Here is a 138048-nt window from a genome sequence, read left to right on the forward strand (position 1 = left end):
CCGACTCCTGACATTAAGGAACATGTTCAAAACAAGCATTCTCACTTTTAAATGTATCCATTGGGTTCATTCCCCTCTATATACATAAATAACATCAATCAATCAATCAAAGGTTTTGAAAGGCAGTCCACTGGTCTAGCATTACACTTTATAACACTGATTGTGGACAGTTTTAGTGGAGGCAATGTATCAGATTATATACTCACCTTCCTCTGGAGCCACAAAAGTCTTTCTACTACTTTTTCTAATATATAGTAGTACTCCTCAAAACCTGTAAACACACTTAAATGTGTAAAATTGTTGGAGTTACCCTTTAAGACATTCTAATTAATATTACAAATCAATTTTCATGTATCATTAGTGGTTAAGATAAGTTGATCAAAGCTACCCAGCGGTATAAAATAACCGCTACCACAACATTAAAGTATCTAATAATTATAGTCCAATAGAGATTATTCTACATGAGGACAGAGTATTTCAACATAGTAGTAATTCTGCTTTTAAATGATCAACTAACAACTGCGAATGTGTATTGCAAGTATTCTTTTTCTGTATGTTGGCGCCCTCTATTGATCCAAACATTTATTACAGCATTGTTGTCGCCTACCTTTACTACTGCACACACACTGTATAAGCACGGTGATATCGTGGAATATAAGTAGTACTACTATTAGTATTTATTTTTGTGTGTTTTACAAAATGATCTACTGTATGGATTCTTTTTAAATTTCCAATTGGAGACCTTGTAGTCTAAAACAGTTGATCTGGAGAGCCAGACAGGGTTGTAAGATATATCTTTTAAGGCTTCCCACTACTCTGCTTCATTTTTCTAGATCAATTTACTTGAGAAAAATGTTAAAATAACAAAAAGTGCTGAGCTAGACTTGTTACAAGAAGATATTTAAAGGTAAAATCCCCCCCAAAAAATGTTTTGTCTACATGTGGCATACTAGGAAACAGGTTTCCACTTGAACTTTCACCCAAGAAAAATCAATTTGTGACAGATACAAAACATACATTGTGTCCTTCATGGTGAAATCTTTATTTCATTTCTCTCCACAACCCAGCACAGGTTATCACGTCAGGTCCGAGTTCATCTCTCACAAGTATTTCACACTCAGGAAGATAAGCAGAGCATGTATAGTCATGTATTTCTCATAAGTCATCTAGAAGGGGTTATTAGATTTCAGCCTGAGGTGGCATGCTGCTGTTGTAATTTTGGTGCTCTGTGATCATTTGAGAGGGTCTTTAGTTTATACTGAATGCTCTCAGCAGCACACACTACTGCGACTACACTTCACTGCGGTGCGTGTGGCGTGGGCATGTGTGTGTGTGTGTGTGTGCGAAACTGCTTGTGTGTGTGTTCATGTGTTATCCTGCGTACACAGCAAGTAGTAGAATCATGCAGCTACTTTTAAATTTAAGACTCTTCAGAAAAAGAGTAGCTGCATTAGCATGAGCATTTTTACAAACTAAAGCAGTTTCTTTAAGCCTCTTGAAGGCTGTAATCTGCACTAAAACAATGCAAAAGTGACACTGCCCCCTTTGCTGCTTCCATGGAAGACTGTGGATTTGAGAATAATATAATTAATGGTATTTATAAGCCCTCCGGTCAGTTTTCGAACACTGCCACAATGTCACAGAGCACTTGTTACTCCAACAGAGAACAACGGTTACAGGCTTCACCAGTTTTTCAGATGTCATTTGCAACTGGACTTCTTGCACAAAATGTAATTGAACAGTGAAGCATGCATCGTCTGTTTTTAAGGTTGCCAGATTCGAGGTGTGACCGCTGCATCGTAAATTACTGGAGATATTCTTCAAAAGGTAGAAAAATCCCCCCCTTCTGTCTTGCAACTTGGCTTGAGAAGCATTTGATAATTACTTGGTGAAACAACGGTTGCCAGATCCTTTAATCCTTCCTGAAACAAATCATGCTTGTGGGGGTCTGTTTATTTGTAAAGGGAGTGGAAGGAGGGAGGTGAGGTCACTAAAAGAAGTATAAGAGTACAGCCGGACGAAGAGAGGGCTTCATTGAATAGATTTATCATAGAGGGGGGGAGTAAGGTAGTGTCTTTCAGAAAGGACAACATAGAAAAGAACAGACTGAACTAGTCAGCTAACATGCTCTCAGTCACTTCTGTTTTCACTGATGAATGCTATCCTGTCTGCCTTTCAGTATATCATCCCCCTCCGATTTTTAAATGCAATAGTCTCATGCTATTTGTCTCTCACGCACACTGTCACACACTCTCATGTTTATCATTTGCTCTGTCTAAACCCGCGTCTTTCCTTAGAGGCTGGAGCTAGAAGGCAACTGGTGGGAGGGCCTGTCTTTTAAAGCAGGAGGTGGCCTTGGACAATGATTTTCAGGTCAATCCAGCGACGCGCCGGCTCATAAAAACCTGACTAATCTTCAACCAAGTACAAAGCCTGCACCGGAGGACCTCATACACCGTCTATTTCAAAGACTGGGTAAACTGTCTCTTCGTGTCCTCGGGCTTCCCCTCCTGGTTTCTCTCTTCCCTCCTGCTCCTCTCCGTCTCCTCCTCCACCCTCTCGTCGCTCTTCCCGTTCTGAGGCACGCAGGTAGTCTTGGGGCAGGGACTGCGAGTGTCCCAGGGACTCCACTGACAGGCTTCGGCTAGACAGGATGCTACTTAGGCTGGAATGGCGGGCGCCTCTGGGATGGGTCTCAATTTCCACACGGACTTCAATATTGGTTCCTTCCCTGTGGTGACGGTAGAAACACAAGATCAATACAAAGCTGCCAGGCAATCGAAGTCTGTCTGACTTAAGGATTATATGCTTAAACAAAGGTATTACACTGGAGAAAAGTTTCCAAAAAATAATTAAAGAACAAGACTAAGAGTCTACAGCCATGCTAGCAGCTCTGTAAGGCTGTACTCGTCTATGCCTCGTTTCCACATAGCTCTGTGTGCTTTCTTCTTTATTTGTGTTTCGGTTCGGAAAATGCCCCGAGTACGTTGAAAGTTTTTAGATTTTGTGTTGGATTTCGAACAGACCAGACAGAGGAAGTTGAAAACAAATTGACTAACTCCTTGATGAATGTAATACAGTTCTATTTAGACATTTCTTTCATGCATGGTGGTTCACAAGTCTTTTAACAAAATATTAAAATAAAAAACTGGCCTCACTTATTTGTCAGCGTGCATTACTGGTTCTGTTTTTGTCTTATTAATGCACCGTACGCATATAAAGACAGAAAAAAATAGCTTATGTTCTTATCTTTTTCTGTGTGTGGTGGCATTTCTATCCACCCTTGAAGAAATGTATTTCCTTGCTTTGAACACTAGGGGGCGTAAGTCCGTAATTGCAAACACAAAAATAAACTGTGAGGAAACGAGGCATCAGTTTAGAGCAAGAGCTTGGTAGGAGGATTATTAGTTTTGTTAATGTGTCAGGTTTTTGGTCATAAGCCAAATCATTTTAGAAGCTCTCAGATCAACAAAGTTATTCAAAAACAAAGGAATCCGTGCAAAACCTCATGGCAATCCATCCAATAGCAGTCAAGAAATTTCAGCCTGGACCAAAGTGGTGGACCAACAGACTAAAGTGACTTTACATCCCAAGACCCAACCTGGAATCAACCTGGCTAAAAATCCTGCCTAAACCATAAAAAAGAAGGGTAGAAACATTTAGCAACATTTACCTCAAAGAAAGCGCCTGTGTGTCATCGAGATTGCTGTCAGGCACAATAACCACCTCGCAGTCTGATTGGCTGTCCTGCTTGGTGTATCCGTGGTGTTTAGTGGCTTCATCCAATTCCTCATAGCTATCTAGTTCTGGGGGCGTGGTGCTCGTACTTGGGAGGACGCCCACTTCCTGTACACTGACTCTGACTTCCTGGACGCTGGTGTCACTGAGCGTTTGGTTGTTCTGACCCGTCCAGTGGTCGCTGACTACATGAGAGAATAGAAGATCTATAAGAGAAGTTGAAACTTCATCAGATCAGGCCGCAGAGCAAAAATTACATTGCACTAAGTACTTATGTCAAGAGTTGTTTACTACACAATAAAAGAATAGCTCAATAATCTGGGATATACGTTTGTTGCAGTTACTTTCTTGCGTCTTGTTGTCACTAACGTAAATTGCTATAGAAGTTTGCCTGGAGCTGGATTTTTGAGCTTTGAACGAGGCCAGGCTAGCTGGTTCCCTCTGCTTCCAGTCTTTATGCTAAGCTAAGCTAACTGCCTCTTGACTCCAGCTCCATTGTCAGCCTAAATTTTCCCATCTGACACTTGGCAAGAAAGCGAACAAGCATATTTCCCAAAATGTCAAACTATTCCTTTAAATGCTGTACTCACAGCTGGCTAAGTCCTCCAGTTGGATTTTGTGTGTTTCAGGGGGCTCACTCTGCGGTCGACACCAACCGTTCCTACAGAGCGACATGGGGACGACCCCATAGACGTAAGTCAGCATTAGTGGCACACCCACACCTGCAGGGAAACAGAGAAGTGTGAATAAACCAATTCAGATATATTTCTTAATTATTATAGCCATGATATTAAAAAATGAAATATGGATATTGTCTTAATAATACACTTATGATGATATCGGCTATCATGAATTTGTTTTGCCATGATACTCCTGATAATCAAGATATTGTGACAGCCCTAATTGTTTTTCTAGAGATTGTGCCACAATATATTTTAATAATAAAGTGTGGGGGCTGGCAATACAAGATATATTCCAAAATACCATGTCTTAGTCCCTGGTTAGGGTCCAAAGACACTGCAACAAAAGGTTTTGAGGCATATTAAATAGATGTATTACCATATTATTACTACAATACTCAATATAAACACAAGGGGGAGCCCCCCATGCATCACTGTGGACCTCACACAGAATATAGTTGGTGAAACACACTGATCCATATTTCTATTCTTGACAATTGTGTTATTCTAAATAATGCTGGGAACCACTGTTTATGCTCCAGTAATACCCTCTTTCAGGGACCCTATTTCCTTACAAGCTTTAAATCTATTCTCTCTTAATTGGAGGCAAGCTTATCTAGCTTTATTAATCAATGTTATGTTTTATCTGTTTTTCTATTACTTGTTTTGGTATATTTATGGCTGTTATTTCGTCCCTACGATCCCTATGCTTTGTAAATCCTGATTAATCTCATATCAATTTCAAATTAATTGAGTGATTCACTGAATATTTTCAAACCTCTATGTTTTACTGTATATTCTATGTGATGATGTTATGTTATCCAGGACCGTAAAATACATTATATATATATATATATATATATACATATATATAAATGCACGCATTTGCATTAATTATAATAGGAGTTGGAAAGACATCCCTGCAATTGACACCTAAAAAATGAGAGGCAGAAGCAAAACAGTGACCTGTTTGACTGTTTTAAGTCAAAAAAGGAACAGAGCAGAGGTCACTACTGTAGCAAAGCCAATTTTATTTCAGAAGTTCGATTTCTCCCCACTCTCCTCCATAACCTTCCCATAAAGTACTGTCAACAAGCACCCAAACTCGACGTGAGGCTGCCTCCCTGTGCTGTGTGATTACGCAACCTGCGATTGAAATAGGAATTTGGGAAAACAAAGCAGAGTGCCGACCAAACAAAGGGACATCATTAACACAGCGGGAACACTGGGACTCTATTGACTCAGCAGCAGGGTGAAACCAGGGCAAGAGGATGAGCCTGCCAGCCAAACAGTTGACAGAGAGAGGAGTGAACCCGGGAGGCTGTTTGAGTCAGCGAGAGAGAAAAATGACAAGACGGGGAGCTGTGAGTGAAATATGAGAAACTAAATGACAATTGTGGTGCGATGAGAGCGCAGAACGGAGGGGATTTGATAAAACATATGGCAGAGAGAAGCTGAAGTGAAAAGAGAGTGAAACATGGAGACAGGGATATGCAGGGACAGGAGGTCAGGGTGAAGAGTGCACTGCGGCTAAATGGGTTTGAGTGTGTGTGTGTGTGTGTGTGTGTGTGTAAAGGGAGGGCCCATCAGTGTGCGGTACAGTGGCGGTTGCAACACTGCAGAGGGAAGCCACAAGGCTGCTAAAGCCTTAAGGATTTCTGTAAGGAATTAAGCGAATGTTACCTTCAGCAGGAAGTGGCATGAGTCATCAAAATGCTACTTAGCACTGTGTGTGTGTGTGTGTGTGTGTGTGTGTGTTAATGTTTCCAGCTAATTTCTTTCTAACCAAGAAGATTATCACCACTTTGATGTCTGTATGGTAAATAAAACCTTTAAAAGCCAGCCGCTGTTCAGGTAAGCTTAGCTTAGCTTGGAACAAATCCAACAACTAGCGCCACTACAGCTCACTGATAAGCATTTTTTACTGTAAAACAATGTGTAAAAATTTCCCATTGGCATGTTTTTACACTTCAGTTTTTGTACAGATTAAACAGACGCGATATAAAGTCACCTGTCACTACCCAATCTGAGCAGCTGCCTGATTTGAGTGTGTCCATCATGGATAGCTAGGTACGGCAACACCACTTGGAAAAATCACATGCAGAACTACAGTAAAACGAGAAATTTGTTAAGTCGGTTTATGATCACGATTACACTTGCAAGTTATTACTCCGAGTGGCGGTGAAGCAAACGCGACCCGCAATCATAAACTAACGTCACAAATTTTGTCCAGGTGTGGTGTTGCCGTACATAACCAAGATGGCAGACACGCTCACGCATGGGCTGCTCAGATCGGACAGTTACTCTAGTGACACAGCTCTTTTGCTCTTCGTGTGCTAGCATCATATGAGAGCGGTATCATCAATTTTCCCATCTAACTCTCTGCAAGAAAGCAAATATGCATATTTCCCAAAATACCAAGCTGTTTTTTTAATTTTGGGTCTTTAATTGGATGTGTAGCGTGTGAAAAGATGTGGGGTTTCGCTCTCCCATTGATCTTCGAGTCCTAACTCATTACGGAGGGGATTATCTGGGACTCCACTGCTAGCAGCCAGAGTGCTGGTCAAAGCAGCGTGGATTATCTTTATCTTTAATGACTTTCTGATTCACATAAATATTGCATTTCAGATAAAAATAAAAAAGATTAAATTAGCATATTCAGCATATGAGGTCTGACGCAAACTGCTGTGATTCAGGATATTATGGCGATTTTATCTTTATCTACTTTCTTCTCCTTCAAAAAAAAAGAGAGTATTTATATACCTAATTCACAGCATTTTACACTTTAATTACCCTCCTCGGCGGACAGAAGAACAGAAGGTGGCCATGCCATTGTTTGTTCCTTACCCACAGTGACAGCTGCTATGACCGGCGACACAAACACTGACATCATCACCCCACTTGCCACAGTCAAGTAGTGCTTACTTCCTGAGATATTGTTTTTCTTACAGCGACCATGGACCTGGAAGGTAATAAATAAAACATAAATTAGATAATGGAAATTCAATTTCTTCCTTGTTGTTCTCATTCTCCCAAACCACTTATACCTGCCACTTATTCATGTCCACTAATACATGCATCCCAGCATGCATGAGGGGAAAGGATAACAGCCTGTGAGACCCTGTGAGTCATATAGGGGCTGTATGCTGTCTTTACTGACGCGTGCACAAACTAAGTATATCAATTCACACGAGTTACTTGAAATGACACAGGATTCACTGTACCTTTCGGCCCATGTAGATGGGTATGCCCACAATAATGACTGGGATGGCGATGCCCGCTATAAGGGAGATGACCACTGGTGCTCCGAGCAACATGCCCACCTGCCACAGAACCTTACGGGTTTGAGACCATGGCTTCTTCCCCCAGAATGTACATCCTGAGGGACTGAAACACAAGAGACACAACAGGGGAGGTCAGATAGGAGTCTGGAAAATAAATCATATTAAAACATGCAGCATTTTTAGTCACGTGGGTCTCATAGCTCTATGGATAGGGCATGTCCTTCAGTCTGTCTGGATGGATTAACATGAAGTTTTCCAGAGATATTCATAAGCCCACGAGGATGAATCCTACTGACTATGTTGAACTCCAGACTTTTGCTGGCCACCACAAGGCTTACATTTTTTGTTTTTAGTGAAATATCTCTACAGCTATTGGCTCTGCCATGACTTTGTTTTATGACCAAGTAACCTTCCCATGACCGGGACTGAGAACCCGAAGACATGCCATGGTAGCAATTTGCCAATCACAAGGTAGCCATTTATTTTACATTTAGCTTTATTGTCTATTTTATTCTAAATGAGACCATTATTTATGGAATTAACATCATGCTGTATTGAAGAAGACCTTAATCTAGCATTCAAGCCGAAAAAATCATTGAGAAAATGTTTGCTGAGGTAATAAATCAAGTGCGAAGTAGAGTCATTTTCTCATAAGCTTACATACAATCGGACTTCTTTTTGAAACCAGTGGAATTGCCCCCGGCTGGCAGGTTTAAGGCACTGAATTGTAGCATATTTTTAGTGCTAAATAAGAAATGTTAGCCTCCAGCAGGCTAAACTAAACTAACTAACTTTCCTGCTAAAAGGGGCACTATGTAGTTGTGGAGAAGAAATTTAAACTCAGAACTGCAATATTTATAAACAATAATGTGGTAATAATACAAACTCAGAAATATTAATTTTTTCCATAACAGAATAAACAAGCTGTTCTCAGAGGAAAATAAAGTCCCCAGAACACTATTTGAAGCTAGAAAGGTGGCAGGGTCTGCCAAATTTAAGAGTTTGTTTATTTAGCTTAGCCAAAAAAAAAAAATCAGTCAATGAAGATCTTTATCTTCTGATTAAAATTGCTACAAAGTGCTCCTTTAATGTAGCATTTAGTACAAAGCTCAGTCTCACAGAACCACGAGCACGACTGTGGACTTTTTATGACCTCAGTAGTTTTTGGGTTTTATCCAAACTTCAATCCTAATATATAAACAAACAGTAGCTGTACGCTCATGTAGACACACAGACACTCATCCCCTCCACTGCTATGATCACACAAGCATCCTCATTGTACTCGAACAGAAACATAAAACAATTTGAGTGATTATTTTTTGGGCTGCGAGTGACATCAGTAAGCACTGACGTGAGAAGATGACAACATTAACTGTCTGTCTCATTGCTATCATGACATCATCACTCAAACTGAACGACCTCATCTGCATTTGTCATGTTTACTTCGCCCTCTATTACAGTCATTTGCAGCAACCATTCGCGTACTCATTTATCTCACTGCTGTGAGATAAATGGAAAAGTCGGGTTATTTAAGTCTGTTTGCGAGGAGTCAATTCTCCTTCCCTTGATATGACATTAGGTAAAACAAGCACTGCCTTAAATTGCCTCTTTAATGTAGCACGAGTCTTTGGTGTTGTGGTGTAATTCTAACTGCCAGGGAGAGCAGCACAACACTGACTAATGCTGTTTGCTCATAATGAAGCGGCAATTAACTTGTAGGAGCGGCGGCGACAACATAAGCAATACAAATAGCACCTCGGGGTGATGCCGTTTCTCGACGTTTGTATCGCGGCAGCAAATGTCACTTTGAGCTCCCAAAAGCCTGAGTGGAGGGGGGAATTACGGTGAGATATTAAGACTGTGCTCTGTTGCTCTGAACGGGCAGATTTGCAGTGGGATGCTAAAAGCGTTGCCCTTCTGTAGGACGCTCGCTGTAATTCGCAGTGTGACAGACAGACAGGGGGGATTAAGGGAGAGGGAGGTGTGAAAAGACAATGCGGCACATGCAGATAGACTGAAACCCTCTTTCTCAGGCAACAGAACAGAAGACATGTACACCTTTCGCACTGTAGTTATAACCAGTCCTTTGCCGCCGGAAAGATAAAACTGTCACTCCAGATCCAGCTAGTCCTGTAGCTTGAGTTACATATTCTGCCGCATGGAAATATGGAGGCAGATAGAGCTGATTAATTGATGACAAGTCAGCAGTGACTCTCTTCCAGGACTGGAAAAATCAATGGAAGCCAGTTTAAAGAAGTGCAGCCTCTCGACAATGGCATGCCGTCCGTGTCTTGCTGACTGGCTCGGTTTTAACTCCAACTGGGTGTTCCTTTAAAACATACCGATGGGATAGAGGTGTGAAGGCAGGTATACTCATTGTAGTGAAGGTAGTTATTACGTTCTTTCCCTTTGGGAGAAACTGAAACTGTTCAGTATCTTTCATTTGAGAAGTTGGACCTGTGCCAGCGAGCATTTTCTCACCTCATGCTGCTGTGAGACTGAGATCAAATTCTGCTGCTCTGTCTCTTGTGTTTTTGTGCCGTACTTTTACTGGATATCTCCCAGATATCCACACCGAGATTGCTCACTGTAGGATTATTTTTATTACCAATTATTCTGTTGGTTATTTTAAAACTGCTGAAAGTGTTATTGTCTTACTTAAATAGGTGTTAAATGGCTCTGTACTCCAACAGTAATCACTACTGTAGAGTGTTGGGTCAGTAACCCATGTCTCTTCTCCTCCTGCTCATGTAGTAAAAGAGAAAATACATTTTCTGGTATCCCTGCCCACTTTCATTCAATCAGGACAGAGACCTCCATAAAGAGGCGGACCTGTCTGCTCGGTGTGAACGCACAGATACTCAGGTACCTACAAGCAATGAACAGCATTTGAGAAAAAGAAAGAAGCAAAGAGAGCAGCCTCGAAAAAGAAGTTTGGCGACGTGGAGAGGAGGGAGGGGATTGCTTTTAGTTTGGTCTGGAAAATGTTGAAAATAGTAAAAAATGCTCATCACAATTTCCTTGAGCCTAAGTGACATCTTCAAACATCTTGTTTTGACCCGCCAACAGCCCAACACCAAAGTCATTTAAAATAAAACGTGCTGTTCAGTTAGATGTGGGTGTTTGGTGGGTTAATGTGTTCATGAGTACCTGAGGTAGTGCACGTCGGTGATCTCCTGCATACACAGCCAGCAGAACTGACAGGCACACACAGTGCAGTTCATACGGTTACAGCTGCCGTCATTGGTCTTCATGATGTAGGCACCACAGCGAGGGCACGCTTTGATCTCCTCTGCATCTTCAGCAACAGAGTCAATGTGTTAGGGGTGACCACACCTTCTACGATATTTATTCAGCACAGAGGAATAAAATAACCTGAAAAAATTATTTGAAGCACGGAGAATAAGACAAAAGAAGGTGTCACCTCCTCCGGGTTCTTCATTGAAGACGTACAGCGTGGAGGCATCGGTGCCGCCTGACGTGTGGCGGGCTCGCTGCCGCCGGGCCTGGTCACACGTCTGGTTGGGGTGCCACAGCTGCCGACAGTGGTAGCAGAACTCCGTGTCACATCCCTCCCGGCCACAGCTCAGCTTGGGACACTCCGCACAGCCGTAAGCTATCACCGCGTAGCTGAGGAGAGAGAGAAACTGCAGATAAGTAATGACAGAATAGATCACTGGTGCCGCATGTTAAATGATCCCTAGAGAGGACTCTTTGTTGTTAGGACACCTCAGGTGCTCTCTCTACTTAATATTTCACCGTAAAATGTTCAGCTGAGAGTCACAGTTTCGTTGAATATCTATGAAAAGCTGCAGAAAGTCTCTCATCAGTTGCTTGTTTTGTTCATCTGCTCAGCCTGGTGAAGCGCACTGAATCGTTCATTCTTGTCTTTGCTCGCAAACAGCACATTTGTAGACTGCGTGCCTAAGTGAATCACTATTCAAAGAGAGATACAACTATCTGTGGGACTGGTTTCCAGAGTTCGACACCTGAACCAGAAATAACTCCACCCTCAGATCTCGAGCAGTCATTATGTCGATAACAAGGAGCTTGACGCCCGTGGACCTAATCTCACTCCTCAGAGGGCACATTAACATAAATTTTAATATTCAAAAGATCATGTGATTAAGGATCAAACATGAAAGTAACCGCGAGTGATTCACGGAGGCCTCTAGGATCCAGGCAGTGATGCTCTGCTGTGAAGTATTTGAAAAGCTCCTTCAATCTTTTTTCCTTTGGTACCTCCAGCCTTACGTGGCTTTCAGCTTTGTCAGACAGGCTGAAGGCCACACACACACACACACAAGAGGATAATTAGACTGCTGCCTGGGTTTGGTGTCAGACTAGATTTAAACTGATTCTGACGTCAGACACTTTTGGCTCAAGGACAGAAACATTCACAGGTATCAGAGTATATTTTTATGAAAGAAACCAGCAGTAACTTGATTATTTACATCTCACACATCCTCCCCCGTCATGCAAAGATGTTTAAAGAGGATCTGACAGAACATGAAGCAACAGCGGCGATGCCATAGGCTGCTGATATCACTCAAACCAGCTGAATTTTACTTGACAGGCGGCGCTGCACTTTTATTTCTCGCTCCTGTAACAGATCATAGATGCTGTGGATCAAAGTTGTAGTGAAGTCGTTTGGAAAACACATCCTTTAATAATTCTTAACGATCCCTCCCAGATGTGCTTTCAAACATCTAAAAATGCTCTGTTTTGAATAGCAATTCATGTCTGATAGGGTTTTCCCACAACAAAAAGATCAATTAAGCACAATCCGCTCGTCCTCCCTCATTGAAAAAAAGACAAATATATGAATATGCAATTATTTCTCATTTTCAAAAGTTTAACTGCAGGACACAAGATGTGTCCTCTGTCGCTGAAAAGTTCATTCCCAGTGTGTGTGCACCGGAGGTTTCATGTTTTCACATCACATTTGTATAAGTTATACATAGGATCATGACCTTACAGACTAGCTCTGACGTCAGAATCCTGCTTGTACATACACATCTTAAACTCTGATTTAAAGTGAGCACAGACAAACGTTCCCCCTTCAACAGATGAATGTGGAAACAGCCTGCTAACGTCGAACTCTGCACATACATCAGTGAAGCGCAAACATCCACATGAGGTATTATAAGCAAAACACACTTTTGACTTAGTGGAGCTTTCCACAATTAGTAGAGCTTTGGAGGAACGTTTTCATGGACGGGTCTCGTTTCTGTTTGAACAACCTTAGTAAGACAATGTTCTTGCTTTAGATCTGGTAGCCACAAAACACGTTTAAGTATGTTTACAGGTCTTGACGAAAAAAAGAAGTACAAACACTTTTGTGGCTCCAGAGGAAGCTGCATTTAATCTGATAAATTGCCTCCAATGATGTCATTCAGTGGCTTGGTTGCATTGTGGGTAATGTAGGCAGCAGGTTTTGTAAAAGAAGAAGAATGTGTGGAATAAAGAGGGCGATATCTCTGCTTCTAATATCCATTTTACTATTTTACTATCTTTTAATGCTGTCTATAATGAGTTCAATAGTTTAATAAGCGTTAAATAACAGACCAGTGGACTGCTTTTCAAAACCAGACGCCTACGGTGAATTAACTATCAACTACTCATCAGTTGGACATAAAAAGAGATGTTATATGAGTGTGTGTTTTGAGGTCTGTGTGACAAGTTTAATTATCTATAAATGAGCCATTTGTTAATGATGCTTATTTTAAAGTGTTACGAGGCTTACAATGACATAAAAGGTAAGTCAGGTAAACTCAATAAATGTGTTTTTAATGCTATTATAAACAATTATAAGAAACTCATAATGCTTTTATTGAGGTTCTGTGTTAAGTGTCTAAAAACTGCCAACAAGTTGTACAAGTGCTTAGAAATTTCTTATAATCTAATAATAAAGGTGTTTATGGTGCTATTAAAGCACTTATATAGTCTTATTAACACATAATAATGCTAATAAACATCTTATAGGGACTAATAAGTTCCCTATTACCTATTAATTAACGCTTATTACAAGGATTTTAATATAACGCATTACTGAAACAACCTAGAGTAGAATTACATTTGCAGCTAAAACATGACCGAATGCGCACACATACGTAGATACATGTGTGGACAGAGCACACTGTCTCATAGCCGACATAATCTCCAGCTAAGCTTCTGTCACTAAGACCTCTAAGAATGTGTGTATGTTGGGAACATGAGAATATACAAACCATAACTGTGAATGACCGCTTTACATAACGGGTCGACGCTTCAAAGCCTCTCTTATGAGGAAGCTGTCAGTCATTTAAAACTTACAACACCACTGACCTCCACTTGTAAACTTGAAATCTGAATTTCTGCAGATGTCGCAGATGAATTCAGTCTCTCGTTTCTCTGCGTTATACTTAATCCACCACAGCGTCGGCCAGATTGGCAGAAATGATTTTTGCTCCGCTCATTCATCACGAGCAGACTGTGAGAACTGACAGTCAGGGAGACAGATGGTCTACCACCGACTCCTGAACCCTGGATCATACGTGCTTCTGACCACAAGTATTCACCAAACAGCCACACACACATTATGATTTCCCATCATCAGCACGATCGTGTTACCCATCCATGAACGTGGAGGCGATACAGCAAAGGATCGGTGTCATGTTGTGGGGAAAAGATGAGGGTTCACTCAGAACATGTCTTGTGGTTGCATTGCATTGTGGTCCATTGTTTGTCCCAGAAATACCAACCAGGCACATCGCCGGTAACTTTTTGAATTATTCCTTTAACTCCAAATACAACATGTATTTGGTGTTACTTTATGTAGTCCCACATTTACATAGATTCATATTAGATTCTCAAAGAGCTGCAGTTACCAAAGCGAAGAGGCTTGCTTCATCACTCACACACAGTCTGTTCTGTTTCAGGATCTGCACAATATTTTGGTTGCATCAAATTTTTAACAGCCTCAGGACGCATGAAAAGCTCAAACTGACTCTTTCACATGCTGTCAGTTCATCTTTTCAATGCCCAGTCAATCATTCTGACACTGAAAATACTCCTCCAGTCGTGTGTCTTACAACATGAAGATAGTGGAGGGATGACAGGGGGTTTGACAGGAGCTGCCATGTTGAAAATGTTGAATTAGGGCCCTTGTGTGTTTTTCTAAGGTAATTACAGTGCATTTGCCACCGTAGGACTCAAGATGACAGTAAGAAACGACATTTTTCTTAAAGTGTATGCAATTTAGAGGGCCTTTATTTTCATTACGTGTGCCTTTTCCTCTCCCTTGTTCAATAATCTTCTCTCAATGTTAGAAGTTAACCACAGAGGTAGAAGAAGTATTTAGATCTTTTACTTGAGTAGAAGCAGCAACACAAAGATTTATTTCATTTAAAAAGGAACGATAGATGGCAATTAAGAACTGAGATTATTTAATTTGCCTTCTTTCTCTCCAGATCAACTTTAATGGGACTGAGCATTTCTTCATACATGTGTCAGATATGTAAAAGTACTCATTGTGCAGAATGGTGCACAAAAATGTTTAACATATTATCTGATTGTAATTACTGATACATTCATTTGTTCATCACTTTAATGTTGCAGCTGGTAAAGACGGGGCCAACACTGATTCCAAGAATCACACAAATGCTGAATATTAGATCAAATAATCTACCAAGTTGATAACTGGTATAAAAAAAAGCATTTTTAAGTGTAAACATGCATTAAAAAAAACTTATACGATTTGTGTTTGTGTCTGATTCTCACCTGCAGTCAGGCGCAGGGCACCAGCGTGTATCTGGATCAGAGGCCAGGAAACGTCTCAACTGGTACTCCTCGAACCTCTCCAGCAGCGCCCGGTCATCCAGGATGGCACGGACGTCCAGCGGCGCCAGTGTCTCGGGGCACTGAGGGCATGCGATGCACACCCGGCTCTCTGATATCTCAATGCGCAGGTACTGGCGGAGGCAGTCGGAGCACGTCCGGTGGGAACAGGAGGTGAGTCGTGGGAAGTGGCAACGGGGCTGACTGAGCAGGCACAATGGGCACTCCTCCAGGTGTTCATCCAATAGCTGCTCCTGGCTGGAGGAAGAGAGGGACAGGACGCCGGTGGAGCCGCTGCTTGCCCCGCCCACGCACTCGGCTGTGGCGGCACCTTCCTCACCTGCCTCAGCCGCTGCTGGAGGGCCTCCTCCTTCTCCTCTTTCTCCTCCAGAAACTCTTGATTCTCCCGCCTCTTCTGCTGTGAGGTCCTGTGACCAATTACAGAGCTGCTGATCCACCACATCCAATCACATATAATCAAAATGTTCTCATAAACAGAGTGAAAAAGAGAGACTGGTGAGGAGTTTTCTTTGATTCTGAGAAGTAAATGAAAGCAAATGGAACATCCTTACTATTCCAGTGAACATCAGTTTACGTGGGTGTGCATGCAGGTGGATTTCTATTGTATTTGGTGTACTTGGTTTCTTGGCAACATCATCTCTTGAAATTGCCAATTAATTAAATAAACACTCTAATGGATTTGGGCTATAACAGAATGGGAGAGGGAGGAAGCAGGCAGAAGCTAATACATCCAAAGTTAATGATCTACAGCCTCTCTTCAGCTTCTCTCTTACACAACAGTTTGTGAGACGTGTTAATTTTGGCAACAAAACTAGACGTGCAAAATGTTTCAATCTCACCTCAAAGATGAATGAAAATTTTATATAAGCACAGAAATATTTCTTGTTTCACTTTCTGACTTTATATATGGAAGAATAATAGATCTTTTAAATAGGAGGAGTAATTGTTTATTATAAAAGCTCTTAAAATCATTAGTATACTATCATTTGAACTGTGTTTTAACAAAATTGACGATGTCTAAACAGGTTTCGGGTTTCCAGCAACATTTCTTTTTTTTGAAACCCATAAAAAGAACCTGACACAACAGTAAATTTTCAATCTCAAGGTCAAACTGGAACGTATAAAAACAACGATCAAACATTAAAGCACTTACCTTTGTCCACCTGGAGCTGAAACAAAACTAGCAGACATCATCAACGGCACTCAACACCTCATTCTCACCTGCTCTGGATGCTCGCTCGGGGTCAGCGTGATGGCCACCTCCTCTTTGGGCCAGGCTTCCACGGGCCTCTCGGGTCTCGGCTCCGATTTGGGCTTCCTGCTGAAGAAGTTGAGGAAGCTGAGCGGCCCCGTCTGCTGCTTGGGCCTCTTCATGGTTTGTGAGTAGAGCGGGAGCAGCAGCTGAGGAGGGCAGGCCAACGACCATGAGCAGGATGCAATGCGTGTGTGTGTGTGCGTTTGTGAATGTGAGAGAGTGTGTGCGCGTGTGTGTAAGAGTTCGTGTGTGTGTGGGTGGATGAGCACAGCGAGCTCTCACGGCTTGGAGTCTTGGAGCTGGGCGGCTGATCTGCTGACTGTGGGAGGAAGAGCTGGAGAGATGGAGAGGTAGACGGCGGGGAGGAGGTAATCCCTGCCCGAGGGGAGCATCACTAATTTGGAGCCTTTCCGAGGACTGGTCATGTGATTCGCTTTGTCTCTCCTCTGTCTTCTTTCTCTCCTCCTCTTCCTCCTCCACCTCCACTGCAGTTCCCTCAGTCTGAGCTAGTCCTGCACTGGCCGACTGTCCATCATCGTTTTTTTAGACCTCCTCTTCACCGCTAGCAGCCTGTTAGCCTGAAAACAAACATCACAATCATGACTAAATGACAGTGAATCAGAAATGATGGCATGTGCACTCTGCCACTTTTGTCAGAAAATGTTCTGATGCAAAAAAAAAAGTCCTGAAATGAAAAATGGAGCCACTTAACGCATCAGAGGCCGATAATTCAGTATAACTATTCATTAACTTTCAGTGGGATGGCATCATCATGATTTGATTACAATGTGTTGTAGCTGCACACATTGCTTTTGTCCAAATTATGAAGGAAAAAAGTGAAAGTGAAATATAAAAGTTAGTTATTACATTTTTTGTTTTACACATGTCAAAAGTTTATTTAATATAATAAAATGTATTGCGTTCAGGATCAATTGGTATGAAATTAAACACGTATTTTCCATATCACAATATAATGTATATCAATATCCATATGTTTTATTTAAATATTATATATTGATCTAAACCAGTGGTACACAATCTGGCGATCGGGACACCAAAAAGGTTACATCACTGTTATTAAGAGATGCAGGTCTGTGTGTCTGTTTGACTGAGGGCGGGGTGAGCAACACAAACACAGAGCAGAGAGAGAGTTTTCTCACAAAATCCAGAGGGTTGTGCAGAGGTGTGAATGTGTATTTGGGCTTTAGAAAGTAACCGTTGTGAAACGACTTTTCATTTCTCTCATTCACTGCTTTGCTCTCGCTAACTCGGCTCCCTCTCTTCATTTACTCCCTAGCTCACTCAACCACTGCTGCTCTTTCTCGCTCTGTCGCTCGTTGAGCCGAAGAGGAGGGGCCAACTTTGAATGGCGTGTTTACCAACAGCAACCAAGCAATCCTACAAATTACACCTTTAAGGGGTCAAAAAAAGGTAGTGAACTGATGACGACAACAGCTTTTCATAAAATATTTAAAATGATTGGTTTGTACCATGTAAGCTAATCAGCTTGCGTCACTTTATAACTTGCAGTCTTGTTCCCTTTTGAACTTTCATTCTCTTTTGAACATTATTGATGTAGAGGAACCTCTCCACGAACTCTGTGGACATGAATATAAATGCTTTCTATGAACGTTTTCCCTCTGGTTGCTAATTCAAAGTCCTGATGTACAGAGCAACAACAGCAAAAAGAACATTTACACGAAGAACCAGATGGTTCAGTCTGAGTTGTGACTAATGAGGTTTCATTTGTTTTATCGTCATCGTCAATAGCAACCTTTCAATACTTAATGCTAAACTACTACACATAAAAACAAGCTGTATTATGTCTCATGTGTGCCTAGTCAAAACCTGAACAGATACAATATCAGGAACTGATTTAAAATTTGACCTTTCAATAATGTCACAAAAATAGCAATTTAAAAACAAGCTGTGCGATTCCAATCCTGATTATATGTTAAAAAATGTAAACATAAAAGTTATTTCTATATGAAATAAAATCCAAACTTGAAACAAACCAAGGGGTTTGGACCTCTGTGACCCGGCCTGCCCGTCACACAGCCTCCGACATGAGCAATAAGGTCACAGCCATGACACACAAAGAGCAGATGGATGAGGGAGTTGTGACTGGTTTGACAGAAAGGACCGGGGGAGAATGGAGGGTGAGGCGGAGGAGAGGCAGTGATAGACGGCACAGACAACTCATTCTGTCTCCATTAGGCAGCAGCGAGCTTTCATAATCAGGCCCAGAGTGCAAAGAGAGCAAGAGGTGATTCATGCAACCCCAGACCAATTAAAAGATGTCTCCATACTGGCACGACGTCAAATCAGACCATAGAATACGGCATGAAATATGATACGATTATAGATTATCATCTATTTAAAGAACCGTTTCACGTTCTGAAAGATGAAAAAAGTTGAATATATGATCTTCACTTTTATATCAAACCAGCCCTGATGGCCAGAGGCAGGGTAAGGCTACGGGAGCTATATGCTTCATCATTCTTTTAACAGGGATGCACAAAGAGTCTGGATTTATGTAACACTGCAGTGCCCGGCCCGCCTCCCTGCATACAGAGAGTTAGAGTTGTATTTATATGCTATTCTTGCGGAAATGTTAAAATCGTCATGAATAGCAGGCTCGTCTTGCAGCAGCACATCATTATATATGATAATTTTAGAGTAAAGAAAAGGCTTTCTTGCCCTTTGGCACTATAAACTGATGATTAGTGTTGATATTTTAGATGCAATGCATTTTTTTTTTCAACTGTAGCTCTGCTGAAGCGCTGTATCTCTGTGTTCAGCTGTGATACATTTCGGCCAATACACCATAACGCAACAAAATTATAGAAATGCAGAGCATTCTGCAAATGGCTGTTTTTGTTGAGAATTTTTGTATTTCATGCTGGAATTACCTGTTAAAACAGCCTTTGTGCACGCTTAGAAAGATTTAAAGATCCTCTTAGAAGGCATCTTCTGGCAAATCTCTTTAGAAATGTACAAAACAAATATTTAATAAGTTAACAGACAAAACATCTAAATAATAAACAAGGCAAAAGAGCAGATTCAATAAGTTGTTGCCAAGGAAAAAACATGCCAGGAAGACGATCGAGTCTTAAAGGGCAAGATAAAATATCAACATCTTTAGAAGTGAAAAAAAAATTCCAACATATAAGGTATGTCCGTTGCCATGATAACTACTTTAGTTGGACGATATATTGTCCCAGAAAAAAAACAAATTAATGATATGTTTGTCGTTTTAGTGCCATTCTATGTTACTGACATAATAATAACAATAACACTGATACAAGTACTGTGGGGAGTTTGCATGTTCTCCCCGTGCCTGCGTGGGTTCTCTCCAGGTACTCTGGCTTCCTCCCACAATCTAAAGACGTGCAGATGGTAGCTTAATCGGATACTCTAAATTGTCTGTAAGTGACTTATCCAGGGTGTACCCCGCCGTCGCCCAATGTCAGCTGGGATCGGCTCCCAGGTGATCAGCTTTACAGGTGCACACCTGTAACGTTTCTGCTGCTTCTGTGGTAGTTCCTGCTACAAAAGGTGTTTTCAGGACCACATTTTGCCCTGATGACACACACACACAGACTCACATGGTGAAAAGATTATCAGCCTAGCAACCAAGATAATAAACAAAATAGACTCTTGTTAACAAAGATTTAACTTATTACTATATATATAACATTTGGCACGGGGGTATAGAGAGCCATTCATTCCTGTACAGGCAATAAACTGCCATTTCAGTCTTAGATAGAAGATATGCAGGATAAGTCAGTAACATAATTTTCAATGCCGACAATGCCTAACAAAAGACGTTGTGATAAAATTGGCCGTCGTCTTCTTCCAGAAAACTAGAGGAATATGACCTGGCTAAATGGGAGATGTTTGTGGCGCTTTCTGTATCTCAGACAACACAGAGGATACGATGACAGAGTCACAGCTACAGTATTCATACAACTCTTACAAACTGTTTCCTGCCCTGAGAAATTCACCTCAAGACTGGACAGTGATGGTGAAAGTGGTAGCAGCAGCAAACCGAGCTGTTCTTCCAATAGTCTTTTCTAATCTCTTAACAAAATCTCTTAATTTCCTTCATTCCTCTTTAACCTGACCATCAAACACATGGCCCACTGGTAACTCTTTGCTTTCCCCAGCATTTAGTGAATGAAAACTGTCTCCAGTAGTGACTCTAATTTCAAGCTCAAATCTCTCATGGAAACATTTGTTTGCAGACTTAAAAATAAAGAAGCAAAGCAGCCTTATGTGTTGAGTAAACACATGACAATTTGAAAGGGCTCAGTCCTCCCTCTGCACAGTTTTTGTTTAATTTCCAACAAACATAGCTTTTCTGGATCCAAATCGCTCGAATTTCCTTCCTCTCCATATTCCACGGGCCGACTTTCTCAACCAAAGCGCCAACCTCTGCGATGAACACACACGCTGCGCTGCTGTTTATATATAGAACTAATTCCCACATATGAAGACATCAAACGAGCACACATAACACATTCAGGAGAGCTTGCAGTGAACATATCGCCTTTACACAGCCACATGTACACGCTCAAACACACACAGGCGCACTGATTCATGTAAGAGTGTTTTTTAAAATTATAGCTCAGTGGGCTCCAGTCTGGGTTTATCGCTCCACACTGACAAGACGCACGGCAAAGTTATTAAACAGCACAATTAGCTGCCTAATAGCTTAGATATGTTGTTGCTGTGAGGGGAGGTTTTCCATCAGCGTGATCAGAATTGTAACTTGTTCCTCTGCAACGATACAGATATAAAGAGGGAGGCTGGTCATTTGAAATCAGATTATATAAAACATTACATCAACAGGAAATAACATATGCAAACAAAATGGAATCTATACACACACAAATATAAACAATGAAAGGCTTTTGCAAAGTTTAAGGTTTTCCGAGAACCACAATTCATTTTCAGCGAAGCCAATTTTAAACATATGTACAATTAATCCGTTTTAAGACTAAACCGATTTTACATTACATTATACAAACATTGTTTTATCTGCCGAGCATTTCCTGCGTTTTGGCACCAGAGGACCAAATGTGAGCTAGTTCTGGTCCATACATGGCTGCCAGATTTGACTGAGATTTAAAAGGCTCAGACTTGGGTCGATTTGGACCCAATTAGAAATACCACTCAGACTAGTTTTGGACCAGTTATGGCCCTCATCGGCCCAAGTATTCTGGCAAGATAACCCGAGATTACGTTTGAGATAAGTGCGCCCAAGTAAAGCCATCTACGGGCCGAGCATGTTTGGCTCCCTTTCTTTCTTTTCTTTTCCTCTTCAGCATCTGACTAAATCTTCACATTTATCACAGATAATGTTCTCTCACTCCATCATCCTGTTCACAATCTGTGCAGAGCATCCTTGCATTGTTACAGAGCCTCATCATCATCATCCTGAATCAGATCAGCTATCCATCAAAAACTGCAGAAATGAGGACCACTGACATTTGAATTAGGTTGAATTATGTGGATGCAGAGATGGAAACGGCAGATGAAGGTTCTCAGCGATGACATGCTGTTTGTCTTCTATGATACAAAGTCAGAGTCAGCCTAAACACAATAAACGCTCCTGTTTAGGCTGACTCAAGGTCAGTGAAAGCTACCGAACAAAGTCACGAGCCAAACTTGCAACAACAAAACTTGTGGGACATCATTTCAACCTCACTGACCCGCAGAAAGGCCAGTCATCACGAACTTGTTTATGGACAAAGAGTTTCCTGTTTACTCTATCATTGTGGCTCCCACACTTAGGGATCATGTGAGGTAATTAGAGATTAGCTATATATCCACTGGAAGTCACAATGTAGTAGCCATAAGGCTCTATGCTATACAGATTTAGAATAATTTAGTTTCAAAGTGTCTAAAAGTCTTGACCCAGGTCTTTCCTTGATTTAAATTTTGCCTCTCGGGGTTTCTCAATCAAAACAATGAAAACAAAAGAGTACTTGGGTAGTAGTGTGGGATCATGGGAGGTTTTTTCTTCCTCGTTAAACAGCCACCATTGCTGATGAAAATCTATCTGACGTGACTCAAGCAGAAATCCGGTTATGGAACACATACCTTGAATACAATTACAGATTTCTCAGGGTTTAAATATCATTGGAAACATTTGGGATTATATAAGTATATAACTTCACAAAATACAATACAAAGGTCTAGTTTTTAGACATTTTAACGCCGAAATGTTCCATATTATAATTGTACGAGTAAACCTTAATTAAAGCAACACATTGCAACTTTTAAGGGTGCAATATGTAAGTTAATACGTTATTCACTCTTCTCAAAACAGATCGGTGAAAGCATATCACCAAAGCAACTGCTAACGGCTGCTAACTGTAGCTCTCGTTAGCCAGTTAGCTCAGTTAGTGTTGGTGTTTACATCTCTAGCACAGGAGCTTTGGACCAGGACGGGCCGGTGTTTGCTGGTCAGTATTCTGACTTCAGTAGGTATTTCTGTACACAACACATACTGGAGACGTCATAACATCAAAAACTGTCATTTCTTCACATTCTGTGTATGAGTTTTTGAATGTTACCCACAAAAAATCATACATATTGCGCGTCCAAAGCATTTGTAGAGAAAGACAAGAAAAAATGTCAGTTTACACGCTGAACAAAGTGCGACTACTTTGAGATACAATGTTCAAAAATGTCCTAAAATGTGTGTCCCTCTGTGGTTTCTGATTTCAAACTCAAGAATGTTCTGCTAAAAAAAGCATTCAGGTCAGAATCTAAACTAAATAATGAAACATACTCTTTCATTCATGTATTCATTCATTCAGTCCCTCATTCATTCATAGTTGGTTTATTTTGCTCATTTCAGCGTATGGTTTCCAAAACAATCACACATGACACATAATACACTTTTACCCGCTATACTTACACAATCCTTGAACAAAGCAGGAGCCATAAGAGAAAAAAACTAATATTACCTGCCCCTGACTACATCTTATGTAGTGGTGACTGATAAATCGTATTTTCAATACCACTGCGATATGAATATGCACGATGAACACATCTCGAAAAGACTGCTGAAATGTAACAAATGAGAAAAATAATTTTATTTACATGCACCAAGCACTCAGCATGCAAATGTTTGAGCCTCAGCTAGCCCTCAGCTAACCCTCAAACTAATTGGTGTCAATTTGATGACAAGAGCTCATACAGGCGCTTCAACATTTGTTTATTTATCACAAGTTTCATCTTCAATGGACGATGTTATCACACATCCCAGATTTTCCTGTTATTTCTTCGGAAGCATTATGTTAAACAAACTTTATGACCTCTCTTTAAATACATTTAACGATGAGACCGTCTGCCAAAGGATAAAGACGAGTCCTGCTTTCTTTAATGTGATCCTTCAGAAGACAACATGGACACAGATGCTGCTCGGAGAGAGAGAGAGTACATGTTCAGTTTACAGCTTCATGGTTTTCTTCCCTCGTGAATGAGTGTGTGTGTGTGTGCGTGTGTGTGTGTGTAGAGTATACACTGTAAAATGCTCCTGAGGCCAAAGACGCACTTATAGATTTGACCTCCCCTCTTTACTCTATAGGACGCTGGCGCTCCTTTGATGTTTCACTCACGCAGCAGAGAACTGCCGGCCTCAGAGAACGAACAATCCGGCGACACAGACTGTACAAGAATTCAAATTCTTAAGGCGTCTCGGGGGGATTACAGAGAATTAAAGGACAAACATGAAATCTGTCCTAGAAGTTTATTTTTCTGTGCCAAAGCACAAAGAGCTTAATCACTAATTCTAACTAATTCACTTTTTTTTATTTAAATAACCATGATAAAACTGTAAGTATTCATCAAGTGATGTGTCATACTTGTAAAATCATAACCTGCCGCTGCATGGTGGTACTTTTAAAAGTTAAAAAGCCACACCACTGACAGAAATCCTCCCTATGTCTGCAGTCAGGGGGGTATCATAATAACCGTGTATGTCTCAGCAGCGTGAGGGCTGTGAGGAAAAGTGTTAACTGTCTAGCTCAAGAGGACTTCAACAAGATGGCTGTTTGACCTTGTGACCCGCTCGAGCATCTCAGGACTGAATGACACCTCATTCATGTAGCTACACCGGCAGCGCACGAAAGAAAAGAGCTTCAAGCACACGTCTCAGCCTTAATTCACCGCAGCAAACCCCTCATTTTTAATTTATCTCCAACAGGCAAAAGAAAACCGATCCCTTGGCAAACGACGACGGCGGACACCATTACATAATGGACAAAGGTTTTGGCTGCACTCTTGTTTTCTTACCTACTGACATGATTCAGCAGGCTGACTCACTTCAAGGTCCATCTGACAACAAAAGCAGCACGCACTCCGTTTCTACAGGACATATACACGTTAGAAGTATGCATAAAAGTTTTAAAAGGGCATTCCCCCAATTTTACACATAAATAACCCCAATGATGTCACCATTTTTAGTTTTTGACACAGCAAACCGAGATCAGCGATGAAGGCAGACTGTTGTGTCGCTTCCCGTCGCCTGTGTGGGGAAATACCACTCCATGCCACCAGGTGGCAGTAGTCTGAATTGGTCATTCAAAAAGGAAAGTCAGAAGACTCATATACAAACTGTTGTTAGGATAAAACAGTGTTTGGTTATCATTTTCACACCACTCCCGCTGATATAACTACCTCTAAAAAAAAGTTGTGAATGGCAACGGCAAAGAGGTGGAGGCTAGAAACAAGAAGAAATTGCCCTACATGGGTGAAATCATAGATAATAAAATGACAGCATGGCTCACAATTCACTTTTTACATTGTCGGCACTGGTGCGCTTAACTTTTCCAGTTAGGTGCACCAGCACATAATTGTACAAAGGTTAATCTTATTTCTTAACACATTTTGTAAATTATTGCAACCAGGAATAAAGTTGCACGCAACAAGAAATCACGCGCGCACGAGTGCGACCAATGAATATGTTTAGTCGCACTTGACCGACTTAGTAGTTGCACCCCGGAGCCCTGGACAGGCTCAAGAGGCTTTCCCTGTCTTTTTCCGTTTTCTCTTCTCATGTACTGATTTGCTTAGCTGAACAGCAACTCAGTAATCTCACGCTCAAGGGCCGCCTAGTGCCAACAGTGAGGGACACACCTTAAAAACTAAGGCCCCAGCGGCTCAATGACAGCCCAGACATTGGTCGACAAAGTGGTTAGATCAGCCTCAGTGTGTGTTTCAAAGTACAGAGGCAGGGAGATCCAGAGAGCGGGCAGGAAAGGTCAAATGAAACTACCGCAGCTCAAACAAATTTAGAATATCTCGTGCTCTGTTGCTCCCATTCTGACCACTCTTTTTTAGTTAACCTGTCTCTTCTCGGTCCCCAAAATTTATGGAAGTGCAGCACTAAATTACTTTAGGATACGTACCGAGGAAACTGGTTGATAATGAAGCAGCTTGTGCTGATTAATCATTCATTTATCTACAGGTGAATTAAGTGAGATGAATGTAAACAACTACTGCAGTAAAACACTTTAAAGGGGTGATGACCTATTACTGTGTCAGTAAACCTGGATAGATGATGACTATTTTGACAAGAATTTATCATATTAAATCATAATTTGGTTTTTTTTACACTAAAACAAATGGGAGCTCGTGACTTAAATGTCCTCTAATCAAGTCTTTACTGCACTCCTCCAATCTGGACAAAATGTACGACAAGGGATCCGACACTTGTGCAAGTTTTTATTGATTTTTGCAAAAGACTACCTATAGGTTAGTGCCTATAGTGAGGCTTTCTGCCTGTAGATTACAGCTAAAAAATGACAATGACAGATGGGATTATTACACAACCGGCATCTGCCCCGAGGCATTCCCATCTCCTTTGAAATGCCAAACAGGGAAGAAACCACCTAGTTTCTTTTCTTGTTTTTTTTTCTTCTGTCCTCTGAGTGAACCATGTTATCACAACCCTATGATCTCCTCAGTTTTGCGGCGTTTGTCGTGGACACTTGTTAACAAGCTGTTGCTCTGCAATCGCCGAACAGAGGTCAGTTTTCCAGTCTGATGTGGAGCTCTGCCTTTGCCGAGGGAAACCTGATGATACACCCTATTAAATATCTCTTCACTGGACACAAGCCCACATCAGCAATGCGGGTTTCAGAGGCATGAGAGTGACCTCAGCCTGCCCACACACACACACACACACACACACACACACACACTGAAGCCTACTCCAAGGCATCCCTGACCAGAATCCTCTGTTTCTGCACCATGTGGTGCTCAACACTGAGTCTTAGTGACCTCTGGCAGCCTGTAGCCTGCTTTATAATATTGAATAACCACAATACAGCCTAAAGGATTGGGGTTTTACAAGATATTATATGATAGTTGCCTGTATTAGTGTGGAATGTCATAACACTGCTGCACGTCCTCTTGCTGTATTTTAACTCTCTACAGATCAGACTAAATATGGGAAGTGCTATTAAACAAAATATCCAAATAAAGCATTAAAGCCGGCCTATGTGCTGAGAAAAATAGGGGTGCATTTGTATATTAAAGGTGTTATAAAAGCGTATTAATCAAAGCAGCCATGCATGATCTCCATATTTATTCCCACAAAAAAAAAAAAATCATACTTCCATTTTAATCATTCAGCAGAGGTCTGCTCAGGGCATCAGTATGCTCTTGCAGGGAGTGGCATGTTTAACAGGCTACGTGTTCGCATTCACCTCCACCTCCACGGATCCCTCGCAGACACGCGAGTGATGGCGACAATAACGCCGCGTGACAAGCGCGCGTTCGGAAAGTCCGCAGATAAAACACACAATAATATCTATTACGTAAACGGCCTCTTACCTCTCTGCACGGCGCCTTCTCTTTGCAGCGTAGGATCAACAACTGGCTCCTCCCCTCGAGGACCAAACAGTAGCACAGAGATCACCCCCACCCACCCCGCACCACCACCGCCGACACCACCGCCCCCACCCCCAGTCTCCTCCTCCTCCTCCTCTTCCTCTTCCTCACTGCCGCACAGACAACATATCTGACCGTCAAAGCGCGCAGACAGGGCGGGTAGTGATGGCCGGTGCAGGAGAGGAGAGGAAGGGAGGAGAGCAGAGTAGAGGAGATCCACGGTGAGGTGAGGTGAGGAGGAGATGCCTTCCCCCGGTGGTGCAGCGGCAGCAGCGGCAGCAGCAGCAGCAGGACTGATGATGGCTGTGTTGTGCTGTGCGGCGGCCTGAGGGGAGGCACACTGCAGTGACATGAACCAATGGGATGATGACGCACAGTCCCAGGATCTCCTATTCATAAATGCCCAGAAAAAACACAGAGGTTCTCACATGTTTTCAGTGCCAGGTGTACACACACACACACACACACACACACACACACACACACATATGCCATCTCCTTATGTTATCTCCAAGGCAACTAAATGTGGCAGGAGTTTTTGCTGATCATTTGATATTAAAGGTGCAATATGTAAGTTGAAAACATTTAAAGGTGCCATCATTTGTAAGAAAAGTTTATTCTTGAGTCTCATTCCCAACTCGTCAAATACTGACGCATTCGGATTGTAGGTTGCTAGATCCCAATGCGTCAGTATTTGACGAGTTGGGAATGAGACTCAAAAATAAACTTTTCTTACAAATTGGTCCTTTAAAAAGATTTACTGAAATTATCAACATAATGTGGAAAAAAATTGCAATTTTGATGCTGTTGCTATAGTTAGCATGCTAGCCAGTGAGTCCCGGTCCGTCCAGTCCAGAGTTCCTATGCTCCCCTGGCGCTCCCAGTGCGGACCGCTAGATGCACAGCTAATCAAGCTAACAGTGGCTGCAGTTAGCAGCAATACACTGTTACCCTGATGACGTGCTGTCCCCTTTTTTGTTTCAAATATGAGTTTGACAGCTGACTAACTGTCACACATTTCGCCTTTAAAAGGTGCATCTGACAGGTCAATGCTAGCAAGAATGAAAGATGAGTTTGTTTGTTTTAAATCCAGTAAAACACACACACACACACACACACACACAACACATCGGCCTATAAAATGTGTGAGATCTTTATAAATACCTTGAGGAACTTTTTAGGAAGACAACCTATATATCTTTAAGCATAAAAAAGTAGTGTGTGAAAAAGTAGCATAAAGCCTTTCGTGGTGCGTGTAATCTGATGAATTGTCTCCATTGATGTCAGTTACTGACTAAATTGCATTGTGGGTAATAAATACCTCAACATCTCCATTTCTGCTGTATTGATTTTGATAATTTGCTTTTAAACTCTCCATGATGAGTCCAACAGTGTTATAGTAATATAACTACTGTATATATATAGTAATACAGTGCAACTTAGCTACTGAGTCCACACTGGAGGCAATTTATCACATTACATTCAGCCACAAAAGGCTTTATACTACTTTTTCCACATATGCAGTAGTATTTCCCAAGACCTGTAAACACACTTCAATGTGTAAAATTGGTGGAGTTACCCTTTAAGTTAAGCCTGTTGATGCAGCCTCCCAGAGTGGGACTGCGTTACTGACCCAGTAAGATTACAGGAAGCATAATGCTTTCTGTTGTCCCTACCGAATGCAAGTCTCAAGGAGCTTTTTCCACATGTTCTGTACAACTGTATAGTATTTTGTTATTTTGTGGGACTGCCACATGCCATCGATTTTTACAATTGAGAGAATACAATTTATTTTTAATTCATTTTATTTAATCACCTAAAACATCAATAGACAAAGATAAAATTATTTACAATGTAGTATTTTTCATGTAGATTGACAATTTGTCACGCATTTGAGACATCTGTGCACTTCCTACAATGCTAAATTGCATTACATCTTCAGAATATGTTGTATATTTGTATTCCTGACACGTTTATTAAGGTATTTCAGCTCCTACATACGTAAGAACTACAACTACAATGATCCAGTGAGGTACCGAAACCGGAAATTATTTTCGGAAACGGAAACACCTCACTAAACGGAAGCATGATGTATACAATAGAATCAAGATGTAGCCCGCCAGCAAGAATAACACATCCGGTATGCGCCACAGGCCTTCAGAATAAAAGTCAAGAATTGTAATTAACGTAAAAAAAAAAATCTTATTCCTTGTCTACCATAATGTATATTCACAAAAAGCACAAAGTGGCATTAAAGAGCAACTAAAGAGCAGAAATTGCAGCAACTGCTCAACTTTGCGGCTGCTTTGCACATATACCTTGTATATTTATAGTCAATCATGCACATATTTGAAAAGTATACTATACATATAATTCTTTTAACCATTTGAAACACGAAATAATCACTAATGGCAATACAAGTACTACAATTGTGCAAGCACAGTCCCAGTATTTTGTACAAATCCTAAAATCACATCATAATACAGTACAGAGTAAGCCTGAATGTACATGTTTTTTGCTACACATTAACAAGTGAAATAACGCTGTGAGAATAAAGTAAAGTACAGTTAGTATTTCTTGTATAATGTGCGCAGTTTGCGCTAAATTAAAGTTTTGGTTTACCATCAGTGGAGCTGTCGCTTTTATTCTGAATGACTCCGGCCGGAAGTCGTATTGTTGTTGCTGCTGCTGGATCACAGGCGAATCCGAAAATCAATTAAGTTATGAAAAATACCATTAATTGCCTTTCTTTGTCACCGCAGCTCATGAAGAAATGGCGGATCTCCAGACGTCTTACATCTGAGGAAGAGCACTTGACGTCTAATGGGGTGTACACCGACGATAAAACCCACCTCAATCGACAGGAGTATTTACGTTTTCTAGGTATGTTAGCTTGTTAGCTACCCAGCTAATTTAGCTGTGGGTTAACATGTTTAGCCGCGGCTAATGGAGATGACACTTGTCAATCAGTACTACGTGCTGATGTAGACGCATTTTGTTTAGCCGGTCAGTAAGCTGCGTACCGTCAGTTTTCACAAATATTGCTGACATTTCTTCTCGTACAGTGACAACAACATTAGCTAGCTGTATGCTATTTGAGGGCATGTTTTAGTTTAAGCTGCTAGCTGACTCGCTTGACTGCTCCCTGTCGGATGGCAGTAACAGAGCTAATGTGTTAGCCATTTTGCTAAAGTAGCTTATTGGCTAGCTACTTGATGGTGCGTATTGCGACTGTTTACAGTGTAAATAACGTTAGTTCACGTCCAGATGAAACACTCAAATGGCACCCGTGTCTCCCTGTTGTGTGTGTTAGCGTTACGTTAAGAGAAAGAGAAAGACTTAGTGCCAGTAACTACGAATTTACTGCTAGTTTATTCACAACATTGTGTAGTATCCTCCACCTGCCATCATTAGGACATAGTAGATTTGCTGACGGATTTGTTTTGATGACTACAAACGTGTCTTTGTCTCCTGTTACAAGAAAGCTATTGTTAATGGTAGCTCTAATATGTGATATCCCGTTTGTAGGTAGATTTTGGAGCCTAGTTGATCAATAAACAAGTAATATTTCTTATAAGCAATTCATCATGCAAGTCTTTTTTTTAAGCAAACATGCCTCAATTTCACTGGCCAAGCTTCTCAAATGTGAAAATGTTCTGGTTTTCTTACACGTCTATGACAGCAAAATGTATTTGCATTGGTTTTAGACTGTCGGTAAGACGTAATACATAATTTGAAGTTGCAACCTTGGGCTTTAAGAAATCGATGACTTGTGAAGTACAATTGTATGCTAATGGTTTCTGCTTTGCATCTGTAGGAATATTGACGAATATCTTCCAAACGGACGAGAATGAGCTGATGGTTGTGGAAGTCTGCAAGAAGACGCTGCAAAACAGAGAGAGGCTGACTGGAAGATGCCAAGAAAAAAACAGCAGAATCCACAGCCAGTCAAGTGTAGGTATTCAGAGATCTTTATAATGTTCAAAACATGATACACAGATGAGCTTCATGCCTGAAATGATTTATCATGTCTTTTTTTTTTAACAACATACACTAACTGCGGATTGACAGTGGGGGTTTAAATCAAATCCCTGTGAGTCTTTGGCCTGATTGTGCACAACATGTGTCCTCACATCTGGACAGCAGGCGTTGCTGTTTGAGTGCTTGAAATGTTTTATCATCAATCATACAAACTCACAGTGCTGTAATTATTATGCAGTTAAATCTAATATCACACTCTACATTCATTTGAATGAATTTGTAATGCACTAGCAAATTCTACTTTTCTTCAAAGTCTTGTGTTCTGTGTAGTGCCTGATTAAGAATGAGATGACTGATATCGTGCCAGCAATTAGCTCCCACATACAGAGTTTAAGCGTTTACATGCACAGTACTTATTCTGCTGATACCATGCATGCTAACAAAACGTAGCCTTGATTAATTTCCCCCATCATGCACCTCTCAGTGTGGTTAAATGCCATCTGTTACCGATAGAAAAGGAGAGGAATTTGTGATTTTGTAGTGTGATTTACTAAAAGTATTTCACTGATGATCAATAGGAAATGTCAACACTGTAAACCCACAACCTGAAACTGTTCAGTTAGTTACTCATTACTCTGAATCAGAACACCAAAATAATGTTATGATCATGCAGTAATAAGCATCCAAGGGTGTGCCTCGCTGTTTTTTTAATGCAACATTATTCTCGCCACTTGAGCAGCATATCACAGCGAGATTGTTTGTGTTTGTACTATTTAATAACCATCTATGAATCTAGTTTGAGATGGGGCTCTGTGGAAAAGAGAAATTCTTTGTCAAACCCTAAAACAACCAGTAGATGGTAGCATGCTGCTGTTTCTGAAGGATTTGCCAAAAAGAGCTGCTGAGCATGATGCCCTTGAAGTGGCCTGGAAGTTGTTTTCCGAATAGTGACAGCTGTGTGATAGTTGTTTGGACGCCATTAAGCTTGAGAGAATTTCAGGCATCATTAGCTGTAACCGCAGTAAAAGAGCTCCATCTGTCAACTGTTAGCTGCTAATTTTTTGTTCATAAAATGCTCTTTGTCCACTGTAGGGTAGTAAATTCAATTTCCTTTTTTTTTTTCTCTAGATTATGCCCATCTTTTAACTTTCATTGCCACAGTTAAACAAATGGCATTGTAGTGGAACCAAAAGGATTTTCGCCAGCAGAGAAACTGTCCAATGACTGATGATCTGGCTAATTACATATTTGAATGCTTGACTAACGTAAATTAATTCATATATAATTATGCCCAGTTTTTCATTAGTGGGGTGGACCAAACAATTTTCACACAATGTAGGATGCCATAAGTCTTTGTTGCAGAATTTGAAGAACTAATAGCATTTTGTCTTTGACATATCTGGAAAATTATGATGTGATTAGTTTTTTCTGCATAATTTATCATTGCTTTCTTAAATCCTCAAAACCAACATGTACACTGGAAAAGTTATATTCAATTGAAGGTGACCGTAAGGGAGCATTTTTCAATACAGTCAGTCATGTTCAGCCAAGCTTAATGGTCATAAGGAGTCCTTCGTCTGTAATAATTTATCTGACTTTAAACTAAGACATCAAGATTTTATTTTTAAGTGGAACATAAAAATGAAGGCATGTCAATAAAAGTATGCTGCTAACTTGACCATTATAGTAACTGTTAATATTATAGTCAATAAAACAATTTATGTGCAGACATGATTTCTCAGTCAGGCTGCTGCTGATTCAAGTTGATGCTGTGAAACTTGAGCAGCTTCAGGAGTTTCTCTTAAATCCTGCTTTCTGCTTTATGTGCAACTGCCTTGAGCATTTGCCATTAAACAGTGAAACATCCATGCTAATTGATTAAAATCAAACCCTTCAGTGAAATGAAATTAGTCATCCAATGTGGTTGATTTTCTCCTTTCTGTGACTGCAGTGGATTCTGAAGATGGTGTAGCCATTGAAGCTCCAGGAAACCTCACCTTAGACACAGACTTCTTTCTAGGACAAGACCTCGAGTTTGGTGATCCTGATCATGACGGCAAGATTCTAGGCCTGGAAAAGTTCTCAGGTTTGTAACTCAAGTTTTTGCAACCCTTTTTAAATTATGTGTTCAAAGTTTAAACCCCTTAAGATATCAGTCCTGGTTGATTTGGCAGCAAGTGGTTGAGCAGCTACTTTCATTAGAAATACAACAGAAGAGCAACTGGTGTAACTGTTTACAGCACAGCCAAACAAACTCATGTTGTTTTAACAAAGAAGTCAGTCAAAAATGTTGTGCAACTGTTGTCTGTTTTTCACAGTACACATGTGTAGCCAGTCTCTAGCAGGTCCTCATCTAACAGCTGACTTTGGCTCCTTCTTCTTCGCTTCTTGCTGGGTGTGTACTCGGGTCGCAGCAGTATGCCAATTTTAAACTATACCGTGGTACAAAAACAGATGGCTGTCATTCCATCTACATTTGCTTATCCAAGGTATTGGATTATGCTGTATTAGTATAATTAGAATATATAGTACAAGTTTATATCAACTTTCCCGTCTGTCACAAAAAAATTGTGACATTATAATAAGGGGTTCGTTCATCCAAAAAATGTTTGTTCAGACAATTTCCTCCAAAATAATATTTGTTTAACAATGTACACCATGACACCGTTAAACCGTGATATTTTTTTAGATGGTTATCGTACCCTGATATTCTTATACCATTGCAATCCTAGTCTGTACCAAGTAAGCGTGTTCCCTTACACCTGGAATATAGTTTACAGGCCACGGCATCTCTGTCGCGCCACAATTCATTTACCATTAATAACGGTATGTTGTGACACAGTTTACCTTTATCAGTAAATTGCAGCACCTGTGTTTTGTATATTCCACTTGGCCATTTTGCAATTTCAATTAATCGCTAAGCCCTTGTAGCTACCTAATGATACAGCTCTGATACAGCGTTAGGGGAGTGAACAGGAAACAGTGAGGCCACAATCAATTAGATGAAATTAAAAACTGTAATGCTGGATTATATGCTTTTATTGTTTCCTGTGAATGTCATATGTGTAAGCAAATTCAAATCCAGCAAGGGAAGGGTGGACTCCACCAATAACAATGAAAACCTCCATATAGGGAGATAATTACAGATTTTTAATATAGTGAATGAATATTGCAGAAGGATGCTGATCATAAATAGAATCAAAAATGTGATTTCAATTCATCAAAATCTCAATGATTCTAGTTTTAAGGGTGGCATGTGTTGTTGATGTCTGCCTGTCAGCTTCTCTGTCTGTCTGTATACTGTATCTGTCCACTCTCTTCTAAGTGGGGTAAGTCTGTCTATCAACCAAGAGTGTCTTCTTGGGTCTGTTTTTTTTAATGTCGCAGGTTCACTTTTCTGCATGTGTTTGTTCTTCGTGGTAAATCTCATAGACAACTCTACGTGGCAAATGTTTCTATTGATTATACAATAAAGGGAATGGCTGGTCATTTTAGTTCACTTCAATATACTCCACAGTTTGAACTACATTTGCTTGGTGAAAGTGCGGTGGCATCATAATGTTTTGTATAAGCACTCATTTTCACTTCCTGTCATTGCCATGAAAGCATGGCATGAATCTGCAATGTAAATGATTTTAATGGTTTTACCGCTAAAGGAAATGTAGGCGCAGCCGCAATACAAAGGGGACTCGTCGGTTCTTACAGTTTGTTTTTTTGAGCGATGAAGTGTTGCCCCTCTGTGCGACAGTAAGAGAAATGGAAGTACCAGCTCATATTTCCCAGCATGGCTCTTTGTCAGAGGGAGTGATCTGAAAAATGGAAAAGTAGAGAAAGGAGCTGAGACACACCATTATTATATAATGGTCATAAAAATAGGACCATTACCATCAAGGACACCATTATAAGAGGGCATTTATTCATCATCATCATCATCATCATCATCATCATCATCATCAGCCTCTGCTCCCACTACCCCGCTACCATTATCGTTTCCCCCACATCATCATCATCATCATCATCATGTACCCTCATCATCATCATCATCATCTACCCTCATCATCATTATCATCAGCAGCAGCAGCTTCACCATTATAGTCATCATCATTATCATTAGGCTCGGTAATCATCCACGAGGGGGTTCCATGGGGCAGGATAAAAGGGCAGTCTCCACTCTCGCCTTCCTCACATCCTGCCTCGACATCTGCGGAGGAAGGTGGTTTTCTTCTGGCTCTCTGAAGCACAGGCTGAAGTAGAAGAGTGCTTTCGAAGTCTTGAAGATTTTCTTCCTACCTCCTGGGAAACGTGTCTGTCTTTTTTTTTTCTCTCTCTCTTTTTGTTGTCTTTAAACCTCAGATGGAATAACAACAGCTAAAACGCAGTTGACCTTGGTGGTAGCACTGTGAGTATTTCATGTTTCTCTGAAATTCTCACTTTTTTTACTAAGAAGAGAGATTCTCTGTGTACCGAAGTTATCCTGCTCAGTGTGATGGGAAAAAATGTAGGGACATTATCTGTAACAGCTCTGTATCCCTGGCTGCTTTCTTTATGAGTCAGACAGTTCAGTGAGATCACTTTTAAACCATGTGTCATTATGACACAGTCAGAAGTTGGTTTATTAGTAATGATTTCTGAGCATTGGCAAGTTGTGTCACTGTGGAGTTATTATAGCTTTTATTTCAGCTATTATCTTGTCAAGATGTCCTTTCTGTAACCTTAGTGTATATGTCATTGTGGCATGTTGTCACCAGCCCCTGCCCACGTGCCCCTTAGCCAGACACGTCTGTGAGTTTAGTGTTGAATTATTTCACATAGGGCTGGGCGATATGTATGACATATATGGTTATCATGATATGAGAGTGTTGTGTTTTCTTAAAGGCTGAGTCACAGTAAAGTGATGCAATTTTCTGAACTTAACAGACTCTTCACTTGTTCTAATACTTGTCTTTGCCTACTTAGTCATCACATCCACGTTACTTAAAAATCTTGTTGTGTTAATATTTTGTACCAATAGTTACTCATATGTTACTCACTAATATGATATTGTTGCATTTTGTCAAAAATATTGTTATGTTTGATTTTGTTGCCCCGCCCTAGAATTCATGAAGTGCTTTTGAGGAGGTTTCAAAATATCTAGATATATATTGTGTATCGTGATATGGCCTAAAAATATTGTGACCTCCATATGTTTGTTCAACATCTGTTATATTGTGGCTCTTATTCTGTTTGATTTGACTGAATAATACAAATAATAACAGGGTTCAACATTAATATACTTGTTTTCACTTGCAAAGTCAGTTTTGATTTGCCTCTGTACAAATAGTTTAATTTATAAACAGTTATCAAATAACAACAAATACGCCATGTTAATTGTCATGTTTAATCTTTATTTAATTAGCGAAATCAATCACAATGACACAGTGAGTCCTAGAGGCAAAGCGAAAAATATTCTTGCATATTGAAAACAAACATTTCAATTATACTTTTTTTCCAGGATAATTGAAATGTTTGGTATGACGTGATGAAATATGTGTAGTATTAAAAAACTTTTCTTTCTGTTTGTCTTTCCTGTTCAGAAGTAGCTGCTGAGATCGGTTTCTCTGTGTATCCTCTGGGTGATGAGGAGAGCCCTGCCTACAGCCAGCTCAGCATGGAAAGTGAAACAGAAAACTCACACGGCACAGCTGACAACAGTAGGGAAGACGAGGGCAGAGCAGCCCAGTCAGAGCCCAGTTTTCCTCCCTACCTATCCTGCAGGGGCTGCGGACAGCTCCGCGATGAACCTCTGGGACCTGGCATCGACCTAATTGGCCCTTACTGCCTTAGGTGCTGCAAAGCCTCCAGGGAAGCCAAAAGCACGGACTTCTGTTCACCTTTTGGAAGCATCAGCGGGATTCGCTCTGGCTCCCATATGCAGCTTGACGGTGAAGGGATGGGAAATGGGATGGGTGACAAAGCACTGACAGCTGAGGACAAACTGCCCAAACTGCACTCGTGTCACCTCTGCGGCTTCTCCTCGCGTTACGCCAACCACGTGAAGCGCCACATGAAGACGCACAACGGGGAGAAGCCCTATAACTGCCCCTTGTGCACTTACGCCTCAGCTCAGCTGGTGAACCTGCAGAGACACCTGCGCATTCACACTGGGGAAAAACCCTACAAATGTGAAAGCTGCTCTTTTGCCTGCAGTTCTCTTGGCAACCTTAAGAGGCACCAGCGCATGCATGTGCCATCTGCAGGGGCGGGACAGGATATACCGGTGCGACCTGCCATTGGCCAAAACAGCCTGAAGAGGTGTGTGACTGGGCAAAGAGCCAGTGAGGAAGTGTCTGGTGCTTCAGCCAAGGGTATGTATCATTTCCCTTAATAATTATTACATCATTTCGATAAAGGGTAGTTTTTAAAGGACCTGTCTTTTTTCATTATTAGGCATGTCTAGGTGTCATATAAATAGTAGGAATGTATCAAAACGCTCCATAGACGAATGAATGCAAACAGTCCGAATCCAGAAACTGTGCCTTTAAACGAGCCGTCAGGACTTCCATAAGGTCGTGATGTCACGACCAAACAATCATCGCCATATTTACAAAAACACAGGCTGAGCTGATGTGGAAATATGGTTGACCGTGCCTGCTCAGGCCTGTGAGAGCTGGCCAATTAGAACAGACTGGGCTTTTCAGGTAGGGGGCCTTAAAGAGACAGGCGCTAAAACAGAGCTCCAGAAAGAGGGTAAATAGAGGTGCTGCAGCAATTTTGAGCATTAAAGCATGTAAACATTTTCTAGTAGACACCCAAAATCAAAGAATGAACCTTAAAATGAGGATAACATGGGACCTTAAATATTATGACTCATGACACACATATGTTTTATTAGTACTCACTCACTCTCATCTTTTTGTGAAGTTTCAGAAGTTGCACGACCGACTTCAAACCTGAGTTTGGGAGCCCAGAACAGTGACTACCTATCAGCCTTCGATGGCTTAAAGGGCGCGTCACCACCACCCATTCCAGCCTCTAACCCAGCTCCTGGCCACCAGCCTCCACCCCTACTGGAGACCACAGGTGGCGGCGGTGGCAGCAGGGTGAACAGAGGGGGCGTATCAGACGGTCCCGCCCTTCCCCCTTCACTTTTCCCTTTCACTTGCCGATTGTGTGGCATTGTCCTGGAGGACGAGGACGGCTCCTCGGCCCAGATTTGTGCCAAGTGTACCCTGGAGATGCTGACTAAAGACTCCTCATCATCTCCCAACAGCCCTGGCGAGCGCAGTGACAAGGTGTACACCTGTGCCGCCTGCCCTTTCCTCACACACTACCCAAACCACTTGGCACGCCACATGAAAACTCACAGCGGCGAGAAACCGTACAAGTGCCCTCAGTGCGACTACGCTTCAGCACACTTCGACAACCTCAAGCGCCACCACAGAGTGCACACAGGCGAGAAACCTTACAAGTGCCATTTGTGCGATTACGCCTGCGGGAACCTGGCCAACCTGAAGCGCCACCAGCGGGTGCACTCGGGCGCCAAGCCCTTCCAGTGCGCCGTGTGCAGTTACAGCTGCAACCAGAGCATGAACCTGAAGCGGCACATGCTCCGGCACACAGGAGAGAAGCCGTACAAATGTCAGGAGTGCGGCTACACCACCGGCCACTGGGACAATTACAAGAGACATCAGAAGAAACACGGCCTGGCCACAGACGGCTGGGTCAAAGTTCCAATGACTGGAAATGATGCGGAGGAGGAAGTGAGAAAAGGGATTGGAGTCGGCAGTCAGACTCAGAGAAAAGAAACGGGGGTCGATATGCAGTATATGTCCAGGGAGGGAGGTCAGACAATACACCCATGCTACAAACTTGAGATTGTATAAAATATAACTCAGCAAAACTAAGCTACCAGCAGATTTTTGTTTTTGTTTTCACAGAGCCTTTATATTGTTTTAGCGTGTACTTGTCTTTTAGTGTTTTGTCAGATGTCTTCAGAGGCTGCTAATTGTTTCTTTGTAGAATCTCGCACAATTATGAAAAACAGTTGTTTGAAATGTGTTGATCCCTTTTTGGATTAAGTCAAGTGGATGAGTCTGTTCAGTTTGTCTTCTACTCTGTGTTTGTGTCACGACGTTGGACTTTGTCTACTGTTGAAGTCCTTTGACTGTCTCATTCTGTATGTTAAACCACGCTAGATTAATCCTAACATCTCCCTCATATATCACTACACATATCTGGTTCTTCATTGTAGGTCAGAGAACACTACCAAATATTCCTCAATAGGGGTGTCACCATTCAACTCGACTTTTGTTTTTAAGGTCACCATTTTATCCAGTTTTCAATTTAAACATTTTCCTTTTAGCACTGACGGCCGTGCTATTGTTCGACGTATGATGCTTGATTTGTAAAGATCAACAGATCGTTGGTTTTATGCCCTTGACAGTCCTTTACATCTCTGAATTCTCCTTTAAAAAGAGGCAACATGGTATCAAGTATGATGCCTGTAACTGCCTTCTTTTTGTAAAGCTATATGCACAAATTTAAAGAACTGATTTAAAATTTAACTAGAATGTAACTCAGTCGAGCACGTACCTCCTCCACCAAGGCCAAACAGTCTCCTTTAATCCAATCAAGCCTAATCTAATAGCAAATGTAACATGTTGAAATCGGATCAGGGTTTTTATTTGGATCCGCTGCAAGTTATATTTCCTGAGAAATTAAAGATGTCAAAAATGATTTTAAAAACGCCCTAGCAAGAAGGTAAGAAAAAAAATCCTGGATCTGCTGACAAACCAACAAATGGACACTGGCAAACACACAAGTTCCTTGGTGGAGGTAGTTACATCATTTCATCTGTGAATTGGGAACAAACTGTCAAACGCTAAGACCAAAGGAAGAGTCACTAGATGGCAAGAGTCATTTACGACAGCGTGAATTTCGTCACCTGCAAAACCAAGTAGGCGAGGATGGAGAGAAAATAAAATACAGAGAATCGCCAATCCTGCTTTTGACTTGGAGAATTAAGATCAAATGCTCATTGCAAATAAATTTTGATTGAGAATTGAAATGGGGACACCCCTTGACCTCAATATATAGAACTCGTGCACATTTTTGCCTGAACTGTTGAGCTGCACTGTGTAGTTGTCTTTAAATAAGGGATAATTGCTGTATTTATGAAAGTTGTCAAGTTTAAATCAAACCTTTTACTTTTGTACCAAAAGTCTCATGACATAATTTGAATGTTATTTTTTCCTACCCTCCCATCACATTTACCTGACTCGCCTTCATGAGGTTATTTTAACTTTGAGTTTATACTCAGACTACACAGTGCAGCTTTGAGTAACTATGGGTCCTTTTAAGGGCCAATATTGTGCTTCGTTTGCATTTGGGCGCAAGCTCTAATAACGGCATGCCTTCAGATTCATTTACTAATGTATGTACTACTAGCAAAGTGCTATTTAATAGTACTGGAATTGTTTTACCCTTGATAGACCGATTGAGTAGGTTGTGTTAAAACCTAACTGAATTAATCTCCAGTGTCTTGAACTGTGTTGTCATTTTTGCCAAACCCCTCAGGATTATAAACATGTTATTTGGGAGACCTAAATGTTGGCAACAATTTTATTTCTGGTTATTTTGCATGCACAAGCTTTTTGAAAGGCCCTCTGTGGCCTTGACTTAGTCTTATTGTTGAAGAAAAAAGCACAACTCTACACACACAGTTGCATTCGGAAGCTGGAGGGGGGGAAAAAAACCTTGGTTGACATCTCTTATTTGTGATTCAGGAGTAACAGAAGTCGTAAACGAGCATGTTCAAAAGATTTTTCTCCACAAACGTCTACTCGCCACATATCATCAATCTTTAAATTTCTAGAACTTAAATTTTCTCATTTTTTAAGGGACTGTTTGATCACCTTCCTTTTGATTACTGTTTACTATTGACTGTGAAAATAGCCCATTTGTGTTTTTTACTTGAAAAAAAAGACTATTAGAAAGCATGTGTGTAATAGTTGTTTTATTTTTCTAACGTGGCTGTAACACACTGCTAGAAGTGCATACTTTAATATATAGAATTGTTTTCATCATTTTATTCTGAATGTGTGATGTGTCATTTAGCTACCATGGGAAAACTAATAGGGACTGTGATTTAAGTTTACTCTCTTTTTGAATTACTATTATATGCAAGTGAGATATTTTTCAGGTTGCCAACTTGCCATGACACAATGGAGCATTGAACCCATTGATTAGTACTGATATCCCCCCCCCCCCCCCAAGTGTCCATTTTTGTCTTTATGCAGTGTCTCATAAATGCCTTAAGTGAGGATTTTGAAATAAACATGAAATTCATTTCATTGAATGTCAGACAACAGACTGGATCTCTTCTTTTTCCTTACATCGACTACAAGTACAGCACTTGAGACACATTAGCCATAAAGAAAAATCTCTTCCAGCTCAGTTCTTAACCTTCACAAGGTGAGAGTACTCTTCTTCTACAGAAACTTTAAATCAAATTGATGTACTGATTCATATCACTTAGCTCCTCTACAATGAGTAGCACCTTTGTCATATTTCATGTCTAAGAACCAAAGTTCTCTATGATAAAGAAAGCAGAGTAATGATAAAAACATGACAGAAGTTGAGCCATCAAAAGACAACAGAGAACCACAGGATGACCTAATTTCAGAGTTTATTGTAGCATCATGACAGTTGTCTCCGACCTTACGACTGAAATCAAAATGAAACGTAGTGGAATGAATCAAGTCAATACAATCTTCATGAAATCTTGACATTTTCTGGAAAAGTGATGCTGATGATAAATGCACTTGAAAGTGTAATTTGGCACCTACATATTACTAACATCCAGGACCTTGCAGCTTCCATGTAACTTGCTATCTACAGGAATCGAGAAAATGGAAAGGAATGGTGGCGTCCACATCCCCCAACTGTAAATGCAACTGAAGACAGAAAAGAAGCAAAGCAGTGACAGAACGAGACATTTACACTGAGAACATTTCATTTACAGTTCTGGCTACCTGTGAGAGAGTAAAGCTGTTGATAGGTTGGCATTGATTTACATTTAGAGGCTTCGAAACACGCTGGTAAAAGTGGAATGAAATGTCTTATAAAACAGCGGGATATGTTCGTTTTTGTTGCCTGCTCTTCACGAGCTTTGTTCACTCACATCAGCCACTTCACCGAAGCACCTTTTCTACTAAATCCTCTGAGATGATTGGCACAATGTACGTACAAATTACAATGAACTGAAGCCCCGAAGAATGCTCCCCCACAACACCCTCACTCGCAAAAACAAGACAAAGAAAATCAGATGTAAAATTTGTAAACACTTTACATTTTACCTAATAAAGTCCGCTAAACATTATGTAAACAATGATAAATGTTAGTCCATTTAAAATTCTTGTTCTATACAGCGTAGATTACATTTGATCTATTTGATTACAATAAGCTATTGATGATAAAGATATTAGTAAATGTTCAGAATACTTAATTGCATGTACATAATATAAAAAGTGACATTGTCATAATTTTTATGTTTGTTTTGTGCAAAATGCTTTAGTAAACTATAATTTGGCATTTATGAGAAACCTTTAAAAAATTGGTTTAAAAAATAAAAATCATAGATGGATTTACAGAGCCCCTTGGAAGAAAAAAAAAATCTCCACACAATGTTAAAAAGTCATGCTTCCACTCAAACATTCATCTCCACCTGTTAATACTGTGCAAAATGATGGGTTCAGCAAGTGCAAGCAGCTCGGCCAAATCAACCATCTATCAAGCTCTGCAAGATTCTAGGAAACAGCGGCTGACGCTGACGGTTAAGTTTCAACCGATGTCCGGTTAAATGACAGCCTGCGAGGCTGGGAAAGGAAAAGTTAAGGCATCAGACTATTTCTGAAGGCAGTATGAGTAACTGTGCCTCAAACAGAAGCTGGAAACACCACTGGTATCTTTGCTAAGACTTGGCACACGAGTAGCGCGACACACAGAGGACCACTGACAGTATAAAAACATGACGTTTTGGTATATAGCCAAGCCAAATCTTCCATGTGAGTAAGCTCTACAGTTGTGAGATCGATTTCAACACATTCACTGGACTCATTTCGAGAACTATCCACATCCAGTTCTGCTGTATTATCACTAGTGCCAGGTCTAACTAAACATTTGGCTCTCAAGGAACATGCAGCCACCGAGGGAAGAATCCAGGATCTAGCAGGATTTCTTCATGTACTTTACAATATATTAATCTACTTTGTACCTCCAGAATTTAACTGCATTAAAGAACTTCACATATACTGTGGATGAAACAGTAATCCATGTGAATGAAGCTGAAGTAGAAAATCAAAACGGTAACATACAGAAAGCCTCCCTATTTGAGTACCTGTAGCTTCACATGCTATTAACTGTATGTTGCCACAAGTTTAAAAACACGACGGACAAAGTTTCAACTGAATATGATGATTGTAACTAAAATACAAATCAAGATGAGCTGTAAGAGTCTAAAAGAAAGGACACCGTCAAAGATTAAACGAGAGCTTAAGGCAGCGATTTTCTCCAGGAAGAAGCTACAATCTTGCAGAATCCTATGCCGTGTTTGGTCCGCTCGGCTCGGCTCGGCTCAGCTCAGCTCGTAATCTTCGTCGTCCCAGTCGTTGACAGTGGAATGAAGAGGTGGGGGAGGGCGTGTCGGCGGTTACAGGTCGTCGTCCCCGATTCCCTCGAAAGCGTAGTTCCCGTGGAAATCGTTGCCGCTGATGTCGTTTGCCGAGTTGGAGGCGCTGATCCCTCGGAGGGACACGGAGCTCAGCTTGGTCTAAAAAGAATAATCAATAATAAACTTACAGTGGATTGACATGGATTTATGAAAAACATGTTGACTCCATCATTTAGCGGCATATGTTGCATCGCTATTTTTTTTTAATACCTCATAGCAGAATCAGAATGTCTGCAGGTATCAGACACTTAAATATAATGCTTTCTAAGACCTTTTCAGGTATTTAGTCCCATGCAATAACCATCTTTAAGAAGATTTATAGTTAACTAAACTCTAATTGATAGTTATTTTGCTGTTAACCAACAATGAAATGCTTTATAAACCATTTATTAAGCAGTTGTTTATTGTAAAGTTCCAGCTAATATTTCTAATAGCTTGTAAATGGTTAATAAATACTCTGTAGTTCATCTATTAACATTATTTGGATGGCCATTATAAGGTTGCAACTGATGTTTATAAACCTTTACAACTGCTTAATAAACCATTAATTAAGCATTTAATAGTTTATTAACAATAAACAACTATGAACCAGTTTAATTAACTATAAATGTATAACTTATTTATGATGGATATTATAAAGTTAGGTTCAGTGGTAGGTTTAAAGTAAGTCATTTGTAACACCAGACTTTAAGCAGCTGCAGACACAGAGACTTTTAAAAAGTCAAAAATATACTCACTGAGAGTTTGACGATTTGTTCACGGTTCGGATCGGGGGAGTCCTGCAGCCAAAAACAACACGAATGGGTCAGATCACTATTGAAATCTAGAGAAAATCCAAATCAACTTGAGGCACACTGTCCCATTTCTCACCAGTAGAGGGGGAGATTTCACAGCTTGCTGACTGTCTGGCCGGTGGATGGAGCCGTTGTGTCGTTTCCTCAGCATCTAGAAGGAGACAGAAGACACCAGAACAAATGAGGAATTTCATAAATATTATTAAGGAGGAATCCTGTGAATTTTAGGGTATGCTTTGCATTTACACGTGCTGTCCAATAACCTTTTGTGTCCACAATCACCAAAATAAAAACCTGAATAGTGATAGAAGACCTATTAATGCTCAAAAAGATGCTGATGAACATTTTTAATGTGGGAAGGCTGAGTTAACATCCTCAGCGTTAAATTAAAACACATCAAAAGGACTTGGTTATTTTGTTGACTTAACAACTTACACTGAGGAAGATTTTTACTTATCCTGACACAAACCTTTTTTATGCTGCCGCCTGACTTCTTCACCATTAGTTCATCCACCATAGACTGAAGGCAGATACTCATCATGATAGCCTGAAATCACAGACTGACAGTCAATAAATCAAATCTGGAATACTGAACATCTCAGAGTCTTTGAGAAGAATTGTTCCGACAGTAATATTCACAGTGATGTATTCGACCCCACACTGACCCTGTCTTCTTACCTGTTGACTGGTGATTGTGACCCACTGGAGGCGGTCCTTGCTCATCAGATACTCGAAGGCCAGCTCCAGTTTGACCTCGCATTTGGACGAGCTGCAGGGATTGGTGGTGCCGTTGGCTATCGGGACTTGCTGCGGAGTCGGACAGAAAAGTGGAGGGTCATGATTTGGACTGTCGGATTATGATTTAAGTTTATTTACTGAGGACTTTTTCCTCCTTCAGCATTCAAGTTCAATTAGTCTTCTGGTCTTCAAAGAGCACGAAAAAGAAGCAGATTTCCATATTTCTTAACCAACATCCGACTCGTCTCTTAAGTCGAGGATAAGCCTGCAATTCTGCTTCACGACTGGAGGGTCATGTAAGCAGCTAAATCACATTTTCTATTCATTCTTGAGCTGCTGCATCACCGATGACAGGCAGCCGGATCTTAAGAAGACGACACTTGCTAAAAGATTAACATGGGTGCAAAGAAAGGAAGAAATATGTACAGATAGAGAATTTCAAATGCCTTCCAGAATCTGTGAAGCTCAGAGACAGCTCCCTGGAGACGAGCCCTCATTCCTCTTTAATGGAGCCTGTGCTCTTCACTGATACTATTTCCTCTGGGCCAGAAACTAGCTGTACCTCCCATGCTATCGACACAGACACACACAGACACACACACACAGACACAAAGACAACATGAAGACGAAATACAGATAAAAAAAGCTCTGACGCATACACATATGCGTGCTGACTGTTTATACGCTGTCTTCCGGTCGCAATTTGAGATTCGACTACGAGGGGGGCTGCAGCGCTGCACCAAATGAGATGTTTTGAATAGTTTGCTGGAAAGGAAAGGGCTCATTAAAATGACTTTGACCTCTGAGAATTAACCACCCCGCTGGACAGTGTGGGGGCTCACTCTGTAATCAGACAAGCCAACATGCATTTTAATTTTAGATGTGTTGCGGTGTGTACACGTCTCTGTGCATATTAACTTTAGGGAGAATCATAAAAGCTTCTGTGATACACATAATGACTGTGCTGCTCCAACACTAATGCAGTGCAAGAGTGAACTGTTTCCCCCCCCATCTCCATTTAAATGAGATCCTGCGTCTGTAAATGTTCATCTTTCAAAGGCTAGCTGAAAAGAAATATGTGGGTAGAGCTGCATGTCGTGCTTTTCTCAGCTATTCACAGCAGTGAAAATAGATTGTTCAGCTGTCTCTTTTCAAGACGACTGATTGGGTAGAGGCTGAAGAAAATGCAAATTCAAGGCGAATCGACTGTGTGGTGTATGATGGTTTGAATTAGTGCTGATTCTAGGTGACAATCATGGAGATTTTATTATTCTTTACACAAGGAATTGGTTCTGGAGTTGACAGCTATTGGAGTTGAATTACCATTTTAAAAAGAGGGTACTCCAGTGATTAGGTTTTACAACTACTTAATCTTGCCGGGCTTATTACAGACATTACGGAAAGTGGTCAAAATCTGTGCAGCAGGGTACTACAATTCCCATAATGCACCTCAATCTGAACCCACTTGCCTGCTAAATGCACACGTCTTTCATGAGGTCGTAAAGCTGTGAAAAAACTGTTTTAAAAAAACAAAGAAGAAGAAAATGCAAGCCAAAGCTGAGATAATCTTAATGACATCATCGGGGGTTATTTTGTCAAACTTTAGAGAAAGCTCCAGAACCAGAACCAGACATCATGACCCCATTCATACCTGGTATTATAATAGGATCCGTTTTCAGACACGTTATCCAGATAAGGAAAAACACATGTTGATGCAAGGTGTAAATGACTGACATTCCTGACTGGAATGTGATCAGGTCTGCCTGACCACATGTGGAGCTGGTGGAGCTCATATTATGTTAAGATCTTAGAAAGGTGCTGACGTCTGTGCACAACATAACATTGTTTTCAGCTAACATGTAGGCAGTTGTTTAAATTCAGAGAGAAAAATGAAGAGATACACCTCTAATTACTGAGTCTAGACTTACTCTGTGCCACGAAAACGTGTTATTCAACAGAACTGCATGAAAATGAAGTGGGAGAAATAACTGCTCCGAACTCATTAACTACAAAACTATAAAGACAAAAAAAAAACGAGTGCATTTGCTCTTTCTGAGCTGTGTCTCTTGTGTATTTTAAACAAGCTCTTTTTGGACTTGCTCCATTGTATAATTCCTGCAACTTATAATGGTCTGCTATCTTGGCCTGGTCTCCCTCGAAAAAGAGATTTTATTCTCAAGGGAATTCCTGGTTAAATAAAGTTAAATGAACAAAATAGATAAATAAATAATTCTGTGCAGCTGATATGCTGTTAACAGAAGACAGATTTTGTATTGTCACTGAGTAACAAACTGAAACATTTTTTTTTTATACAAAGAAGAAATAACTTCATGAATTACATTTGCTGAATTTAAAAGAGGGCAACACATTTCAAAGGCAACATCAGATCAGTTATTGTCCGGACAACGTATCTGGATACAGGTCTCATATTAATACCAGGTGTAATGGGGTGTATGAAGCAAATTTAACAGGCTGAGGAGTACAATACTCTCTATAATTGGTGGAATGTCCCTTTTATTAGATGTTTTTGTTATTCCACAGTCTATTGTTTTTTTTCCATTCATTTTACATCTCATCAGTTTGGCAGTAGCTGTTTTTACCCTCCTGGGTGTTTTTTTTGGGGGGGTTGCAAAGATCCAGCTGACTGTGACTGATTAAGTCTCATTGCCGCCAACATTTCTTGGAAAATACACAAACAAACATATTTTCTGTTCTCGTTTCCCCCGGTGACAGTACAACGCAGTGCACTGATTAATCAGTGTGAATCGAGCCTTACCTTGGCCCGATCAATCAATCACTGTCGTCTGCTGAGCTGAGTCTGACAGATCCTGACAGCATCTCATGTTTACTGATCAATTTGGTTACTAGGCGACAGTCTGGCCGGTAGCCTCATGCGTTAAACATATGGTCTGTGTGAAACAGCACATTTTCTCGCTCTTCTTTCCCTCAAAGTCTCTGATGTTTTATTTCTTTAAAGTCTATTAATTTCAAATGATATCACTGGAACCGTTAGCTCTGTGTGGTTGCTGGTGCTTCCTCGTACTGCGTGCCATCAGACTCTAAAAGACAATTATCAGTTCACAGACAGAGTGTTGCTCTATGTGTGAGGCCGCTGGATCAATACAGCCCCATCCTTGTGTGGGCTGTGTGTTTGGGTAATTGGACTTATGAAGACGGATGGTGTGGAGGTCAGCACATTTAGCGAGCAGGAAGAGTAAAAAGTATTGCCTGGCAAGACTAAAGATATTTGTTAGTGGTGCAGTGGTGAGAGGACGATTGTAAACAGCCAACTACTTTGGAAGCACGGGAAGCATCTCTGCATCTCTAACTCTGCCAGCTCACAGCCTCCTAATAATATGTAGCTATTTCAATGTGATTATTTCAGAATCTCAGAGATGCCTGAAGGTGAAATCACTCATCCTAACTCTCGCACACACCACTCCACTTACAGAAGACGTGACTCGCCAACACCTCATGCGTGTGACCTTGAAGCTCCCCTCCTTCATCTGCTCGTTGGGCAGCTTGACGTGGAAGTTGAGCTCGTTGTTGCCGGCGCTGACGATGACTTGGCAGCCCTTCTCGGGGAAGTCGGTGATACAAGGGTCGAACTTGATATAGCCGTAATATTTGAGAGTCTGACCTAGATGGATGAACTGGGGGGGGAAAGGAAAACAAAGCATTTTTTTTTTTTTTTAGAAGGCTAACTTTGTCTGATCCCTGGAGAAAATATGTTTGAATTCTCTACTGGATTAGTGTGATTAAAAATTCCTATCATGGGAAAAACTAGGCTAATTGCATCACAGAATGCACCAGAGGCCGTATTCTCTATGGTCTACAGATTTATCCTTCGACGCAGACATTTTTGGAGTTATCAGCTGGTTTCATATGATGCAGAATAATCAAGGAGAGATGCCCTTGCTTACTTCTTTCTTGGAGCCTTTCTCCTGCAGTGATTTGAGCTGCCTGTGCTGGTCTTTGTTGACGAGTATCCAGCCTCGCTCAATGTCAGACACTGTCTGGTGAAGCAAAAACAAGAAGTGAAGTTAATTTCTCTGCACAGACGAACAACACAAAGCAGGTTTTTCCTTTGGTACATGTGGGAGAAATCACACCCTGCGCCTCTCATGTAAACAGTGCAGGTCAGCATTTAATTGCACAGAAACATGCACAAATGCACATGCTTGCAAACACTGTTTATTTGTCTTTGATTTTTTTTTAAAGCCTCGTCTCTGTAGTGCAACCCTCAGCAGTTCCAGGTTTTAATCAAACTCGCGGCCCCAAAAATGCTTCATACAACAGATCACAGTTGTCGCAGCAAAGGGAATCCGCTGCTAATAGGATCACAGAGGAACAAAGAGGTACAGGAGTCAAGGTGTTGCAAAGTCAGAACAAGCTGACACTGCTTTCAGATAATGGAGGGGCCCCGGGGGACGGACAAAAACATATGAAAGCCAAAAGATGACGCAGTGCCTGATTTAGCCCTCTTGATGTGATGCAGGCAGCAGGCGAGCTCAATAAAACACAACAGATGTAAGGTGTAAACAAACAAGATCTCGCATAAGTTGGATTTTCTGCTTGGTTCCACGTCTCCAGAGGAATGTAACTGAAAATAAACAACAGTGTTTGGTTTACCCGAGTAGTGAAACCTCTTACCTGGGCGTATAGCAAATTGAGGCCAACTCTGTTGTCCATGACATCACCATCATACGCCATGTCCCAGTAGCTGCAGAAAGAAAGAGCGCAATCCGTCTTAACAAATCTATATCCAGACATAAATTAATGATAAAGTGGCACAGTTACAATTTTGCAGTTTACAATTTATTGGAATGACTCCATAAAAATACAATCATAACTGGCTATTTGCCACTAAGTATATCATCTCCTCCGACACTGTCTGCATACCAAGCAACACTACATCACTCTCCTGAGACAACAAGGGATCTCAAAAACCATCAAGCAAGTTTAAGAAGTATTAGAACTGTCTGAACTCATAAAAAAAATGCTAATCCTTCAGTTTATAGGCAAAAATCTCAATCGCCACATTAAGACATAACATGGTTTTCATTGGACAGTGATAGGGTCCTAAAGCTTGATAAACTGCCTGACCATGATAGAATCAAATCTGAATATACGCACGAGTTGAGACTTTGTTTAATCTGATATTAGAGTGAGTTACAGACTACATTCCTCAACTCAATGTCGATGAGATAGCAGGTATGTGTATTCATCTACTTCCTGTAGAGGTTGAAGGACAGCTGTGTGAATACGACAGTTCGTTTCTAAGGCAGCACTGAAGTTGTTTATTGAGGTTACTGCTGGTACTTGTGTGCACAGAGATGTGTGGGTGCCGGAGGACAGCCAGAGTAGTGGAGCGTGACGTTAACAAAATGCAGTTCACAGCGAGGGATCAGATTTGGATTTCATATGAAAATGTGATTACAGAAAAAAGGAGAAGAAGCTAGACAAGATCACGGTTTGAAAATTAAAGAGTCTTACTTGGTAACACACTCAGTGTGTGATTCACAATACTTCAGTTCCAAGTGTTTTTATATCTTAGCCCCAGGATTTGAAACGTCTTTATTTAACCGAGACTAGTTTCATGTTTCAGTTTAGGATTTTATTCACTGTCGGAGTAAAAAAAGAAAAAACAACCGCTGAATTCTTCATCCAACTTTGGTCATTGGCTAGAATCTCATTCATGTCATGCAACACCTAACTTCAGGCATGAAATTTATCATGTTGTAATTGCGTGACACAAAGGGTGTTAGAGGATGGAGAGAGTTTGTTCAGGCAGCAACATCAGCAATTCAAAGCAACAAGAGAGAAGAAGATTAAAGGACGGTGGAAAGAGGAGGGAAGAAGTGGGAATGAGAGAAAAGGAGAAGTGGAATCATCAGGATGTGTTGCAAGATGGGTGCTTTTATTGTGCTGCTTCAGTTTAAACTAAGAGTGCGCTGAAAGCCCCAGCTGAGACATGTGGTCTTTGTTTTGAATTCTCTTAATGCACATACATATCGCAAATGGCAACATTATGTGCACTCAATGTTTTTACTGGACAGAGAATGAATTCTTTCCATTTTCAGCATGACCTTTTGGCCAAAAAGAGCTTTTCAGTTCATTTTGACCTGATCCTTCCCCTGGATCTCATACACAGGGGGTCTGTTTTTCCTCCACTTGTTAGTTCTACATTCATTCTTCTTCCCTCGCTGCTCTACACTCCACAGAGAAACTAGGTCAGGAGGACTAAGACTTTCCTTGAGGCAAGAAGAAAGTAAACATCCTGTGTACCTCAGTCAGCGGGAGGCAGGGCGACGAAAGAACAGGCACACGAGGAAGTAGAAAAATGTTATGTTGAAGAGAGGAGCAGTCACTAATTTCAGGCTTGATGGGGAAGTAAACATTAGCATAGAATCTGTTTGGGTGGCCCACCCACAAAGATTTGTTTCATACTTTTTGTGACATGCAGCCCTTGATGATAAATGCTAATTTCCCTGCACAAGCAGCCCTAACCCGAGGCTGACCCCGGGTCAGGGCTGCCTGTCAGTGACCCTGTTCCCTCTCACAACAGGTAACGCTACAGTTGAGATTTTAAAAGTAATTTCAAACTGCTTCCAAAAGAGATAAATTAACCAGATCCAGAGGATTTTCCAATAAAACCAAAGTAAATATTGCTCAGTTGGGCAGTAAGATTAAAGGATATGCTACAGGTCACTTTTGCAAAGAGGTTCAATCAGAGAGTTTTGTGTCATTTACTAGCTGAGGACGTCCTTCCTGTGTGGCAGCAAGGGGACGAACAGCAAGAGAATTGGCTGTTTTGCATTTAAACAACAAAAAAGGATCGCCACTGAAAGCTTTTCTTGAGGGAAAAGATGTTTTCACACCTCTTTCAACTGGTTTGAGCAAGAGTTTGACTGGTAGCACTCTTTTATCTACTGACTGGTTGAAGTTAGCCCGTCATAAGATAGACAGACAGCGATAGCTCGGCCAATCACGTGCTAAATATTTTTTGTGACTCTTTTCTAAACAGTTTCTAGCGGCGCCTTTCCAGATGGTTCTGTGAAACATATAAACTGGCACGCCAGTTTAGTTGTGAGGAATTTCAAGTAGGAACTATTGTCTTTCTAACAAACTACCCACCAACTGTGCAGAAGGAACAATGCATCTACCCGTGACCAAGAGGCTCGTTTTCGTGCCTGCGTGGAATGTAAGCATTAATGGCGTCCTCCTCGGCTGAGCTGTAATGCTAGCTGTTTATTGAGTAGATGCGCGCTCCCTCTGCAAGTTGATACAGTTGGCGTGTGTAGTGTGGATATATGGCACTACAGGTTAGAGGAAAAATATTTATTTTTGATTTGGGGGCAAACATGTCTCTTTAAAGACACTGGGCTGTTAGCTTATGGGTTTGTTTAACTTCTGTTTGTTAAATTTGTCTTTGTCTTGTATAGGCAGTGATGGAAAGTTGCAACATAAAGCCTTGTTTCCATCGAACTGTCCGGTTCAAACAGTTATTTTTGCATTGCAGTCATCTCATCCTCTGTGCTCTCACTTCCTTTTATTTTCAGTAGACTTCTGTCTCGCTGCCTGTAGCCTTTACTCATGTCACGCTAGTTTCCTTGCTGTAATAAACAACCACACGTGTATGCTGTGTGCAGCGATTGTGTGGTTGGGCAAAAGAGAGTGGCAGAGTATAAGGAGCTAATGTGAGCAGAGCAAAGGAATAACAGGTCTTCAGTTTGTGATGTTAACTCCAATTACTGTCCAACTGACAACATATACAGTGTGAAAATTAATAGATGCAGCAGTTTATTAAGAGTTAAGACCAGTCTCTCGGTGTTTTTCAACTGCTGAAAAAATGAAAGTGTTTATCCTGAAGCTGGCCAGTTACAACCTGGCCTACATTTAAGAGTACTGTCCACAGTGGAAACGCACAGCAGATCTGGCATTTAGGTTCAGTTAGCAGAGGTTATGTAGGGTTAAAAGGGTACCGTACCAAAAGTACTTTTGTGCTTAAGTGGTTTCGGGTTGCGAGGAGATTAATTATGGCATTTGATCATTTCTGTTTATTCTCAGGCAGTTTGCTGCACAAACATCAGATTCTTGTCTGTGTCTAATCCCTGACTTTTCTGGCGTGACATTTAAACAAACCATCTGTCTGGTTGTGACTAGAACTATTGTTCTTGGCCAAATCATTGTAAAACAAATGACTCGGGTCTCTTTTCCAAATTAAATGCCACTTTGTAGAAGATGATGAAGTCAGATAAGCAGCCTGTGGTTAGGCTAACCGTTGCTCTGAAACATTAAGAGCAAGTGCTTCACTGTTGATAAGGAATAAAATGAACAACACCCAGAATGAAGAAAAAAGAAAACAGAAGGCTTTACAGCACTACAGCAGAAGGAGTTTATGTATCGCTAACCAAAAACACAAATATCTGACCTGCTTCTTTACAGGATTAGATAAATAACACATGAACACTGTGGCCAGTGAATCACAGCTATAATTACATGCGGAGGAGAGCACTTTGGGAAGGGAGGGATGAAATTTAAAGTCATGATGTGAGCAGGTGGTGGGTACCTTTTCCGTAGGAGTATGTGAAATTCAGAGCTCCGCAAGCTGGTAATGGATACATACGGCAGCTCAAACTCCTGCAGCTTCCGCACAACTGAGAGAGAGAGACAGAGAGAGAGAGAGAGAAACAAGCACAGCTTCAGTTATCTCCCAAGGACATTTGGATAATGATGGTAACACCAAACAACGAGGGATGGGAGAACTCCATCTGGACAAGTCCCAGCAGGGCACAAACTTTGTGTGTGTGTAGAGGGGTATTCAAATGTGAAAAAGATAATGGGCTCTTCGTGTGTGTGTGTGTGTGTGTGTGTGTGTGTGTGTGTGTGTGTGTGTGCGCGTGTGCCTAATCTACAGCTGGTACACTGCAGTCCGTTCCCTAAGGAGAGTGACGGAGATCTCAGGTGCTTACTGAGGCTGCTGCTGAGTTTCCAGGCATCGATAAACGTGCACAACACTACTCAACAGCATATTAGCTTGCCATTAGGTTTGTTGAAGTGTGTTTACTCCTTAATGGATAGAGATGCTGTGTGTACTGCAAAAAGTTCTGTGTTAAATTTTTCTAATTTACTGGTTAAAAATAAAACAAAAACAAATAAAAGGTGTTCAAGTAACACCATAATCATACTCAAGAAATATTATGTAATTTTCTCTTGGCCTTCATTTTCAGTTTTCCTTTTCAGAAGTGGGGAGCAGAAACACATGCTGGTCGCTGTGATGTTGGAAATCTCTGCACTCTGCAGGAATAAAATTAAACGGATACAAAGTGAATGCTTAAAATGTTTTGGAACATTCTTGGGTGAACTAAGTCATCAGGGCAGAACAGCCAAAAAATAAAAAATTAAAGAACATAAAATACGAATAAGAAGACGACCAGCGCTGCTATTTCAAACCACATTCTGGTTATTCTTGATGCGTCTTCATATTTTACAGCACGTATTGATTTACACGCAGACTTCCTGGAAACGTAAAAGGCTGTCAGGGAGCAATTGAATTCTTCTAGCCATCCTGTTATGTCAATACTCCCACCAGTTGTGTTTGATCCGAGGCCTGCTGCGCCAGATTTATTCTAGTAGACGAGCCCGATTTAACACGCGGGGCCTTCTCTTTCATGCCGCTCTGATTTTTCAGATCTCAGCGGTGCCAAGAATATACAGCATGCCGGCAATATTTACTGATTCCTCCGAGTTCACCTGGCACCATTTCCGGCCTGGACTGGATTTGGCGCGAGGAGCGGAGGAGCGTTTGGCAGGTGGAAGACGAGAGAAGAGAACCTTTGGGACTGAGGGGGGGATTTGACCCGACAGGGCTGTGATGAAATGGGGAAAAAAGGGATTGGAAAACTGAAACATCTTGATGTGGAAAGCTTTATCCCTGTGCCACTGTGGTACTTCTTGAGACAACATATGGAGATGCAATATTCTTCTTTGATTTGCATTTATGACACAGAGTGCTGGTGTGCTGCTGCTGCTGCTACACTGACATGAAACAACTAACCGAGCTTGAAAGAAGGCAAAATCAACTGTTAACTAAAATGTTGAGGAACTGGTCAGAAAAACTGTACTCATGTTATAATGTAGTAAGCACAACTGAGAAGTCATGATTCGGAACGTGAACATGTTGACGGTGTCGCGCTGGGTGGGGTTGTATCTTCTTAGGTGTCATTTTGTTTTTTCAGTCCATCTATTTATCAATTTCATGTTGTGTTATTCGTGTTTGTTGACTTTTAAAACACAATGTTGGAAATAAGAGAGTTAACAAAATTAATGTACAAATACAGAAGGGTGGACAGTTTAAAAGGAGAAACCAACGGAAACCTCCTCCCATTCTCCCACAGGTAATTTGTCACCTATCTGACCCATCAACAGAATTATTACAAATGTACTACAGATAGATTTGGTAGCTCAAACAAATTGCCTTATCCCAAGACTATGTATTTTTGTAAACATCTTCCATTTGCATGTTGAACATTCAATTTGATTTGTATGCTGCTTGCAGTCTTTCCGGGAAATGACTTCACTAATCAGAGGCTGGCCTGTGAATACGATTTGGCAGCCTACATAATAGTCAGCGATTTTAGAGCCACAACAAATACACTCTCAACCTGGAAACACCGCACGCAGCCCGGTGTGTGAGTTCACGCCACTCTGAACAGTGCACACCTGCAAGAACCAGCCAACAAACACACAGAGGCCTGGCTTTCACTGAGCTTCTGAGCACCTAATAAATTAATTATGCATTCCAGCCAGAGATGCAGCAGGAAGTCAGATAGAAGATGCAACTCTCATGGGGCGATGCAGTTCTTCTTTTTTAATTAAACTAAAGTATGTCTCCAAACAAGGAGACAGATTAACTGAGTGGCTGAGCTGTTGCCATAGCCGACTCTGTACGCTTCATAGTTGAGAATTTAGAGTAAAAAGAAAACCAATATCAAACTCATAACGCGACGACAGTGCATAATTTTCTCTGGTTACTCAGAACGTTTCTCTTCAGTGCAACATAACAAACATTTACGTTTTTAATTCCAACTCTGGGTTTTATTTGTTTATCAGTTTGTAAGAGTTATTTGTCCTCTAAGTTCTGTGTATCTTCTGAGAAAAGCCTTTGGCTGACCTGATAAAGCAGCTTAAATTTACATTATTTTATCAAAAGTGTGCTGCACATTTAGTTTGCCTCGATAAACAAGAATGGTTGTCTGATGGTCTCCAGCTGCAGTGTTTCAAAGAGGCAGAAGCCCTTAAAGATGTAGAAATTTCTGAAAAAACATTGCAGGGTGCCACTAAATATTCTTCAGTGATGAATTATGGTATTCTTTCCCTCTCCAATTTTTATCAATCAATAATTAATCGTATAAATGAGACATTGACATTGACACTGAATACTTTCTACAAGCAATGACAGATAAATATGAGATGTTTTAATTCTGTGCATTTCTTTCATTCTTAGGAAATTGGTGTTTAGACTTACATGTTAAACCTCCATCGACACCCTCCCGGACGAGAAACAGACTGAAGTATCCAACAAGGTCGTCTGGAAGGTCAAGCTTTGTCGCGACAGCCTGTTTAAAGATGAGAAAGAAACATGTTCACGATCAGATTTTAATTAACTGATCCCTTCATCTGATTGTGTATTTTTCAGTAAATTAAGAGGAATGGAGATAAAACTGTTTGAACATACGATAAAAAAACAGCTCTGAAGACTGAAATATCCAGTGGATCAAAAACTGGGAATGAACCACAATCATACTTTACCATCTCCATCACAGAATTAACTGTACAGTGACAGAATAATGTGTTGTAGTCTTATATTGAATCAATATTAACTCCATTAGGTTTAAGAAGATGAATGTGCTCCATTATGATTCAATTTATCAAGAGTCTTTGGTTTGGCACACATAACAAACTATAACATCTTAAAATAATGAAACATAAAACTGACCAACTTTGTTTATGAGTTTGTAATTCATGCAGCAGCTACTTTGATAAAAAAAAAATACTGATAAGAAAAAAAATAAATATGTCTCACGACAGAACGGTGACTTTCTCTGTGATACAAATCCATGTTTGTGTGTTCAGCACTGACATTTCTTATTTGACCTGCTTTTAACACCTTTAATTAAACTGCAAACACAAATGAGACCAATGCGCGTTCGACTGTTGTCAAGCAACCACCCACCCACCCAAACATGCACATGCGCACAGGCACACACACAGAGAAATTAAACAGAGGTTACTTGGTTAAACCTTCAGTTAAGCGAGCTGTTAGAGCGCTCCAACAACCTTGATTTACAGCCAAGAGCGACAAAGGACATGATGAAACACCGATGTTTACTGGGTTGAGCTGTTTTAGAGTGTGTGTGTTTGTGGTTATGCTCAATTGAGAGCAGAGGTGAAGCAGATGGACTAAAAGGTTTGCTCATCACCTCACATAAAAAAAAGAAAAACATTCAAATTGGTGTTTTCTTTCCTTTTGATAAGTTACATCGAAGTAGCCCTTACTAATAAAGTACTTTGATCTTTGCTTTGGCAAAGAGGATCTATATGTATAAATATGACTTGAAGCAACATCATGTAACTGTTTTACCTTAAAATGACAGCTTCAAATTAATTCTGATGGTACAGTGACTTGTAATAGCAAGAACGGCGCCTCCGTCATTCCCACTTTGCGCGTGAACTTGTGTTTTTTGCACTATGTAACTTGGGATGAGCAGGTACAGTCTCCCATGAGCGTGTGCGTTATGCTTTAAGGCACTATCTCACACTATCTTGATGAAACTGGATCATATTTCAAAAAGAAAATATTTTCTGGTTTTCTCTCTCATGTCCTCTAGCTGCTCTGCCTCAACTCTGAGTTACAGAGTTTCCTGATGGACAGATTAGTTGTTGCTAACTTAAACGCTAACTGCTGCAAACTGTAGATGCCATGAGCTAGTTAGCCAGGAAGAAGACGTTTTCAGGCACAGACGGAGGAAGCCAAGTTGATTATGGGTAATGTAATCATAAAATATGCACCTATACAGCTGTCCAGCCGTGTATAATTGAATTGTAATCAGAAATCGTAGGGGCACCAAATGGCAAGAAATACTCAAACTTTCATAAAGTTGCTCCAATTTAAGAAAGTGTGTTTAGTGTCTTTAAAACATCAGAGCTTACAGAAGAGTCGACATCAATACGATTTGCCTGAAGGAAAACCAAAGTGGCAGCACTGAATGAACAACAGAGATCAAGTGCTTCTAGTTAAACATTCACAAACACTGTGAAGGTTTATAAGGAACCATAAACGACTTATGTGATTGTCTTGTGATATCAGCACTTCCGGCCACTTGCAGAGGTTATAGGCTTTAAATCACACAATTTACTGCTACAAACCCAATTATAATACCTTTATGTACTAATGAGGTTTACTTTATCACTGAATTGACAGATTCAGGCATGCAGCACTATTGGGCAATTGTGTCTGAACACACTTGTCCTCCTTATAAATGTTTAATTTGTAAAAAACATTTTACTAGCAAATTGATTACAAATGTCTAAAAGTTGTATACTAGGTGGAGTGCTGGTTGATTAACGGGGTGTTTATGCAATCCGGCACTTACGTCAAGGACATCCTCCGTCTGATCCGAGGTCAGAATGTTGACTGTGACTTTCTGACCGTTGGAGAGGCAGATGTCTAGAGCGACTTCTTCTGTGGGAATCTGCTGCGTCTCCTGTGGGAAGGACACAAAAAATAACAGGCTTTTCTTCAGCTTCATGGGTTATCTACGTGTTCTCACTCATGTCGGTCAACAACAAAAACACACTTAGTCACATGGGCAGGAAAAAAAACATGGGCTGGTGAGAGAAGAGATAAAAACAAAACATACAAGCTGAAGCCTCCCCCTTCTAAACTTGCTCTCTTCATGAAGCGCTTAATAATTTCATCATCCGATGAGTCTGATCAACTTTTGAGACTAGAAAAGATGTTATGAGTGCAGCTAAGGTTGAGATTTTATTCATTCACCGGGTGTTAAGCAAGAAATGTGGCCTGGAAAGGTCGATTTTATTTCAGCAACACAATAAAAGTCTGTTTAAATTCCAGTCAGGGAGAAACCAAAACAAATAGGCCACTTGATGAGGATTATTTCTTTCTGCCACAAACAAAATGAAGTCTGACTGTTTAAAGGCACAGAAAGATTAGGCATACATTGAGGATTAACTAAGAAATTGAAAAACAAAAGTGCAGTATGGAAAACTCATTATATGAAATGTAAATTAACTATAAATTCCTCAATAAAAGCAGCAGCCATATTAACTTTTAGTCATCTGCAATTGCAACTTGTAGTGTAGTTGCTGGAACTAATGTTTCCATTTTACGATTATTCTCCCCATTCATTTATTAATTCTCTATACAGTGTCAAAAAAGGGTGAAAGTGGTGTCTTGTTTTGTCCAAAAACCCAAAGATACCATTTATAATCACAGAAAGAGACGAAACCAGCAAACACTGTTTGCATGTTTTCTTGAAAAATGAGTCAAAACAATCGATCAATTATCAAAATGATCATGTTGATAGTCACTTCATCTTCTGTCAATCATCTGATTCAATTATTGACCAATTGTCTCAGCTGTAGTGGTCCAATCCATTCATTTCCCTCCTCTCAGCTCGCACAGACATGAAGGAAACAAAAGCATTCATTAACACTGCTGTGTTTGTGCTTCTCTTCAGTCCTTAACTGAACGAGGCAGACGATGGAACGAAAGCCCGCAAAAATCAATGAATAGCAAGTAAGGGAAATAAACTGAACTGCTAAAGCCTATGAATATTTCAAGAGTCTAAATAATAGCTTCTGAGCTGATATTAAGAAGTATGAAATCTTAAAACTGGATAACCGCAGCTTCTTCTGTCCCCCAGGCAGTCTCCACTTGTGCAATATCATCTCTCATCTTCCCTGTTCGCTCAGCGGGGGTCTCCGAGCACATCCCAACCACTAAAGGTGCAGATGAAATGACAATGCAGGGTGGTAGCTCATCTCCTATTCTGCACCTGCTGGTGTCCTCGCAGTACATAAAGGCACTGGGGGGAGGGGGGGGGGAGACACGAGCACAGAGTCTAATGAGAGAGGAAGACTGAGGAGGAGAAGCAGAATGGGTGTGACGTGGCTGCAGACGGATTAATCTGTCCATGAAGGTTATTGGATTTACAGCCCTCCTGGGGGCGCAGGTCACAGCTTGAATGATGACGAATCAAACCTCACTACCTGGTCTGAATAAGTCATCGACATGCCATTCCTTTGAAATAGTCTTTCACTGTCAGGCAGCAGCACGCCACGAGTTTGTGCTTACAGCATCATCTACTTCAGCTCAAATTCTGTTTGGATTTTTAGTCCGCAGAAAGAGCTTTTTGGCAAATCTGGTGGGATGAATCACTCTGCTCACTTTTTTTTTTTTTTTAAATATAATAGTTCAGAAGGATCCAGCTCCCACACACAATGCAACTATGCTGTTATTCAGTTTCATGTCTGATGTAATCACGTCACACATTTCTGTGAGTGAGCCAAACCTACTCTGAACAACTACTTTACAAGTAAGATGACACAACCCACGATAGGCGCACACACTGCCACAAACTGCGACAAAACATAAGAATACAGCTACCTCACGGACCACATTGCCAAAAGTAATTACTAGCTGAGAAATTACTGCATCAGCCTTTTGGTTCGAGGAACACGCCCTTCCTCCTCACAGGCCTGTTGACCACGTTGATGCAACAGAAAACAGCCTAATGTACCTGCAATGATAAAAACAAAACAAAACAAAAAACTAAACACTACCAACCTGCTGTGCTTTCCTTAAGAAACTGTTGAACATCTCGCTGGCTCCAAGTAAAGGATCCTGGCGCACTGTCAAAAAAAAAAAAAAGGAAAACAGGAGAGGACTCAGAAAATACAAGCACAAAATTAGTCACTGATGAATGACATGGAAGGAGCAGCGCAAGCCAAGAAGAGATATGTAAGGGTTTAAATTGATAGCTCAGCAGTCAGTTAAGGGTCTTTTACTAGATGTTATGTAAACACAAAGCTCCTCAGGCACAGCCATTTCCCTATTCTTCATAATTTCCCTCTTATCATACAGTTTAATTTGTTCCTGTGAAATGGGTTTGACCTTTCAAGACATTTTTCAAGGCAATTTCGCCTGATGTGCAAAAAAAAATGCATTTTATGAAGGGAAAGAAAGAAATGTTATCTGGTGCAGGTTAATTTAACTGTCAGTTATTACAAACCAGTTTCATCATGTTGTAGTCCCCTGATTTGGTAAAAAAAAAAAAAAAAAGGGAAAAAAAAGAGACTTTTGCTTCAGCTCATGTCTTTGTTTTCTTTTTTATGGCAGTTTACAGTTGCAGAGCCTTGCAATTAATTATCTGTGTATGACTACAATATGACAAAGTGTGTGTGTGTGTCAGCCTGTGTGCTATTGTCCTTTTACAAATTAGTCTAACCCTTTGACAAAATGTCAAAGTTCTGACCCATCTGCGTCAGAACAGATTGTGTTTGTGGCAACTCATTTTCCATAACTATGTAAAAAGCCATGATGTAACCGAGGGAATCTGTAGCCAAGAACACCCTGTGTGCGTATGCTCCCAGACTATGAGCAAATACACACTCGAACAACGCTTCCTTGTTCTGCTGTAACTGCCAGTGCTTGAGAGGATTAAAACAAACCCTCGGCATTGCTGCCAGCTCCACTTTTTTCGTGTGTGTGTGTGTGTGTGTGCAGAAAGTTCACCCTGAGCCTGTTTACAAAATTTGGGCAATATGCTGAAAACCTCCCAGATTGGGACATGAAATTCCAAGTTGGGTTCTTGAACATGATTGAAGACTTTCAAAACTCTGTGTCTCTTCTGGGGTAAACACTAGAAAAATATGAATTATTCCCAATGGAATTCAGTTTGTGATTCAGAGAAAAGCTAAGTGTGTATCCCAAGAGGTCATACATCATCGCTAGAGGATCCAGACACATAAAACTTGAAAACAAACAAACTAACAGTTTATTTTTTCATCAGGTGTGTCAGCACAACTCTTTGGCTTGGTGTCCCCGCTAACCCTGCACTCAGATCATCAGTTTAGTGAAACATTTTATGTGGCATGAGCAGACCAGTGTATGACTGGACTTCCCGCAGACACCCAGCCAGACTCATTCTTGTGATTGTTGTGGAGAAGCAAACATTGCAAGGAAATCTGTGCTGCAAAATCTCCTCTTTCACAACATAAAAAACAACCCCCATCCTTACTTAAAAGGAGAAAATAAACAGTCAGGGATATGTGTATTGAAATTCAGAGAAGAATTGTATCCAATTCACAATCTGACAAACACACCCACATGGTAGCTGGAGTTTAAATTCAGGCAGAAATGAGGTGAAATGCAACACAAGCCATCTGCACAAAGTCCATTCAGCATGAATAACTTACCAGCCTGCATGTATTTCTCCAGCTGTTCTCGTCTCTGTTCGACCTCAGCAGGAGTCAGTGTGAAGATCTTCTTTGGAGGAAAGGCAGGGACCACGTTGCTGCCATACTCTTTTTTTATCTGTTGGTACAACACAAGAGTTTTAAAGATGAGGCAGCAGGGCAGCCGGCTATACAGACTGTATTACACTTCTTTTAACAATTAAGAGTATTTGAGAAAAGTCAGATGGCTATATCACTTTTTATTCACACTTAGAACATCAGAGAAATCTGATAGATAACTTCTTATGACTAAACCAATTAACCTCAGCACAGAAAAGCCGTCTTTTGAATTAAAGAGCTGTGGATTCATTTTTCTAAGAGGTACATTCATGCTGTTTCAGATGAATCACAGGTTTATTTTAAGCCCTGCTTCAACGGCCAGCTAGTAGAGTTTCCGTGCAAAACACACACACACACACACACACACACGCACAGACACACACGCACACAGAGACACATCTGGAACCCTGAATGTCTAGTCATTCCAAGTTTACTTTGTCTTCCAGCCTCTTACTCATTTCTTCCCATTTTCTATCATCTGAAGGCTGCTAGCTTTGAACCGTGGAAGTCTTAAACTAAGCCCTCACAGATCTACCACCAAATTTGATTTAATTTTAACCTGCATGTTGCTGCAGGCAAAAGCTGGACGTCACACTCATGATTAGGAATTCACTGACACATTTTTTACTCATTATAAAACACTCAGGTCCTGCACATATGGCACGATGAAGGTTGGCCCCAGTGGGTACGAGAGGGAGAAGAGAGGTGATTTTCACCTCAACACACTGCCCTTTGCTATTTTCAGTACACCAGAGCCGGCACTGGTTACAAAAACAAATCAGCTCTTGTAGCCCCACACACTAAGCACAGGTTACAGATGCATCAGAGTCAATCTGAGCTCATACGCCTTCTTCTCCAGCAAAGCTCGCCCTGTTTTCACTGTTTGCTTTAAACAAGCTGTGGACCGAGCACAAGTGTGACCTTGTCACAAGAGAAACAATTAACATTCAAATGTTCTCGGCAATAACTGGGCGGAATGTGTGTGCCCCTGCAATCACCGGAGTGTTTTGGGGTCATGCGTACGCCACAGGAAGCCCGGTGGGGCTGGTTCTTAAAGACTGGAGTGTGTGTCTACCTCACACCCTGTTGCCAAGCAACCGCAACTGTCAGGCTGGATAACACAGACTTGAGGACGGAGATAGCAAAGTTTGGCCCTTGCTTGCTTATTTATTAATGTGTGAAAACAGGAGACTGGGCACTTCTGTAAGGCTGTGTTATATGCAGTTGCGCACTTTTTATAGCACGAAGAGCTCTCAGGTAGAAATCCAGCCAACAACCCATCTTTAAAGATACAATGCATCCACCTCTGAAACAAAATAACGTATGTTAGGTACTTTCACAAGTACGTTCATTTCCAATCACCAGCTCTACAGAAAAACAAGTAGGTGCTAAATACACTAATTGCCTAATAACAGCTCTCACAAATAGCTGCGGCTCTGTGTAAAGCTTCAGAGACCTAAAAATGTCTTAAGACCAGGCAACTCAACCCTTTCCAACAACATTTCTCTTTCAGATTAAGTTCCTTTTCCCAGCAGGTGAAGTGAAAGAAAGGCCAAGAACATTCCTTCCATGTCGCGCACCCCCTCCAAACTCCTCCACAACACTGCCTATTTACATGCAATAGTTTGAACTTTGAGAGGAATAACAGCGCAAGACTTCAAGCCTGAGTCAAAGTGATGGGAGGCTGGCGTATCGACCGTACGACACAAAGACGAGCAAAAGGTCGTACTGGGTGGATGTGGTGGCATTTCAACAGCTTTCAATGCGTCACACATGCAGACCACTCTCTTCTGGTCTGAAGCACAGTGACAGCAATGGCTATATAGTGATGACTAAAGACTTACCTGTTCATGGAGGCCGAGAAGTTGACTGTAGCGTACTCGACAGTGCAGCACGCCATTGACGTGGATGTTGTAGGCCTGTGGGAAAGAGTGGGGACTAATTAGAGAAAGACCGTGTAAATGTTTGACAATGTGCAGAAGCTTGAAAATGTTTCAATAAAAAAAATTAAATTTATGTAGACATACTGAGAAGGAAATATAAAAAATACAAATAACCTTCAAGCAAAGGTTAAACAAATGGAGTACTTCTCAATGCCTCAGTCCAAAGTAGTTGCTGGGTTTTAAGGGAGACATATTTTCATTTTATATAGGCTCTTGTGCAAGGTTGTTCTTGAAAGATGAAAAAGTCAGAGACATTGCTCATGAAACATCATATCACACTATGTCACTGAGTCACACATTTGCATCATAATGTTTAGCGGCTAGTTTGCCACATGAGAGTTGATTTAGTACAGCCGCTCTGTTGTTGTTAGTGGTGCTGGCTCAGGCGTGTGGGAGCTGACCAATTAGAGGAGATTGGGTATTCAGGAGGGGGGCCTTAAAGAGACAGGAGCTAAAACAGAGTGTTTCAGACAGAAGGGGAATACAGTGCTGCCGCACTGGACAGTGTGGGGTGACTGGTGTGTTCTTTGGGCATTAAAGCATGTAAACCTACTATAGTAATAACCAAAAAATAAAAGTATGAACCTCAAAATGAGCAGAATATGTCGCCTTCAAATTTAGTGCAGAAAAAATGGGTAAAAGAAAAAGAAGCAATACAGTTAACATCCAGTACCTAGAACAGATGTTCTACTGATTTTCCACAAAACAATCTAAAAATCTCCAGCTGCAACAATTCATCAATTAGTTGTCAACTATTAAATTACTTGGCAACTGTGATCATAATCAATTTCACAGTCAAGAGTAAAAAGTCAAATTCCAGTTCATTATACGTGAATATTTTCGGGTTTCTTCATTCTTCTGACAGTAAACTGAATATTTTTGGGTTGTGGACAAAACAAGACATTCCAGGATGTTATCTTGGGCTTTTTTCCCCTCACATTCTGTAGAGCAAACAACTAATCGCTTAAAAGAAAAACAATTGTTAGTTGCAGCCTTACTTGAATCTGCATTCATCTCATCTTACGTCACCACTGAGCATTTCATCGCTCATTGTTTTCATTAGGAAGACCAAACAAATGAAGTAGATTCAATCAAACCCCACTGACCAAAAGGGAAACAGAACCTGTTGCACATTTTTCAATCAAACCAGCTTCTCCTTGCATTATGCATAAGCTACCAAATACAGAAAGCAAGGATCACATGTGGAATCTTTCATTACTTTTCTGAGACAAGTCTTTTTTGTTTTGACAGACAGGAAAGGAGACATCACTCCTCCGCAAAACCACCATTTGGAATGAGCAAACCAAAGATCTGCTGGCTGTAAAGTTTAGACATCTCAGTGAGAAAATCTTTCATGTCAGATGTATCATTAAATGTTAGGAGTGATACTAAACCACAAGAATAACAATACCAAGAAGAAATAAAAACTTTTAAGTTTGCCAAAACACAGGCTCACTTACAGAACAGCGACCTTGAACTGTTGAAAGAACTTTTTGTTTTTACCACAAAACTATTAGACCACCAGTCAACCCGACCACCTAGTACTAAAGCTGTCTTCATTCTTTGGAGAAAATGGCTCGAAAACATGAGAGAAAAGTGTTTCCACCACAGAATCCTTTCACAATAATTCATGGTCAAAAAAAAATGCTGAAGGTTTAGCTAATTCTGTGAGTAAAAACAATCGCCGACTGTTGTCACTTGCTTTAATTTGCTGAGAAATATAAGCTCCCACCAGGCTGTGCACAGCTCTGGCTGTGGATGAGAGGAAGTGTGTCCTGTGTGCTTGTTGAAGAGAGCGCCCCTTTGGGTGTCAAAGCACAAACTGTCTTTGCTGCTTTTATCTCCTTCCCCTTCCTTCTCAATGAATATTTATAGTCAACATGGTGGATCATCTGTCAAAATGACAAAACAAAAGTTTTGAGGACTCCTGACCACACTGTTGCATGTAGCTACACATATTGATAGCAAAATAAAGTTTAGTACAAACCAAGCTTCTAAAAGGGAAAGAGGAAGACTAAAGAATTTGGAGGAAGGCCAACAAATGAACTGAAAAATGTGTATGTAGGCAGAAACCAGGCAGGAAGGAAGAATGAGTATGCAGAATGTCTTGGCTCTGTTTGATAACACACAAAAATGACCCTCAATTTTTTGTGAATTGCAGGCAGTTCAACCGAAGGACACTTCAACAGGCCGAATTCCCTTCAATGTAACCACTATGATCTATCGCTCTTGTCAACACCCTAACTCCAAACCAAAAATATATCAAATTACCATACATTTTGATCCAGGTCAGATCTTAGCAAGGTCAAAAAACATTTTGACTCGATGAAGACCTGACAAAGATACAACAAGGAATTAAATTAATTTTTTTTATTTAAATATGCATGAAGTTTGGAGTCAGCGTGCAGGCATTACTCTTTTCTTTATTGCCGAATTTCTAACACCCCTGCTCCTACATGTGTTGTGGGTATTCAACAAGCCCCTACGAAGTGCATCAGCCTTTGACGCCATTTAGACATATGGTGACCAAACTGTGTAACTATAACGTCACATGATGCAATGAGCCCAAAAGGTCTTCAACCCATAGGCTTACATTTTGAAAGGTGGCTGGAAAGAATATTTTTTTGAGCATCACAAACCCTGCAGAAATCACCAATTTCTCTATCAGAATTAGATCAGATCAACCCAAGAACATTTGGGAAGTCTAAAAGAGCCACATGATTAAATTTTTTTTTTTTTTTTAATATGATTTTAAGTTAGCAGAGGGCTAATCTGGGAGTTAGCTGCTCGGCCCACAGACACCATGTGGAAAATCCAGGTAATTTCATACCCAAGAAATCATAGGGATGAACATTAAGTCTATAAAAGTAAAAATAAATTTTAAAAAATGTTCATCGCAATTTTTCCAGTGCCAAAAGGGACGTCTTTAAATTGCTTCTTTTGTCCAACAAGCAGTCCAAAATCATCAAAAACATCCCTGTTGTTTATTCAAATTGCTCACTGTTGGATTCAGGCCGATAAAGGCATGCTGTTTAGTGTGACTTCAATGGTTTGCAGGACTATAAACCAAAACAGATGAACTTGCTGATATCTTAGTCCTAACCTGTTCCTCATCTAAGGATAAATGAGTCACCAACGCTTACAGTAGCACCAATGTCTATCTCTCCTTTACACACCCCAAAACACACTATATTCATTACGTCAATCAGAGAGAGAGAGATACAAGGCTACTAGACTTCCTCTACAAGAGGAAGTGTGAGCTCTAAAAAAATATAAAATGTTTGTCTGTGCTAGCACAGGAACTGTACCACATTTAAAAACAAAAGAAAACTGCAGCCCTTGTTATTCTAAAAAGCCCTGTGCAAACGCTGCAGTTTCTGTAGCCGACTGGTTCCAAGGTACACAGCCCATCTCTCAGTATTACAATCAAGCAAAGTCCCTTCCTGTAGGCTGGTAACAGGAAGGTCACAGTGACAGTCACAGGACTGCCAGCTGAGAGGTGAAAAACCGACACTTTAAAGTTGCCACTGCAGTACAGGCAGAAAATGTGCTCAGCCAGGTGGAAAGAAGCCAGAGATGGCACCTGAAATGCTCAATTTAGAAATGTATTGACTTTCAGAGAGAGAGAGAGTAGGTGTTTGCAGAACAATGTGAAGGGAAATAAACTGTATTATATCAAAAACCCTGCACATATAATACTGGGTTTGTTGCTAACTACATTTAGATCCAAAGCTAAATTCTTGAGGCAGCTGTGACACTGAACACACCGACATGTTCAAATATTAATGAGCCTATTCCAAGATTTTCTTTTCCTTCTTTGGAGCACATGGAGTCAAGATGGAGAATGTGCAGGTGTGTGACATTGAGAACAGCCAGTGTGATGTCACATGGAAATCAGATGTCGCAGATGTTATGTAAAAGTGTCTGGTGAATATTAGAGTAATTGCTTCACCCTTCAATAAAGCATACTTAATCTTATTTTTTAAATTAAAACTATATATACTCAAAGGAGCTGATGTTGTGTTTGTTCACATCATATCCATCACTAAACTGACAGGAAATAGGTTGAACCCAAGCTGTTCCCTAGCAACATAATGACTTGTGTTCATGAATGGGTCTGGTTTACAGGCATGTTAATAAATACACATTCACACCAATGCTGTGGTCTAAATCATCAAGCAACACAAGAAAAGGAGAAAACATCACAAGCCGTCAGTAAATTATTCAAACAACAGTGTCTCTGTCACACATTAGCACAGTGTATCCTGACTGGTTTTCATGATTTATGAGGAAAACTGTGTGAAACATCCGGAAAAGCTTAAAATGGTTTATATCTACCATGCTTCACTACAGCTGTCCTTGACCAACCTCCATGAATGATCCTCTCCAAGCACCACAGAGCTTGTTTGCCAATGTGTCAAGGAAACGCACCTTTCATACACAATGGCAATTTATATACACACAGAAACAGAATATAATCAAAGAAAATAAACACACAGACAGGCTGTAAAAGCCTGCTGCACAACAACCAAGCAAGATGTTAGAGCCACAAATTATTGCTGCTCTTTCAGACTATATTTAACTGTAAGTTGGGAGACTTGACAGTTAAAAGAGATCTAACAATATCATTGTTTCCTTCCTGATACGTGAATACTGATCTGATGCATTGTATTGAATCTGTGCATTGACTTTTGTACTTGTGAATACCAATTCCAGCATTTAAGGCAGTATTGGAGTATTATATATACTGGTTTTGGAACAACCCTATTTAGACTATACTTAACTGTTAGCTGTTGGACTTGACAATATAGTTAAAGGTATAATATGGAAGAATTGTTGGTCACCTGTCAAATTCATACTCAAACCAAATAGGGTACAACATGCCACAGAAGAAACTGCTCACTGCTGCAAACTGTAGCTGCTGTTAGCTAGGTAGCTCAGTTAGCCGTGCAGCTAGCGGTTCGGACTGGGTGCACATGAGCTTTGGAATAGGACAAGCTGGTTAGCATGCCGACTTCAGCAGATACCTTTGCTGCAGAATACAGCAAAATTGTTGCAGGCCAGATTTGGCCCACACCAGGTTCACCTGGCCCAAATCCTGCCAAGTATGATGGCAAGTGCGCGGTCCACTCCTGTCAGCAAGGAGTGAACCAAATAAACCAAAACTGGCCCAAATCTGTGACATCATTACACGCAGTATGTGGGAGGGATGAGGGTGTCTAGTAAATGCTGCTATCTGGCCTAGATATCATTAACGTCAAAAATGCCATAACTTGAAATTCTGTTGATAATTTTATTCAACTTTTGTAGTTGTTTTCCAACTGAAGGTCTTACATATAACCTCCCTTTAAAGCGACGTTGGCTGTATTCATCTTTAAATAACAGGGAGTGTTTTGAATACATGGTGTCAAATCTCAGGAAGAATTTAAGCACAGAGTCAGACGTTTGAAACAAAAGGGACTCTGTTGTGTGATGAATCAGACATCGGTCCACACTCAAGTCACCTCAGGCGGCTTTGACTGTAAATGACAACTGATGCCAACTTCAGACGCACCATGACCATGCAACATTTTGCAACCACATAACACCATCTACTAAATAAAGCCCAAAGCCATAAGACCAGAGACTTCATCCCTGCTTATTCAGGCAGGAAGTACTGTAAGAGAAAAAAAAAAACACTCCTACTCAACTTCCTCACGTTTCAGTTCTCTGAATCAATCTGTGTAACCATCTAGACTGCACCCCAATGAAACACAAGCATTACATGAGAGATCCAAATTAGCATTGTGTGGTGTAACTGAGGCTAATGCTGATTTTCATTATTGCAGCAGGCAGTTGTTTTGGTGACACATCTCTGGCTCGGGCCATCAGATCATGTCTAACAGTAAACACAGGAACTCGTGCTGCATTGACATTAGCCCGACCTGTGGGCAAAAGCAGCGTTAAATCCAAACAGAGTGCAAGCGGGTAAAACAAAAAAACACACATATATCATGCTCACCACATAGGTCGATCCATTCTCTCCCGACCGAACCTCCGTTTCGGGTATGGAAAAATGCATTTTGGCTGGAAACACCGCCCGCTGCCCGACGACAAGTCCTCAAACGCCACCACCACCACCACAGCAGCCTTGCGATGGGGAAGAAGACACTACAGTTTGCCCACAAAGTCCACTGCAGTGACTGTCGGCGGTGACTACAGAGGAGGAGGGGGCTCTAGCACGGTTCATCCACTGGTTTGTAAGTCCGGGTAGAGCAGTGCCAGGCTGGAGGGGACTACTGACGACTTTATGATCGGGCCAGCAACTCACGTACCAACTGGCATCCGCATAAAACTTCTCCCACGTCAGTGTCAAACTTTTCTCCCTGCCGTTCCCGCAGCAGCCATGTTGCAAGTGTTAAGTAATTACACCTTCACTATTGGCGTTAAAATAACCCTTTCAGCCACTTTTTTAGCAATTTGCGGTAACTTAAAACCACCTACTGTGAGACCTGGGCTTCAACGTACACAGGTAACGCTGCTCATTAGCGGTAACCAGATGAAGTTTCCGGATAAAAGGTGCAGTTGGACCCTGCAAACAACACAGCGTCGCAGAACCGTTGGCAAACCTTTCGAAATATGAGGGGAGACAGTTGCACTTGTTGGAGTTTAGCTTGTTTTTTTTCCGTCTCCTGCGTTTGCCGAAGAAAAATCTACACGGCGACGGAGGAAACTCATAGATAAAATGTGATAGAAACGCCAGAGAAAGCAGATGTACCAGGGCCGTCAAGCCATTCTGTGCTCAGTGTATCTAGTGGCCCATCAAGAGGCATTGCAACAATCATTCTGGGCCAAACCATCTTATTTTCAACCGGGGGGTGGGGGCCCACTCATCGCAGGTAAGAAAATAAGAAAACACGAGCATAATTTTCGTCACATGTTTTACAATTAAATGCATAAGGTTGAGATATAATGTTATAAATACGCTGCAAACATGTTTTCATCTATATTTTGAATCTCGTGAAATCGTCTAACTTGAAGTCCCCACCTCGTTTGGCGCAACCCAAAGTGACAGTGAAAGCGCAGTCAGAATTCATTAAAGTCGGAGGGAAAAAAAATGTCTGAGATTCTCAACAATTTGAGAAATTTGATTAAATCGGACGTGTAATGTTGTAATTTACCTTGACCGCTGGGTGTGCCACAAAAAATATTTTTTAAGTTAGAAAAAAAAGGTTTCCATAAATATTTTATCCCTTGCATTAAAACGTTGAATTAAACAAAAGGCTTTTGATTAGCTGCAAAATTATTACTTGAACATATTCTGATTAATTTATTTTTTTTAAATTGTTTTTGCACCAATAAACAAGCTAGATGCTTACTCGATGTATTTACATACAGTTGTACTCTATTCACTACATAAGCAAATCAAACTAGGCTACATTAAATTGAGCTTATGCGTAAACGCAGCGCAGAATGAGGTGTCGCTATGTGAAGTGTTGTTAAGTGTTGGACCTGCTTCCTGTCACATGTCCGCTACAGTAGGATCATATGACTTCAGTCGATGAAAATGAAAGCTGGGTGCAGCCAGCTGAAACCTGTCGTGCTTATTTTGATCTTGAATTTATGTTTTTACGCAAGTTATCAACTGACTGAGCTGCAGGTAAGACTTGGATTTGGCGATATAGCAGCTGTAGTCTTTACCACAGTACGTGAATGCCGCATCGCATCCACCTATCCTTGAGGAGACGCTTGTTTTGGTGGATGTACAGTAGCTGTAGGTGCCAGCGAGGATGAGTGGGAATGTTGTTGTCTATAACCCTCTTTTTAACTCCGTAATGACTTGTGATCGCAGGTATGTGAGCTCTGCAGCGGTACAGTCTTGAATGACACCGAGGTGGGTCAGCTTTGCGCCTCGTCCGCTGGTCGGATAGACGGGCGCTGCTGCATGAAAAATGATAACACAAGCGACCCTGAACGCATCATCGGGTAGGATTTTAATGCTGCCTTCAATGTCTATCGGATATATAGGAATTACATTTTATTTTACAAGTTATACTGTGTAAGCCCCTGGGTAATAAGATGTGGTAAAAGTTAACAAACATTGTGCAGAACACCAGCACAAATAATACATATATAGAATAAATAAATAAATAAAAAGGGTTTGAGACAAAAAGTGTAAAACAAACACAAATCATTTGTTTTTCTTGATTTTTAGTAACTATATTACAGTTTTTATTTCTGAATAAGAATTCTATCTTTATATATCTCTTGATGTACTTGTTTGTATTTGTTTATCATTGTCAATATGATAATTAGGAGACATAGCTTACTTTTTTTTTTGGAAAGTTAATAACCGACACAAAAGTTATTGGAAGGGTCATTAGAACTGTTTCAGTATTCCTATTTTGTGACACTGTTATATTGCTGTTTCCATAACCTCCATTTATCAGGTCATCTTATTGACAACCTTGTCATAAAAGCTTAGGAGGAGCACTGAAAGGACTGCGTATTGTTGGGTTGAACAAACCAGTTTGTCTGCTTTGTTGTCAGCCAGACTTTCTTGCTATGTATTCTGGGATGCCAGTGCTGGTACTGTCCCTGTTTAATATAAGTAACGTTTATGCTTCTGCAACTTTTCAAAGTAAGATCTGCATAACGTTAAGGGTTTTTTCTGTTCATGTTTCAACATGTTTTTTGTTTTTTTTGTTTGTGTCAGGTTGGATCTGTCCAATTGTTCATTAACTCACGTTGGGGATCTTCAGGGAGCATCAACAGCTTTAATGGTGTATGTACAATAAAATACAGTTCTACACCCTACACTATAGTGTACAGGCAAAAAAGCAGAAGTCTCTGTGAACTTCTTTTTCAGGCAAAGCAAAAGACCTGCGCTCGTCACTACTGTACAGTCTGATTCTGCATGATTATATGGGCCTGTTTCACATGATAACTTGTAGATTTCTGCACTGCTGAAACAAGCGTGGGCGATTCCTCAGAATGATCTTCCTGTGATTAAGTCAACACTAACATTCTTAGGCAGCAGGAGTTTAGGAAAGTTTCTATTCCCTGCAGCAAAAAGAAAAAAAAAACCTTTATCTCTCCTGCTGGCAAGAACCGACTCTTCAACTACTCGTAAGAGAAAGAAAGATAGTTTAAGTAAATGAACATTCCAGTATCAGGACTGAACGAACATGTCTGATTCATTTTTGGTTTATCAATATCTATATGGAACTTTGCCCTTTCACAAGTGTTTTACTTTATAAGTATTTGCTTTGCAGAGACCTCTCACTCAATCCCATTGTCAACGTCAGTGACACAGCATTTCAAGGATTTATTGAGTTAAATCACTTGTAAGTACATCGTTCCAAAAACTGCACCGAAGCTATGACAGCTGCTCGTGAATATGAAGTTAGTTTTACATATTTGTAACTCTACTTTTGTGTCTCTATAATAGGATTTTGCCGCAGGACATAGTTTGTCCCGGAGGCAACACTTCTTGGGGAAAGGTGGAGGTCAAACAGGGAAAACGTCTCTGTGAGGGCCAGAAAAGTATGTGCAACCAGACTGGACAGCTGTGTGAGTTCCCATCTGTTAATCTTCCATTGTGACGCATAAAATCTTAAACTGCCTTCTGGTACAACGTGACATCTGTTCATCTCACAATTATCGACAATCCTCAGCCATTAACTGCCCGGAGAACTCCCTCTGTGCTCCCTATGGGCCTGGCTTCTTTGAGTGCAGCTGTGCTGACAACTATCGTGGATACAAGTGTCTGCGGGAGGTCAGTTCTGGAAGGAGCTTTATTTGGATTATTATTTATTTATGTGCTTCATTACTAAGTCTAATACAAGTGCACTTGAATCTTCTTACATTTATTTTTATTGTCAATAGGGGGAGTTTCCAGTCCTCCAGGTGTTTGGGCCTCTTGCGGCGTCCACGGTTGTGATCTCTGTCCTGCTGTGGGTCACACAGAGACGTAAGGCCAAGTCACTCTGAGGCTGAACTGCAGCGGCTTGATTTACTGAGCTGAAACTGACTGTTCTGAAAGGGAAAATGCTGACACGAAGTCTGAGGTGACCCCAGGCTTCTTTTAGACATTACGTTTTATCGTGTTTTACATCCTTGTGGGGCAGCTACGTTTTAACTGGGACTGACTTTTTCAGTGCAATTCTAGAGAGAAAATTTGAACACGTGTTGCTCCAAGTTTGAAATTTCTGACGGTACCACTGTTAACACTTAAATTATCATTTTAAATGTAGTCGACTGACAGGAGACATTAATGAAGAGGTTGTTTTTAAGGACATTTTGAAGATTGTCTTGCTGTTAACTGTGCCAAACATGCACTGAATATGTATCTACATGCGTTTAAGCGTATTTCAGGAAATTTGTAGTTTTTGGCATTTTCTTTAATGCATGTTTAACATGTGCTTTACTCAGAGTAAACCAAGCCAAGCTCACTTTATGAATCATGATGTGGATGATTAAAATTATAAGTTTAACTGAGCTTTCTTTTTCTTTCATCAGAAGTTTATATTGAATGCTACAGTATGTCATTCAGGTGTCAACTGCTGTTACATCTTGCATGTTTCGACTTAGGAAATGTCTCGATGTTGATGTTTGATGTCGTCACAATGAGATTCAGGGTTCTAATAAAAAAATGTAAAACATATTGCTTTGCTTGAGTTACCATGATATTGCAAGAGCATTTGAACATATTTTGTATCTGGAAGCTTCGCCCAACTGACAAAGACAATCAGTGTCACAAGCAGTTTTAATATGTTACACATTAAATCAACTATTGCATTCGCTGAAAAAAATAATTGAGAGGAAAAAGAGAGTGCATCTGTGGACAAAATGTTGCTTCTTCCAAGTTTTGTTTTCCCCTTGGTGTTAAAAACTAAAATATCTGCCAATATTAAATTCAAGGCATGAGTGTGCGTGACTTTGTGGACATAACAATAAATGATCGGAGTACCTTTGCCAAAAAAAAGTTTTATTACCCGGTTAATGTCTTACTCTTCTTTATCCTGTTAAACTGATCAGGTCATTAAAAACTAGTCTGAAGAATTGACGCGAGCCATAAAAAATCCTCTTGAGATACTGCAGCTCTGACTGTAATTAGGGAGCCGATTCTGGCTAGTTTCAAATTGCATGCTGTGGTCGACGATGGGAGCGTGTTGTGAACCACAGAGGAATTGTTCTGCTCTAAATGCTGGCAATTAGATGTTGTGCTGTTAAGAAACAGATCCTAACATGGATTTATTAAAACATGTTGCCTATAACTCAATAATAAAAAACGACAGAACCACCGTCCTCAAATCTCTGTAATTATCCGGCCCTAACATAAAAACACACACATGGACTCAGTTTAAAAAGCGTATGCCATTTCAGATATATATTTATTGCATGCTAAAAGCACGATATTTTGTGTTGTGTGCATGCATTCGAGCACACAAACTCCCCCATCACGACAGAGAAACCGCCTCTGAGCTCAGGCTGATGTGAGCGTGAGGTCATTCACTGGTCCACGTTTTTCACTCGCAGCACCACAGGGACCGACGTGCACGGGATCATTCCCAGATCTGTGATGACTAGGTCCACGAAATCAGGCGGTGTCACGTCGTACACCAGGTTAAGCAGGCCAAGTGAGGGCACCTTCTGCCAGTGCTCTAGCTGTGTCGTCCCTGCGTGGGTCACAATGAGGTCATCGGGATCATCTGGAAAGGACAGATGAAGATGAATTTTAGGAAATTAAAGCAGAGGTAGGATAAAGCAAAAGCAACATTTGTTGTGACAGAATGAAATATCAATTCACTAAAAATAAACAGACACTGACATTTATGTAAAAATTAAACAATTCCAACTAGCGGCCATTTTTTCCGTACCTAGTTCATTGGACACGAAGGAATCCGTCTGCACCCTCTCACAAAACTTGTAGGTCTCACAACACACCAGTACAGGCACGTTAAAGGCTTTGGCCACCAGAGCTATCTGTGACGTCCCCACACGAGACATGACGTACCCGTTGGCCAGCAGAGCGTGAGCACCAAGGAACACCTTCGATACCTACAAGGTCCAGGTTCAAGGCGTTATATGACATATCCACACAAAAAAAGTAAAGACATACTACCGAGGCTTCAATGTGTCAATAATGTGTTGTTACTTCTGGAAGGATGTAGGAGACAGCCGAGATAAGGACGTAGGTGCAGCTGATGCCCCTCTGGACCAGGCGCCTCAGGGCCTCCCGACCCTCCAGCCGAGGCCTGCTGTCCACCACGATCACACGGAACTTCCTGTTTTTCTCGAAGGCCTCGCACAGGATGTGGTTGACCAGCGACGAGCTGACAATTAAAGATAGTGTGGTGGAGGAAAATGTGGAAGGAAGATGGGCGTTTATGGGGCGAGACAAGAAAAAGGGAAGAGAAAGTGTTGAGTGGTTTGAAAATAAGATTTTAGGCCTGGATGCATACTGTAAGTGTCACACTTTAAGCAATAACATTAAGCAATGTTTCTTTTCTAGGAAACTGCTTATTCAACAGATGAATAATTTTTTTTCTTGCATGTCAACCGAAAGTGGCTCACCATCCGTAAACTAGGATGACATCTCCATCGCTGATCTTTTCTATGGAGTACTTGGCAATAGCTTTAGCAGCAAGGACAATCTTCTCATTAATGTAGCACTCGATGCAGTTGAGTAGTTTGCTCTTTGCCTAAACAGAGAGAGCGAGAGACAGTAAATACATGAGGGGAGAAGATATGGAAACTGAAAACCAGCAACTTTCTGTCTATTATATCAATAGAATATGTTGATCTTATATGACCTCTGGGTAATTTATGAGAAAAACAAGTGTGACAATAACCTCTTCTTCTTTGCATTGACTGGGGATATTGGAGATCTCTTTCTTGATGTATTTGATGGCATTACCCATGCTGGCCGACAGAGGGCGACATTGATTCAAAAAACTGCAAGAAGAATCAGACAAAAGGAATCATTTCATGTGTTCAACTGTAAAATTAAGCAGCTAATTTATCAAATGTATAGCATGGCAAAATAGGACCACAGTCCTTTCTAAATTCTAGCACTCAGTAAAGATTAACTAGTAATGACACATGACACTTTTTGTACCTGATGTAAGGTTTCAGCTTGTTGACCAAGTCTCTAGATAGCTCCTCATTTGGAGGTGTAGTATAGTCCCTTATTACCTGAGGAGAAAAATTATAGATTTAAGTTTGTTTCTTTAAGTGCGTCAAAAAAATGTTTTTAAATGCAACGACACATTACAGAACTGACTGCCGGTTACAGAAAAGATGATGCAAAACTGCATTACTCGATGGACAGCCTGGGGCTTGAAAAGCTGAAAGCTGGACTGTATGGCTGGGAGCTGCACAGCAAGGCTGGCATATGAAAAAGCAACTGAAGGAGTATGAAGAGCTGGAATAATAATAAGGAAGGGATAAAGGGGGCAAAATATACTGTAAAGAATGAACGGTTGAAATGAGGATTATAGTGTAGGGTCTTAATTGAGCTTTAGTTTACAGAATACACAAAAACACAAAAGCCAACACATTTTTTTCTAGAAACAGCAACATAACAACCACATTTAAAGCGTTGCAGTGTGTGTGACCAACATCTTTTAACATCTTGCATATTAAATGTGCAAACAGAAACAAAACAAACCTTGCTTTTTTGTTACTGTGTTGGTGTAAAAGACTAAATAGTATCTGTGCTCTGTACCTGTTTGAAGGCATGCAGCAGGGCAACAGAGCGGGCGTTGGATCCTGCCACAATACCCTGTGAATACTGGAGACCCAGTCGAACAATAGCGGGATGAATCACTGTGGAGGGAATGCTGCAACAGACAAAAACAGTCCATAACAATCAGCGAGCTTAAGGGTAATTTACACAAATCAGTCTCTTCTCAGACAGATATGCTATATTGTCAGTTTACCCAAGTTGCTGTGTTAGAGGGGCTTTGCGACTGTACTGGTGGAGATGAGAAAACAGGCTGACTTTGTAGCCGTAATCTGACCGGAGTGGGATCTGAAATAAAGCAGATTAGAATCCACTGCCATCAGTCACCAGTAATTCAAAAGGTTAATATTGAGATCATGAGGTTAACAGTCACAGCACAGCCTCAGCATAACTCAATATACAGCTACGTTTGTAAGTGTAAGTCAATCGAATGAAAGGAAAACTAAAAATCACCACCAAGTCCTATACTACTAATGAATAGCTGCTCTCATATAAAATTCACAACATGTTTAAACGAAAACCTAACTCTGACCATCTATGATTTTGTTGTGAATACTCTCCAAACACAACCACAGCAGTGTGGAGTGCAACCATGGTCCTGCTCAGCAAACAGCTCAGTGTTCAAAACATAAACAACAACAAGAAACAATAAACAAGTGACCAACTTCTCAAACCAACACATCCCACCTCTATCTCAATGGACCAGACAGGTTGCACCCTTAACTTTTCATGTAATGAGTGGCGTTGGAGTACAATAACAATAAAGGTTAGCAAACAGAACAACACTGGACAAATGTCAATGGCACACGTTTACGAAAGCCAGACCTTGACCTTTGTAGCAGCATTGTATTCTGGTGTCTGAAAGAAACGTTAGGTACAATCACATGCGGTTGGGGTCAAAGACAGAACATGATTAACATACACTGTATTTTAAAATTATTCTGAGATCTGTACTTGTTGTAAATAGCCAAACATTAAACATTTAGTAGTGAAAAAGTATGAAATATTGTATTTAAACACATTTTGTAAGATATTTGTAACAAGTGTCTGATCTAAACAAACATGATTTAGGCAATTCCTTATTAATTTTAGATAGTTTTTTAGATTGATAAGAATACAATGAATCCATGGTTATTGTGCACATGATTTTCCCCAAAATCCTGACACATGGCATGCTCACAACATTTCACTGGCAGCTCATTATGTCAAGGCAAGCTGTCCTAAATCAGACAAAGCATGCTATCATGATTGAAGATTGAAGATACACAAAAGTAGCTTTACCTGTTGTCTTTCCAATTTCTTTGCCAGTTTCTTTAAAACCTCCGGGTTGTCCACCTGGACATGTTCTGGAAGCCTCTTCACCACTGAAAATGCATAAATAAAAAGTGTGACTTTCTCTTTATAATGTATGATTTCAGACTGTCATGACCTCCAGGATATTACAGTACCTGGCTGGAGCTCACTAGGCGGTGCTTTAGGTTTGCCCGGAGCAGCTTGAGGCCCCGCATCCCCCTTCTTGCCCGTTTTGGAGGCCCTCTCTGCCTCTTGCCGAGCTCTCCTCTCGGCTTTTAGCTCTGCTTTACTCTTAGCCGGCTTGTCTGCCGTGGCAGGAGTTTCTGAGGCAGGCACAGGAACTGGAGCAGGTACTGCTGAAGGAGCTGAGGGAGACACGACAGACTTAATTAATTACAGTTGTGGATCACGTTTGGACAGAACTTTTCTGTCAGCCTCTAGCTATTGGTCTGACAAGTGAGAAATTAGCATCTATAATCTATATAATATGCACCTTTCTGTGCTGTGGGTTGTGATGGGGGCTGGGGAGCTGGAGAAGCTGCACCGACAGACTTCTTTTCCTTCTCGCTGTCCCGTGAAGCCTTGTCATCTTTTTTGTCTTTGCTCTTCTTCTGCTGTTTCTTCTCTTTTCTCAGCCTTTGCTTCTCCTCTTTGGTCAGCTCTCTACCTTCATGCTATTAAGTGCATATGTCAAGAACTGGGGTCAATGAAAACATCACCATACAAGCCTTGAATCAGACTGTGACAAAATTCAAGAAAATACAAACCTTTGCTCGATCAATGCCATCTTTGCTTTCAGGTCCTTCTGTAAAATAACGAATAGATGATCGTATGATTCCATCAGCTGAACTCATACTTGTGTTTTTTATCTATATATATTTATAATGGGCAGTAATGACAGAACCAGCCACTATTTAACAATCGGTCCTCCAGTTTTGGTGACGCTGTTAGCTGTCAATACAGTATGTCACTGAACTTGATAGGTTTGCATCATGCTAACGACACCAGTCACAGGACTGGTTGGCTACCATCATCTGCACGGCACAGACACTTTAAAGTAGGCACAGTAAGTCGTTTTTGTTTTATAAAAGACTACTTAAAAAAGCTGATGCAATAACATCGCGATGCCTCCCGTTTAACTACTGTCTAGCGCTACGGTGCCGTTAACTCGCCTGAAATGCTAACGTTAGCATCACTAGCATCAGGAATTTAACTTTGCTACGAGCCGAACCCAAACACCACAAAACGGGAATTATAAGCGGAGGATGTTTTGTAGCTACACACGCAGGGGAAGTGATGAAAATAGCAGGAGGCAGTAGTAAAGTCCAGCTGTTACACACTCCCGAACTCACCTGTCTCTCCGGCGTCAGCCATGTTTACGATGCTGCTCCACTTCCTCTGGCTGCTGCACAAACTACCGCCCCGGAAAATGCACGTCGCCCCCTGGTGGAGGAGCGCAGCGCTGCTCCCGCCTCTGTTCCAAGCGGTTGATTTAGGAGAGGGTAGTGAGCCGGCTGTGGCTGTGCTCCAGGCCGCTGTCGACAACAACCATACCTCTTAATTAATTAGCCTTCAATATGTTTCTGATGTGAATGATGTTGTTACACTTATTGGTTATGAAGCTTATGTTGAATATTACACCTCAGCCTGGCTGGACACCATGTGACGCACTTTCAGAACAGCTTTCTGCACACCAAGGTCAGTTTTATTTATATATTTGATATTTACTACTATCTGCAGAGGATTTCTGCTTTATCACATCTAGTTGTGTACAGCTTTCTACACAGTTTTAATTAATTTCACATCACATTATGGGTAGAGGTTACTTTTATTAACCTAAATAATCTACAGTAGGCCTATCATGATCATTTTAGATCATTATAATTCCCCTGATTCCTCCCTTAGTCCTGCATTGGTCAGTTTTTCTGTGTTACTAAGGGTCCATGTTAAGTATGCAGCCATAAATTCACTGTTATAAGGACCATTTTGAGCTTACTCTCCCACATATGGTATAAATAACACAACATGCAGTTTAATAAACACTTTAAAGTCTTTCTTTCTTTTCTTTTTTTTTTGCAAATCGCCACATAACGAGTGAATGAGTGTCGGCAGATGACAGAAATGGATGTGAAATTTGTGCTTCAATAGTAACAGGACAGGTTTCTTTACATGAAAACCTCCAGACTGTCTTGTTTGGGTGCTACATTATAATGAAACATCACTCAGTATAATCATTATTATTGTAGGAAATATCACGGATTTGATCCCTGGCTCTGACTCCTCCTGACCTAGATTCAGGGTACACTGTCAGATTCTGGGCCAGCCAGTACAGTATGTGCAGTCATTTGACCAGGGTTAGGCCAAGAGATCTTGTTACTGTCATGTCAATTAAAGAAACAAACAAACAAATAGGTAGATGATGAATCATCTGTCAGGAGATTCCAGATTGTGTGTGTTGTCTATGCATGTGTGTTGATATTGATAGCCAAAGTAATTAACGTTTTTTTTATCACATTCATGAGGTACAGTATATATCTGAAGAAAGGCTTCACGTACTGCTATAAATGGCTAACCTCTCTGCATTAGTCAGACCTAACATTTATAACTAAATACAGTTAATTTATATCTATTTAAGATTTTATTTTAGTTCATTTTTGACAAAAAAATAGGCAAATGTTCTGCTGCCTTTTTAAATACACTGGCAAAGCCTAAACTGCATCTGTTTAAGGGTGGACAAAAGTCATCACAAGCTAATTATCTTCCATAAATACTACTCGTTATACAGTTATTATAGTAATACTTGGATTCAGGTTAAAAAAAACTTGGGCTTGTTTAGGGAATATTTCTATGAATTTGTCATATTAGAAGAAACTTTAATTCACCACTGCGTGTTGTCATCAATCTTTTATTAACATCCATTGCCATACAGGGAACAACCAACAGCAAGACACTTAAGTATAGAAATGATCTATCATTATAAACAGGCTACCGCCTCTTAAGTATGCAGCGAACGCCACAGCGCCACTGTGTCTTTGATTCCCCGCCGGTGTCTGCTGGCTGACTGAATTCACGACGCAGTAGCTGGTTGAAGGGGACCAAACCTCACAGAAACACCTGACTTGGTTCCGTTTGACCAGCCACAGCAAGGCGTGTTGCTTCAGCTGCAAGAGCCACAGCGAGAGAGAGGGCAGCGGGGTGGGGGTGGGGGGCATACAGCGAGGAGGAGGGGGGAGGGAACGAAGGTTACAGGGTATAGAGGACATAGAAAAAGAAGGAAACGAGAGAGGAACTAGAAGGTGGGCTTCTTTGGGCCGTCATGTCCTCTTCAGTCTTACCTGATGGGACAGAGAGAGAAAACGATCATCACTAACTGACACATCGTGCATAGTTACAACATGTTACCGAGCAGATCATTCCTATTTAGAGGTTTGGGAACCCTGACAGCCGGTGACATCGCCCTATTTCCTTCCAAATCCAGCCTACAGGAGCGAAACCTTCACCCTCGGTGACAGCTCCACATCCCTGCCCTCCCTCCCCTCTTCCCTTTTTGAGAGTCCTGCCGTTGCTATAATGGGTGACAGCTGTGGTCCGTCAATCCTCCTTGACTGTCAGCCGTTGGGGCAGGGCAGGAATTTTTCAAGAAGTCCCTGAGACCCGATCAGCAGATCCCTGGGAGTAATGCTAACTGCACACGTGCCTGAGCTGAAGGAGAGGGAACGGGCCCTTCACCTGTTGTCCTGCCACACACACACACACACACACACACACACACACACAAATACACACATGCTCATGAACCCTGACACCCCCCCCTCCTATCTCATAAAACAAAGACACTCAGACAATTGTTCTGTTGAATGAACAGTAAAATCAGTTACGTTTTCCCAGTGTGGTCGCTGCTCGAGTCCCCTTGAAACCACACACTTCCTTACATTCCATAAGTGGTGTATTAATATGGGGATATAAGGAAGCATGTCCTCACAAGGGGCAACAACTGGATTCAACGCTCCTCTGGCACAAAGCACCCTTTCATAGGCAGAGGAGCAGGAACGACCCGGCTTAACAATGGTTAACTGTGACAGAGCGGGCAATAGGAGGACACGTGACGGCGGCTTCGATCATCTGCGCCACAGAAATTTAAATGTTGGGCTGACGGAGAAGGAAAGCTCATGTTTAATGTTTTGCTATTTATAAGGCTCATTTTCCTACTCTTGTCCTCTAACACAAGCAAAAAAAATGAGGACGTCTCATCACTGAAAGAAAAAGTGTGTGCGCCTCTCACAGTTACCAGAACATTGAGGATTAACGCTGGTAAATAGCAGCCCGTGCAGCTCTTTGATGGGTCATGCCAATGTGGTGATGCTGAACTCAAATAACTGTGGAGGGCGAGGCAAATTCTGACTTCCAGCACACAAAGGTCACAATCTGTGCTCTTTCATAAGCCATGCCAAGTCATTCTAACCCAAGCAGCTGTGTAAAAGTCTCTTTTAAGAACAGAAAATGAATGTTAAATGAAAACAAAATTCATCTTGAATGCCTTTGAGAATGTGTTTTACTCACCTTAAATGAATTCTGCTGCGTCACCGCTGTGGATTTCTTGTGGTGAGCAGCTGGAGTCGAGCTTCAGGCCATGCTGGATTCAGCCGGCGTCTCCTACACTGCCTACTGGTGACCTCCTTGATAGATCTACTCACTGCTGTGTCATCTAGCTCAGAACCAAATGGCCATGAGAAAGCCTTGCGAGGAGAATTTCCTGCTTCTTTCCTGTATCGCACCTCGGCCTCCCACCCTCACCTGACAGAGGTGTCGGGCTCTGTGTCTATCGTAAAACTTACAGAAAACACTTAACAACTGGTGTGACACCTGATTTCACTCACATGGTGCTGCAACATCTAAAACTAGAAGATCTTTGCCTCAAAAGAAGAGCTTGTCACTCTAAAGGCCAAATATGAACCCTTTACATTAACCTACAAAAAAGAAAACCTTGTAGAAATGACAAAACAGCCTTCACACCAACCTTATTCCTTGTCCCTGAAGCTGCCCCCTTTTCCACCCATTAAAAGCCAAAACTCATCTCAAACTCGCCCTGAGCTCCCTGAGAACTTCATCCTCTCTTCGCCTCAGCTATCCTGCGGTCGACCATCCTCCTCCGTATCTGGCCCGGTGGATTGTGCCCACAACAGGCCTTGCAGATCGGCCTTTTCTATCCCGCCAGGAGCGCCCCCCTCCAAAGCGGCCTCCCACCTGTTGGTGTCCTTTAGAAGCCCGGGCCTCTCCTGCGCCTCCTGTCCGGCCCAATCAGGGCCCTGACAGGGGGGAGCCAGCCTGTGAAATCACACCTCTCAGCTGTTCACACTGGGCTCGAGACACCCTACACCCCTGCCGTTCCTCTGTTCAGCCCCCACGCCCCACCCTGCCTCTATTTTACACCGAATGTCAATGGCTCCTTTTTGGAGGAAAAAAAAAAAAAAAAACGGGAGAAAGAGAGGGATACAGAGAAACAAGGAAGCAACTGCACGATGGGCGTGTTTTATTGGGTTTGGGGGTACAGTCAGAACAGCAGTTCCAGCAGGAGTCACAGCTGAAGCCAAGGTTGAGTTTCATCCTGAGCTTCACTTTAGTTTCATTGTATCGTTTACAGCCTAGGAAAAAGTGACGCTCGCTGTTGTCAAAGCGCTCAGCAGCCTCTGACAAAAGCCATTTTTACGTGATGACATGATGAATTGAGATGATCGCCTTTTGTGAGGAAGAAACACGGCCGACCAAATGTGGTGAATCCTTCGATAAACCGCGATGTAACCCCTCTGTTAGTGAAGCACAGTCAATGATATGTGAGGAGTGTGAATAAGTTATATGGGTCTTCTTCTTGTGGCACCGTAAAAACTCAGCAATAAATTCTCCAGAGGCCACAAGGTGACCATCCTGCCGCTGCGACGCAGAAGACAACACTTAATGTAACACAAGATAGATCGGTGGGAACGTTGTTCACAACTATCAGCTGATAATGCGCTGCAAAAAGTTGTGCGCTCGCCAAGATTTAAAGTCTTTTAGAGATTCGGTCAATTTAACTTTAAGTTTAAAAAGTTATTTCAAGGTGTAAGGTATACAGTATACAACATAATGAACTGAGAGTTTGTACCTCCTTCATGCATCACAAACATACATACGATCGGCCTGCAGTTATTTCAGCTATGAACACAAATACACGGACGCGTACACACCCAGGAAATCATTCTCTGGCGCATTTTTTTAATTTTGTGTCATGGTGAATGCAAACAGTTCCTATCTCTATCTTTTAATTCATGGTATATTCTTGAATTGCTCGTGAAAATGTCAGACAAAAACTGAGCAATTTAGCAGTCCAACAAGCTCCACATCCTTTTCTTTCAATTAAAAAGTAGAACTTGTCTCTAATAACGGCACTCAGGGACACTTATATTCAGTATTTTTCCTTTTTTTTCTTGTTCCTTGGTGTAAATTGTAAAAAGTGTGCTTGGATTAAGAATAAAAATAACATTAAATTGTCTGATTAAAAGTCTGATCTTGAGAAATGTGATGTAAAAACCAGCATTTTGAACTCATGTCAAACCTTTGTACACTTAGGAGAGCCTGTGTGTTTCTAGACTGAACCGTCTTATTTCAAGATTTCTTGTCGAGTGAAATCATCTCGATAATTTCACTTGTCGGAAGTTGCTTTCTCCTCAAATGAAGTGTTTGTTTCAGGTGGTTTAGCTTTCCTGCTTTTGCAGTGTGTTGTGTCACTAATACACAAAAATGTCACTTCAAAAATAAATATAAAAACAAAGAAAGTGATGTGTTTCTTGCTTGTAACATGTTAAAAAAATTGCCAATGGACCAAGTGAAAATAGTTAATAGTAGAAACATCCCATTTATCTCACTGAAGCACTACTTTCTAGGTGTCTTATGTTAAGTGTAATGAGATATTTCTGACTATAAATTAGACAAGTATACTCCATAACATGTGCTTATTATACTTAAACATATGTAATGTTTTTAGTTTTTGCATTAAACAATTTCTCATCAGCCAATATGAACCAACCATCATCGTTCTTGCTGTCATTATCCTCTAAGTGATCATATAGAGCCTGCAGACCCTTATATGACAGTTTTCAGGCATCTGTGTGACCACAGAGCGACCAATACTGTAGAGGCTCGAGCTCGGGGGTTCATTTTCCTCTGCTGCAAGCACAAGCCGCTCCACTAAGGTCAACACCTGTGTTCTAAAATCAGCGGCGGGGTTGGGTGTGATAGGAACCCGGGCCTCATTCACAGAAAGCTCGAGCTCAGAGAGGGGGGCTTATATTGAAACCCAATAGTCTCGCTATTTTCGAGGCACTCGCCGTCCACAAATAGCCACCCCACCGCATCTTTGTAGCTCCCGTTTTTTTCTCCGCCACAGGATGTTGTCTAAATTGGACAGTTGTTCGATATTTCCCATGGCCCCGAGCCAGGGTGTATCACAAATGCAACATTTCCACTAATGTCAGCTATGCGCCAAGGCCTTGGCAGATATATCTGGCCGCTCGGAATATCAGATAACTTTTGTTGTTTGAGTGGATTCTTGGCCCCTCGCACCGGACACAATGGTTAAGACACAAATCATAATCCCGGTGTTCCTCTTAGCGGGGCAGCTGACCACCGTCGCATAGTACCGGCTCAACGAACTCAGCGAATCATCAGCTTCTCTTTCATCGCGTGTCATGAATCACGCAAAAGGGCTCATCTTACTCTGTGATTTGCTTTTCATCTGTCAACCCCTCTAATGTTTTATTTATTTCCCTTCTAATCATCGGTCCGGTGATCGTTTATAGATCCAATGAATCCCACGGAAGAGGACAGATTTCACTCCTTCGCAAGTTCATCGAGTCTCTCTTCGAAAAGAACAATTAAGCTAAAGAAAGAAGACAGCGCAGGAGCTCAGCAGTTGTGTTGCATGTTATCTACAAATTGGGTCAGTGAGGTTATTTTTAACCCGTGTTCACATACCGGGGCCCCCGTTTGCTAATCACTTTGTTCCCCTCTGTCATACCCATCCACCCCGTTGCCAATGTCCCACTGCTTCTGGGGAGGTCACAACACACTCTTCTTGGCAGGAGGAAATAATTTCCCTCGGGACAGCAGGTAGGAGTTAGGGAGACTAACCTCAGAGCAGTTTCTTCTCCGGTGGATAGCATGGATTTCTATTGGTATAAATAAACTGGCAGCTGACACCAGACCAGGTCCTGCACATGCACAGGATGGGACAACCTCACAGATTAACCCCCTGTGTTTTGGAGGAAACTCTCTGCAGGAGGTGGCGAGTTACATTACTGTATATCAACTGACTTTTATGAAACACCTCCTGTCTGATTTGATGTTTTTTGTAGATAATTCTGTAATATCAATATGTTTTGAGATGCTACAAGGCGGGTTTATGTTCACAAATATGGTCTGAAAGTGTTTAAACGAGGAATAAAAAAGAAAAAATGTGAAGGAGATACTGTAGATTTGAAGCAAAGAGCAAACATAAGCAGCACGTAAAGCAAAGAAATCAGAAAATATTAAGAAACTGGTGAAGGATAAGAATGCTTCGACGAGAAACCAACATGTCAAAGTGAACTCCTCGATCCGGTGCCATGTTGCTGACTCATGACGTGGTCTGACATTAATGCCACTCAAACTCTGTCCTTCCCTGGGCACACCAGTTGCCAGGCCTGAGGTTGACACAGCTGTTGCAGGGAGCCTGGTCCCGTGTGGTGGAGGCAGTGGAGCAGAAAGGTCAAAGGTCAGTGGCATTTAGGCTAAAAGAGAGAACAGGTGATGGAGAGGTGAAGGCAACTCACTCCTGTGTTTCACAGGAGGGGTCGGGAGGATTTTGACGGATGCTTCAAGGTCAATAGGTCTGAGAAGGAAGCACTGGAAAAACTACTTATTCTAATGATACAGCGAAGGTCTCATAATGAAGAAGTGTTGTTTCACCTTGAAACAATGTAAAAACTTCTCCTTACCCCAAAAAACTCATAAGATAATGTAGAATAAACTTATTGTGACCACTGGTTGGAAGCCATAAGATTTCTTGAAATTTGGCACCCTAATGAGGCTCTGGTCTGTTACTAAAGCCCCAAAAGGTGTCATGAGAGGAAACACATCCCTGACTTTTCTCACCAATCAAACAATTAGGACATAAAAGGGTTGTAGGTGTGACGCCGGGGCGCGTGTCTCCACTTTAAACGGCCCTGTTGTAATGGTCAGATGGCCTCTGGTTGACCTGGTGACAGGTGAGCTGCAGTGTGGGGGATTGGTGCGCACCAGAGCATACAGGTCGAACCAGAGTGTGTTGTTTTCTCACAAATTAGGGAAAACTCAAGTATCATATGAATCCAGTTTATTTGTAAGGCCCTGAACTCTCATCACATGATACACATAGACACAATAATTGACTAGTTTCAGTGAAAACAAATGCAGCAAGGACAGAATCTACCTTACAGTGTACACAAACCCATGTATAAATGTACCTGTCAGTTTAACCGTATTTCAGATAGTCCATATCAGTATGAAGATAATAACTACAAGGACAACAATACAAAGATGTAGTCATTACAAGTCCAGAGTCATTAAAACAGACATCTTTACAAGAATAATACCTTATATTTTTTTTAACCAATTAATCGACATGTACATTTGTACATAAAAACACATTTCTGTATATTAATTATATTAACTGTACACTGATAATGTAGCATAATATGGATGCATCCATATAAAGATGCATACAAGCAATAAAAAAAATCATTTCCAAGGTAATGAAGCGTCCGTCTGGTAAACTGGATAAGATCATATGTGAGAATATATCCGACCATTTACTATTACTGGCCCACTTTTTTAAAAATCTGTTTTTATCTTGTGTATTTTAACCCATGGCAGAGGGAAGTTCTTAAGTATATGTGTGTCTGTGTTTTTACTTTGTCATGTCCTTTTGTTTAGTTATACATTTTTATTACACCATGTGTTTGCTTTTGAAGTCAAAGAGGAATTTCCACAGGAGTCGACAACAAAGATTTCTGTTCTGTTTTTTCAGTGATGCTTGCAATTAATTGGAGTTCATTAATTGGAAGTGACCGTACTTTCAGAAAACCTCACAAGAAAAATGTAAATTGTATGCAGTCTCACTTAGTGCAAGTAAAAATGCCATGTATGATGTAGAAAACCTATCGAACCAGTATGTTATATTAGCCTCTTATAGCACCACTCTCTTCTCTTACATACATCCATCATGAAACTCTTCTCCCTGCTGCTATATGGAGCATATTTTCACCTTTACTGTGGCTCCTGGTGGATGAATGAATGCGGACACCCAAAGTGCCTGTGGGGGTTGTCAGTCAGCTGCCCGACTCGCCACCAAAAGGCAATGACAACTGCAGGAGAGGCAGCAGCAGCAGCAGCAGTGACGCCGAGATGAAACAGAGTTGGGGTTTATGGTGGGCAGGGAGCGGGGGGGGGGGGATCAGCTGAATCAGCCGTCCAGCTGAGGATGTTTAAAGCAGGAGTCAGCGGTGATCAACGCTGGTCTCTGTTCTGCCTGTCGTCCATCCTGAAACCTGTTGTGCCTGTTAAAACAACACATCATCTACAGTCTGTCTGAGCTCCAAAATACACTGAAAATGTTTGCTCCCTTGTTCTTCATCGACAGAGGTACTTGCATCATCAGAAGAGATTGAAGGCGCTAAAGAAGATAATGAATTTTGGGCTCCTAAATATGAAAAAGTTAAGTCCCTGTTGAAATATCGGTGCCTGAATGAAGAGACCTCCATCAGCTCCTCAGGGATGAAGGAGGTAAAGATCGTTTTGCATTCCAAAATTTCCAAAATTTTGCAGAAACCATGTCTCAGATTAATTTGATTTTATCCTGGTGCTTTATTAAATATTAGGAATATTGTTATCTGGGTTGCTGTCTTTCCATAAAATGGTAAAATACAATATTATCATGGCTCTGGGGTGCTTTGTCAGGGTTTTGTTGATATTTTGGGAACATTTAAAGGATTTCCACCTCAGATATCAGTGAAAAATGTCTCAAAATTGGGCAGATGACACCAAAACCTTTTGAACAACATCATCACAAGGGTATGACAAAATATGCTTTTTCTCAATATTGGGAAACAGAATTCAAGCATGTGTGTGTCATGATATTTGAGGCCTACCCTTTAACATTTTTCGAGCTCCCTGTATTCTTGGGGTTAAAGGTGTTAAGGTGACCCAGCTTTTAGGGCTTTAGTTACAGCGGTGTTCTCCTTCTCTCTCTCTCTCTCCGTTTCATCCTCTCTCTTTACTGTTAACTCTGTAATAAGGCCTTGGATAGGTCTGGACAGTCACATCTGTTGGTTCTTTGCTGAGGGAAAAAAAGGCCCAGAACTTTAAAAACATCTCTAAAACAGGTTGTTACTTGTTCTATTTTGCTCTGAAGTCAGAATCCTTTCTACGATGACACGATATAATCTGGGCTCGTTTATATCTTGTGATTCAATGTTCTTGTTATTATCTCCATCCCGCATGTCGTAGTTCAACTCTGCGGGTTCAGAGAAGATTATGGGCTGTCAGCGAGTGACTGTGGTCATGATCAACCATTTGCTGACCTCTGTCACTGGAGTACTGTACATCAAACATCCACAACATTTACTTGTGAGTAGCTTAAAGATTAGATTATAAAATAAAACTCATTGTAGATTAAATCGGTGGTTTCACCTGCATATGAGTTGGGACATTTACCCTCTAAAGTTAACTGTTCAAAATCAATGATTAAAGTAAAAAAAAAAACCTTTAAAAGGAGCTTGACCTTTACGTTGGCAACCATTGGACTAAACTACTTAAATGGATATAAAGTCACAGTAAAATGAAATAAAATAACCCTAAAATTACAACAAATGATGCTAAAAAGATATTTACACATTGATGCATCAGTGTTAATATGTACTGTAAGTCTCAAGGGCCTATTTTCTACAAGACTTATTTAAATATTAAATAGTTTAAGTACATTTAGCTGTTAATACTTGACTGTTTTACTTGAATTTGACTGCAGGACTTTTACCTGTAATGGAGTATTTTTACATTGTGGTATTGATACGTTTACTTAAGTAAATCTGAGTTCTTCCACCATTGATAATAATTGTATGATAGATAATACAAGGTTTGTATGTACTGTAGGTACTTTTATGCTATGTCCTCAGAAATTTGGCTCCATCCAACCCCTCACCCACCCAACACCTCCTCTCGTCCTCTCCATCCCCCTCATGGGTGGTAACAGCTGTGGTGTCACCCCAAGTCACATGACATGGGCAGGTGGGAGAAACCTATGTGGGACATCCATCCCCCCTTTCTTCCCTCCTATTCTCTCTCTTTCTCTCCCCCTCTTTCTGTGAATGTCAAACCTCACACACACACGCACACAACCTCCTCTTTTCAAGGGTGTGGCCATTTTGCATGGCAGGAATGTGCTCCGTGTTTGTAACTCATACTGTACGTCTGATCTCCTACATTGATGAGATTCCACAGACAGAAATCTCGTCTCTGCTTGTAGCTGTCGCGTCAGCTACCGGAGAGCATCTATTCTATAAGGAACCACCATCGTGTAAACCTTACCGCTCTGTGTTTTAAAGATGTGACACCCAGTTTGTTTCATACCGTGCAGCTCCAAAGCTCTGAGGAGTTTAATTTTAAAACCCCGAGTATTTTATTTCTACCTTAAACTCACACTGTTTACCCTTTTTAAGACTAGCTAAGTGATAAATAGATAGATATCTATTTGATTTTTGTCAGTGAGAACAACAAACACATGGGGTATCTTATTTGTGATGAAGGCATGGTAATAGATGGAATAATGCATACTAAGTTATTATTATTTTCATTTATTTAACGTGGATAGTAAATATAAAGAACAATGAAGACTTTTTCTTATTTGAGCTTCTTTTATGTGAACTGTGAGGTGACAAAGATGGGCAGCAGGTAAGTGCAGGGACTGACATCGTCGTTTAACTTGAGGGTTGAAATTCAAGCACTCATATAGAAAGAATCTCCTTCGCTGTAGTGCCATTGTGCAAGGCCCTGAATCCCATTTGACACCAACAGTGCTGCTTTCGAGTTACCTGTTCCCTGTGGAGCAGGGAACCAGAAACACTCATCGTTATTCGATTATAAAGGGAGTATCTTTTAAAGGATTTGAACTCGCTGCACCAAATATCACAATTTTACTGGTACAGTTTATGACACAATATGAGCTTTTGCATCACCTGAACATCTGATTCAACCACAACAAACACAGTTGCCTGCACTACAGAAACAGCTTCTTCCTATCACAGCTGCTCTGTAAGTCACGTGGTCAACTCTTTTAACTATATCTGACGTTAATAGATATTTTTCAGCCTTTATAAACATTAACTGAGCTGTGAAACACAGATAATTGTCTGTTATGACTTTTTATTTGGTGTCGCACTCACAGGTGGGAACACAATGTGCCGTTTCCGTTTCTGGGGACAGTATTTACGAACGGACCGACCGGTGCTTGGAGTCATTTAGCGAATATTCGCACATTAACGTTTAAATTATCGTTAATTTCACAGTATTCAGTTACATAAACCAGAATAAAAATAACTTTTAGTTGTAGACAGTGAAGACTGAACACGAGACAACATGGCGGCGCCCGTTGCTGTTGTGTCCTCTTCAAACTGACCAGTATTTAGGAAACTAATCACAACAGAGGTTTGTGTCGGTAAATAATAATTTTAGAAATATGTACGAGCTTTAGGTAGTTCAGTACCAAAGGGTGGACCTTTTCGGCTTATGTTGTTAACACTAAATGTATATATTTGTTTAGGTTTCATGAGAAGCAATGAGCTAAAGCAGTCTATCAGCAGTTTGTTAGCTTAACTTACATTCCCGCTGCTAACTGTAGGTGCTCCACATGTGATGCACTAGGTACATGATGAGCCTTACATGTGTGTCTTTTCTGCAGAAGATGTTGCTGACAGCTCGCAGGCTGTCCAAAGTGCTGCAGCTCACCCTGGCGGTCATCAAACCAGATGCTGTAGCTCATCCTGTGATGTTGGAGGTGAGTTCAACCACCTCACTGTCTGTTATCCTTTACTTCCTCACTTCTATTAGACTGTCTCCAGGGGTGCTCGGGTACACCACTGCAACAGTTTCAATAGTGCCTTTCACCGTAAAGTGCTATGACTGTCATGCCATTGTAACTGTAGAGAAGTAGTTCAGTATTTTGACCTTTCTGTATGACAGGATTACATTTCCACCCTTCAGACCTCTGTGCATTTTAGGGAGGTGAACACTGACTCCCTCCTTCTCAAAATAAGATGACACATACACACACGGATGATCTTTCAATGTGGATGATTTTACTATGTAATAACCTTTTTATTTCTGCTAAACAGATAAATATACTCAAACACCACCACCAACAGTTCACTAAATAGAAATAATACCCATATTTTTGACTCAATATACTCTTACTTTGACTGGATTTGAACAAAATTGAACAGAGAATTACACAAATTGACTTCACACACTGAAATACAGGGTGAACAATAATAAGTTGAGAGTCTGTGTGCCTTATTTAAGACTCAGAATTAAGTGTTTTCAAGACGTCTTACTTCTATACAATACCTTGAAAAGGAAAAACATTTTTAATACCACAGGGCAACATTGATTCAGCATTTTAGAATTTTATTAAAAGATAAATATAACAAGGCTGTTACATGACAGCAAGGTATGACTTGTGTAGGCTAGAACAGAGAACAGCAGAATGAGTAAACATAAATATCACACTTTAGATTAATTCTTTAAAATATTCTCAACTTGCTGTCTGGGAGAAGAGAGATGACGAAAGTGCAATTGGTACTGGTGTATCATTACTGCCTTTCAAATATTCCCAATTGACATGTATTGTCGTGCAGCAGTTGCAGTACAAAGTAGGACAGAGTGCAAATATGAAATATAAAAATGTGCAGGGAGAAAATATAGATATCCAAAATATACACAATGCCAAAAATATAAACAAGGTTAACTGTCAGGATCATAAATTGCAGGTACAGGCAAGTATACATGGTTAATTTGTTGTCCATGATATTCCGCATTATGCCCCCAATTTAGTCATGCTACAAGATTGATATTGATGAATAAATGAAACATTTGATCACTAAACCACGGTTCTTTATCCTTCTGTTCATTTACTGTCAAATAAAATCATAACGTTGATTGACCTTCTCTCCTCTCACTTTATTAAACAGTAAAAAATCATTTCCATTAACTGTCTCGATAGATTTACAAGCCCCAGGGCCTCAAAGTCACGACAATCATGAAATATTCCATCAATTTAAAGCCACATAAATCAGACCAGTTTATGTCGGCTGCGAGTTTAACAGAGAGCAGGAGAATGACCTTTCATATCAGAATATTGGCTGTGTCATCCTTATAGCAGGTCTAAAACTGGTAGATGATATTGTTTAAAAATATCGAAATGCTCTCCTTTTTCCTTCTAGCAGTTTTGATCCAAACAGTATTTACATCAAGTTTATGGATTATCATCAGCTACTGTATGGCACACGGTAAAAACATTATCTTTCTCTCTCTCAGGCTCTTCACCAGAGAATCCTGGATGACAACTTTATGATCGTCAGATGCAAAGATCTTGCGTGGAGGAGACAGGACTCTGAGAGGTTTTACGCCGAACATTCAGGTGTGAACTCAACTCATCTCTGAACTAATTTATTTCACTGAACGAAGGTCTGCTCTAGAACAAATGAGTAAGCAGCCTATTTCAGCTGTCGTGTGTCAGTTTGAAACAAGTGATTCACTTCTCACCTTCTTGCTAGAGCATCCACGACTTGTTACAATGATAATGAGTCTTCCTGAGTCAGACATTGAAGAACAGTGTTTAAAATATTTTAAGGTTAAAATTGTTTAAAAATATCTGTTTGACTTGCTTCTGTTGATCTTCACAGGGCGATTCTTCTACCAAAGACTTGTTGAATTCATGTCAAGGTAATCCTCCACACAAGTGTATATTCCCCAAACCATGACTGAAGCTGTGATGAATGTGGATCCTTGTGGTTTCCTGTCTGATATAAGTAAAATGCAATAACGGAGAGATTTCCACACCACATAACCCACCTGGCTGACAGATGAAAGTGCTCCTATTTCATGCTCGCCATTAAATCTCGCCCTGAAAACATCACAGCAGGAGTTTCAGATATCAGCCATGTTTAGCACAGCATCCCTGGAGCAATTGTCTGAAAGTCGCCATGTAGCCTCCTCACAATAGCTCCACATGCCCCCGCCGAATTGCAAAAGTTGCTTGTAATCAAATTGTCATCTCCTCGCAGCAGAAAACCTGCTGATGACACGGCAGCCGGTTCTCTCAATGCTGTCAGTGTTACAAAAAGCATCCAGTGTTAAAATGTCTGTAAGAGCCGCACAGAGCAGAATATGCTTAAATGGTTCTGTTGTTGAATTCTTCCCCCACAGCGGTCCGATGCGAGCGTACATTTTAGCCAGAGAGGACGCCATACGTCACTGGAGAGAACTGATGGGACCGACCAAAGTGTTCAGAGCCCGGTACACCTCGCCTGCTTCCATCAGGGGCCAGTTTGGACTCACAGACACACGAAACACGACTCACGGCTCAGGTAGGTAGTATGCCGAGCGTCATGTGTTTATATGTGGAGTAAAAGTAGTGACCCTGGCATAGAAAACTGCTTCCTGTAGGCAACTGCATGATGTATTGCACTGTGTTTTATAGAAAGAAAAATATCCGTTTTATAACTATAAGCCTGTGAATGATGATGATAATTCATACGTCCCACTATCGAGTAAAATTTAAAAATGTGCGAACAAGGGATTGACTTTATACAAAACCATGAATTTAGACACCCTGTACTTCCTTTGACCATTTCAACCAAGCTCAAAGATTTATTCTTAGTGAGCACTGTTAATGTTTAAGGTTGTCATATTTTTAATCTCTATCCACACCAGATTCTGTTGAGTCGGCACAAAGAGAAATCAGTTTCTTCTTCCCAGACTTCTGCGTGGAGGAGTGGATGGAGAAGGAAGAGCCTTCGTTCAGATCAGGACAAATACGCTACGACCATCAAAAACTCATCCACACGCTTTCAACGCAAAGCTGATCCCAGAACTGCTGCTACAGTCACTTATCCCCAGGGACCTCGTGGAAACCGTTCGATTGCTCAGAAATGCAAATGTGTGATAGAAAAGTGCACGTTGCCTGTTTTTTTAGTGCCAACATGTTCGTCCCATTAAAACTGAGTGTCCTCGAGCATTTCCACATATGTGAAGTAATTTAAAACAAGGACCATCGTTGTTTTTGTTTAATTTATTGTCATTAGAAAACACGAACAACTAGATAAGAAAATTTAGCACTGTTGTACAAAACAACACGACGTAGTAAGACAGTTGTTCACATCGTCAACACAAACCTTTGTTCAGGCCTCACTGTAAATAGTGCAATCATCACAATCAGTTTCCTGAGCCTTACGGATTGTAGTACAGCAGCAACTACATGTCTTGTTTCAATGTCAAATACCAAAACTATATAATATTCATAATTTATTCAATAATGTGTAATAATACTATCATATCTTTTACATATATTTATCATCAGAAGCAGCTAAAATTGGGACAAAATGCTTTTAAGATTCAGCCAAGTATGATTTCCTTTCAACGGCTGCCACTGAATTCTTTTGGTCTGATACTGTACACGCTGTAAAATGTCATGTTTTGTGTTTTTTTTCTGACCAGGCTACAGTTTTTACAAGTCAATGTGTCAAAGTATAGTAAAACATACTTGTAACAGGCACCATAGAAACACATCTTACAGTGTTAAACACAACACATTCTAGGTTAAAGAAAATGAGCCATGTTTTCAATGTGGAAATCGAAATCACACCGTTCAGATTCTCAGAGCCCTTCCTGTGCTTCCGTCAGCCATCGGACCTCAAACATTTTCCCACAAAAACAAAAAGTTCACTAGTGTCACAGTTATCTCCATTTTTCTTTGGCTTCTCTGCTGCACTCAAGTGTTCTGTGCGGTCACCTGTTTGAGGCTCTCCACTGGTTTCATGACCTCGTAGGTGGTGAGGGACTTCTTCACCTTCCCGTTCTTGTCCACCTGATGGATGCTCTGCGTCACTGTGATGGTCACCTGCTTGGTCGACATCCGATTGTCCTGCCATTTTGTCTGATAATGAAGAAAAATATTAACATGAATACAAATTAAAAAAATACAATACTGACGTGGACTTTGTTTTGAATGCAGATTGTGGCAATACAAGAGGAGGATATATGTGGACATATATCTAGTAAGGTCCTCCAAAATCTTACTAGATCATCTATAGACAAAGGCCAGAATATACTGTACTGTTCTAGTATGGATCATTCTTTAGCTGTTGTGTGCGACAAGTACCAAATTTATGATCGCGCTTATGACAATGACAACGCCCGTTAATACCCACAGCTTAAGGTGAGGTTTTCATATGCACAAATATATACAGCTGGCTGTCACGTATAACAAAAAGTATAAAAATTCTCACATTTGAGAAGCAGGAACCAGCAAATAATAGGATTTTTGCTTCAAAACCGACTGAAACAATTATTCGATTATCAAAAATAGCTGTCGCCTACTTTACTGACAACCACCTCTTAGTTATATTCCTCAATGTTTCAGCTCTAAATGTAACACATGAGTAGGACATAAAAAATGAAAACAATTGCATAGATGATGACTTGATTCTCCAAATAAGTCTTCCACAGAAAAGAAAGAGGTGCTTCGTTATTCTAAATAATTGACTGGGAGTGTTTAAAAGTATCCAGGCGAGACTCTTACAATCTCTTCAGTGTGAAGAACACTCCTGCGCTGCACTGTAGTGCCAGACGACGGTAACACCGCCTCCTTGGGTGGAGAGCCCAGAATCGCAGGGGGGCTGCCGGGCTTCACGTCGTTCAGGCTGGCTTCAGACACGGCCGAACACACCTTCAGGTAAGCCTGGGCGGGAAGGGGCACGCCGTCCTCAAAGAAGTCTGGAACTGGGTAAAAAAAACATGGAGCAACTAAACCACTGGAGTCTGAAAGCTGGATCCACAACATGTATTTCCAGTTTGTACTGGGCCATGTTGTGAGGATGTGAACTGCTGATTGTCAAACAAATCAAAGGCCCCTGACACTGTGAGGGAGCTAATGATATTTAACCACAATGGTAATTATCTTGACAGTATTAGATTAACAGTTTCATAGATTATCTGTATAATTTAAAAACTTAAATTTAAAGTTGATTTAAGTGCTGAAACGAGGGATGCATGGGAAATTCCAGACCGATACTGACGTCTGTGTACAGGCCAATTTAATGTTTGGCTGATATATCGGTGCTTTCTGAGCTCAAACTGTACAAGTTTTTCGACCAACAGTAAATAATAAAAGCTGATTGAATGTTATTGGATCTTTCTGAGCAGAGAGGTCACGGTTCTGACCTCGAAATACAAACACTTTCTGGGACAGGATGATTATCATTCACACATTCACAATGCACTCTTCCAGCTTTGGGACACAATGGCCTGTTTATGTGTTCTTTCAGCTTTCATTCATCACAATGGCTCCTCTGAGTATTTTTTCTTTCATGTTAACCCAGAAATGTTGTATTCCAGCCCTGCCAATATCACTATTATCACCCTATTTATGACTCACAAGTGGGTAATTTGTAAATCAAGCAGCATTAGTCACAGGTCAGAGAATACAGATTATAGCTTACAGGTGCATTACTGCCACCGCTGAACCACTGTGACTGCAGCGTGGAGCAGTGAAGTGTGATGAATAATGGAAAACACTCTGAAGCGATTTGGTGTGTACGTCAAGTGTGGGGCTAAGTGCACTAAATGATGTTCAACACACATTAGCGGTGTGTGGACGTGACCCTAAAACACAAATACGAAGACTTTTTTTAAAGGAAATTCTGCACATTAATGCTCTACATGTATTTTACATTTCAGTGGAGCTACTGTTTGATCCAATCTTTGCGGCGCCGGCTGCCGATTCACTGGCCAGTTCAGGAGCTGTTTTATCTCTACAGAGACGACCTTCGCTGGATTCGTCTTCACAATTACATCAAGGCTCCTCGGGCCTGCGTTCGCCAGCAGCTGTATCTGTTGCCATGAGAGCCAAGACCTGTTTGAGCACAGCGTCTTTTGATGCAGCCTATTAAGCCCATTTCCTGTTTCATCTCCCCTAGGTTCAGAGAGAACGCACCCACAATTCAGCGGAAAAGACGGCAGAAGCATGGTCAGATCTATCTGTTTTCAGGGCTGTACTGAATGTAGTGACTAACTGCACACAAGAAAAAGAAGAAAAGGCTTCCAAGCATCCTTATGTCACATAATCCAAGGGCACCCGCCGTGTTTTTCATCTCCACTTCAATTTTCCTTGCGCATAATGGATTCTTCGCTGAATCAGACTGCAAAATGTGTCTCTAGGATTTTTTCCTGCGGGGGAAAGCAGATAGAGGGACACATGCTGTACTGTATGGGCGTCACACTTCACTTTGATGTCAGGAGTGTAAAGAAAGGACCTCTAATTGCTAATCCGGTGAAATGACTAATAGCGCCATGCCTGAATAAAAGCCAATATTAGACAAAATAAATAAATAAATCTAATAATGTAGCAATTAAAAATGTTTGTCTGGTGCAAAAAACTACAAATCTGGTATAGAAATTGAAAAAGAGGAAAAAAATAAGATTGGAATTGCAAATGTACTGTCTTCCATGGTGGGAATTAACTGCTAATTAATACAATCACACATGTATAATTAATTTGTTCGGCAGTCAAATTACAGCCTGTTCCTGTTAGAGGAGATCAATTAAGTATTCATTCATCCATCCACTCAACCGTCACTTATTCTTCTCACCGGGGCTGATTGTTTTCTCAGACGTGAAGCCGGCCTCAGAGCTCTCCGAGGGGATGCTCTGGATGGACGACAGGGGGATGTCGGTGTCGGTGCTGGTCAGCCACGTCGACTCCGTCTCCTTGGTCCAGCTCTCCAGGTATCGAGGTTCCAAAACGTCGGTCCTGCTCCCCCCGCAGCCCATAGCTCTGCCTCAGGGAGCCTTCACTTCCCGGCTGGACGTCTCTTCAGAGCGGGAAAAGGAAGCCGGAGACAGATTTATTGCTGGATTTTAATCCGATCATTGGAAGCCGTGAGATTGAATGGGTGAAGTGAATTTGTGCTGACCCAGTTCCTTCTTTTTTCTTTCATACTTTACGTAACACACTGTGTAATGATATATTTAATTTAGAACAAAAACAATAGAAATGAGAGAAAGTATTTTGACAGTCGATTCATCATTTTACCCTTGTGTTTGGTTGACATTATGCTTTCCTGCTTTCCTTCGTCTAACGTGAAAGTTAACTTAATCTGAATACCTCGACTTTGAATTTAGGGAATTGTGATCACAATTTGTCACAATTTTCTGAAGTTTGCTTAAAGATAGACAATTAATCCTGAAAATAACTGGCAAATAAACTGATGATCACAATAATCTTTAGTCGCAATTCTAAAATCCGGATGATTACCTCCGCCAAGGAGGTTGTGTTTTCACCCGTGTCTGTCTGTTTGTTGGTTGGTTTGTCAGCAGGATTGCATAAAAACTAGTGAACGAATTTCCACGACACTTGGATGGGCCCAGAATCGACCCTGTTAAGTCCCAAAACAACACGCACCAGACCCTCGTCCTATGTTTGGTTAGGTTCAGGCACTAAAACTACTTGGTTATGTTTAGGAAAACATTGTGGTTTGGATTAAAACCAGTACATTAATTCTATAACTTCTGTCACAACTGTACCTACGTTACCTAAGTAACTTGTGTTACATTATGTACATGATGTTACATCACTACGTTAGTCAGTTAAAAGACGCTGGACATGTCAGGCGGTCTCCTGAATGAAAGTCCTGGCCTCCTCCCTATCCCTAGAACAATCAGGTGTATAAAGATTGCTGGTCCACATACACACAATACTCACAGCACAATACGCAGCTGTGGGAGAAACAATAACTTGTGTCCTCCGAAGAGTCGGTTGAATGGTGCCGTCTGTGTTAACTCAGCCTCTTTCACATCTCTGTGCGAGCGTCTGAAAGCGGCATCTTCTGATGGTGGATCAGGTCAGAGAGACCACCTTACGCAGGAGCTGCTCAGTCATCCAAACCAGTTTAGTCACCTATGAGACATAGAGACAGAAGGAGGCAGTAGAAGTCAAGAAAATATTCTTTCTGTCCTTTTATTGACATTTTAATATGTTAATTTAGGTGTGCTGTGTTGCATTTTTAAGTGTTTTGTGCTGCTGTTAAACATATATTGGTTGTATATATTTATATTCTGTATTTTTGCTCTAGTTTATTGTAACAGTCAGGTACAAAGCTGTCATCTATCTATCTATCTATCTATCTATCTATCTGTCTAGAGACAAATTATACTTGGAAATCAATTCATCTTGTAAAGCAATCACAAAACAACCAGATCTATAGCCTCACCAAGGTTAAATTAATGATCACTGTGTGTTATTGAACCCTGCTTTTCCTCTAAATGAGACGCTGATGGAGTCGTTTTATTGATGCACTGACACTGAATGTGCAGCTGTACACAAACAGGGCCTCGCATAGATCATCACATCGCCTGGTTTACTGATCTCCTATTCATTAAAACACAGCCATCACGCAGCCATAAAGCGACGGTAAAGGCGCAGCAGCTGCACAGCTGTCACATCACCGCAGGCCACAAGCAAAACGACAGCGTGAAATAAATAAATAAATAAATAAATGAATGAGTACGAATAAATCGCTGTGAGATTCACGACAGAAACGCGAAAAAAAACGACGCTTGTTTGTAAGAATACAGGGAAAAAAAAGACGATGGGGGCTTACTGATGATGGAGATGTCTGTCTGCGTCTCTGCCCGGTGCTCCTCCGAGTCTCCTGACGGACAGACCTGCAACATGTTGTCAGTGATCACAGCCCCCCCGGCGGGTTAACACAGCCTGCTGTCCGCTCCTCCACCCGTCCGTGATTTATACAGAGGCTGTGAATCACCCAGCCTGTACTGTAAGGAGGTAGCCTCAGCTGTTGCCAGGTAAACTAAGATCAATAAAGCCTGATGGTCCACTGTGGTGCCTGTGCGCACCGACGCATGGATTCATGCTTACAGACCGTTAATTAAAGTGCAGTTTGGACCATTAAAATAGCAAAATAATAGAGCCTCAAGTCAGGATTATTATTGTTATTATATATTACACAGGTCAGATTATTTCTAATTCAGTTAATTAATATACATAAATAAATAGCACTAGTACAAAAAGTGGATTAGGCCTACTTCAAAATCAATTATTGTAAATATAGCTCCTTATCAGAGTATATGCAGGAATCCTGAAGTTAAATACCTTTTAAGACCTTTTTTAAGACCCTTTCCATACATTTTACCTCATCACCACATCTTGTTCTAATCGGTTACATCAGCGACGCACTTTATTTGTCATTTGGTCCAAATCTCAGACAAGATAAATCACTCCCCACCCCCAAGATACTGCAGTCTTACCTTCATAACGACAAGGTATTACCTGTGTAATAATATTACTGGCTGATTTAATCTGACCTGTTCAAAAGGTATGACAGTGAGTTGAAATTGTGGTTACTGATATTCAGTGAAATAAAAGTAATCAAACAGAAAACTAACTTTATAAAAGCTTTTTTTATTTCTTATTTTCCTTCTGTCACTTTTAAACAGGGAAATACTGACACTGTTAGACTAAGAAAACTAAAAAACATGAAACACAACACAAAGACACATTTATATCAGTTGATGAGTTTATATGTACTTTAAGGGCATCATTGGGAATGTAGTGAAGGAGGCGTGATGTGTGTTTGAATACATGTTCTCCTGTTTTACTGTGGATGTCTGTATATCGTGTTTTATATGTTGCATTTTATCACGCTGTGGCTGTTACCTCTGCAGGGTCTTGCTTGTTAAAGAGAGCTTGGTCTCAAGAGGACTTCCTGATAAAATAAAGGTGAAATGAATGAATAAAAATAAAATTGTTGCAGTTTTTTATTGAGCGATCACATTCAGGACTCTCTGCTGTTGAAACACAAGTGGAGCACTTTAAATTAAAATTAAATTTTTAATTTTTATGTAACCCTCCAGGCAAAAGAGTCCAAGGAGGGAGAACGCAAGATCTACCTGGCTGTTTAAATGTGCAAATGAACTGAGAAAACAGAGATTATATTATTTTTTTAAATGAAATAAAAAGGAATAAAAACTCCTTTATCATCCTTAAAAAACACATTTTAGTTAAGTCACCATAAACAAAACAGGCAACCTGAGAGGCCTTGTGTTGTTTGGTGTTTTTATATTCATGAAAAAAGTTTCATGATTTAAAAAATTGCCCTAAAGACATAATCAAAAATGTAATCAAGTAATCTTTAAGAATGGGACCTGATCGCATAAGCCCAATCTCATGTAACTCATAATAAAAATGTAATAAAACAATAACATCATACAACATTTTGAGACCACTTATTCATATTTTTTGTACTGGCATGTCCCCAGAAATAATATTTGCTTCACGTATTCTGAGGCTTGTAGTTGAACTCCTGACTTCCAGAGAGACATTAAGTATTTACTGTCTTGCTCAAAAACACTCCCCCATAAAATACCAACAAGATGTTCACTACTCTGCCCACAAGAGGACAGTCACAGCCCACTCCTGTCCTGTACTCACAGAACTGGGCTGGTAAACGTGGTTCCCATACTGTACATAATTACACAGGGTTGGTGTTGTGAATATTTCAGTCAATGCTGCTTTGATTGGTAGATTTAGAAATCTCAGCCAAAAGAAAAAAAAAAAAAACCTACCATACATTGTCCCAAGACGAAGAGAAGGTGCTGAATGTAAAATAGTAAATGAAAATATGCACTCATCTTCAAGTTTATTGCCACATAGACTCTCATCAGAGCTGCCATGTCTGCTAACAGTTGAAAATACAACTGGAGTCCTGCCCTCCTGTGGTAATATTCACTTCACCACAAAGCAGCCGACTCTTTCCTCAAACTCCATCTCACTGATTGGTTGTGAAGCTTCTCAGCTGGCAGCAGAGTGCACATTCATCACAGTTCTCCGCTTTGGGTTTTGGATTTCCACAATGAACTGTCAAAAAAAACAATGGACAGCGCCTCTCTTCCTGCTGCATGGAAGTGACAGCTTGTGGGAAAAAAAAAGATACAGCCGCCATGATGGAGGCGTCTGCTCGTGTGAACGAAGGTCATTTGCTTCTGACGTATCTGCTGCCAATGAAGCACATTACAGAAAAACAGAAGAAGAATGGAGCTCCGACTGTAAGATCAATTCTCTAATGGAGAAGCTCGCCACTTGATCCTGTCACACAGCAGTCGGAGAGAAGGATTTAATGAGCAACAGTTTACAGACTATGCCAGGTCAAGCAGCGACGTCTACTTTGTTTGAGTGCCACTTTTTGGATGAAGTCTTTTGAATTGCCACGACTTGGTGCATAAATCTGATTTGCAACTTGTCAACTCTTGTGAAGGTCTTTAAGTGTTATCGGTGTGTAAACGCTGCCCTTTTACCTGAGTGGCTCCAAAGCTGTTCACCTTAGGGAACCCTTTTCTATCATTGAGTCAAGTGACAACCCCAACTAAGTTACATTGTTTTATGAAGGAAGACTTTTTCCCAATATTTTAAGGAACTTTTTTAGTATTATGTCTTTCTTTGAATTAACAGTCACACATTCTGAATTACCTTTTCTTTTGACATGCTCAGCATTTTCTGATCCCTGACCCTTGTTCTATTAGCTCTTTGGTTGTTTTAATTGCATACTTTAATACTGATGTCCTACATAATTATGCAAAAATGGCCATCAGTGATAAGATGGGCTATTTCTGTTTAATTAGGATAGTTATTCCTCATGCATGTTGATGGTTTTCTGACTTATCTGCGTCATTAGAGTCATAAAATTAAGACTGCTTTTTATGGCTGAGGGTAAATGAAAGGGTCTCACACTGAAAACAGCTCTGTGTTTCTCTGCTTACACCTGTGTCATCTTTTGTCCACAGAGGCCACCAGAATCAACAACACATAAAAGTAGCTTTGAGGATTAATCTAAACTGTAAAAATAACAATTTCATTTAATTATTAGTCATTTTATTTTAGAATAAAGGTTTTTCTTACACCCCTTAAAATCAAGAAGGCCTCGTGACCTCCTGTAAAGCTTTGGCGACCCCTAGTGGGGGTCAGAAACACAAGGTGGGGAGCCAGTGTTCATTTGTTTTCACTAGCTTCACTATACCGGACAGTCTGTAATGGGGAGTGACATAAAGACAGAGCACACCGAGTCCCGAGCGATCAACAAGTCAACACTCCCGACACCTCCATCACTTACCATGAACTCCTCTCTGCTGCACCCCTGAACCTCCACCCTGAAAGCTGAGAGGGACTCAGTTGAAAAGCAGAAACGCAGAATTCTGGTTCACTGTTGGGGGGATTATTACATTTTAATTGGAGTCTTGCCCTTTAAATACATGATTTGGTGCAGGTCTGGCAGCATCTGGGCTGAATAAAATCCCTGTGACTTCCTGCGCTCAGCCCCTCGTCTCCTTCCCCCGTCACCCAGCTAATGAATCTCGCTTCCTGTGGACGGTCTGGTCAATATGAGGCTGGACAGCTTTGATTTGTATGTCCTGCCCCTCTGTCCTATTGGACTGCTGGTCAATAGGCCTGTCTTCCCATTACCCCGGCGATTAATGTGGCGCCCTGCCAAATGCTACATTGGAGTGAATCATGGGTGAGCTCTCAGCGGTCTCAGCTTCAAACAAGGATGCATGCCACTGAATAATATTGGACATTTACTTTACATCAGGTTTAATGCATGCAACAGACCTCTTTTCAGTGTGAACAGGTCTGTGATACACTCATTTAAAGTCTTGTTTAAAGTCAGACAGAGTATATGTCTTTGAATGACGACCACTAAATGACACAGCACTGAAACCCTTTATGTTAGAGGCGTTTAACATACGTAGGTGTGACTGAGGCCTTTAAATTTGTCATCTAATAAATGAAGGGATAGTTCAACATTATGGAAAATACACCAGTTTTCCTCCTTGCATGAGTTAGATGAGATAAAACTCTCGTCCACTGAATATTAATATACTTTATGCAACGCTAAGCTATAAAGAATGAAAACAAGGAGAAAACAGCTGTCCAGCAGCGACAAACTCTGCCCACCAGAACTTCTAAGCCCACAAAAGATCAGTTCAGTTTTGATTTGTTCAACCTGTTACTGAAACGGACAAGTTCTTTCCTGGGTAAAGTGATTTTCTCTAGGTCACTGCGACCTCTCGGCAGCAAAGGAAACGAGCATATGTCAGAAAATGTCAAACTGTTCCTTCTAAGGTTCAACGTGTAGGATGTGGCCACAGTTTTTGTTTGAAACATCAAAAAAATTAACAAACATCATCAACAGACTGTGTCGAAATTACAGTGTTGACGTCATGCATCGTTTTGCAGAGATGTTTCCTGAGGTAACCATGCTAACCAGCTAGCCCTGGCCTTTCCAGTCTCGTTATACCACTTTGTACCTCAAGAGGTGATATTACAGAAGTGGTGAGTTTTTTTTTATATTTCACAAGTTCTTTGTCAGTCAGTTTCAGAGGCTGTGTTTAGTCCCAGTTTTGTGTCCAGTCATGTTTGCCCCTCCAAACTTCCCTTCGAGTGGAGAAAATGTGGGGAAGTTAGCCTGTAAGGTTCCCTTTATGATTTTGTTTTTCAATCCTGGAAAGAGACTCGTTCAGTGACACAGCCTCATATTCCTCAACATTCACGAGGTCAGTGTATCTCCAGTCTGTCTCTTACCATGAAGAGCAGTTCAGTATTCATGATTTGACCTTCAAGTTTTCGAACACTAACTTGTTCATCCCTGCTCATGATAACAAGTATGTTTTTATGACGTATGTGTTTGTGTGCGTATGTTAAGCCAAACCCTGGCCTCAGCGTTCACTGCTTCATTTTTAACAGCTGGTCAAGGCTGATAGTGAATAATATGCACTCTCCATCGATTTACAAAGTTTTGCGGGAGGGGAAAGAGCCTCTTTCTGGCAACTTCTGTCAGGAGGGGGAGTGAATGTGCAGCAGCGAAGCATCCAAATCCAAACTTTCACTGGGAATTTAGAGAGACAGCCAGCGAGTTATAGCACTGGAAAACTAATTAGGATGTTTTGGGCTTGGAAAGGGGAGAAGTTGCCTGCAATGACAAAGGATCATTAGTTTTGCTGTCAATTTCTCAACTGTCGCGACGGCTGCAGTTATACCATAGTGCCTCAACTCTGACCCAATTATTTAAAAAACACTTCATTTTGTGATTTATTCAACAACTAAAAAAGTTATATTCTACACAGTCATGCACCTTGGGGAAAAAAAACAAAACCCTGCAATGTGATGCTGAGATATTATCATGTTCACTTGTCCAGATTCCATCAGCAAATTGTTGATTTTGGAGCTTCCAGCGGGAGGACGAGCGGCTTATCCAGATTGAGCTTTGCCTGGAGGTTGTGGTTCAGTGGCATCAATCACATCTCTGGGCCTTTTTTCTGGCAGAGCAGCGCCTCCTCTCCTCGGACTGGCAGCGGCAATCTCCCCCCCTGTGCGGAGCGGTGCCAGAGATCTCTCAAGAGGTTGTGTTCTTTCAATCCATCACGGCCGCGGCTAACATGACACCTTTTCATTAGTGCAAAGTGCTCCAGAGAAGAGGCACTACTACAGCCCAAAGTAGGCAAGAGGGGGCTAACACAATAGTATTAACTAGGCAGAAGTGGTAATGACACGCGGACGAGTTTAATGCTCTTAGGTTTATTAAGCTCTTGGGGGGGAAAAAAATTAACATTTTTAGTTTTTCTACTCTCTTGTCCTTTGTTCCCGAGCTGCCTTGTATAACAACTTTGAAAGAGCTTCAATAAAATTCATAGAAATTATTAACAATATGCTTGCAGCTCCATATTTTGTAAAAAAAATAAAAAATAAAATAGTGTGATGTTTTCTGGACTCTGGTTTTCTGAACGGAAACTGGAATAAGAAACTGCACAGCACAGCATCTACAGTATAGCTTCCCGTTAAAGAGCCTTAATTTCAGAATATATAAATTAATATGTTTCATCATCTTGTGATGGCACAGCCCTCTATCTCTTTAAACTTCTTAAGGAGGCTGTAAAAAAAAATGGAGTTTGAATGCCAAGTATGTGTTAAAAGCATCAATTTATGTTTGACCTAAAAATGATTAATATTGGCACCATAACAAAGTCATTCCCCATGACTGATTTATGTAATTTCCCCTCACTGTCATTTACATTATCAGGGGAAGTGCTAAAATCGATCTGTAGCCACTTCTCTGGCCTCAATTGATATTTCCGCCTTTTAAATTCTGGTGAGGGCTGGCCCGTAAATGCAGCCTTTGCACTTTATGTGCTTCATTCGTTTTATCCTGCTAAACACACAACTCTAATCCTATCAAAGGCAAGGAATATTCCAGAAAAGGCATTAGCGGGGGGCTTACGAGGCGAGACAGCGGCGCATTAGTATTCATGGAATTTCTTGGGACAGACTCTTGGTTTTAGCGGAATTATCTTGGGGAAACTCTGATGGAGCTCACGTCAACATCAAGCTACAAGCTACCATAAAGAGCCATTGGATGGTTGCAGATGGAGCCAAATCTGGACCTAGAAAGGGTGATGAAATTCAGAGGGTCAACAAGCTGAATTATTATTTCTCTGAACGACTTAAAACGTCTTATCATTGGAGTTGCGATGTCTTTGGATGTTCTACTATATGAGGTCTTGTAATGAAAACTGTAATCATTCATCTCTCGAGTACAGGCCGTCCTCTCAGCTGTCTGTCTTCTGTAAAAACTTGAGTTTCTTTTTTTTTTTTAAGTGTATGATCGACTGCTAAAGAGAGGCATTGTTTGGTGAATTGACACGTAGCTGATGCACTAATCCATAAAAAGAAAGGGGGACCAAACATGTCCGCCCAGTGTCTGTTTGCATCTAGATGTCATTCAAACAGCTAACTTTCAGATGTGACCTTCCCCACTCTGCCTGCCAACTTCATAACGTTTAACAACTCTGTCCATGTTTTGAAATATCTAGTGATAATTAAAGTACTCAAAAGGACTCCTTCTTTAAATGGAAATGATCTAATGCACTGCTCTGCTCAGTAAATAAATGTTCTCACTATATAAAAGATGTCATTTTGAGGAAGGAGATGAAACTTTATTGGAGTTGTTGCACCAACTGAACACCCTCCACCCTACCTACTGTAGAAACATGCCGATGTAACATGGTAGACTATAAAAGGCTTATTTTAGGGTAACGAAAACACAACTATTCTTCAAGGATTATGCACTAATCAAAACATAATTATGAATATTACATTCCATTTCTGTCAATAGAGCCTGCTAAATCCTACGCACTGCACCTTTAAGCGAATAGCCATACACATTGAGTTGAAACGTTTAAGTTGAGACACAAGCATGTTTTGTCTTTTAGAAATATTGTGCGATTCACACAAATATTTTACTATATATGTTGAGTAAAGGCAATGTCTTTTCTGCGTTTCTAATCAAAGATGGCAAGTTCAGACTGAACAGATCTCAGATCAGCGGGCTGAGAGGGTGAATCTAGATGAACGATTAGTGTAATGCTGCACATTATTAATAATTCAGGGACTAAAATATAAAGCCTGCCTCAAGTCTTGTCTCAAAATGACACACAATAACTTACATCACACATTACTTCCTGTGGGGAGCAATAATGTGCGCAACAAGTCTGCAATAACCCTGTTATATTATGCAATATCTGTGCTAAAGACCACAGGAACACCAATTCAATTGGTGTGATCTTGCTTCTACTTTTACTGCATGTGCCTAAGAGGCTTAAGAGTGAATGAAACTCATGTAATGACTAAGTGGGGAACAAATCCTTTGGGTAACATAACATTTTTCATTAAATGTCATGCATATTCTCATTTTGCCACAGTAAATGGTAAATGGTCTTGCATTTCTAAAGCGCTTTACAATACATTACATTCATTTACATTCACCCATTCACACACTGATGGCGGAGGCTGCCGTGCAAGGCGCCAACTGCTCATCAGGAGCAATTTGGGGTTCAGTATCTTGCTCAAGGACACTTCGACATGTAGCTGACTAACTTCAGCTAACTTCGAACCAGTGACCTTCCGATTACTAGACGACCCGCTCTACCTCCTGAGCTACAGCCGCCCCAGTAGGTGCGTGGCTCTATGGATGTTAATGTCTGTGGGTCCAGGCTGAAATACATGAACATCTAAAAGTTTAAAAATTGTACAGAAATATATGGTTTCAAGTTGATTAAGATAACCAATAATTTCACATTTTTGTATTTTAAAAATAAGTTCAGAACCTGTAGTTTGGTCACACTTGAGGGTTGAAAAGGCGACGATGTAGTGAGCAAAGGTGGAAGATTTAAAAATCCACACCTCTGATAAAATTTCCGTTCCTCTCTGAACCGCTGTAGAACATGCCAGGCATGATCCATCACAAACGTGCTTTCTTCCTCTGAAAGTGTAAAAAAAAGTAAAAAACATCCACATCGGGAGCAGCAGTTTGACGTCATGAGCGTGACAACATTGTGCTGTGCTCGTTCTTCTTCTCTGTGTTTACTGACGGGCTGCAAACCAACTTTGAACTGCATGCCGCCACTAACTGTATCCGAGTGTGTAAATGCTGCACTTTTTGAGTCAATGAAAGCATTTTGGCTTTATATTATCAGCTCAATTTATTGGCTTTAATTTCACCAATACTGATATGTAGTCAATAATTAAAATTTCCCAATATCGGATGTTGAAGATCCTCTTTTCCTCTAGCACCACCATCAGGTCGAAGTGTACACACGTTCCCCTTGAGGATGAATTGTAACGACTCTGGTGCCTTAGCGTTCCTTAAAGTTAAGGTTTAAAACACTCTGCTTTATGACTAAATATCAGAAAAACAAATGACATTCCCGTAAGCCTCAGCTGTACTTTGTGTGCAGTGCTAATCATGGTGAGCACAGTAAAACTGCAGCTAAACATTGGCTCACAAACCTTATCTTTGTGAGCGTGTTTAGCATGCTGATGTTAGCATTTAGCTCAAACCCTCGAGACCCTTCTTTCCCGACAGTGGCTCAACAGAATTAAAATGAATTAAATCCTCTCTGCGTCATGGAAATTCAGCCATTAAATAGACGTGTGATCTATTTCTAATCACCTATTAAGTTAAACAAATGCATGGCCATGACTGTTTCAAAGCTTATCAGTAACCACTGAGTAAACACAGCCATCTTTTCCAATCCTCTTCTCATGCCTCATTAACATGGATAGTCATATGATGTCATAATCTATAATCTCTGCTTTAGTTGCAAAAATGATATCTGAATGTGTTCATTTACGTTATATAAAGCCAAATACTGGCTGTTAGTGGACGTGAAATGGCGACACAATGTGAAACAAATGCTGACACACATACTGTACGCACTGAATGAGTTTTGATTAAGTTTTCTAAGTCTGATCAGCTGCACAGTTATTTCACAGCATGAGTGACATTTTGACAGTGTAATTTCTACCATTGCCTTCACTGTGTCAACTGCTATCAGAACCTAATGAGCCTATGAGATAATTTGGGTAATTAGTCGCCCTCCTCCCCTTCAGGAATATTAATGTTGCCCCAGGGGGGCAGTGAGACAGTTATAAAGTCAATAAGATCAATCAAAAAGCTAATTTAGATTAATCTTTGGTATTTTTATCAGAGGCAGACACATTTGTGGGTCTTCAGACAGCATGAGTGAATCCAGTTTGAATTGTTTTAAAGATGTAATCATTGAAAAGCATGTGACAGTGGTCCTATAAAGATGTTTTATCAAGTAAAATGGTGGTTCACTCCTTTTTTAGTGTTGTACATTACGTATATATCACAGATTATGGAACAAACAGCACTTCTTTGGTGAGTAAGTCAAAAATAATTCAATAGCAGCTGTATTTTCGTGCCACTTATGTAAAACATTTATTGTCATGAAACTAAACAGACACAACTAATAACAACCATGAGTGTAGAGTACCATCTGACTCCCGGCTGCTCACTGTCTAGTCACTGTAATTAAACTATGAGTGGTGCTGCTAGGTTACAGGGATGATTTGTCGCTGAGCCAGGGGACCATCCAGCAACACTTGAGTGTGTCCACTCATCTTAGACTGTTGTTTACTCCAATCTCTGTCCCGCAAAACTTGCTGATTTTCAGATAAAATGTCCTTTTAGTGAGATTTTTGAGTTTATGCTTCCCCTCAGGAGACACCAACTGTCAACCAAGAGCAACCCTCTCTCATACAGAATCAATACATACCAAAATGACTCCACATTACGGGGGCAGACGTGTGCGTAACGATAAAAAGGAGCAGGCGGTGCAGCAGATGGGGTTGTTTCATACACTGCTGAATCATTGTAATGAGAACAGGACACATCCACAGCTTATAGCCTGATCTATGCTTCTCACAACCCAAACCGACAGGACAGGTAAGGGCTGCAAATGAAACCAAATTCTGAAAATAAAGCCAGCTGATTGGTGCGACCTCTTATGGTTCTAGGTGTTTCCATTTATTAGACAACGAAAGCCATTTGTATGTTATTGTTTTGCAAATATTTAACCCTTCCCCACATTTTATCTTTACCTTTCAAATAACATGTAACGTTAATCTAAGGAAAGTCTGGCTGGAGGCTGGAGACACGTTTGTCAGGAAAGTACGTGCCTGATCCGATGTCCCCTCGAATCATGAAACCGTCAGACATGATTTAAAGGGGCAGGGGTCCGCTGCTCTGACCGTATGGTATATCACTGAGATGGTGAGATGAACTGTGAAGGTATTAAAAAGTGACACTTCACTATGTGCTGAGGGCAGAAAGTGTGTATTTCTGGTGAAAATTGACACTGCCGCTGCATGTCAGTGCTTGCTGAACACAGAGGGCAAGATTTTGAGCTATTTAATGACATAAAATTAAAATGTTTCTATCAGTGTGTATTTGATTTAAAAGGCGATTAATCATTGTTTCTAAGGGCTACGGTTTGAGAATAACTGCCTTCACCCCGGAAGGCGGCGTGCATCGTGACATATTTGAACTGTTTGATTTAAAAGGCTTTTCACTTCATTATTTGGCCTATTAGCATCTCCTTCAGTGTTAGCGGCAGAGTGTTCTTATGTGGGAGCCTGAGAACAAAGGAAGATTCTTGCATATTCTGGCACCACTTTGGTCTAAAATGAACCCAAAAATCGCCGCTTCCCATGCCACAGTGTGACGTCGGCCGTCTGATTGAGCCGACTTTCTCCACGGCTGTTCACACTCAACATTTATCTGATGTGACATAAGTGTCAACCTTCAGCAGCTATCACCGTGTTATTGAGTGACTTTGTCAGTCATTTTGGCAGCCGCCACTGCTGATTCATGTCTCTCTCTGCAGAGCAGTTTGCACCTGCTGACAAAATCAAGTTTCACACATCAGTTCAATGTCAACTACCACTGCCTTGAGTCTTTTATTTTAATGATGATCCTAATTGCAGGTGACGGTAATTAACCTGACGCTGACACAGCTAGTCATCTGTGATGAACTGCACCCCAATTGGATAATGATGACATTATTACTTTGATGAGGAATTATCGCTTCTGATCAGATTTTTTATTAATAATTCAAGAGAGAATGTAAATGGGTCCATCTCAGCGTACATATCATTTGTGCTCAGAGGATAATAGCAAATGTATTTACAACCTCACCATCAATTCAAAGACATTAAACCAAGAGATCATTAAACTACAGTTAGAACTAGAAAATGTGTATTTCCTGCGAAAATACAGTGTGAATGTATGTGTGTGACAGCTGAAGTGATTTAGAAAAAAACTGCTGAATATACTGGAAAATAACTGCCTGAAATGCACAAAACTATAATGCATACACTGTTGAAAAACCTTCATGTAGTAGAAGTAGAAGTAGGAGTAGTAGTAGAAGTAGAAGTAGTAGTAGTAGTACAAGTAGTAATAGTAGTAGGAAAACTAGTAGTAGTAGTAGTACAAGTAGCATTAGAAGAAGTAGTAGTAGGAGTAGTTGTACAAATAGTAGAAGTAGTAGTAGTTCTGCCAAATGCCCTAAATGTAGTAGTAGTAGTGTTAGTAGTTGAAGTAGTAGTAGAAGTAGTAGTAGTAGTAGTGTTAGTAGTTGAAGTAGTTGTAAGAGAAGTAGTGGTAGTAGTTGTAGTAGTAGTAGTAGTAGTAGTAGTAGTAGTAGTAGAAGTAGTAGTAGAAGTAGTTGTAAGAGAAGTAGTGGTAATAGTTGAAGTAGTAGTAGTAGTAGTAGTAGAAGTAGAAGTAGTTGTAAGAGAAGTAGCAGTAGTGGTAGTAGTAGAAGTAGTAGGAGTAGTAGAAGTAGTGGTAGTAGGAGAAGTAGTAGTGGTAGAAGTAGAAGTAGAAGTAGTTGTACAAATGGTAGAAGTAATGGTAGTAGTAGTAGTAGTAGTAGAAGTAGTTGTAAGAGAAGTAGTAGTAGTAGAACTACTAGTTGAACGTATGCTGAAGCAGTAGCAGAACCAAAGTGGAACATTTCCCCACCATGAGAATGAATGGGGAAAATATTGCAGAAAAAGCTGAATATTTCAAAAGCTGAAAAGGCAGAACAGCTGAAAAGTCGCAGGCTGAATGGGCTTACAAAGCTGAACATTTAGAGAAGTGAACGGGGGAGAACAAAGGAATAGAACCAAGTCGACCGGGAGAGGAGAACGAAGAAGAGAGAGACAAGATGAAGTTTGAAGGCAAAGTGTGTGTGTGTTAGAGAGAGAGATAGAGGGGGAGGGAAAGAGAGAAAGAGAGGAATCCCATCATTCATTAAACACATTTTAATCTTGGAAATGTATGTAAAATTATCCTGAAAGGCCAATCCCAATCCGGCCTAAAGTCAATTCAAAGCTGTTATTGAACCATTTGGCGTGCTGGCATGGTTTTGGGTTCTTTTGAAAGGTTTTGTTGAAATGTTCAAACTTCACTTCACTACAAAAAGGTGAACATCACGGTCAGCGTATTTGAAGAAAATTGGGGCCGGTACATGATCCTGTAAGATTTCAGGACATCCTGTAAGGTCCTGGACAAATTTCGGTCAAATATTGTGGGTGTTTATTGAACTTAATGGCGATTCAGAGACTGCTGCAGACCTCGTGTTGAAAGCTTACAGTCTAGGTGAGTTATTAGGTGAGTCAGTAAAGCAGATGTTGCATTTGACCCAGCAGAGTCTGTGAGTGCTGATTAGAGAGGCACCTTGCAGAGCTTAAATCAGGATCAGTCACAAATGGTTAGGAGCATTTACCATCTTTTCATAAGGAGAAGATGTTTGTGCTGAGCAGGTACAGATGTTCTACGGTCGGTATAAATCTCCTTTAAATTTGTTATTTCCTGCGGGTGGGGAAGATTTTTAATGAGTGACCAGTGCCAATTTGATGGCAATATGATTTATAACAAAGGAGAATGATGTGAATGCACAGAGGACTATACGGACCTGTTGTAGCTCAACAGTGGTTTCCCTGATCAGACAGGTTGAGTCTGCTCCACGATGCGGGAAATGATCCCTGAAGCTGACGTGTTCCACTGACGTAGCTTCCATTTGTCTGGTGAGGCTGTGACCTCTTTTCTGAGTTGTAACAAAAAGAGCGAGGAGGAGGAGGAGGAGGAGGAATACAGCATGGGATGAGAAAGATGGATGGCCTGTCAAGGCTGAGGATGTGATTAGTGTGAGCGTTGAACACAGAGGGAGGGAACAGTTCGCACAACCTTCAGACCTCACCCCCCGAACTCAGCTGTCCATCATTGTACAACCATGGAGACGCTTCAGTGAGGGGTCATCCGGTGGCTCGTGGCTCCCTGCTGCTTGTCTCCTGGAATAAAAACTGTGTGCCAAAAGGCGACTTGAACATGAACGATACACACAAGTTTACAGCTGAAACAATTTGTCACCAGAGAGAAAAAGAATCGGCAGTCATGTTGACAGCAAAACTGTAAAAGAAATCTGGCTGTAGCTTTTATTTGTCTTGTGTGGTATTAAATTAAATATCTTTGAAAACATTTTAAGTAAACTGGGATGTGTACATTTTGTGTAAACCCACAGCGATGTCCACCATTGGTTTGTGGACAACCGTCTTAAAGCATCTCGGTTGGCATCAACGCCGTCGCCATCTTATCTTTTTAGAGCTAGAAGTGACCATATTTGGTAGCGACTAGTCAATCACAAGGTAGCCACACAGTTAAACATACCCTGCTTTATCGTCTACTTTACTCTAAATGGGACCACAATTTACAAAAATGATTATCATGCTGTATTGAGGAAGACTTCAAACTAGAGATTCAGACCAGAAACTCATTAGGAAATAGTTTACTGAGGGAATAAATCAAGTAAGAAGTAGGGTAATTTTCTCATAGGCTTTAAAAACAAGTAGATTCACCCCCTGCTGGCCATTAGAGAGAATGCATGTTTAAGGTACTTCCAAATCGGCTTCACTTTTCAGACCTAGAAGCTTCGTTCATACAACCCCAACACATTTAATTCAACTCTGTGCAGTATAGCAATTTGTAAATTGAAGGATGGTTTGTAAAATGTTTTAAGGGGCTGTAAATTCAATTTCCTCTTTAACCGATTGCACTCACCAGCTATTCTGTGAGGAGAAGCTTTGCAAGCAGATGGTAGAAGTGCATCGAGTGACAGCTATAAACTTGATTGTACTACAACATGCTGGGAGATGCTGACTTCTGATGAATGAGCCTTGTTTTCTGTTCCGCTTGCACATAATGTCAGTTTCCCCTGCCCTGACAGTATGCAGCAGAAACAGGGATTTACACAGGTAAAAGTCTGACCTTGTGTTTAGGTCTGAAGCTTGGGATTATCGAGCCCTTTTTCTGATTTCGTTTTGTGCCCCCAGACGTGACACATCAAGAACACCCCGTCCTTGGTCTTGGAAATGTCACCGACATAAAATTTAGTCTGAAAAGGAGAGATTTCACCCGGTCCCGTCCACAAATCTCGGGCACTATTTTTTCAGACCACTTGGGGGCAACAGTGTCTCATATGGTTAAGGTTGACTTCGACACAAATAGTGTAGAGTTGAATAGAAGTAACTCAGTAAGACAAGACACATCAGCCCACTGTGTTTCCTGCCAAAATAAATGCATCACTGATGTATTATGACTGAGGGTGAGGGAAATCTTAGAGCTGAAACACCAGAAACTTTTCATATCGGCACGTTCAAGTTGAAGATTGTTACATTGCAGTGTCGTCATGCAGCATACAACATGAATGCATGATTCACACTATAGGCAGCAGTGATCAGGGCCATTGTAAGAGAGTGGTACCACAAAAATGTTTAGTTGGAGGGGTTTTTAAGCTTTCCACTACTCTGGCAGTTGGGTCAGACGTCGCCATTTCCTTCAGCTTTTTCTGAGGTCTGTGTATAACTACTGAAAGTGAAAAGTGCTGAAAGCTCTGAACTGAAATAACACATTATTGTATGCGGTGATTGGTCACATTTTTTTCATTTCATCCCATTTCAGCTTCCTGTGTTGGTTTTCAAAGCGGTTTCGTAACCACTTTGCCTTCACAAATAAATTGGAAGTGCGTCTACAATGATTTTCACCCCGTACTGAAGTGAGTGTAAAATAGATTTTTGAAGTTTTCAGAAAATAATGGCAGATTGGGCGCCCCGGTAGCTCAGTCGGTAGAGCGTGCGACCCACGTACAGAGGCCCTGTCCTCGCTGCAGCGGCCCAGGGTTCGAGCCTGACCTGTGGCCATTTGCTGCATGTCCTCATCCCTCAATGTCATCTCTAAACGCTGTCCTGTCAATAAAGTCATGAAAAGGGGAAAAAAATGACAAAAAGAATGGTAGCTTTGGGTTTTTATAATTACATTGAAGCACTGTGTTGAGCTTAGACTGAAACTAGCACATGGGACATAAGAGTTTCAAAGGCTAAAAAACTTAATGTTGCTTTTTTAAACTAGGGCAAAAGCCTGATGAAAAGCACACAGAACCACAATACTGTATAACTAGAGGTTGGAGAGACTTTGTCTTTGCCAAAGAAAACCCACAGAACTTTCTGAAAAAAAAATCGTCTTCTAAAACAGGAAATTAACTAATTTTGTGGTCTTTTCTTCAGCCCTGCACTGAACCATCGCGCTGAGAACAACATCAAGCTAATAATAGAGCTCATAGGAGCAACAGGCTCTCAAGAGTGAGTCATTAACAGCCTGTGGATGCAAACAACTCAATTATCCACTGTTTGATTTAATGCAGACCTGCTGTAACCTCTCCGACTGAGTTTCCAGCAACATCACTGCTATTTTATTTTGCCAACTCAAATGTCAGTTCATGACATTTTCTTTTAAACACTTCATCAATGAAACATGGCAACCAGATTCTTAACATGGTTTCAGTCTGAGTTCAATGCCATGTTTTGAGTTCTTTTCTATCCATTAGTCGCTTTCATTTTAACCCCGCTTTCATCCTGTTGATGTTCACGTCTCTTGCGGTCGAACATTTCGATTTCCAATTATGCTGCTTTGTCAAAATTCTCAAGAGATACCAGCACCACGGTTTGTTTTTTTGTTTTAAGCAACTGAAGCGAGGTGTGATGTGTGTCAGATCAGTGTCATTGTTCTTGTCAGTACACAACACGGACCGGCAGCTCTAGCAACTCTCGCTTTTCAACTTGGAGCTAATTAAAGTAAAGTTATACCACGATCTGAGTGAATATTTGATTTTGCTTGGCTGCCCGGAGTGTACTTTAGAGGGGCTGGCAGGTGGGTTTTGATACTTTCAGACATAGGCAGGCTAGCTGTTTCCCCCTGTTTTCAGTCTTTTTGCTAAGCTAAGCTAACTGGCTGCCTGACGGGGTCATCCCTATGTTCCCCGGGTCCTATGTTCCCCACTTTGTTTGGAACCGGGGAACATAGGACCCTTTTTTTAAAAAAAGGTCCGATGTTCCCCGCTGTTCACCCAAAGGGTCCTATGTTCCCCGCTTTGTATGGAACCGGGGAACATAGGACCCTTTGGGTGAACAGCGGGGAACATAGGACCCGGGGAACATAGGTACGCTCCCCTGCTGACTGCAGCTTCACATGTACCACAGAGAAAGCAAATAAGCATATTTTCCCAGATTATTTAACTATTCCTTTTAGAAACAGTAATTGCAGACGGAGCTGAGGTATTTTCCCTCTGGCCTAGTTTACATTCCTTATTTAATATTTCTGGCCCACTATTTTTCCCCCCCTTGAAATTAAAACCATAATAACACTGTATTCTAACAACACATATAAATAATCTATTGGATATGAAACATCAGCGTGTTATTTGCGCCGTACGCTCCCATGCAGCGAGCATATAAGTAGAACAGGGCTATTTTTCAATTGTGTTTTGATTTCAGTACAAGAGCATATTAGATTGAGTAGAGGGAGAGTGTGTGGGAGAGCGGATGTGATAAAGGAGAGGGTGACGTGAGGTAATTCACCAAACTTATTAAACAACATCCGGATCTATTGCAATCAGCTCTCTTGGCCTCACTCGCAGCCACCCAATATCTATAAACTATCTGTTGAAGATAGTTTCTTGGCATTTATAATCGCATATTCAGGAATATCACTGCACACTCCTACTTTCTCAAAACTGGAGATAGAGCCTTTCTTTTCAACAGTATCAGTACAGCCTGTGTGAAGAGTGAGACGGAGACAAGAGCGGCTGATTACGAAAGACCTTGATGCTTGTTAAAGTTCACTCGTCTCACTGGAGATTATAACTTTTTAAAAGTTGTACGTGTGAATCCTAACTTGTCGAGGGGAAATGCCTCTTGTTTATTCAAACCCTGTTTTGGGGGATTCTCTTATTCAGTCGGCTCTATTGATTCAAACTTGAATCAGGCAGCGGGCACGTCCAGAGCATTTTGACCGGGGGATGGCAAAGGTGGGGCAAAAACTCAAGCAAGGATGGCAAATGCAGAATCAGGACACAGAAGCTGCTGGCTTAAAGCTGGCAGTGATGGAAGAAGTGTTCAGATCCTTTATTTAGGTAACGGTAAGGTGAGTCCTGCATTCAAAATCTCAGTATCGTACTTGTGCTGCAGGAGAACTGCCCCAGTGACTGATATTACATATTACATGATTAGATTGTGTAAGAAGCATTTTAGAGTTAGATTAAACTACTTTATATAAAGTTGTATATAAAGGTATGTTGTTATATCAGACTGGGCCCCTCCAAAGGGTCCCGAGATGAATCTCAGGGGTAGTGAGATGATTAAAGAGAGATAATGGAGACAAACAAGCAGATAAGAGACACATGTCGTGGAAAATCCAACCCAATTCTTTCACAACCCCACAGTCCATCAGCACTAAACAACTTAAACAAATCGTCCATAGGCACCTGAGAGGGACAGGGCAGTCTCGTTTTTCACATTACGTTACAAACCGCTCACATATGGCCAGTAAAATGTTATTAATACATGTAAGTGGCCTCAAATTGTTACACAGAGCTCCTTTAAAGGAAAAAAAAACGTTTCTTTGGCGAACTACTAGCAACTCCTCGACATCTGAAAGGTGACAGGCCTAGACACTGTTCATTGGTCACAATCCAAAATGCCCCGTTTAGTCTACAATGATAAATTGCATTCTTGAGCTTATCATACAGCTCTTTAAGTAAAATTTCTACTGAAGAGTAGCTAGTAACTAGAGCTATCAGACAAATGTGTTGGAGTAAAAAGTACAATGTTTCCCTCAGTAATAAGTAGCATAAAATGGAAAATACACAAGTACTGAACACCAGTACTCGTATAAATGTACTTTCCACCCATGGAAGGCTATCAGAGTATGAAAGACAGCCAAATATTCTCAATCCATCACTGTCTCCAGTAAGCGTATTATTTAAATCACACCAACATCATCTCATTCTACCATCATCATGTTTCTTCTGAGAGTGACAGCTCGCTCAGATACTTTTTTGTTGTTTTGACACAACACAAGTTACTTTAAGGGAGCATTTCCCATCTGTTTTCAGTTCTGTCGGGTTTCATCATTGGCAAATGCACTTGACAACCTCTGCTGCTAAAAAGTGCACCCTCGGGCTTTTGTGATACAATTGCATTTAACTGCCCCGACTTTCTGATACACAACCCACCTAATCTGCATCGACTTGAGACAGAGGCTGCGATCGACAAGCGCCATCTGATCACATTAGCAAAGAATAACTTACAGCTGATTTCAGAATCCTAACACAGGGCAGCAACAGAGAGAAGAGGCAGATTTGGGACATGTTGAGAGAAACTTTAAAGCGTGCTAAATTCTCCAGAGTGCAATGAATGTTTTATTTCTCCGTTAAGATCAGCAGATAGCGTCTGATGTCAGAGACATGGTCCTCTTATGGTTTAATGAGGCTGCTTTAGACGACTGCGACGGTAATTCACTTTAACACCTCGCTGATATTGATTCTAATAGGGATGAATTATCTCCCAGACTTGTTGCACTCTTCCTCTGTCACGAATGTCAGCAGAACAAAACAACTAAGGAGCCTGTCTGGCACACACAGAAACACAAAGTGGAACAGCAGTGTTCACCTCCTGACACCGTAACGACTGTGACTAAAGTCATCCACGTCATATCTGCTCGCTCTGACTGCAAAGGACATTATTACTCACTTCAGAAGCCAATTAGTTGAGAAAATGTCACTTTGTATTTTAGCATGCGAGCTGATTTAAAGCATTTGTATCTCGCACATTACAATGCTCCTTGTTGATTTGAAATGTGCTATACATGTGCACGTTTTGGCTGTAATGTGTGGATTTGGATTTCCTTTTTGACAGTCAGTATTTAACTCTGGGAAGCACATCCCCAGACTGTTGTCTCTGCACCTGGGATGTATGAATATCCCACATAGAGCACCTCCAACTCCATGATCGTAGACATTCACGTCTGTCTGTCCTTCCTCAGGACAAAGCTCTAAAATGTGCCGACGTTTTCATTTAGGGAAATATAATTATACACACAATTCATCAATAGTGCGACCTAGGAATGACTTCTTTCAGGAAAAGAAATGAAGCATAGAAATACTTTTATCAATTGGATTCCACTCCGCCGCATTTTCCTTTTCTCAGCCTTTTTCAAACTTCCAGTTCACCCGGATGAATCGTATTATCTTTAAATAACCATGAACAAAAGGAAAAACAAATTAGTCATACGGCGGACAGAGGATGCACACCCTAACTGTGTTACAGATTTCATAGTCCACACGGCTCCGCTCGGACTTTAAAGCAGGTTAATGCGGCGGCTTTGGGACAAAAGCAAAGAGCAAAACGAATTAAAACTAGACATTTGGTTTATTGAATGAAAAAGGACAGAGGAATATAATGAGGAAGGTGATGGATTGTACCTGTGCTGAGTATTTTTTTATTCCTTTGAAGCCCTTCATGTCAATAAACTGAAATCATCCCACTGCCTCTAAACTTAACAGCTCACATGTTATCTCTTTTTCACATATTGCAGATCCGTGTGAAAAAAATATTAATTAAACTTGCAATAGGCAACTTTTTAGCTTTAAATAAGCATTCTGAAGTAAATACTGATTGCATAGAAAAATGACAACATCCACATATTGGTTGCCTATAAACCTTACTTTCACTAAGCTATTTGGACCATTCAAATTTTCACTTTACAGCACAAAGGCAGCACGTACGCCATTGCAAAACCCAAACAGGTAGAGGCATCATTTCTCCCGGGCCCTGCCCCCGGGTAACAACTGTGGAAACTCTAAACTGCGAAAGAAAAAGAAACTTACAGCGGCAAAGAAGGCGAAGAGGAAGAGTGATGAAGCCGTGGTAAAACAGGGAGAGTGCCGGTGTCCTGTCAAAGTCTGTTCCCCTGCGGATGTGTGTTTCCTCTTACCACTGGGACAGGAGACGGTTCAAAACCGGCACTCTTTCTGCTGGATCAGCAAGTAGCAAGACCTGCCTACTTATGGTGTTTTATTCTGCCTTTTCATAGCACTGAGATCACCGTTCCTAGATCACATTGGGATGGCTGATGGCTGAGTGGTCCAAAACTTTTGTGCCAGAAACAACATTTTGGACAATAGAAAAATGTATGTTAATATGAACATTTTGTTATTTTCCCCACAACAAATACCTGGAAGATGATCATAAATCAAAATGCAGAAGAGTAGACAAAGAGGATCAAAGCAATAAACTTAGGTTATGTGTGTGAATGAATATTTATTAAAATATCCTCCATCAGTGTGAGGGAATAAATAAATGTATGTGCCATGGACTTGTAATGCTGATTCATGAAGTTTGTCCAGCTGTACCTGCTCATAGATTACGGCTGCGGCTCATGTCAGGGCACATTTTTCTGTGTCACTGTTATTTAATCTTAAAGTGGCTGCCTGCCTTCACCTGTGAATTATAGAGCTTTCAAAATCATATGATCCCACTAGCTGAATATTCACTATCTGACCCAAGCTGCCATACAGAGGGATGTAATTCATATAAATGAAGCAGGGACATTGTATCTTTAATGTGTGTGTTTACACTGAGGGGTCAAAGCTGGAGCCAATAAATACCTACGACTGCTGCAGAGTCAGCCTGCCAGGAACGAATGAACCCTTTTCCACAGAAGACAAAAGCCAGATGTTATTGGGTGTTACTGTTTTTTTCCCCCTCCGGTGTGAAAGAGGTTTCAGTCCGCAAAACCATTCACTTCAAGCATGCTCCTACAAATTCTGACTTTATCCGCTCCTCGTTGCACTGTAACAATTGTTGTGCTGCTGGATCGATGACAATGATCTTTTCATTATCGTTCTTAACCCGACTTGATCTGAGGTTCATAATTTCAAAAGTGAGTTAATACCATTTCAATTTGTGGGCGAGCACTCGGTGGGATAGAGAGGGGTCTGAAGCCGGTTAACCATCAAACTGTACTAAAGCCACCCCTGAAACCACAGTGGCTATTGAAGCAGTACTGTATTTGCACAAAATCTCATCTTTATCTTCACCACTCGGTGAGCTAGCTCGTCATTCTCCTTTAAGAAAGATAAAGTAAATGTTGTGCAGAGTATACACATAGCTCTACTCACAGATATGTCATTGACCTTTGCCAGGGATTACAAGCTTTGTTGCAGTCCTATTTCCCTTTGGTGAAAAATCCAGATTGTAGAAAGGTCACTGGGATATTTAACTTCAGGGCAAAGCGCTTCAGACTTTAAATAAAAGAAGTCTGTTTGATTATCATTCACGAGAAATCAGGAAATAAAACTTTTACTCTCATTTCTGAGTTTACAGGCAAAAACTGCAACTTCATTGCAGACGACGGCTCCTTTTGTTTAATCCACGAAAAAGTGCTGCCAGATTTTTTTAAAGAACAAGCAAATAACTTGCTCGTCGTGGCAGCAGGAACATTTGCTTTCTCTTTTCCATTCATACATCTTGTGGTTATCGTTTCCTAAACACAATAGGCCAGGGGACATATTGTGTTCGTGATACAGTGGCTCCCCCGAGGAGTCTGTAAATGTTTGTGTGTTTGTTCGGCCAAACACAAAACCCCCCTCTCGGGAAAGGAGCAGCTTTCAGACCAGAAGACTGCTGTTCACTACTGTACTGCAGTCACACTCTGTGCTGAGAGAGCAACCTCGAATGAACCACAGAGAAGTGAAACCAGACAAATATGTCCTAAAATGATGCCTGAATATATTGCAAGACTCCTATAATTACGGTTATTCTTTAGAAAACCGATCATTAATCGTACGTAAAGAGACATTTTCTGGGCAGTATTTTGAGCGACTTACAGCAAAACAATGAGTTACTTTCCAGTCAATATTAATAAATATTTTACTGTACATATGTCCTGAGACAAGAAGCGAAGAAAAAATGTTTCCTTTTGTATTTCTTTCATCCACGAGTGAGAGCGAAGGAGAGGTTGAGAAGAAGGCGAAGAGCTCCCTGCCCCTGCAGAGATGGGTTTTCATGCTATAACAGGGAATTATAGGTGACTGCAATTGGGGGGTTGGGTCATTCCATCTCGAGTGAGCCGGGAGGAAGAAAAAGTCCAGTCTGAGCATAACAGTGGCCTCTTCACTTGCCCATTAGCAGCAGTACTGTAGAGGCAGGACACAGGCTGTGGCGTGGGGTTCAATCTGTTCTTGCAGCTGCCTCGTAGGTCTGCGTCTGCCAGCAGCAAGGAATGGAAATGGATACGCGCAACCACGGAGAGCTTCAGGCAGGGAAGCGTTTTGGGTGAGATTAGGGATTAAAAGCAACATGCTCATTGCCCCCCAGAATTATACATTTAAGTTTCTTCATCTGACGCCCACTGTTTGAATGTACATGTACAGCACAGTACGCAGAGCGCCTCTCCAAACTTTTACTTGCAGTGGAGTATTTTCACAGAGTGGTAGTGGTACTTCTACTTACGTAAATGATCTGAATACTTCTTCCACCAGCGTTGACGCCCCTTCAGCAGGGCCACATTGTTTGTCAGTGTCTTACAAAACTTGTAATTGATTGCTGAAAATGAAACTGCTGTATGGTCTGACAAATGGTTAAGGTTTGGTATGGTTCAGGCACGCAGATGGCTTGGTTAGGGAATGATTTCTTTGCCTGGGAGCAGTAACCTCTGTGCACATTGTCCGCCGCAAAATGATGCTTGTGGTTTAAATACTTTGGTAGTTTGTACAGATTAAAACAAATTAGTTATAAAATGATAATCACCGAGCTTTAGAGGCACTGGTAAGTGGATTTCGTTATCTTTGGACAGAGCGAAGCTAGCTGTTTCCCTCTGTTCCCAGTCACTGTGCTAAGCTAAGCTAATTAGCTACTGACTGTAGCCGTACAGTATATATAATGGGATAGATGTGAGGCTGTTTTGTGTTGCGTTGTGTTGTGTTGTGTTACATAAGACTCTGCCTCTGTGGCTCTGTAACACCATCACACTACGTCCTCCTTTGCTCCCAAAAGTCATATATTCTGGGTTTGAATATTGGGTTGGTATTTATTAAAACAACTGAATAAAACTACATGTATTTTTAAATTAAATATCAAATTATTCTTGATGAGACGCTATAATTTTCCTTTTCGAGCCCTCACTGTTCTTGCCTGCTTCACCGTTACAACATACAGCAGAGAGAGAGAAAAACATTTGCACTTTTACTGTACTTACGTCCTGATCATTACACCTGACAACAGCTTTATTTGTTATCCACTGTATTTATACTGTCGACTCTTTGTAATGGATACATAAAGTACTAGGCAGGAAGGAAGGAAAGGCCACACTTGCTCTTTAAACCTGGAGCGAAAGCGCTTTAGTGTGCATAAATAAATTCAGCTCTTCTGGCTGGCGGCTCGCTGCGGTACAAAAGCCAAGAGCGGCCGTTTTCAGTAATGAACAAAGGTGCTGCAGAAACGAGCTCCAACCTCGCAGTGCCAAGATGTGTCGGCACATTTGTTGCCGTTCTAATGGCACTACTTAAACTAAATGCAGACTCATTTCAGACAGTTGACTCTAATAATAGCTCATGGAGGCTTCTGAAAGAGAAAACGCTTAACTTTGCTGCTTCTGACAGCACACTGATTCAAGAATAAGTCATAAAGCATCCCAATTAACCGCCTGGATTTCAGATACTATTACTACTACTCAGATACTAATAAGACACGATGTGCTAATATTATCAGTAGACTTTCTTATTACTTAAAGTCTGAAAAGCCTGGTGTCCAAGACGGAAAATTAAAATGACCTTTAAGTAGCCATAAAGATTGAAGACAGGGATACAACCCAGCGTTTCATTTTCTTTCAATCTGCTGATTATTTTCGTGATTAATTGATTCTTTTAGTCTATAAATGTCAGAAAATTGTGAAAAAAATGCTTCTTTTGTCCAAAACCCAAGGACTCTTCATTTAATATCATAAATGACAAATAAAAGCAGCAAATCCTCATATTTAAGAAACTGGAGCCAGCAAATATGAAAGGCAGAAGAAGCAGAGAGACGCTAAAAACAGTGAAACTCAGTAAACGGAAAACCTAACAGGCATCAAACAGAATAGATCTTGATGAACAGCCAGGGAATACTAATACAGCTCCTTTGTGTATTAGGTTTAATAATAGCTAGTGACGTTTTCTATCACATAGAGCTTTGATGTGTCAAGAGTACCAATACTCAACACCTAATCATACCCTCCTGCCCTCTATCTACTGTAATGGCTCTAAAAATCCCTGCTCTTCACTTAGGTCTCATTTTTATCACTTTTCCCTTCAATCCTTCTCTTTGATCATTCTGCGGTCTAATACTGTCATGACACGAAGGTTTTACCCTTGGACTTGTTTTAAATGGTTCCTTATAGGTGAAGAAAGTCTGCTAATTCAAGCTTATTCTGGTATTCTGTCTTATTATATCTGTATTATTATTTGTATAAATTGTTTTTTGAGTGTATATTTGTATAGCATTTTTGTCATAATCACATGAGGCAGTTTTTCCTCCCTGTTTCCGCCAAGTGCTTGCTCATGACCTCTGTCATACCGGACCTTCATTGTCAAATGGTATGTTACGTAAGTGACATAAGCTAAGCACATTATGTAAGTCAAAATACTTCAACCATGACTTTTGATTTTCCGCTGGACACGAACAGCGGCCACCTGGGTGAAGGTATACGGGTGTGTTTGAACCATGCACCCCTACCTCCTCCTTTTTTTGCTCTTTATATTACGTTCTCTGACTTCCTCTATTGCTCCTGTCGTAATTACAACGTTCACTAGAGGACGCCACCTCACAATGAACATGAATATGGGTCGTAAACACGACTGTGTTATAGACCTGGACACAGGGGCGCCGCTCAGCCTTGCTTACAATTTTGCCACTCGCAAGATTGCAGCGAGAAATTCTCCTGCGACCCAGAAAACATTTTTCCTATAGACTGCCATTATAACAGAGATTACCTTTAGCCAAGTAAAGCAATTTTAAAAAATCAGTGTTGTCATCACGGTGTAAAGTCTATAGGCGAGCTGGAACAAGCAGGTGAGCCATTTTTCTGGCGAGGACGGACTGAACAGTTTATTTCTCAGTACTTCCTGTGGCGTGGCATTTTATAGACTTTGCACAATTCATTATTGTGCAGACATGCTGCCACTGTTTCACTCAAAAGTCCCTCTCTCTGGTCCACAGTTTCACACAGCAGCAGAATCAATACAACGCAAGTTAATTTCCTTCAGTTTGAAATGCCATGTGTCAAACAGTCTCCGAATTCCTCACTGCAATTTGAGTGTCGCAGATAGTTTAATGAGATCTTTCCCTTTACATGATCGGCTCTGTGTAATGTGTGGGGTCACGCTGATATTGTAGGGCATGTGTTCTGTTGTTTGACCCAGACATGTTTAACTGGTCCCGTGTGGATTTAAATGCTGCTCTGATCCTATCCCCATCATAGACTGATAAAAGGTTTGATCGCTTGTAACGTTTCTACAATGGATAAAAGCTGGTGAAACAGTAGCTTATACACTTTAAATGTTGTGTTTTATAGGCGTAAAACCACACATTTAGACATCTGAAAGTGTGAGAGTTGAGACTAATCCTTAGTTCTTATTGAATTGTTCTCTGCATCCACTTTAAAGCCCTGAAAACGCTGCGTGTGATCACTCCATCTCCACTGAGGTGTTTTACAGAAAATGTGTCTGAATATTAATTGAATCTGCTCTCTGGAACCCCGTGGCAGTGCTTAATAAATGCAAATGACTGAATGAGTGAGAGGCTAAAGATTGTCACTTCATTGGTTAACCATCCCACAATTACAAGGCTCTATAAAAAAACACGGTTCATCCACCTGTGACATGAATGCTCTTATAAAGTCGCCACGTGACTGTGAAATACGACCCATTTACGTGCAGATCTGAGAAGAGCCATCGGTCTGTGTGGTTCAATTAACCTACGCATGCAGGGTGGGGAATGGGCCAGGAGAGATGGAGTTCAATTAACCGGACATGTCTGCTTAGGAGAGGTGCAGTTGCCTTGGTATCCACACAGTCCATTACATCAACATGGATCGATTCTTATCGTCAAGGATAACGTGTTATTGTGCAAAAGTGAACATTAGCCTCACCAGTCTTTCTGTCCGACAACTTTTTGATAATGAACACAGAGAACAGAAGCTATTTACTTGTTCCTAATTACGCAGCAGGGTGCAGTGACAAAGCTCTGGCCAGTATGTTCAGAGTGCACGCTGATAACTTACATTCGCCGAGTCCTGAATAACAATAACACAGGTGTTATGAGATGTGGGTGGCCAAGCTCACAAAGTGTCACACAAATGAAAAAAAGAAAGGCGAGACAAGGACAGCACTCCCATTTAAGTGTCTGACATTGCGACAAGGAAGTTTCGGGCGCGCCGCCCTTCTTCAGCGTGTATTCTGGCAATTTCACAATCAATATCAACAGGTGAGGTAATTATAGGTAGCTACAATCAGCACAACGGGTGCATCCCAAAAGGGAGAGCAACAACCTTTTCAAGCACAGAATCTGATAATATACAGTATGTAACCTGCAAAATCACAGCAACACAGCAGGTTGCTGCTAAGGCCGCCACGGATATGGGAGCAAGAGGGTCAAAGGACGAAGTAGCACGTCCCAATTGTATGCATACTACATGCAACAGTATGTACTTTGTAAGGGCAGCTTGCAGCAAGTATTAAAAGTAAAAAGAAAAAGTGCAATTCAGAACTACCCCTGCAAGATGAACATTACACAGGCCACGTGTGTGCGATGACTTCTTACGCCATCACAAGACATTACAACGATACGTTAACAGAGCGGGGCTGGGGTCAGCGGTAACCAACAAGACCAGCTGACAACCGATCATTATTGAATCGAAAACCGATTCCAATCCAACAATTTGAATGGTTTTTAGATTGTTTGATGGCATTTTGACAAAGAAAAGTTCAACTTGTTTGACAGTTTTGACTAAAAACAAGAAACGTGTCCCCAGCTGGAACAATAACACAGAGATTGCAATTACACAACATTCAGAAAACCACTGGGACGCTTTTTGTGTGTAATTCATTGAATTAATGTTGTTTTCTATGGTGTGTGGTTTGCATAAAACATACACTGAATCCCCTACGAGTCTTTTAAAGTATCCTTTAAAGATTAAAGACAATGGAGTCGGGAGATGTTTTTGTAATGAAGCTCACACCCATAACAATGCGCAATGCCATTTTATTAAAGTATTATGACATTTAAAGAGCTTTAGAGTCATTTGGAAACTAATACCCCGGCTTGCTGCGCTCCACTCATTTCAGACCATCAGGTAAGATGAGAGGAAATACAGATATGTGAGCCTCTCATCCTGAAACGTCTCTCTGTCAGGAATACTTGTGGAGAGCTTCAGGTGCCGCACATCTGACAGTACTGTCTAATGTTACCCACCTGCAGCGACAAAACCTAGCAGGCACGTCCAGATTCAAGTTTCTGACAAGAGGATGAGATACGACCTGCAGCACATCGCACATCACTCACCGTACTTCCCCTTCTGTCATACCTGATATATTGGTAGTGCCTTTACGATTTTAAAAGTGACAGATGGGAGAGGGAGAGGAGCTCTTTAATGTCACTGAAAGGAAAAAAATCCTCTTCTTATTGTTTAGTTACAAGTGAGTAACAATTAACTCGTTTGGATGATGTCTTCATTAACACTTTGTGCACAGCCGCAGAAGATACATGAACATTTGCATCAGGGTAATACATGCACCAAGCCAGATCCTGGCTGCTCGAAATTTAAGAGTCTCTTTGGCTGACGACAAAATTACTTTTGGCCCAACTACACTAATAACAGAGTGCCTGTGCACTATTGAGCAATCAGTGTGATGCAATCAGGAGGAAAATCAAGGGCATTGAAGCTCCTCATATCTCACCCCTAAACTGACATTACAGAGGCTGTGTGTGAAGCTCCGGGTCAGTCTTTTTCTCTGATAGTTCATAATAACTCTTTCTGGGAGGGTTTATTAAAAATGATTTTCCACAAGCAACTGTGATTTGGCTCTGTGATGGAGGAGTGTGTGAGTGGTTGTCCATACAACAGGTTGGCTATGCATTCGTAAATATGTAGATATGATGGAGATTTGAGGTTCATGGTAACCAGTGGCTACATTTAATTTTTACATTTCCTGCCGGATGTTTGAAACCTAACTGCAAACAAAAAGGCACCAAAAAAATTCCTTCAGCTAGCGGTTATGAATTTTGCATTTCTTGTCCTCCAATTAAAAAACAAAATACGTCATTCCTCCATCCCTTCTAGGATGACACATAGAAGTGTCTTCTAACTGGATGTCCCAATCTGCAGGATGACATAATTTGTCTCCAAAATCACCATCGGAAAATAAAATCTGTTTAATGGTTTAGGTTTTGTCTGACTGCTGGGAAAAGGAAACAAATAGCCGTTTTGCACGTTAACAGTCTGATGTTCTGTGGATGGACTTTGCTGCTCTATAACAATCTTTGCTCCTGTAATAATCATAGCACATCCTAACCCCAGGCAATGTATCGATATCACATTGCTATCATGATGTGAGACTATGTACCATCTTGGATTTTAGATATCGTTATATCAGGATAAGGAATAAGTGTTGACTTTTCTGGTTTTAAAGGCCGCATTACAGGACATTTACGTAATTTTCTGAACCTACCAGACATCTACTTGTATATACTGATGTAGTCTGTTTAATCCATATAATTTAATATTAAATTTAGGGCTGCATGATATGGTAAAATAGTCCTATTATGATTATATTGACAGATATTGTGATTACGATATGATTCACATGCAGCCCTTATTAAAATTAATGATTAACTAGACTTATAATACTATGGTAAGTGAAAAAACGTCCCACTGTACAATGAGTGTTGGCATCTGTGCTGAATCGTAGTTTTCACACTGGTAATGTAAATATTCGTGATATGTCACATAATCAATCAACCTCTCTGCAGCATGGTGTGCCTTCCAGCTTCAGCTTCTCATAATGAAACAAAGTAATACATTTGCTTGAGAGACCATACAAAGTTCTCGCTCCTCTTGATAAATAATTCATACTGTTCATATCAAAAGATAATCAGAAACCTAATTTAAAGCTGAATAATTTAAAAATGGGCCTCCCAACAGGGGCTTCATACCTCGAATTGAGATAGAGATAATTATGAGTAAACCTGCACACTGGTCCCTGAATCAAGTCAAACATTTACCTCTGACATTAAAAGACTAACTGGAGCATTTTACAATTTGACTATTTTAATGTGTTTTCCTTATCTCACAAAAGCTTAAACGACTCCAAAGTTCAACAACTGAAATGTAATAGTGTGAGCTGAGTTTTGGGGGGTTTGGTAAGTCGAGTTACAACTGTTCTCTCAAATATTTTACGAAGGAAGGTTTCCGCCAGCACGGTTTGCTTTTGTGAGGGAGATGTCTCTTAATGTACGTGCAGTCTTATCTTCTACAGCCACAAACGTCCCAGAATGGCTGGTTAATTAACTTTCATCATCTGAACTGGCAGCTTCATGGTTTGACCATTATACTGAATGGTGACATCAATCATAGCCATCATGGGTTTTGGTTCTCAACACTGTGTCAAATGCAAACCCACAGACACTCTGCATGAAAAACCAACACTCGATCTGTGTCCGAAACTAAACCTGCAAACCCACTAATATATAAAAATGTTGATTAGCAACTTTTTCTTCTATTGGTGAAAAAACATGCGCACCAAGCTCATTCTCAAACTCAGACTGCATTCATGGAGAAGTGCTGACTTTGTTCCCATGATTTGACAAAATGATTAGAGTTGTCTGTCAACACAAAGTCTCAACAATGTGTATTGTAGAGAATTCGACAGAAATGGCCCCATCTCCAGTTCACATGTCATTTTCAAAAAACGAAGCTTCAAAAATGAATCAAAAGAAAACTGGGGCATGGAATAATGTATAGGTCTAAACAGGGTCACTTAGAAAAGATAAGTGCAAACAGACTTTTGTCGTTGAATGACCATAAATTGTATCCGGCTCTTGTGTTTGTCGTCAGACAGTTAGGGTGACTGTGGGAGACAATGCTTTGTCACTGTAGAAATGACTGTGGACATTTCAAGGACAGAGCTTCTGGCAAGAATTTAACCAAATAATGGCTTTGAGTGGAACCAGGTCCACAACATATTGCGACCATATTGCTACAGTCAAGTTGACATATTTACTGCACGTTCAGTTCAAATATACAGACACAACTGAAGTGAATTACTCCAACAACAAATAAATATAGTCTGGTTAATCTCAGCTCAACCACTAAAGCAATCATTCCAGGCTTTTTAAGTTAGGCCTTAGTGAAATAGGCCGTAGTCAAGATCGTTCAGCTTCATATCAGTACATTACAAAGTCTGTTGGATATATTGGATCCACCCCCACAAAATCAGCAACACTGTGTGTTATTGCAGCTACATCACCATAATCCCCATTGTGTAGAAGGGGACTCCGTTCAGTGCTGCTGCTGATTTTACTGTTTGCCCACAAAGCTTTAACTCTCAGAAACAGGCGGGTTTTATTTCTGAGAAAAAGAATGACATCTAATTCCCCTCGATTGCCCAGTGGGGGCAAACTAAAGCTGCTTTGAAAGGGCACTGATCTAAAGAGCCTCTGTGATAAACACGCTCTGGCTTATTTTCTGGTTTTGATCTATCTATTGGTCACAGTGGGTCTCTGTGAGGGATTTTGTACATTGTTTGAGTCGACTGACCAAACACTCTGCCCTCAAGGTATTGTATGTAGCACACTGTGCCGAAGACGAAGAAACATTCTCCCTTGACTTTTTGAATAAGAAATGGCGACTTGTGACTCAAGTGTAGCAAACAATCACACAAACACAAATGTAAATTGATCTTGACAGTGTAAATGAAATGAATTTGCAGAGCAAGCTATATACTGTAATGCTGAACTCGTGTATCATAGAACAATAGTCCAATGATTAACAATTGTGCATTAAGCTCAAGAAGAAAACAGTGGAAACAGATAAAAGGCAACTGTTCATCACGTTATTTGCTAGCAGGGTTAACATGCGATGTTGTGACTGGGTTATGTGATGACACCAGAGCCTAGAAGATTAGCCAGCTGATCACAAAAATCGTAACTGGAGATATGCTCAATATGTGATATCGATGTATCTGTGATAGCTCAACATTGGCTGATAATAGCTGCTGACCAGGTATATCGATCGTGCTCAAGCTAGTACCACTGGTAATGGTGTTAAGGTGCGTAGCTAACCATAAACCCTCCAAGCATTTTTGCCTCCGTTCATTTCTGACCCTATTCTTCCATTCAATTCTTTTGTGAGTTCTCAAAGACTCTTTGCTTTATACCACTCCTATGAATCAGGGAAGTGACTCACACTGAGCTCGGGCAGCATGACTAAACTACATTAACGCTGATGCATTGGCAGGAGATACAGTAGAAGCTGTAAAACTCAGAACTGACCAACAAACACACTGCCCTTTCAAGATGTGACAGATTTCCTTCCTGATTAGATTTTTTGCCAAACTTGCTGATTAATAATAATTACATTACTATATGATAAATGACCATGTGCTCAGCCATTCTACAGCTTCAAAGTGCATTATCCTAAGAGACTGTCGTCTAACTTCAACGGCAAGTTCGCTGCAGTCAATTCTCAGTTTGACTCCTCGAGTTGGATCACAAGTTTTGGAAAGCGTCAGCCAAACATTTAAAGGAATGTTAAAATGTTCTTGTAACATTCAAGTTGCAGTACAATCAAAATTGTTTAAAAGGAGATACATGCACATACTTTGGGGAGACTGTTGCATTATGAGTAAGCCTGCATTTTAAATCGAGTCGTCCTTCCCTTCCACTTCAAATCGTGTGACAATATGCACTCAGTGTAAAAAGATTCAACAGTTGATTCATATCAGTTTTTATATAAAGTGAACAAAATGTTTTCTCCAAAAATATTGTCACGCCTCGGTTTTGAAATACCTAAAAATCAACATAATTAGTCGAGATTCAATTGTTTCTAAGGTTAAATTCAATGGTTGGAAGTTGCTTTTAGACCAAGGTTTTTGCATCTTTTCCATTTTACCTGTGACTTTCTTTATTGCATGCAAACATTATTATATGTTGGGCTACACAGGGCACTTAGTACATCAAAAATGTATTTATGAAAGCTTACAGACGATGAAGGTCATTGGACATTTCTTATAAAGCCAGCCACTAAATACAAGAACCTCCGTGTTTTCATGTATTTTAGGGGAAGTTTTACCAGATATCTTTTCTCAGTGGCTTAAGGCTGGAGAGACTACACCTGTGAATAAACCAGCCCTCTGTTCTCAGGACTAAAAATCCCTCACTAACTGTCTTGTTACAGCCTTGTTTTGAACAACTTCTTGAGGCTCCACAATCAGTTGAATGAAGCTTCTGAAAGACCAAACAGCTCTATCCACACAACAGCTTGGTGCAATCACTTTCCTCCATCCCAAACTGATTGCAGAGCATTGTAGAAAACAGGTTTGTTCTGTATCTATTACTTTTACATCCATGCAGATTATTATGCAGAGCAGGTGAAATCCAAATACAACCTTTGTCTGTAACATTTCTTTCATTATTTCCAAATTGTGCAATAAAATTTAACACATTATTCCTGAAAGCAATTTTTAACCAGAAAGAGTTGTGTTCTGTTCCCTCAGAAATATCCTTGACCGAGAGTAACACCTGAATAAACCTTTTTCTCTCTCACCATCACATCCAATATATGTGACAAAAGCAGATTTATACTCAAATAAGTGACATACAGTGTAAATGATGAAAGACCGCACACACATATGGATGGCCCTGACGTGTGTTCTCATTTTAGACTAACTGTCTATCCAACATACATTCCCAACTCTGAACAGGAAAATATATAAATGCACAAAAATGAGATGCGGGAGACAGATTACTAGAGGTCTTAGGGATGAACGTATAAAAAACAAAACAGAATAATTCTTAACCTAGAAGAAATACTTTGCTTATCTGTTGGTGTCTGTGCTGAGACTGTTCGCCTGTTTTTTTTCTAAAGACCAGTAGGCAGCGAATCTGACAATCTTGCAATCAGTACCCAAGAATCTGACAAAAAAGGCTTTATCTTCTGACTGTGGTTACTCTCTGAGAAACGCTTCAGTCACAAATTCTCCAACACTTCTGACGAGGTTATCTGACAGTCACTCAGTGTGAAACTTCAGCGTAATGGCTGATTGGCAGATGCTCACATTTTTTTTTAGATTTACTTTATATCTGAGAATCCAGCAGTGTGTATGACAGCAC

General features: G+C 40.8%; 7 protein-coding genes and 1 long non-coding RNA gene across 11 annotated transcripts; 3 read left to right on the forward strand and 5 right to left on the reverse strand.

Annotated features, from left to right (window-relative positions):
• Positions 1-1014: 1014 nt before the first annotated feature.
• Positions 1015-27737, reverse strand: LOC311271401 (E3 ubiquitin-protein ligase RNF19A). 2 transcript variants are annotated; one of them, XM_084377044.1, is made up of 10 exons: positions 27651-27737; positions 16763-17374; positions 15464-15948; positions 11127-11332; positions 10853-10994; positions 7643-7805; positions 7266-7380; positions 4329-4460; positions 3674-3944; positions 1015-2731 (listed from the first exon to the last, which is right to left on the reverse strand). In XM_084377044.1, exons 2-10 carry the CDS (start codon positions 16913-16915, stop codon positions 2449-2451), a joined length of 1950 nt encoding a protein of 649 aa, XP_084233170.1. In that variant the 5' UTR covers positions 16916-17374; positions 27651-27737; the 3' UTR covers positions 1015-2448. The 2 variants fall into 2 exon arrangements, with proteins under 2 accessions (XP_084233170.1, XP_084233169.1); XM_084377043.1 differs by having other exon boundaries at positions 10853-11000.
• A 3797-nt stretch (positions 27738-31534) lies between these two features.
• znf513a (zinc finger protein 513a) lies at positions 31535-42024 on the forward strand. The gene is given in 5 exon segments (XM_084377634.1): positions 31535-31661; positions 33640-33774; positions 37262-38032; positions 38589-39494; positions 39497-42024. Coding segments are annotated over 5 exon segments (1896 nt in total). The 5' UTR covers positions 31535-31621; the 3' UTR covers positions 39541-42024.
• Positions 42025-42337: 313 nt separating this feature from the next.
• snx17 (sorting nexin 17) lies at positions 42338-72306 on the reverse strand. Of its 2 annotated transcripts, XM_084376923.1 has the most exons (16): positions 71960-72306; positions 71478-71605; positions 65378-65452; positions 63435-63552; positions 61804-61868; positions 59588-59698; positions 57460-57550; positions 54502-54589; positions 50583-50652; positions 49853-49945; positions 49379-49582; positions 45870-45998; positions 45661-45738; positions 45268-45342; positions 45135-45176; positions 42338-44496 (listed from the first exon to the last, which is right to left on the reverse strand). In XM_084376923.1, exons 2-16 carry the CDS (start codon positions 71535-71537, stop codon positions 44377-44379), a joined length of 1419 nt encoding a protein of 472 aa, XP_084233049.1. In that variant the 5' UTR covers positions 71538-71605; positions 71960-72306; the 3' UTR covers positions 42338-44376. The 2 variants fall into 2 exon arrangements, with proteins under 2 accessions (XP_084233049.1, XP_084233048.1); XM_084376922.1 differs by having other exon boundaries at positions 71478-72306.
• Positions 72307-72976: 670 nt separating this feature from the next.
• atraid (all-trans retinoic acid-induced differentiation factor) lies at positions 72977-76121 on the forward strand. Its single transcript, XM_084377798.1, has 7 exons — positions 72977-73115; positions 73308-73441; positions 74172-74240; positions 74731-74802; positions 74907-75028; positions 75133-75233; positions 75344-76121. The coding sequence occupies exons 1-7, from the start codon at positions 73017-73019 to the stop codon at positions 75446-75448; spliced, it is 702 nt and encodes a 233-aa protein (XP_084233924.1). The 5' UTR covers positions 72977-73016; the 3' UTR covers positions 75449-76121.
• Positions 76122-76819: 698 nt separating this feature from the next.
• eif2b4 (eukaryotic translation initiation factor 2B, subunit 4 delta) lies at positions 76820-81929 on the reverse strand. Its single transcript, XM_084377797.1, has 13 exons — positions 81851-81929; positions 81266-81303; positions 80992-81172; positions 80654-80863; positions 80487-80569; positions 79402-79493; positions 79188-79302; positions 78579-78655; positions 78313-78415; positions 78035-78162; positions 77616-77793; positions 77338-77518; positions 76820-77169 (listed from the first exon to the last, which is right to left on the reverse strand). The coding sequence occupies exons 1-13, from the start codon at positions 81870-81872 to the stop codon at positions 76970-76972; spliced, it is 1608 nt and encodes a 535-aa protein (XP_084233923.1). The 5' UTR covers positions 81873-81929; the 3' UTR covers positions 76820-76969.
• Positions 81930-83387: 1458 nt separating this feature from the next.
• LOC311271579 lies at positions 83388-85753 on the reverse strand. The gene is made up of 2 exons (XR_014624437.1): positions 85059-85753; positions 83388-83833 (listed from the first exon to the last, which is right to left on the reverse strand). It is a non-coding gene; the product is annotated as an uncharacterized lncRNA (long non-coding RNA).
• A 5554-nt stretch (positions 85754-91307) lies between these two features.
• On the forward strand, positions 91308-97833 carry nme6 (NME/NM23 nucleoside diphosphate kinase 6). Of its 2 annotated transcripts, none has more exons than XM_084377937.1 (6): positions 91308-91331; positions 94501-94596; positions 96135-96237; positions 96503-96542; positions 97026-97186; positions 97533-97833. In XM_084377937.1, exons 1-6 carry the CDS (start codon positions 91323-91325, stop codon positions 97682-97684), a joined length of 561 nt encoding a protein of 186 aa, XP_084234063.1. In that variant the 5' UTR covers positions 91308-91322; the 3' UTR covers positions 97685-97833. The 2 variants fall into 2 exon arrangements, with proteins under 2 accessions (XP_084234063.1, XP_084234064.1); XM_084377938.1 differs by lacking the exon at positions 91308-91331 and adding an exon at positions 94023-94247.
• A 39-nt stretch (positions 97834-97872) lies between these two features.
• Positions 97873-103657, reverse strand: baalcb (BAALC binder of MAP3K1 and KLF4 b). Its single transcript, XM_084377939.1, has 5 exons — positions 103478-103657; positions 102580-102774; positions 101468-101689; positions 99400-99599; positions 97873-98754 (listed from the first exon to the last, which is right to left on the reverse strand). The coding sequence occupies exons 3-5, from the start codon at positions 101646-101648 to the stop codon at positions 98590-98592; spliced, it is 546 nt and encodes a 181-aa protein (XP_084234065.1). The 5' UTR covers positions 101649-101689; positions 102580-102774; positions 103478-103657; the 3' UTR covers positions 97873-98589.
• Between the last annotated feature and the right edge of the window lie 34391 nt (positions 103658-138048).

This window comes from Pagrus pagrus (assembly GCF_965226575.1).
Source record: "Pagrus pagrus genome assembly, chromosome: 16".
In the NCBI taxonomy this organism is placed as follows: domain Eukaryota; kingdom Metazoa; phylum Chordata; class Actinopteri; order Spariformes; family Sparidae; genus Pagrus; species Pagrus pagrus.

Coding starts and splice junctions, on each gene's coding strand:
- eif2b4 (XM_084377797.1), bottom strand. CDS start 81,872: ATGGCTGACGCCGGAGAGACAG. Junction 78,656..79,187: donor TGCTGCATGCCTTCAAACAG/GTACAGAGCACA, acceptor TTTTCTCCTCAG/GTAATAAGGGACTATACTAC. Junction 77,794..78,034: donor GTCATCCTAGTTTACGGATG/GTGAGCCACTTT, acceptor TTTAATTGTCAG/CTCGTCGCTGGTCAACCACA.
- LOC311271401 (XM_084377043.1), bottom strand. CDS start 16,915: ATGAAGAGGCCCAAGCAGCAGACGGGGCCGCTCAGCTTCCTCAACTTC. Junction 11,001..11,126: donor CAATGAAGAACCCGGAGGAG/GTGACACCTTCT, acceptor CTGTTGCTGAAG/ATGCAGAGGAGATCAAAGCG. Junction 4,461..7,265: donor CATAGCAGCTGTCACTGTGG/GTAAGGAACAAA, acceptor GTTTCCCTGCAG/GTGTGGGTGTGCCACTAATG.
- atraid (XM_084377798.1), top strand. CDS start 73,017: ATGAAAATGAAAGCTGGGTGCAGCCAGCTGAAACCTGTCGTGCTTATT. Junction 75,029..75,132: donor CAACCAGACTGGACAGCTGT/GTGAGTTCCCAT, acceptor GACAATCCTCAG/CCATTAACTGCCCGGAGAAC. Junction 75,234..75,343: donor GATACAAGTGTCTGCGGGAG/GTCAGTTCTGGA, acceptor TATTGTCAATAG/GGGGAGTTTCCAGTCCTCCA.
- nme6 (XM_084377937.1), top strand. Junction 94,597..96,134: donor CTCATCCTGTGATGTTGGAG/GTGAGTTCAACC, acceptor TCTCTCTCTCAG/GCTCTTCACCAGAGAATCCT. Junction 96,238..96,502: donor GTTTTACGCCGAACATTCAG/GTGTGAACTCAA, acceptor TGATCTTCACAG/GGCGATTCTTCTACCAAAGA.
- baalcb (XM_084377939.1), bottom strand. CDS start 101,648: ATGGGCTGCGGGGGGAGCAGGACCGACGTTTTGGAACCTCGATACCTG. Junction 99,600..101,467: donor TGAGAAAACAATCAGCCCCG/GTGAGAAGAATA, acceptor TTTTTTACCCAG/TTCCAGACTTCTTTGAGGAC. Junction 98,755..99,399: donor TTCTTCACACTGAAGAGATT/GTAAGAGTCTCG, acceptor CTTCATTATCAG/ACAAAATGGCAGGACAATCG.
- snx17 (XM_084376923.1), bottom strand. CDS start 71,537: ATGCATTTTTCCATACCCGAAACGGAGGTTCGGTCGGGAGAGAATGGA. Junction 45,739..45,869: donor TCACAATCACCAGTCAACAG/GTAAGAAGACAG, acceptor CTGTGATTTCAG/GCTATCATGATGAGTATCTG. Junction 45,343..45,660: donor CAGGCGGCAGCATAAAAAAG/GTTTGTGTCAGG, acceptor GTCTCCTTCTAG/ATGCTGAGGAAACGACACAA.